This window comes from Rattus norvegicus, chromosome 3 (assembly GCF_036323735.1).
Source record: "Rattus norvegicus strain BN/NHsdMcwi chromosome 3, GRCr8, whole genome shotgun sequence".
Lineage (NCBI taxonomy): Eukaryota > Metazoa > Chordata > Mammalia > Rodentia > Muridae > Rattus > Rattus norvegicus.
Genome location: NC_086021.1, coordinates 93,093,857 through 93,215,752, shown reverse-complemented (window position 1 = coordinate 93,215,752; position 121,896 = coordinate 93,093,857). Strand labels below are relative to the sequence as shown.

The following is a 121,896-nucleotide window of genomic DNA, read 5'->3' as shown; positions in this document are numbered from 1 at the left end:
CTATCCTCAATTTTTTGAGAAACCATCAGATTGATTTTACAAGTTTGAACTCCCATCATCAATAGAGGGTTATTCACCTTTTACCACATATTTGCCAATGTGCTATCACTTGAGGTTTTGATCTTGACCATTCTGAAGGGAATCTGAGGGTCCTTTAGACTTGCATTTCTCTGAAGACTAAGTATGTTGAGTAGAAGTGATTCTGTGACATTAGGGATTTTTGTTGTTGTTTAGAATTCTTTTATGGCTCTTGTCTTAAGGTTTCAGTGCTGTGAATTGACACCATGTCCAATGCAAATCTTGTAAAGGACAACGTTTAATTTGTTCAGAGTTTCAGTCCATTATCATCAAGGTGAGAGCATAGCAGCATACAGATAGGCATAGTGAAGGCAGAGCTAAGAGTTCAACATCTTCATCTGAAGGCTGCAAGTGGGAGACTGACTTCTAGGCATCTAGGAACAAGGTGTTAAAGACCACTCCCACAATGACACACCTACTCCAACAAGGCCACATCTCCAAATAGTGCCATTCCCTGGGCCAAGAATGTATAAACCATCACAGCTCTGTATCTACTTTTAATTGGTTATTTGATTTATTGGTATCTAATTTCTTGAGTTCATTATGTATTTTTGAATATTAGTCCTTTTTTGGAATCAGGGGTGGTCAAGATCTTTTCCCATTCTCTAGACAAATGTAGGTGTTTATTTATTTTAGCCCATTTGAGAAGCCATTTATTGTAATACCTAATGGATAGAACATAATTTTTAGTCAATCATTCAAATCACCAGTATAAACATTCACAATGTTAGAAGGTGATTTCATTGTAATGTAGCCAAACAATGGAAACCCTAGTTATTTGTTTGTTTGTTTACATATTTATTTATAGAAGATTGCTTCTTTCATGTCGAATTTTAGCAGGATCAAATATTCTTAGCACAATAAAGTGTTAGAAAATTTGCCGTAGTTACTATTTCAAGTCACAGTCCTGAAGGTGAGTCTTGCTGTCATCCAAAAGGAAAACGTTGATTCAGATGATGAGCAGCCTGTTCAGTCACGGAAAGGGAAACTACAGCAGTCACAGGTGTGAACAACATAAAGAATTACTGCCCCATTCATGACATTGTAGGTATGTGAAAGGACTACCCCTTCTTTTATGAGGTGTGTAACATGCAGCAAATATCTGATCTCAGCTCTCAGTTTGGAATTATACACATCCCTTTGTTGAAATAACCTAAGCTAAACGAATATTTATTAGCCATGAAAGACAAGACATAATAGGAAATCTGTATTGTCGGGTATTTGGAGAAATTGAACTTTCCATAAATTAAACTGAATTTCCTTTTGAACTTTTTCCTTTTAAAATATTCCATAACAATGCATGTTACTGTTCATCATTGTCTTTTCAAATTTATAATTATATGACATAATTACTCCAGCTTTGTGACACTTTGTTTAGCAATTAATAATTTTAACAATCTGAACAACAATTTCAAGGCAGAATTAAATACATAAAGAATTTGAGCCTGTTTGTAAGAAGTCTACTCCTTATGTCACATTTACTATATCTAATGTAAATTTCTCATTGGTATAACACTGCAGTATTGGATGTGTAAACAATTATATTCTATTTAGGCCACATAAATTCCTGAAATGTGAATATTTAAAATAATTCAATTTCAATGTACAATAGTTTTAGTTATGTACAATGATTTCATTCAATTTTTCCCCTCAGAATTTATTTTTTAATTAAATTAATTAATTACTTTTTTTACTTATTAACTTTATATCATACTCACTGTCCCCTCCCAGTCAAACCCTCCCAAAATCCTTCCCCCTTACCCGTCTCCTTCTCTGAGTGGGTGGGATCCCTCTGGTGTTCCCCAACCCTGTCACTTCAAGTCTCTGAGAGGCTAGGTACTTCCTTTCTCACTGAGGCTAGACAATGCAGTCCAGCTAGAAGAACATATCCTTGAAGAGGGAATAAAGTAATCAAAAGTGGCAGATGAAGTGAGGGAACTGGGAGGGAAATGGGAGAGGGAGGGAAATGGTGGTTAAGGATCAGATTTGAGGAAGAACAGAAGAGATGGATAGATGGTCATGTGTCCCACGCTACGTCTTGCCAGCAAGAATGACGCAGGACACAAAGGATCCTCCTGCAGAAATAGCTTTAATGCATCTTGAGAGCGAGAGCACAAGCTTAGAATACGGAGACCCCGAGTGAGGGAAAGACCATCCCTTATACAGGAAACTATCCTCGCCTCGGACGTGTCACTCTCTGGCTGGTCGCTGCCAGATGTGCCAGATGACGTACCACAGCATACGTGTCCCCCTGAGTGAGGAATTTACCAGGCGCTTGCGTATTGCCCTTTTATTAGGTGCATCCTGCCGGATATCGGCGCCATCTTACAATGGAGAATGTGAGGACGGCCCTCCACATCTCCCCCTTATCTGTTTTTAAGCAAATAGGACACCCATAAATAGGAGGGTGAAGGCAGAGGTCATATCCTCGCACAAAGTTGGCGAACCTGTACAAGAGAGATACCCTTAAGCTGTTGTTGAGACCCAGGGCACTCCCGACCCATCGCACTGCCATTTTTCAAGGGAGGGAAAACTGGGGCAGATACCCTCATGTAATATGACATTCCTTCCAGGGAGCGTGTTTGGTAGAGCTTCCCTGTGCGATGCTAAGCTCGTCATCCCTCATGGGCTGCTCAAGCCGGACACTCTAATCCTGTGCAATGAACCGAGGTTCTAGGAGTGCAAGAGCTGTCCAGCCGGCGACCTATTGCTTAAGCATGGTTAACCAAATATCGGCTGACGCTCCTTGTTCAAGGGCTATAAGCGCCTGGGCGATGACAATTTTGTCCCTCTTTGTTTGAAATCTTAATTTGCAAAGCAACCAGAGGAGTAACACTAATCCGCAGCAGAGGACTGCTCCAAAAAGTCCCACCCCCACCCATTCCTTAAAATAAGAGACTGCTGAGGTGATCCAGGATGACAATCCTTCTGTCAAAGACATATCCAGTCGGGTAGAGTTTACTTGAATGATGGCCGCTCTCAATTTCCTGAGCGTCTGTTCAAAATCCGAGGTCCAATTCTGTAACAAATGCTGTGAAAGGGTTTTAGACAAATTGGCAGCTTTGGTAAATTGTTCATACTGTATAGACGTGACACAAAGGCCGGGGAGCTTTAGTTCACAGCCAAGCTGGGCCAGTTGCCATAGGATGTCTAGTTGCTCTTGGACCAGATCTATATGTTGGTTAACAAGCATGAGGCCTCCTTGTATCTGAGTATTAGCCGAGGCCTGTCTGTCCAGAGCCACTGAGACGGTAGCCGATAAATCATTGATAGTTTGGGTTGTCTGTACTGTGTTTGACAAGGCCAATGCCGAAGCAGTAACTGAGGCAGCAACTGCCGTTGTAGCAATAATGCCAACAATGATCGCAGAAATGCCAAAATCTCTCTTTCCTCTAAATAAGGTCAGGGTCCCCGGAGTCTCAACAGGGACCGGGATAAAGCGAGGCATACGGGTAACTACCGCTATGGGATATTGGCTAGCATCCCACACAGGGCATAAAAACATGAACCGTCTGTACAATTCAATTTAGAAACTTTAGTGGCATTACTTATAATCCAAACAAATGGCGGCCAGACACAAACTGGAGCAGGGTTAAACCCCGTGCTCCAGTAAGGTTTATATTTTATACGAGTAGCTGTCCAGACAGAGGCTGAAGGGTGGATATTCCCCATCCAGGAAAATGATAACCGTCCCTTTTCGCCCTTTCCTCCAAGTAGCATCGCCATGGGTGTAAGATCAGTGCAGCTACCATACGCTACGTCTCGCCAGCAAGAATGACGCAGGACACAAAGGATCCTCCTGCAGAAATAGCTTTAATGCATCTTGAGAGCGAGAGCACAAGCTTAGAATACGGAGACCCCGAGTGAGGGAAAGACCATCCCTTATATAGGAAACTATCCTCGCATCGGACGTGTCACTCTCTGGCTGGTCGCTGCCAGATGTGCCAGATGACGTACCACAGCATACGTGTCCCCCTGAGTGAGGAATTTACCAGGCGCTTGTGTATTGCCCTTTTATTAGGTGCATCCTGCGGGATATCGGCGCCATCTTACAATGGAGAATGTGAGGACGGCCCTCCGCAGTCATGAAATATGTAACTGATGGGGCCGAGGGTATGGGGGAATCCCTAGAACAAGAGACCTGGGATAAGGGAGGCACCAAAGAATCAATGGTGGTGACCTTAACTATGACTAGTGAGTATCCGTTTGGGATATGGAACCTGATGAGGACACCTCCTGTAGAATGGCAGGACCCCAGTGATGGAAGTGATGGAAACACCAACTCACTCGCAAAACATTCAACCCAAAATTTATCTTGTCTACAAGAACTGCAGGCATGGGAACCTGAAGGAAACAGACCGGATAAACAGTTCTCTGCACCCAAATCCCGTGGGAGGGAGAGCTGAACCTTCAGAGAGGCGGAAACGCCTGGGAAACCAGAAGAGACTGCACTCTGTGCACATCCAGGCGCCAGAGGAAAACACCAAACGCCATCTGAAACCCTGGTGCACGGAGGCTCCCGGAAAGAGCAGCGCAGATCTTCCTGGTTGCTGCCACAGCGGAGAGGACTTAGGCAGTACCCCACGAGCAAACTTGAGCCTTGGAACTGCAGGTAGGACCAACTTTTCCCCTGCAAGAAACCTGCCTGGTGAACTCAGGACACACAGAGGCAAAATTCCTCTAAGGCCGGGCACTTCCTGTGTTTACCGGAAGTCCCACACCGGCGGATCCCGGACCGCAGCAGCTCTCTGCTCCCAAACCCCGTGGGAGAGAGACCCCACCGCCTGATCAGGTGGGCACTCCTGAGGCTGCAGAGCGGAGGAGACCACCAACACTGCCCACCCCTGCCCACATCCCTGGCCCAAGAGGAAACTGTATAAGGCCTCTGGGCTCCCGTGGGGGAGGGCCCGAGAGCGGCAGGACCCCTGCGCCTGAGACACTGCCGGAACCTGAAGGAAACAGACCGGATAAACAGTTCTCTGCACCCAAATCCCGTGGGAGGGAGAGCTGAACCTTCAGAGAGGCGAACACGCCTGGGAAACCAGAAGAGACTGCACTCTGTGCACATCCAGGCGCCAGAGGAAAACACCAAACGCCATCTGGAACCCTGGTGCACGGAGGCTCCCGGAAGGAGCGGCACAGATTTTCCCGGTTGCTGCCACAGCAGAGAGGACTTAGGCAGTACCCCACGAGCAAACTTGAGCCTTGGAACCACAGGTAGGACCAATTTTTCCCCTGCAAGAAACCTGCCTGGTGAACTCAAGACACAGGCCCACAGGAACAGCTGAAGACCTGTAGAGAGGAAAAACTACACGCCCGAAAGCAGAACACTCTGTCCCCATAACTGGCTGAAAGAAAACAGGAAAACAGGTCTACAGCACTCCTGACACACAGGTTATAGGACAGTCTAGCCACTGTCAGAAATAGCAGAACAAAGTAACACTAGAGATAATCTGATGGCGAGAGGCAAGCACAGGAACCCAAGCAACAGAAACCAAGACTACATGGCATCATCAGAGCCCAATTCTCCCACCAAAGCAAACACGGAATATCCAAACACACCAGAAAAGCAAGACCTAGTTTCAAAATCATATTTGATCATGATGCTGGAGGACTTCAAGAAAGACATAAAGAACTCCCTTAGAGAACAAGTAGAAGCCTACAGAGAGGAATCGAAAAAATCCCTGAAAGAATTCCAGGAAAACACAATCAAACAGTTGAAGGAATTAAAAATGGAAATAGAAGCAATCAAGAAAGAACACATGGAAACAACCCTGGACATAGAAAATCAAAAGAAAAGACAGGGAGCTGTAGATACAAGCTTCACCAACAGAATTCAAGAGATGGAAGAGAGAATCTCGGGAGCAGAAGATTCCATAGAAATCATTGACTCAACTGTCAAAGATAATGTAAAACGGAAAAAGCTACTGGTTCAAAACATACAGGAAATCCAGGACTCAATGAGAAGATCAAACCTAAGGATAATAGGTATAGAAGAGAGTGAAGACTCCCAGCTCAAAGGACCAGTAAATATCTTCAACAAAATCATAGAAGAAAACTTCCCTAACCTAAAAAAAGAGATACCCATAGGCATACAAGAAGCCTACAGAACTCCAAATAGATTGGACCAGAAAAGAAACACCTCCCGTCACATAATTGTCAAAACACCAAAAGCACAAAATAAAGAAAGAATATTAAAAGCAGTAAGGGAAAAAGGTCAAGTAACATATAAAGGCAGACCTATAAGAATCACACCAGACTTTTCGCCAGAAACTATGAAGGCCAGAAGATCCTGGACAGATGTCATACAGACCCTAAGAGAACACAAATGCCAGCCCAGGTTACTGTATCCTGCAAAACTCTCAATTAACATAGATGGAGAAACCAAGATATTCCATGACAAAACCAAATTTACACAATATCTTTCTACAAGTCCAGCACTACAAAGGATAATAAAGGGTAAAGCCCAACATAAGGAGGCAAGCTATACCCTAGAAGCAAGAAACTAATCATCTTGGCAACAAAACAAAGAGAATGAAAGCACACAAACATAACCTCACTTCCAAATATGAATATAACGGGAAGCAATAATCACTATTCCTTAATATCTCTCAATATCAATGGCCTCAACTGCCCAATAAAAAGACATAGATTAACAAACTGGATACGCAACGAGGACCCTGCATTCTGCTGCCTACAGGAAACACACCTCAGAGACAAAGACAGACATTACCTCAGAGTGAAAGGCTGGAAAACAATTTTCCAAGCAAATGGTCAGAAGAAGCAAGCTGGAGTAGCCATTCTAATATCAAATAAAATCAATTTTCAACTAAAAGTCATCAAAAAAGATAAGGAAGGACACTTCATATTCATCGAAGGAAAAATCCACCAAGATGAAGTCTCAATCCTAAATATCTATGCCCCAAATACAAGGGCACCTACACATGTAAAAGAAACCTTACTAAAGCTCAAAACACACATTGCACCTCACACAATAATAGTGGGAGATTTCAACACCCCACTCTCATCAATGGACAGATCATGGAAACAGAAATTAAACAGAGATGTAGACAGACTAAGAGAAGTCATGAGCCAAATGGACTTAACGGATATTTATAGAACATTCTATCCTAAAGCAAAAGGATATACCTTCTTCTCAGCTCCTCATGGTACTTTCTCCAAAATTGACCATATAATTGGTCAAAAAACGGGCCTCAACAGGTACAGAAAGATAGAAATAATCCCATGCGTGCTATCGGACCACCACGGCCTAAAACAGGTCTTCAATAACAATAAGGGAAGAATGCCCACATATACGTGGAAATTGAACAATGCTCTACTCAATGATAACCTGGTCAAGGAAGAAATAAAGAAAGAAATTAAAAACTTTTTAGAATTTAATGAAAATGAAGGTACAACATACCCAAACTTATGGGACACAATGAAAGCTGTGCTAAGAGGAAAACTCATAGCGCTGAGTGCCTGCAGAAAGAAACAGGAAAGAGCATATGTCAGCAGCTTGACAGCACACCTAAAAGCTCTAGAACAAAAAGAAGCAAATACACCCAGGAGGAGTAGAAGGCAGGAAATAATCAAACTCAGAGCTGAAATCAACCAAGTAGAAACAAAAAGGACCATAGAAAGAATCAACAGAACCAAAAGTTGGTTCTTTGAGAAAATCAACAAGATAGATAAACCCTTAGCCAGACTAACGAGAGGACACAGAGAGTGCGTCCAAATTAACAAAATGAAAAATGAAAAGGGAGACATAACTACAGATTCAGAGGAAATTCAAAAAATCATCAGATCTTACTATAAAAACCTATATTCAACAAAACTTGAAAATCTTCAGGAAATGGACAATTTCCTAGACAGATACCAGGTATCGAATTTGAATCAGGAACAGATAAACCAGTTAAACTACCCCATAACTCCTAAGGAAATAGAAGCAGTCATTAAAGGTCTCCCAACAAAAAAGAGCCCAGGTCCAGACGGGTTTAGTGCAGAATTCTATCAAACCTTCATAGAAGACCTTATACCAATATTATCCAAACTATTCCTCAAAATTGAAACAGATGGAGCCCTACCGAATTCCTTCTATGAAGCCACAATTACTCTTATACCTAAACCACACAAAGACCCAACAAAGAAAGAGAACTTCAGACCAATTTCCCTTATGAATATCGACGCAAAAATACTCAATAAAATTCTGGCAAACCGAATTCAAGAGCACATCAAAACAATCATCCACCATGATCAAGTAGGCTTCATCCCAGGCATGCAGGGATGGTTTAATATAAGGAAAACCATCAACGTGATCCATCATATAAACAAACTGAAAGAACAGAACCACATGATCATTTCATTAGATGCTGAGAAAGCATTTGACAAAATTCAACACCCCTTCATGATAAAAGTCCTGGAAAGAATAGGTATTCAAGGCCCATACCTAAACATATTAAAAGCCATATACAGCAAACCAGTTGCTAACATTAAACTAAATGGAGAGAAACTTGAAGCAATCCCACTAAAATCAGGGACTAGACAAGGCTGCCCACTCTCTCCCTACTTATTCAATATAGTTCTTGAAGTTCTAGCCAGAGCAATCAGACAACAAAAGGAGATCAAGGGGATACAGATCGGAAAAGAAGAGGTCAAAATATCACTATTTGCAGATGACATGATAGTATATTTAAGTGATCCCAAAAGTTCCACCAGAGAACTACTAAAGCTGATAAACAACTTCAGCAAAGTGGCTGGGTATAAAATTAACTCAAATAAATCAGTTGCCTTCCTCTATACAAAAGAGAAACAAGCCGAGAAAGAAATTAGGGAAACGACACCCTTCATAATAGACCCAAATAATATAAAGTACCTCGGTGTGACTTTAACCAAGCAAGTAAAAGATCTGTACAATAAGAACTTCAAGACACTGAGGAAAGAAATTGAAGAAGACCTCAGAAGATGGAAAGATCTCCGATGCTCATGGATTGGCAGGATTAATATAGTAAAAATGGCCATTTTACCAAAAGCAATCTACAGATTCAATGCAATCCCCATCAAAATACCAATCCAATTCTTCAAAGAGTTAGACAGAACAATTTGCAAATTCATCTGGAATAACAAAAAACCCAGGATAGCTAAAGCTATCCTCAACAATAAGAGGACTTCAGGGGGAATCACTATCCCTGAACTCAAGCAGTATTACAGAGCAATAGTGATAAAAACTGCATGGTATTGGTACAGAGACAGACAGATAGACCAATGGAATAGAATTGAAGACCCAGAAATGAACCCACACACCTATGGTCACTTGATTTTTGACAAAGGAGCCAAAACCATCCAATGGAAAAAAGATAGCATTTTCAGCAAATGGTGCTGGTTCAACTGGAGGGCAACATCTAGAAGAATGCAGATCGATCCATGCTTATCACCCTGTACAAAGCTTAAGTCCAAGTGGATCAAGGACCTCCACATCAAACCAGAAACACTCAAACTAATAGAAGAAAAACTAGGGAAGCATCTGGAACACATGGGCACTAGAAAAAATTTCCTGAACAAAACACCAATGGCTTATGTTCTAAGATCAAGAATCGACAAATGGGATCTCATAAAACTGCAAAGCTTCTGTAAGGCAAAGGACACTGTGGTTAGGACAAAACGGCAACCAACAGATTGGGAAAAGATCTTTACCAATCCTATAACAGATAGAGGCCTTATATCCAAAATATACAAAGAACTCAAGAAGTTAGACCGCAGGGAAACAAATAACCCTATTAAAAAATGGGGTTCAGAGCTAAACAAAGAATTCACAGCTGAGGAATGCCGAATGGCTGAGAAACACCTAAAGAAATGTTCAACATCTTTAGTCATAAAGGAAATGCAAATCAAAACAACCCTGAGATTTCACCTCACACCAGTGAGAATGGCTAAGATCAAAAACTCAGGTGACAGCAGATGCTGGCGAGGATGTGGAGAAAGAGGAACACTCCTCCATTGTTGGTGGGATTGCAGACTGGTAAAACCATTCTGGAAATCAGTCTGGAGGTTCCTCAGAAAATTGGACATTGAACTGCCTGAGGATCCAGCTATACCTCTCTTGGGCATATACCCAAAAGATGCCTCAACATATAAAAGAGACACGTGCTCCACTATGTTCATCGCAGCCTTATTTATAATAGCCAGAAAATGGAAAGAACCCAGATGCCCTTCAACAGAGGAATGGATACAGAAAATGTGGTACATCTACACAATGGAATATTACTCAGCTATCAAAAACAACGAGTTTATGAAATTCGTAGGCAAATGGTTGGAACTGGAAAATATCATCCTGAGTGAGCTAACCCAATCACAGAAAGACATACATGGTATGCACTCATTGATAAGTGGCTATTAGCCCAAATGCTTGAATTACCCTAGATCCCTAGAACAAACGAAACTCAAGACGGATGATCAAACTGTGAATGCTTCACTCCTTCTTTAAATGAGGAAAAAGAATACCCTTGGCAGGGAAGGGAGAGGCAAAGATTAAAACAGAGACTGAAGGAACACCCATTCAGAGCCTGCCCCACATGTGGCCCATACATATACAGCCACCCAATTAGACAAGATGGATGAAGCAAAGAAGTGCAGACCGACAGGAGCCGGATGTAGATCGCTCCTGAGAGACACAGCCAGAATACAGCAAATATAGAGGCGAATGCCAGCAGCAAACCACTGAACTGAGAATAGGTCCCCTATTGAAGGAATCAGAGAAAGAACTGGAAGAGCTTGAAGGGGCTCGAGACCCCAAAAGTACAACAATGCCAAGCAACCAGAGCTTCCAGGGACTAAGCCACTACCTAAAGACTATACATGGACTGACCCTGGACTCTGACCCCATAGGTAGCAATGAATATCCTAGTAAGAGCACCAGTGGAAGGGGAAGCCCTGGGTCCTGCTAAGACTGAACCCCCAGTGAACTAGTCTATGGGGGGAGGGCGGCAATGGGGGGAGGGTTGGGAGGGGAACACCCATAAGGAAGGGGAGGGGGGAGGGGGATGTTTGCCCGGAAACCGGGAAAGGGAATAACACTCGAAATGTATATAAGAAATACTCAAGTAAATAAAAAAAAAAAAAAAGAAAAAAAAAAAAAGAAAAAAAAAAAAACTCAGGTGACAGCAGATGCTGGCGAGGATGTGGAGAAAGAGGAACACTCCTCCATTGTTGGTGGGATTGCAGACTGGTAAAACCATTCTGGAAATCAGTCTGGAGGTTCCTCAGAAAATTGGACATTGAACTGCCTGAGGATCCAGCCATACCTCTCTTGGGCATATACCCAAAAGATGCCTCAACATATAAAAGAGACACGTGCTCCACTATGTTCATCGCAGCCTTATTTATAATAGCAAGAAACTGGAAAGAACCCAGATGCCCTTCAACAGAGGAATGGATACAGAAAATGTGGTACATCTACACAATGGAATATTACTCAGCTATCAAAAACAACGAGTTTATGAAATTCGTAGGCAAATGTTTGGAACTGGGAAATATCATCCTGAGTGAGCTAACCCACTCACAGAAAGACATACATGGTATGCACTCATTGATAAGTGGCTATGAGCCCAAATGCTTGAATTACCCTAGATCCCTAGAACAAAGGAAACTCAAGACGGATGATCAAAATGTGAATGCTTCACTCCTTCTTTAAATGAGGAAAAAGAATACCCTTGGCAGGGAAGGGAGAGGCAAAGATTAAAACAGAGACTGAAGGAACACCCATTCAGAGCCTGCCCCACAGGTAGCCCATACATATACAGCCACCCAATTAGACAAGATGGATGAAGCAAAGAAGTGCAGACCGACAGGAGCCGGATGTAGATCGCTCCTGAGAGACACAGCCAGAATACAGCAAATACAGAGGCGAATGCCAGCATCAAACCACTGAACTGAGAATAGGTCCCCCGTTGAAGGAATCAGAGAAAGAACTGGAAGAGCTTGAAGGTGCTCGAGACCCCAAAAGTACAACAATGTCAAGCAACCAGAGCTTCCAGGGACTAAGCCACTACCTAAAGACTATACATGGACTGACCCTGGACTCTGTCCCCATAGGTAGCAATGAATATCCTAGTAAGAGCACCAGTGGAAGGGGAAGCCCTGGGTCCTGCTAAGACTGAACCCCCAGTGAACTAGACTATGCGGGGAGGGTGGCAATGGGGGGAGGTTTGGGAGGGGAACACCCATAAGGAAGGGGAGGGGGGAGGGTGATGTTTGTCCGGAAACCGGGAAAGGGAATAACACTTGAAATGTATATAAGAAATACTCAAGTTAATAAAAAAAAAAAAAAAAAAAAAAAAAAAAGAAATGCAGGCATGGGGGAAGAAGCACACTGGGGGAATGGATAACCAATAACTGGCCCAACTTGAGACCTATCCTATGGGCAGAGTATTAATGGTACTCTGCTATGCTTGCAGACAGGAGCAAGTCGTCCTCTTAGAGGCTCCAACCAGCAGCTGACTAAGACAGACACAGACATCCACAGCCAAACAGCAAATGGGACTTGAGGATTCTTTTTTTATTGGATATTTTTTATTTACATTTCAAATGTTATTCTCTTTCCTGGTTTCCCATCCATAAACTCCCTATCACACATCCCTCCCCCTTCTTCTATGAGGCGTTCCCCCACCCATCCACCCACCCCTTCCTGCCTCCTGGCCCTGACATTCCTTTACACTGGGGGGTTGAGCCTTGGCAGAACCAAAGGCTTCTCCTCCTATTCGTGACCAACAAGACCATCGTCTGCTATATATGCAGCTGGAGCCAAGGATCTGTCCATGTAGTCTTTGGATGGTGGTTTAATCTCTGGGAGCTCTGGTTGGTTGGTATTGTTGTTCTTATGGGGTTTCAAACCCCTTCAGATCCTTCAGTCCTTTCTCTAACTCCTCCAATGGGAACCCTATTCTCATTTCAATGGTTGGCTGCAAGCATTCGCCTCTGTAGTTTTCATGTTCTGGCAGAGCCTCTGAGGAGACAGCTGTATCAGTCTCCTGTCAGCATATACTTCTTGGCATCAGCAATATTGTCTGGATTTGTGGCTGTATATGTACGGGCTGAATCTGCAGGTGGGGGAGTTTCTAGATGGCCTTTCCTTCAGTCCCTGCTCCAAACATTGTCTTTGTATTTGCGCCTATGAATATTTTTGTTCCCCCTTCTAAGAATGACTGAAGTATCTGGTCATCCTTCTTGAGCTTCATGTGGTTTGTGGATTGTATCATTGAATAATCCAAGCCTTTGGGGTAATATCCACTTATCAGTGAGGGTATATCATATGTGTGTCTTTGTGTGTGTGTGTGTGTGTGTGTGTGTGTGTGTGTGTGTGTGTGTGTGTGTGAGATTGAGTTACCTCACACAAGATATTTTCTAGTTCCATCCATTTGACTATGAATTTCATGAAGTCATAGTTTTTAATAGCTGAGTAGTACTCCATTGTGTAAATGTACCACATATGCTGTATCCAATCCTCTGTTGAGGGACGGAAGAATAAGACAAATTATTGTAGGCTTTGAAGGTGACAGGAAATGCACAAGGAAGCCAAGAGAGTTAACTAACCTAGACCTCTGAGGCTCTCAGTGTCTGAACCACCAACCAAAGAACATACATTGGCTGGACCTAGGCCTCTCTGCACATATAGAGCAGGTGTGTGGCTCAGTCTCCATGTGGGTGCCCAAACAAGTGAAGCAGAGGCTCTTCATAAAGCTGTAACCTGACTGTGGTATCAGTGCACCAACAGAGATACCTTGTCTGGCCTTGGTGGGAAAGGATGTGTCTAATTTGGCAGAGACTTGATGTGCCAGGATAGAGGGATATCCAGTGAGTCATCAACCTCTCAGAGGAGAATGGGAGAAGAGGAGATTCTCTGTGAGCAGCTAGGTCTTCATGTGAGTCCAAACAACTGGAATGGAGGATATTCCAAAATAGGTTGCATTTATTAACTGTTGATTTTGAAGCTAGTAGATATTGATTTTCTGTTCACAAAGTTGTCTCCTTTGCCAATGAATTCAAGTATATTCTCCACTTTCTCTTTTATTAGATTTGATGTGTCCAGTTTTATGTTGAGGTATTTGACCACTTTGACTTGAGTTTCTTTCAGGGTGTAGATATATGTCCATTTGCATTCTTTAACATCCACACATCCATTTAGGTCACCACAATATGCTGAAGATATTTTCATTTTCTCATTGTATAATTTTGACTTTCTTGTCAAATATCAAGTGAATATAGTTGTGTGATTTTTTTTTCTAGGTTCGTGATCTATTCATTGATCAACATTTTTGTTTTTATGTCAATGCCATAAGATTTGTGATCCTATTATTATGCAGCATAGCTCGAAATCAGAGATGATAGTACCTCCAGATGTTCTTTTATTATACAGGATCTTTTTCTATTTAATCAAAGAAAACTTTAATAATGAACATGCTTTAACATTGACTGTAGATTATATACCTTTGTTCCTCTAAAACAACACAAAACTAAGACTCATTCATTTTTTTCTTTCTTCTTCTTTCCTTTATTTTTTTATTTTTCCTGAATATTTTATGTATTTACATTTCAAAAGTTATCCCCTTTTCCCCATTTCCCATCCACCCTCCCCCTGCTTCTGTGAAGATGCTCCCAATTCCACCCATCCACTTCCACCTCAACACCCTGGCATTCACCTACACTGGGAAATGAGCCTTCACGGGACCAAGGACTTTTCCTGTTGATGTCAGACAATGACTTTTTAAAGGTATACATGTTTTGTTTTTTCATTTGAAGCTGAAAAATAATCTTTTAAGGTCTGTAAAGAATTTTGTTGAAATATTGAAGAGAATTGCATTGAAACTCTATAATGCTTTTTGGTAAAATATCAGTTTTTGCTATGTTAATCCTACCAATTCATGAGCATTGGAGATCATTCTATCATCTCTTATCTTCCTCACTTTTTTTTTTTATTTAGGGCCTTGAAGTTCTTGACATACAGGTCTTTCATTTTCTTTGTTAGAGTTTCACCAACATATTTCATTTCATTTGTGTGTATTGAAAAAGGTATTGTCTCCAAAATTTCTTTCATAGCATATTTATCTTCTGTATGAATAAGAGCTACTAATTTTGTATCCAGTTTCTTTGTTGAAGGTTTTTATCTGCTATAAGAGTACTCTGATAAAATTTTGTAGTGACATTTTTATAGTATCATATAATTTTCAAATAGTGATACTTTGACTTGTTTCTTTCCAATTTCTATCCCTTTATCTTCTTTAGTTGTCTTGTTGCTCTATCTAGACCCTCAAGACCTGTGTTGAATAGATAGGGAGAGAGTGGGAAACCTTGTCTTATCCTTGATTTTAATGAAATTGCTTTAAGTTTATCTCCATTTAATTTTGTGTTGGCTATTGGCTTGTTTTCTACAGCTTTTACTATATTTTGATTTACTTCTTGTATGCCTGATATCTCCAAGATTTTCAAGATGAATGGGTGTTGAATTTTGTTAAAGGGTTTTTCTGCATCTAGTGAGATTGTCTTTTTTTCAGTTTATATGGTGGATTACATTGATAGATTTTCATATATAGAACCACCTCTGTATTCTCTGGATGAAGCTTACTTGATTATGGTGGCTGATATTATGGGTATTTTCCTGTGGGCATGATAGATATGACCACTGGGAGTTCCACATAAGATATGCAGCATCCAATTCTTAAGCAGTCTCCTCTTTTTAAGGTAATACATCAAGAAATCATCTGCAAAAAAATATGTTAACAAAGCCTGAATTCTTCTAATAACACATTTTTCTTTCCTGTTTGATTTTCCATCTCTTTCCCTTTTTGAATATGTTTTTGTGAGATCAGCTATTCTCTAAAAGAAACCATTTTGTATCAGTTCTAGAATTATTATCCTATGACTCTTTTCCATCTCTACTACCACCTCCAGAAAGTTTGTGCTTCCATCCAGGCCTTAAGTATCCTTTCAGTTCCTGTCCATACTCTTTCTATGCTTGCTCTTTTATAGCCCAGAGTCTGAATTCTACTCCTACTCCTACTGCTATTGCTATCCCTGCTGTCTCTGCTTTCTCTGCTGCTCCCACATACACTGGAATTGCCAATCAAACTGTTTCAACTACTAGTCCCCCACTGCTGGAGCTGCTTCCACTGCAGCTACTGGTCACTCCTACTTGCCATACTGCTACTCCTGCTTTACCTACTACAATCATTTGTTTTATTTCCTGCTTGACCTCTACTTCTGCTCCTATTTCTTTTACTTTTTTTCTGCAAGTACTGTCAATACTGGCTCTACTGGCACTTCAGGGAATTTTCTAGACTCTAAAGGAAAATGGCTCTACTCAATAGTAAATTTCCTTGCACCAGAATAACCCGAGGTCTCAGCAGATCGATCTCTAGTGTGTAGAAAAATGCTTATGAATACAGATTTAAGATTCATGCTAGTTCCTGCCTCATTATTTCATCAATGATATTTGCAGAATTTAATTTTCTTGGATTAATATGCCATTATTTTCTTAGCAATTCACTTCTGACCAGTTTCTGACTCTTTAGGTTTCAATTATTATACACATATTTTCGTGAACAAATTTTAAATTTTACTGCACATATTTATCTTCTACTTAATAAATATTTATATGCATAGTTTTGTATACTGAGAAAACAGAATGTTTTCTGGTATGGCCTTACCATTTCACATTACCGTCACTACCCATATATCTATGTCCATACTTTGGAAACATTTGGAACTTTCTGGAATTTCAGTTTCAGTTTCCATCATTGATGACCTCATATTTTTCATTGTTGCCTTGATTTTCAAGGATTCAATAAGAAAGACAATTCATTTTTATGTGTTTACTATACATTCCTCCTTAATTTATAGTGTTTATTGACCCATTTGCTCAGTTATGACTTGATTGCCATCAACCTATTTATAATGTTCTCATGAAGCTTAGTCATTTGATTATATATATTTAATATAAATGTTTAAACTACTTTCTTGCTTAGGCCCATGTTTTGTTGTATTAAGTATTCTATATTTTTGTTTTCATGAATCTCAATATATATTTTTTAACTTGCTTCATGAATTATTTTCTGATATTTTTGTTTTAAGAGAGTATGTTCCTTGACTGAAGAGTAGCTCAGTAGTGGTGTCAATTCTTGTCTACAATCTATAATTATGAATTAATCCTCTGTGCTAAAAAATTGATGATCTTTAATTCTTACTTTTGTTCTTTTAAAATAGATTTTGTAAGTTTCCAATACCATGTATATTCTGTATAAATACATGTACTTTATTTTATGAGTTAGAAGAGTCCTATGTTTTATTAAAGGAAAATTGCATGAATGGGAGCAATACTTTATTTTCTGCTTAAAGTTTATTGTTAATTAATTAAACAATTAATTTCTTATTTGAAACAATGTGTTTTGTATACGATACTGGCCACCAACTCATGGTGTAGGTTCAATCTTGGTGTTGATTTTTTGATCCTGTTGCCTTAACCTTTTTGGGGATGCAATAATAACTTTGCTAACAAGCCCTTCTTTTAGATCTTATGTTTTACATCTTACTTTGCATCGAATATTGACATAGAGTTGTCCACATTATGTATAAATATTCTACCAAAAGGGAACTTTGATTTTATGTTTTACATCTTATGTTGCATCAAATATTGACATAGATAATGTCCACATTATGTATAAATATTCTACCAAAAGGGAACTTTTTTTTTTTTGCTTCCCACTAACAAATCTTTATTTCATTCATGAAAGCAGTAAATCATCCACATTCACCTTCCTTGCCCAGTAATTCAAAAGGAAAAACCCAAAAAGATTAGTAACGAAAAATGTAGGAATTGACATCCCCTAAATTTTTAAAAAATATGTTTAAGGTTGAAAAATGTTTTAAGTTTGTAATTCCTAATAGGAAAACATTATCTGAATGAACACTCTAATGGCAAACCACTGTAATATGTCTCAGCCGCATATGATGCAGAGGGTAGGGATTATCTTCGAAGCCCCCCAGCTCTCTGGTGAGGTCAGAGGTACACTGGTTTGTATTATTGCAACATCCAGTAAGTGAGCTAAGCTGTTCTTCATTCAGCAAGGGCTTTGACATTATGAGTGACCTCCAAACTTGGCTGACAATTTACTGATGAGATTCATAACCTTTGGGTTGTTCTGATATTTTGACATATTTGATGGGTTCTGGGCCACATCCTGGAAAGCCACCATGACTTCTGGATCCTGCATGGCTGCAAGAACCTCTGGGTCACTGAGGATTTCGTCCAGGCATTCCTGCCATTCCTGGCATGGCCCCTCCCATTCCAGGCATTCCTCCAGGAAAATTACCAGGCATTCCCCCAGGAAAACCACCTGGAAAAGAGCCAAACTGAGATCCAGATTGTCTTCTGGCTTCTTCTTCCCTTTGGGCTTTTTCATGCTCTTCTCGAGCCTTCTTCACCCTTTCTATTTGTTCTTTTATCTCTCGCTCTTCACGTTTTCGCTCATACTTTCTTCGATGTTCAGCAATTTTTTGAGCCCGAGGCTGGACTTCTCTCAGCATTGCACTGGCGTCCTCATCATAGTCCAATTTACAGGTCAGGGCAAGATCGCGAGCTGCTTCTTCCCAGTCACCCAGGAGTCTGTGCGTTTTCCCTCTCCATTTGTATGGCTGGGCTGAATCAGGGTTTATTTCAATAGCTCTGTCACAGTCTCGGATGGCAGCATTTGGCTTCTGTAATTTGACGAAAACACTGGCTCTCTTGCATACAGAATGGCCAAGCGAGGGTTTAGCTTGATGGCGTCTGTGAACAAGTCAATGGCTTTCTGGAGCTCACCATCATTTAGAGAGTCGATGGCAGCCCCCTTCTTTTCATTTGCTTCATCCATCATCGCCTCAGTTATCTGTGCATTTTCATCTCCCATTTCCTGAGGAGCATCAGTGTCTGCTTCAATTACACCTTCATTGTCAATTTCTAGATCGCTCTCCTCACTCGATGGCTCCTCTGTCTTTATGTTGTCCTCTGTCATCTTGTCTCTTTTTTCTTCCTTAGTGTTTTCTTCTGACTTCGCTTTATGAGTAGCAGGTGGTACTTTACCCCCCATGCTCTCCACCCACTCCCTCAGGAAACGCATTTCCTCGGTGTGCAGGACGCTCGGGTCCTGCCTACACATCTTCACGAAGGCCCGAAGCTCGCTCACTTTGCGGGGATCCATAGTGGTGAGGCTGGAAGCTTCTGGCGGTGGGCGGCTGCGGAGGCCCGATGCCAAGCCCGGGAGCGGCTCAACGTGACCAAGTAGAAGGGGGCCAAAAGGGAACTTTTATTAAAAGTTTATTTTTTTTTCTTTTCTATTTTGGATGTCTTCTCACCCCAACCACAAGTATGACATTAGCTGGATGATTCTGCTTCTGCCAGCTTATGGCATGAACCTGTTCGTTTCCACCTACTGCAACTCTACCACGTGGTTTGAAACTCTGTTTTATTAGGATAAATTCACCAATTTAAAACTTTTTCTAAGAGCATATTATCCTTGTTGATATTTTTTATTGCAGAAGAGTTTGCAAATTGCAGCTCAGCAATACACACAGCACAAAGGCATGCATGAAACTCATTTTTACATAATTATGTGAAAAATACAATATATTTTGATCAATTTACCACTTAACTTCTTCCTCAACTCCTTCAAGATCTATATCTATTTAAATACCTGCCCCCTACTTCAAACATTTAAATTCTAAACCCATGTAAGCAAATATGTGCTCCTGCTAACAAGGCCATTTACCTTGGTCAGAACTACCTGAGACCACTATACTCTTAAATAAAAATTGATTTTTCTCTCTCCAATAACATATCAATTACAAATATCTCCTAAGTTAGCAGTGAATGCTCATTATGCACTACTCCCTCATACTATAATATTGACTAATGAAAGAAAAGATTGCTATAATTTCTTTATGGATTACCATAAGGGTTGTTAACTGAACTTAGTCAAACAAAGGTCACCTAACATGAGATGCCTCATTAATGATTATAATTGAATATTGCAGAAATTAAGTTAGAAATTCTGCTGTGCTAAACCTGCATGTAAAATATACAAAGAAACCATTTTTTTGTGATTTTAAGTGTTCCCATATACTGATAACTTAGTTTTCAATTTTCTAAGTGCTACCATTATATCCTTATTTCTCAATGTATATATAATGGGGTTCAACAGTGGAATCAAAATGGTATAGAATAGAGACAGCAACTTTCCCAAGCTTTCTGACTGATATGCTTTTGGTTGCACATATGTGATAGTAGCTGTTCCATAAAATAAAACCACAACTATCAGATGAGATGAGCAGGTGGAAAAGGCTTTAGACCTCCCTCCAGTTGATGCCAGTTTTAGAACATTGCAGATAATCTTGCCATAGGAGACAAGGATCAACAAAAATGGAACCATGATAAACACTACTGAAGCAATATAGATTGCTAAATTATTCACAAATGTGTCACCACAAGCAAGCTTGAGTAATGGGGGGATGTCACAGAAAAAGTGATGAATTTTGTTAGATCCACAATAAGGCAAAGAGAAAATCTGGTAAGTTTGTCCACTCACAACTGGAATAATACAGACCCAGCAAGCTGCCACAAGCTGCACACAGACCTTATTGTTCATGACCAGGGGAAAGTGCAAAGGATTGCAAATGGCCACATAACGGTCATAGGCCATGACCGTTAGGAGGAGGAACTCCATACCTCCCAGCATGATGACAAAACAGAGCTGTACAGCACAGGACAATAAGGAAATTGTTCCTTTTTGTGTACAAATATCCATGAGCATCCTTGGGATGGTAACTGTTACATAGCAGATTTCCACAAAAGAAAAGTTGCTAAGGAAAAAGTACATAGGGGTCTGCAGACCTGAGTCAGTTCTTGTGATTAACATTATAATGCTGTTGCTGATCAGAATAGACAAATACATGAACAAAAATATCCCAAAAAGCATCCACTGGAGTTGGGGGACATCAGAAAACCCCAAGAGAACAAATTCTGTAATTGTAATATTTGAAATTTTTGTTTTAATTTCCTTTTTATATGCAGATCCAACAAATTCCATATGTTTAGTGAATTTAATTCTTAATGTCCACCAGCTTTTTCGTTGGCCTGATGAGATGAATGGGTATGTTTATATGTTCTTTTCAACAGTCATTTACCATAATTTTGTCTTTTAACTCCAACATCATATTTTTATCTTTAAACAGCATGTAATTAAAAGGACATGAGATTTATTTTACTAGTTTCAGCTACATTTCAGCAAAGGTCTTGAGATGCATACAAAATAATAAAAACACATTATAGAGAAAATATACATATTTGGAGATTTTATTACAAACTTAAACAAATATTTTTGTTTTTCCATATTTCCTTTTCTTCATTTTTATCGGTGCAAAAGCTTTAAATCTACAAATCTTGAAGATTTTCCTTGATTCTTTTTCAACAGGATTTTTAGCTGATTTATTATAATGGCCACAGAATGTGATGCTGAGTACCTAGAAAGATGGATCCACAATTAAATGCTTGCAACTTTCAGTCAGCAGCATTCCCACTTGAATAGCAAAGTTCGTATCTCCAGAAATCCAAATAAATACTAAGAGGGTGTGGAAACTCACTATGATTCCACCAACCATAGACAGATAGGGTCTACAGCAAGCTGATATCTAGACTAGCCATTGCTGAGATCTAGGTTTGATCCTCAGACCATACACTAACAAGTTAAGTAGAAGAGTGATTTGAAGTTATTCCTGATATCAGTTTCTGGCCTCTACAAGTATGTACACCCATAGAAAACAACAACAACAAAACAAAAGAAAAAACACAGCAAACACACACATTACAAATGAGAAATGAAAAGCTCTAACAGACCATAAAGTAGATTATTCCTAAAAAGAGATCAGAGGTCCATTAGTATATTACTCTGCATAATCTATAAGTTATGGAAATTATGGTAAATGTGAATACAAGAAGTTTCTCTAAATTTCTCCTTTAAAACTATTTTCATGTTCTCCTTGTCATGTCAGATTTCTCTGTTATGTTTTTCACTTGTAGCATATGTGTGTTTTGTCTATTTTCCCTTCATTTGTGTTAATGGCAAAACCAAGACTATCTAACAAACATGAATGTGATCAAAATAATTAACCAAATTAAATGCAATACTCATCTTGATTAGAAGCTCTATATGATTGGACAATCCCAATAATAGCTTGACAAATGTCATAACATTTCCAAAGCACTTGTTCTCTAACAGCACATGATAAGTATTTATGCATTTGCCACTCTATTAGTACTCTATACGTTCTAGACCTAAGTGATGTCCAAGTTTTTGCATTGAGGTGGATGATTAACAGTTAAAAGCACTGCCTGCTTTTTCTGTGGACAGGTATGCCAATCTTAGCACTCATGTAGTATCTGACAAACTTTGGTAACATTAAGTCCTGGGGATATGAAATCCTGTTGTGGCTTCCATAGACATCAGGCATGGATGTGGTATGTAGACATACATTCTGGAAAGTCATTCAAACACATAAAAAATAAATGTAATGTAAAAACAGCACGTTGATAATTATATGGTCTGCTGTTTTCAAATTCCCCCTGTGTTTGCTTTCACTACGTGGGAAGTGAACATTTTTACCAATGGTATAGTTCCCAGAATCTAATAAATATCTAACTTCATTTAGTAAGAACAGTGGTAAGACATATTTAGGAGGCAGCTCATTTTAAAATTATAACCTTAGACATGTCTGTGTTGTCTTCAATTCCTCTCAGAATTGTTGTTCAGATCTTTTCTTGGTGTAAGGAAATGACTCAAGCTTACCTCTAACACAGCACACAAAGTAGTCTATCAAACCAAACAGGAATTTTATCTTTAGTGTTTTATATGCCCTTGTTTTCCTCAGACAGCCACAGATTCTATTGTAATTATTTTGGTTTTGGGAATGAATTACTACTAAATAAGGACAATAAAACCCCTGGGGTTCATTTCTCCTGTGCATCAACTAAATTTCATGAGACTCTTTATAATGAGTTTCTGAGAAATTCACATTAATCAAATTTTTTGTTCATCTAACCTCAAATTATCTGGGTACATTTATGTTATTTACTAAAGGCGTTTACCATTCTATCTTTGGATCTAGCAATCACATATAGTCTTTGTGCATTACAAAAGAGTTTGCTTTGATATATATATTTATTTTATGTATACAAGCATATTTTAGGAATTTCACAAATTTTCTCATCTTCTGTTCAATGTTATAAAACCTATTTTAACAAATAAAAGTTGTGGCATATACTTTTAATTCCAGCACTCAGGAGGCAGACAGGATCACTGTATATATGTGTCAGGTCTGGTCTGTAAAACAAGGTCTAGGACAGTCAGGGCTGTAATATGGAAAATTATTTTGGGAAAAACCAAAACAAAAGAAAAGAAAAACTAAAACTAAAACGGAACTATTTGAGCACCAATCTCTGTATTGATGTCTATTCTCTATGTCTTCTTCTGTTGCATTTATATTGCTTTTCTATTTCTGTTTTAGGTGATATGATGAATTCAGTCTCCAACATTAAACAAATATTGTACAATTGTGATAAATTCTGTGTTCCAATGTATAAGTTTTATTGTAATCAGTCTGGTTATGAAAGCAAATATATACTCATATGTCTATCTCTCTGTCTACATATTCTCTATCTATTTCCAATAAAGAACCAGAGACAGTGTAATTTAAAAATTTATATTAGAACTAAACTTGCAAATTAACAATATTTTGGCTGTATTTATAGTGCAAAAGTGAGGAACAACTTATTTGAGTATGAATGGCCCCAAAATATCTGTGAAGTCCCACATCATCATGGAAGATGACATCCTGGGACTTTTATCAAAAATTACAATCAGCTTTGTATTTCCTTTACATTCCAGTAGTATATGAGAAGGCATAGTGAGTTTTTGTACTCAAAGACCTGATCATAGGGATGATCATTTTATCACCAGAAGAGTGCAACCAACTACACAGTACAGTACTTTTTCATTATCTATTTTAATCCAGTGATCATAATTCAATTATATGTTCTCTAGATGTTACTAGTCCCACCATTAGCCAGGATTATTCATTTTCAATATTTAACATTTTATTGTTTTAATATTAGAAACCAAAAATCTCCAGTTAAATGGTCAATAACATTAGTAAGAACAAATATTTCTTGATCTCAAACATAGAAGGGGCTATTCTGGTATATCCTCCTTATGAACTTTTCCAGAACATATTTTCCACTCTATATGGATGAGTAATGATGTAACATTTCATTATCTATATTTCCTCTACTTATATATTACTTTTCTTTTAATATAAAATGTCTAAGAATGAATTCTATTCATCGATTCTTGATCTTAGAGCCTGAGCCTTTGGAGTTCTATTTAGACTTGCCCCTGTACCAATGAGTTCAAAGCTCTTGCCCATGTTCTCTTCTATTAGATTCAGTGTATCTGGTTTTATGTGAGGTTTTTGATCCACTTGGACTTGAGATTTATGCATGGCGATAAGTATGAATCTATTTTCATTTTCCTACATACAGACTGCCCATTAGATGAGCACGATTTATTGAAGATGCTTTCTTTTGGCTATTGTATATTTTTGGCTTCTTTGTCAAAGATCAAGTGTGCATAAGTGTGTGGTTTTATAGCTGGCTCTTCCCTTCTATCTCATTGATCAATGTGTCTGTCTCTGTACCAATACGATGCAGTTTTTCTCACTTTTTCTTTGTAATATAACTTGAGGTCAGCGATGGTACTTTCCCCAGAAGTTCTTTTATTGTTAAGATTTGTTTATGCTATTCTGAGTTTCATTCTTTGCAGATGAATCTGAGAATGGGACCTCATAAATCTGAAAAGCTTCCATAAGACAAAGGACATATCCAGTAGGACAAATTAGCAACCTACTGGTTGGGCAAAAGTCTTCACTAACCCCACATCCAATAGAGGGCTAATATCCAAAATATATAAAGAATTCAAGAAGCTAACCACAAAGAAAACAAATAATCCAATCAAAAATAGGTTATATTGTGGGGCAGTGAGTTGTGAAATGTACCCTGATTCCTGGTCGAGACAGGTCAAATCCCCAGGGATAAAGGGATGGCAGGTGCATTCCCAGCCTCCAAGATCAGGCTCTCACTAGATGCAGTCTCCCACAAAACCCTGTAGAGAAGTTTGAGACAGACCAAGTCTCGTAGAGCAATGCCCCAAAACCTTCCTTCACAGGTGAGGATGTGACCACAAGTTACATAGGCTCAAGACAGATCAGTCACAGAGGCCAACACCCCAAACCCTCCTCCACAGGTGAGGATCTGACCATAGGTCACATAGGTTCAAGACAGATCTGTCATAGAGACAGGACCACACCTCTGAATATGTAAATGAGGTGATCTACCCAAATATCTGTATTTAAGGGTCATGTTCAGAATTAAAGGTGCGCACGAATCACTCTTTCATCTAAGAGCTTCTGTCATAAGAGCTGTAACACTGTAGCTTGGAGAAGAGATCTACTCTCCCAAAATTCTTGCCAGAAGCCTGTCTGCATCCCTCCCATGTCTCCTGCTAGCTAAGCCCAGCCTGAAATGGAGAGAGAACAAAACCTGCCCAAGTTCTCTTCCTTTCTCCTGGACCCATGACCTAGTCAAACCAGAGGTCTCTGTGGAAAACTTTGGGCATGAAAGCACACAGTATATAACTAGTCAGAGAATTTACAACAAAGGAATCTCAAATGGCTGAGAAGCACTTAAAGAAAAGTTCTTAGTCATTAGTGAAATGCAAATCAAAATGACCCTGAGATTCCACCTCACACCAATCCAAGTGGCTCAGACCAAAAATTCAAGTGACAGCACATGTTGGCAAGGATGTATCTAGAGAAAGAAGTACACTCCTCCATTGTTGGTAGGTTTGCAAACTGATAAAACTACTTTGGAAATCAATCTGTCAGTTCCTCAAAACATCAGATACAGATCTACCTGAGGACTAAGCTATAGTAATCTTGGGCATATAACCAAAAGATGCCTCACCATGCCATAGAGGCACAGGTTCCACTATGTTCATAGCAGACTTATTTGTGATAGCCAGAAGTTGGAAAGAACCCAGATGTCCCACAATAGAAGAATGGATACAGGAAATGTGATTCATTTACACAATGGAATACTACATAGCTATTAAGAATGAGCACATCATGAGTTTTGCAGGCAAATAGATGAAACTAGAAAATATCAACCTGAGTGAGGTAATTTAGACCCAAAAGGATATGCATGGTATGTACTCACTAATAAGTGGATATTACCCACAAAGAGTACAGAATACCTAGGATACAATCTACAGATCTCAAGAAGGCTAACAAGCCGAAGGTCCTCAGTTAGTATGCCTCAATCCCACTTGGGAGGGAGAAGACAGCCATCACAGGAGACAGGGGACGGGGCAGAAGCCTGGGTTGGAAAGGCAGCAGGCATGGGAAGAGAGGAACATGATCAGGTATTGGGTGTGAGGACAGAATTGAAGCCCTGAAGTCCAGCAGAAAGAATGGAAACAGGTAACCTCTGGAGGTAGGAGGTGTGGGGACACTATACTCTACTGCAGATATGGGAAGTAAGAGATTCTCAGAACTCAAAGAGAGGGACGTTAAATGAAATGCCCTACAATTGGGAGAGGGAACTTGCAGAGTCCATCTTCAGTAGAAAGACAGGGCATCAAGTGGAGGGATAGGATTGCATTCCCATAGTCAAAAACTCTGACTCAGAATTGTTCTTGTATGAATGAACTGCAGGAACAAAAATGAAGAAGAGCCTGAGGGGAAGGAGGGCCAAAGACAGGCCCAAGTTGGGATCCAGCTCAGGGAGAGGTCCCGAGGCCTGACACTATTATTGATGCTATGGTGTCTTTACAAACATTGGCCTATCATGAATACCCAAAAAGCAGCTGAAAGAATCAGATGCAGATATTTGAATCCAACCAATGGGCAGAAGCTGTGACAGATATCGTTGAATTAGGGAAAAGCTGGAAGAAGCTGAGGAAGAGGATGACCTTAGAGGAAGACCTGCATACTCAAATATCCTGGACCGTTGAGATCACTCAGATACTGAGCCACCAACCAAGAGGCAAAACCCAGGTAATATGAGGCCCCCAACGCATATACAGCAGAAGATTTCCAGGTCTGCACTCAAGTCGGAGAAGGTACACCTAACCCCGAAGAGACTTCAGGCAACCCCTAGTAGACCCAGAAGGCGGGGAGTGGTGGTAGTGTGGGATGTGGAACAGTCCAGGGATAGACTGCAAAGAGGATAAGTCTGGACTATAAAAAAAGATTAAAGAATAAATAAAAATTGAAACAAAAAATAGTCTGAACAAGTCAGTGGACAACAAGGCAATAAGCAGCATTCCTCTCTAGTCTATGCTTCAGTTGCTGACTCCAGGTTTCTGCTTAGAGTTCTTGCCTTGGAAAGATGATGGATTGTAACCTGGAAACCAAATTAAAGAATGAATTCTAAAGACTGGGAACAGGATTAAACTGTCCCATGAATGTGAAGGCCTGATTTTTTTCTTTTTTATTAAATATTTTATTCAATTTCATTTCAACTACTATCCGCTTTCCTGGTTCCCTCCTCTTCCATCCCCTCTCTCCTAGCTTCTAAGAGGATGTTCCCCCTCCCATTCACCCACTCCCACCCTGGCATTCCCCTACATTGGGGAAACAAGCAAGGCCTGATTTCTTATCTCTAGTACTCCTGTCAAAAAGCCACAGTAGATGTGGCAGGCTACCTTTTACCCCTGTGCTAGGTAGTTAGAGAAAGTGCATTGTGGAAGCAAGCAGAATCAGCTAGCTCCAGGTATAGGGACAGATCTTGCCTCAGCAAATAAAGTGATGAGTGTAGAAGCAAAACATCTGAATGTCAATATCGCCAACCACACAAAGGCACATATATGCATGCACATACACTGATATCTGTGACCACATGCATGCCAGCATGTATAGACATATCAATCATACTCATATAAAAGCACAAAAGGTTTCAAAAGGGCCAATTTTTAGTGAAAATTTCAATGGTGATATTTTCTAAGATTCATAATGGAAAGGTATTTTTCATTGGATCACTGAAATAAAACTGTGATATCTGTATTATTTGCTTCATAAATTTACCTTAAATACCTTTTAGTACTTATGCCTTGAATATAGCTGATTTGTAAGTCAGTTTTCTTCATGTCCGTGGGATATTTTGAACACATTTACTTCTATAACCTCTACTGTCCTCATCACTTCCACCTTGCTTCCCATTGGTTGTCATGGAATATCATGGTTTCTCTCTCTCTCTCTCTCTCTCTCTCTCTCTCTCTCTCTCTCTCTCTCTCTCTGTGTGTGTGTGTGTGTGTGTGTGTTTGAAAAGATAAGCTGCAAAGAGAGAATGCATGTCATTCCCATTTGAATGATTTTTTTCTGTAAAAATTTAGACTTATTTTTAATAAAAAATAATTTATTGTCAACAAAGGCAATATATACAACAGGACAATAGATGCAACAGTACAACAGGTAAAGGGGTAATAAAGGGATTCCATGGCAGGGATGAGGAAGTAAGAAGTGATGGAGGCCTACTGCTGTAGGAGCTGGAAGTGGGGGAGGAAAGGTGTCCCCTGAGGTAGTGGGGTTCAGTTCAAACCCCATCATAACCAACTTTTCATAAAGCACTGTGTGAGGGGAGAATGGTGGGAAGGTGATAGGAAGGAGGAGTTGTGGGGTCAGCAAAGTATGGGGAAGGTATTCTCCACAGGACCAGTGCCTTACCACCCAACAACCCAAGCCACCTCTCCCTACCTCAGGCTTGGGCAAGGGCAGGCGTTTTCTAGTACCCCTTTGTATCAGTGATGTCACCCCTCCCCTCTCCACAATGTCCTGTCACCTGGTTTAATAAACTTTCTATCAGGTGGCCAAGCTGGGCAGATATGTGATTTAAGCCAATGGGGGATAACTGCCTCCTACCGCCCACCTTTCCTTCTTCCCACTCCTCCCTGACTAGAAAACTGAAAACATATACTCCACTTCCTTCCTCTGGTTGTCGGTTAACAGTGGCATTGGATTCTGACAAAACCATGGGCCAGCCTGGGTTATCACCTGTTACCAACCCCTTGGTGCCCTGGGAGGTGCTTGGACCAGTCGGGTAAGAGGCTGACTGCTGGTTATTTCCTCCATCAGGATAACCTGAATATCCAGTGACCCACGGAGCTCTGGAGGGGAGGCTGAAGAGGGACTTGGTGTCTGGGGCAGGCCCTCCGCAGCTTTTCTGTCTTTTGAAGAATCCTTACTGCCGGTAGTCCTGAGTTGCATGTGGGAAAAGAACTGGAGGATCAAGCCAGGAGGGAAGCTGCCATCAGTGAAGTGTCAGACTTCAGCTGGTGCTGCGAATATCTCTGTAGGTGACTCAGGAGATGGGGATTCTGAGTCAGAACCCAGGTCTTTGGCCATCCGTCTGCTTCTTTTCTTTTTAGCAGGCTCTTCCTCAGGGCACTCTTTCCATCTCTGACCACAGGACTTTCCATTTCCTTGCTCTAAGAAAGGGGCAACAGGAAGCTCAAGGAGGGCAGAGCCTTTTGGGCCAGAGTCTCTTCGGTTTGTTCTTAAGAGTTCAAGAGGACTACAATCTCTGCTGGCAGCCTGGCAAGATCTTATTTGGAGATGGGCTCTGACTAGCCATCCTGGCAAGACTAGACTGGGCAGAGATGACTGGTCATCATGGGTGCCTTGTAGAAGGGCAACCCCTTCACTCAAGGCTTTCAAGATGTTGCTCTTCTCAGAGGGGCTGAGGTATGGCATATGAGGATGCTGCTCCAAGAGGTGTGTGAGCAGTGTCTGCTGATGGGGACCAGATCTCAGTACCCCCTGCCCCCTCAACCATGCAGAGCACCAGTCAATGGCATCCAGGTCTGTTCCCCACCCAGAACTCCTGCTCTCATGAAATTGCTGCTTGGGCTCCTCATAGCCTTCCACATCTGCTTCCAGCAGGTTAGGCTGAGGCGCTAGCATCTTTTCCTGTTGGGTTACTCTGATCATCAGTTCAGGCTGTAAGATCACAGCTGCCAGCACAGCCTCCTCCTCATCCTCCCCTTCCTCACACTTGAGCCTTACTTCAAAGCAATCCAGCACAGCAGCACTCTTGCTCTCAGGACCATGGCGAGGCTAAAAAGGGATACCTACCCCAGACAACTCAAGGACTGTGGCCTGCCTAGATCACCCTCCACTCACCAAGATGTTCCACAAGCCATAGGCTTTAACTTTCCACAACCCTAGTCCATGAGGTTATGATCCCAAAAGTATAGATTTTTAAAGGAAAAATTAAGGTCTTGCAAAAAACAGGAATTCAATGTCCATACCAAAACATAGTAAAAGCAACATATGGCAAAGCAATAACCAATATCAAACTAAATGGAGAGAAACTTGAAGCAATCCCACTAAAATAAGGAACTAGACGAGGCTGCCCACTCTCTCCCTACCTATTGTCTGTAGTATTCCAAGTCCTAGTCAGAGCAATTAGACAAGCAAGAGAGTTCTAAAGGATACAAATTGGAAAGGATGAAGTAAAAATATCACTATTTGCAGATAATATGATAGCATACTTAAGTGACCCCAAAAATTCCAACAGACAACTCCTCCAGCTGATAATCCATTTCAGCAAAGTGGCTGTATATAAAATTAACTCAAATAAATCAGTAGCCTTCCTGTACTCAAAGGATAAACAGCCCCAGAAAGAAACTAGGGAAATATACACCCTTCATAACAGCCACAAATAAGACAATATACCTTGGTAGGGCTCTAACCAAGCAAGTGAAAGATCTGTATGACAAGAACTTCAAGTCTCTGAAGATAGAAATTGAAGAAAACCTCAGAAGATGAGAAGATCCCCATGCTTATAAACTGACAGGATTAATATAGTAAAAATGGCTGCCATCGTGCTGAAAGCAATCTACAGATTCAATGCAATCCCCACCAATATTCCAATTCTGTTCTTTACAGAGTTAGAAAGAACAATTTGATGTTCTTTGTTAGTTGTGATGAAGAAGTTTGATATAGATGAATCATCTGTAATTGAGCATTTACTTCTGGCTCTTTGCAGTTAAGCACTGATAGGCATCTATATTAATCATTACAAACTATAAAAGATGTTTTGATCTGAGCAAGTTTGGGAATACCAGTGTGCTAACATAAAAAAATGCAGTTAAACCACCTGATGACTTAAAACATCAACATCAAGATGATCCATATCCAGTGTCTATGACTTCTCTAACCATGGGGTTTTGACCAGGTTGATATTAACAGACATGAATTTTCTCCATCTAATTATAAGTCAGTTACTATGCTCATGGGAGACATGCTGTTATTGTTTAGTGGGCATCCCTTATCTGGTTAGTTAATACTCTAGCACACATCATCTAATCCTGGAGAAATGACATTGTATACTCTAAGGAAAGTTTCAATGTTTGAAAATCCCTTTATACATGATCTTGTATTGGGTAGAGGAAAAGAACTGAAGCCCTGAGGGCCAGAAGAAAGAATGAAAACAGGACACCTTGAGAGGAAGGAGGCTGAAAGAATGCTCTGGAATGTACCAGAGACCTGAGAAGTAGAGATACTCAGAACTCAAAAGAGGGACCTCAGATGAAATGCCCAACAGTAGGGGGAGGGAACCTATTGAACCAATCTCCAGCAGAAAGAGTGAGGGATGGAGTTGTTATCCCACAGTCAAAGCTCTGACTTCCTCTCTTAAAGAACTTCTGGGATGGAAGTGGAGAAGAGCCTGTAGACAGGCCCAAAGTGGGTTCCAGCTCATTGGGAGGCCCCAAGGTCTGACAACATTATTTAGGCTACTGGGCATTCACAAAAAAGGGACCCATCGTCACTGCCCTCCAAAAGACCCAACAAGCAGCTGAAAGAGTCAGATGCAGATATGGGCACCAAACCAATGAACAGAAGCTGATGATCCTTCTGGATAAATTAGGGAAAAGCTGGAGGAAGCTGAGAAGGAAGGCAACCCTGTAGGAGACCTAGCAGTCTCAATTAACCTGGACATCTGAGATCTCTCAGGCAATGGATCACCAACTAGGCAGCATACACCAGCTGATATGGAGCCCCCAACACTTATACAACAGAGGACTGAAGGGTCTTGGTTCAGTCAGAGAAGATTCACCTAACTCCCAAGAGACTGGAGGCCTCAGGAATTTTAGAGATCTAGTGGTGTGGAGACATCCTTGTGGAGATGGGGGTGGGGTGAACAGGGAGGAGGTATGGAACCTGGAATAGTCAGGGGGCATGGACCAGAAGGGGAATAATATCTGGAGTGTAAAAATAAATAAATAATAAATAAATAAAAAATATTTATTATTCTTTTCTGGAAAACTAAACCTTTAGTTCTGTAATGAAGTTTCTGCACATAGATGACTTTTTCTTTGCTTACCAACTTTGTAGGACACATATGTTTGTGAAAAATTTTCTTCTTTTCTTTATTTAAGTTTTCTATATTTCAATTTAATTTTATTATCATTAATACAAGATGAAAATATGAAATAATAATACAAGTCCATTCCATAAATACTTAGTCTATATTGGGCACAGCGTTAGTTTTCCAGAATTTGCTTTGTCCTGAGAGACTATTATTTTTTAAGTATTAAAGGTTATTTATTTTTTATTGGATATTTTTATTTACATTTCAAATGATATTTGATTTCCTGGTTTCCCCTCCATAAACCCCATATTCCATCCCTTCTACCTCTTATTTTATGGGGTGTTCCACGGCCCACCCACCCTTTTCTGCCTTCCTGCCCTGACATTCTCCTACACTGAGGGTCCAGCCTTGGCAGGACCAAGGTCTTTTTCTCCCATTTGTGTCCAACAAGGCCATCTTCTGCTACATATGCAGCTGAAGCCATAGTTCTGTCCATGCGTACTCTTTTGATGGTGGTTTAATCCCTGGAAGCTCTAGTTGGTTGGTATTGTTGTTCTTAAGGGGTTGCAAACCCCTTCAGCATCTTCAATCCTTTCTCAACTCCTCCAGTGGGGACCACATTCTCAGTTCAATAGTTGGCTGTGAGCATTCACCTCTGTATTTGGAGAGTCTAAATTTTAAAGGCAGATTTGACTCCATTTATGATCATTTATGATTTATGCAAAGTGATTGTATACTTGGATGTTCTTTTAAATGCTACCACCCATCTGGAACCACGGTCAGCACAGATCATTTAATGACTGGTCCTTGGGCCTAGAAAGGGTACCATTCAATAAATTTATTGGTAGGAATTGGGATTATATGGGTCCATTGGTGTGAAAACATTCTATCAGTAAATTAAGGTCTAATAATGATGTCCAAGAATTTATAAGATACTCTAGACCAAGTAATGGGCATACCATTCTCATCGGCACCCTTTAAAAATGAGATAGCAAACTATCAACAGAAGAGACATATTACAGAATGTAAGATATCTTAGGTGGCCATATGTCTAGACTATGATTAATATAGAGAATATATATTCAAACAATTAATGAGAAATATATTAATTAAATATTTAAAATTATGAGAAATAATTTTTTCCCAAAATTGATAAGAGATGACAAAAAATGAGATGCCAATGTCCAGTACTCACAGAGTAACATAGTCAACCTCAATCGTAACAAAGAAACATGGATTGAAAACTACACTGAGATTTTCCCTTGTTAAAGTGTGAATTCTAGTAATTTTTTTTTTATTAACTTGAATATTTCTTATATACATTTCAAGTGTTATTCCCTTTCCCGGTTTCCGGACAAACATCACCCTCCCCCCCCCCTTCCTTATGGGTGTTCCCCTCCCAAACCTCCCCCCATTGCCACCCTCCCCGCATAGACTAGTTCACTGGGGGTTCAGTCTTAGCAGGACCCAGGGCTTCCCCTTCCACTGGTGCTCTTACTAGGATATTCATTGCTACCTATGGGGACAGAGTCCAGGGTCAGTCCATGTATAGTCTTTAGGTAGTGGCTTAGTCCCTGGAAGCTCTGGTTGCTTGACATTGTTGTACTTTTGGGGTCTCGAGCACCTTCAAGCTCTTCCAGTTCTTTCTCTGATTCCTTCAACGGGGGACCTATTCTCAGTTCAGTGGTTTGCTGCTGGCATTCGCCTCTGTATTTGCTGTATTCTGGCTGTGTCTCTCAGGAGCGATCTACATCCGGATCCTGTAGGTCTGCACTTCTTTGCTTCATCCATCTTGTCTAATTGGGTGGCTGTATATGTATGGGCCACCTGTGGGGCAGGCTCTGAATGGGTGTTCCTTCAGTCTCTGTTTTAATCTTTGCCTCTCCCTTCCCTGCCAAGGGTATTCTTTTTCCTCATTTAAAGAAGGAGTGAAGCATTCACATTTTGATCATCCGTCTTGAGTTTCCTTTGTTCTAGGGATCTAGGGTAATTCAAGCATTTGGGCTAATAGCCACTTATCAATGAGTGCATACCATGTATGTCTTTCTGTGAGTGGGTTAGCTCACTCAGGATGATATTTTCCAGTTCCAACCATTTGCCTACGAATTTCATGAACTCGTTGTTTTTGATAGCTGAGTAATATTCCATTGTGTAGATGTACCACATTTTCTGTATCCATTCCTCTGTTGAAGGGCATCTGGGTTCTTTCCAGTTTCTGGCTATTATAAATAAGGCTGCGATGAACATAGTGGAGCACGTGTCTCTTTTATATGTTGAGGCATCTTTTGGGTATATGCCCAAGAGAGGTATGGCTGGATCCTCAGGCAGTTCAATGTCCAATTTTCTGAGGAACCTCCAGACTGATTTCCAGAATGGTTTTACCAGTCTGCAATCCCACCAACAATGGAGGAGTGTTCCTCTTTCTCCACATCCTCGCCAGCATCTGCTGTCACCTGAGTTTTTGATCTTAGCCATTCTCACTGGTGTGAGGTGAAATCTCAGGGTTGTTTTGATTTGCATTTCCCTTATGACTAAAGTTGTTGAACATTTCTTTAGGTGTTTCTCAGCCATTCGGCATTCCTCAGCTGTGAATTCTTTGTTTAGCTCTGAACCCCATTTTTTAATAGGGTTATTTGTTTCCCTGCGGTCTAACTTCTTGAGTTCTTTGTATATTTTGGATATAAGGCCTCTATCTGTTATAGGATTGGTAAAGATCATTTCCCAATCTGTTGGTTGCCGTTTTGTCCTAACCACAGTGTCCTTTGCCTTACAGAAGCTTTGCAGTTTTATGAGATCCCATTTGTCGATTCTTGATCTTAGAGCATAAGCCATTGGTGTTTTGTTCAGGAAATTTTTTCCAGTGCCCATGTGTTCCAGATGCTTCCCTAGTTTTTCTTCTATTAGTTTGAGTGTGTCTGGTTTGATGTGGAGGTCCTTGATCCACTTGGACTTAAGCTTTGTACAGGGTGATAAGCATGGATCGATCTGCATTCTTCTACATGTTGCCCTCCAGTTGAACCAGCACCATTTGCTGAAAATGCTATCTTTTTTCCATTGGATGGTTTTGGCTCCTTTGTCAAAAATCAAGTGACCATAGGTGTGTGGGTTCATTTCTGGGTCTTCAATTCTATTCCATTGGTCTATCTGTCTGTCTCTGTACCAATACCATGCAGTTTTTATCACTATTGCTCTGTAATACTGCTTGAGTTCAGGGATAGTGATTCCCCCTGAAGTCCTCTTATTGTTGAGGATAGCTTTAGCTATCCTGGGTTTTTTGTTATTCCAGATGAATTTGCAAATTGTTCTGTCTAACTCTTTGAAGAATTGGATTGGTATTTTGATGGGGATTGCATTGAATCTGTAGATTGCTTTTGGTAAAATGGCCATTTTTACTATATTAATCCTGCCAATCCATGAGCATGGGAGATCTTTCCATCTTCTGAGGTCTTCTTCAATTTCTTTCCTCAGTGTCTTGAAGTTCTTATTGTACAGATCTTTTACTTGCTTGGTTAAAGTCACACCGAGGTACTTTATATTATTTGGGTCTATTATGAAGGATGTCGTTTCCCTAATTTCTTTCTCGGCTTGTTTCTCTTTTGTATAGAGGAAGGCAACTGATTTATTTGAGTTAATTTTATACCCAGCCACTTTGCTGAAGTTGTTTATCAGCTTTAGTAGTTCTCTGGTGGAACTTTTGGGATCACTTAAATATACTATCATGTCGTCTGCAAATAGTGATATTTTGACCTCTTCTTTTCCGATCTGTATCCCCTTGATCTCCTTTTGTTGTCTGATTGCTCTGGCTAGAACTTCAAGAACTATATTGAATAAGTAGGGAGAGAGTGGGCAGCCTTGTCTAGTCCCTGATTTTAGAGGGATTGCTTCAAGTTTCTCTCCATTTAGTTTAATGTTAGCAACTGGTTTGCTGTATATGGCTTTTACTATGTTTAGGTATGGGCCTTGAATACCTATTCTTTCCAGGACTTTTATCATGAAGGGGTGTTGAATTTTGTCAAATGCTTTCTCAGCATCTAATGAAATGATCATGTGGTTCTGTTCTTTCAGTTTGTTTATATGATGGATCACGTTGATGGTTTTCCTTATATTAAACCATCCCTGCATGCCTGGGATGAAGCCTACTTGATCATGGTGGATGATTGTTTTGATGTGCTCTTGAATTCGGTTTGCCAGAATTTTATTGAGTATTTTTGCGTCGATATTCATAAGGGAAATTGGTCTGAAGTTCTCTTTCTTTGTTGGGTCTTTGTGTGGTTTAGGTATAAGAGTAATTGTGGCTTCATACAAGGAATTCGGTAGGGCTCCATCTGTTTCAATTTTGTGGAATAGTTTGGATAATATTGGTATAAGGTCTTCTATGAAGGTTTGATAGAATTCTGCACTAAACCCGTCTGGACCTGGGCTCTTTTTGGTTGGGAGACCTTTAATGACTGCTTCTATTTCCTTAGGAGTTATGGGGTTGTTTAACTGGTTTATCTGTTCCTGATTTAACTTCGATACCTGGTATCTGTCTAGGAAATTGTCCATTTCCTGAAGATTTTCAAGTTTTGTTGAATATAGGTTTTTATAGTAAGATCTGATGATTTTTTGAATTTCCTCTGAATCTGTAGTTATGTCTCCCTTTTCATTTCTGATTTTGTTAATTTGGACGCACTCTCTGTGTCCTCTCGTTAGTCTGGCTAAGGGTTTATCTATCTTGTTGATTTTCTCAAAGAACCAACTTTTGGTTCTGTTGATTCTTTCTATGGTCCTTTTTGTTTCTACTTGGTTCATTTCAGCTCTGAGTTTGATTATTTCCTGCCTTCTACTCCTCCTGGGTGTATTTGCTTCTTTTTGTTCTAGAGCTTTTAGGTGTGCTGTCAAGCTGCTGACATATGCTCTTTCCTGTTTCTTTCTGCAGGCACTCAGCGCTATGAGTTTTCCTCTTAGCACAGCTTTCATTGTGTCCCATAAGTTTGGGTATGTTGTACCTTCATTTTCATTAAATTCTAAAAAGTTTTTAATTTCTTTCTTTATTTCTTCCTTGACCAGGTTATCATTGAGTAGAGCATTGTTCAATTTCCACGTATATGTGGGCATTCTTCCCTTATTGTTATTGAAGACCAGTTTTAGGCCGTGGTGGTCCGATAGCACGCATGGGATTATTTCTATCTTTCTGTACCTGTTGAGGCCCGTTTTTTGACCAATTATATGGTCAATTTTGAAGAAAGTACCATGAGGAGCTGAGAAGAAGGTATATCCTTTTGCTTTAGGATAGAATGCTCTATAAATATCCGTTAAGTCCATTTGGCTCATGACTTCTCTTAGTCTGTCTACATCTCTGTTTAATTTCTGTTTCCATGATCTGTCCATTGATGAGAGTGGGGTGTTGAAATCTCCCACTATTATTGTGTGAGGTGCAATGTGTGCTTTGAGCTTTAGTAAGGTTTCTTTTACATATGTAGGTGCCCTTGTATTTGGGGCATAGATATTTAGGATTGAGACTTCATCTTGGTGGATTTTTCCTTTGATGAATATGAAGTGTCCTTCCTTATCTTTTTTGATGACTTTTAGTTGAAAATTGATTTTATTTGATATTAGAATGGCTACTCCAGCTTTCTTCTTCTGACCATTTGCTTGGAAAATTGTTTTCCAGCCTTTCACTCTGAGGTAATGTCTGTCTTTGTCTCTGAGGTGTGTTTCCTGTAGGCAGCAGAATGCAGGGTCCTCGTTGCGTATCCAGTTTGTTAATCTATGTCTTTTTATTGGGGAGTTGAGGCCATTGATATTGAGAGATATTAAGGAATAGTGTTTATTGCTTCCCGTTATATTCATATTTGGAAGTGAGGTTATGATTGTGTGCTTTCATTCTCTTTGTTTTGTTGCCAAGATGATTAGTTTCTTGCTTCTAGGGTATAGCTTGCCTCCTTATGTTGGGCTTTACCCTTTATTATCCTTTGTAGTGCTGGATTTGTAGAAAGATATTGTGTAAATTTGGTTTTGTCATGGAATATCTTGGTTTCTCCATCTATGTTAATTGAGAGTTTTGCAGGATACAGTAACCTGGGCTGGCATTTGTGTTCTCTTAGGGTCTGTATGACATCTTTCCAGGATCTTCTGGCCTTCATAGTTTCTGGCGAAAAGTCTGGTGTCATTCTGATAGGTCTCCCTTTATATGTTATTTGACCTTTTTCCCTTACTGCTTTTAATATTCTTTCTTTATTTTGTGCGTTTGGTGTTTTGACAATTATGTGACGGGAGGTGTTTCTTTTCTGGTCCAATCTATTTGGAGTTCTGTAGGCTTCTTGTATGCCTATGGGTATCTCTTTTTTTAGGTTAGGGAAGTTTTCTTCTATGATTTTGTTGAAGATATTTACTGGTCCTTTGAGCTGGGAGTCTTCACTCTCTTCTATACCTATTATCCTTAGGTTTGATCTTCTCATTGAGTCCTGGATTTCCTGTATGTTTTGGACCAGTAGCTTTTTCTGCTTTACATTATCTTTGACAGTTGAGTCAATGATTTCTATGGAATCTTCTGCTCCCGAGATTCTCTCTTCCATCTCTTGAATTCTGTTGGTGAAGCTTGTATCTACAGCTCCTTGTCTTTTCTTTTGATTTTCTATGTCCAGGGTTGTTTCCATGTGTTCTTTCTTGATTGCTTCTATTTCCATTTTTAATTCCTTCAACTGTTTGATTGTGTTTTCCTGGAATTCTTTCAGGGATTTTTGCGATTCCTCTCTGTAGGCTTCTACTTGTTCTCTAAGGGAGTTCTTTATGTCTTTCTTGAAGTCCTCCAGCATCATGATCAAATATGATTTTGAAACTAGGTCTTGCTTTTCTGGTGTGTTTGGATATTCCGTGTTTGCTTTGGTGGGAGAATTGGGCTCCGATGATGCCATGTAGTCTTGGTTTCTGCTGCTTGGGTTCCTGTGCTTGCCTCTCGCCATCAGATTATCTCTAGTGTTACTTTGTTCTGCTATTTCTGACTGTGGCTAGACTGTCCTATAACCTGTGTGTCAGGAGTGCTGTAGACCTGTTTTCCTGTTTTCTTTCAGCCAGTTATGGGGACAGAGTGTTCTGCTTTCGGGCGTGTAGTTTTTCCTCTCTACAGGTCTTCACCTGTTCCTGTGGGCCTGTGTCTTGAGTTCACCAGGCAGGTTTCTTGCAGGGGAAAAATTGGTCCTACCTGTGGTTCCAAGGCTCAAGTTTGCTCGTGGGGTACTGCCTAAGTCCTCTCTGCTGTGGCAGCAACCGGGAAAATCTGTGCCGCTCCTTCCGGGAGCCTCCGTGCACCAGGGTTTCAGATGACGTTTGGTGTTTTCCTCTGGCGCCTGGATGTGCACAGAGTGCAGTCTCTTCTGGTTTCCCAGGCGTGTCCGCCTCTCTTAAGGTTCAGCTCTCCCTCCCACGGGATTTGGGTGCAGAGAACTGTTTATCCGGTCTGTTTCCTTCAGGTTCCGGCAGTGTCTCAGGCGCAGGGGTCCTGCCGCTCCCGGGCCCTCCCCTACGGGAACCCAGAGGCCTTATACAGTTGCCTCTTGGGCCAGGGATGTGGGCAGGGGTGGGCAGTGTTGGTGGTCTCCTCCGCTCTGCAGCCTCAGGAGTGCCCACCTGATCAGGCGGTGGGGTCTCTCTCCCACGGGGTTTGGCGAATTCTAGTCATTTAAGAAAATAAGAAACAGGACTGGAGTGGTAACTTAAAAATAATTTCCAAAAGTTTCAAGAAATGTCCAAAAATATCTAACAACATTTTATGACTTCCTGTGCCACCTGATCTCATATGATGCACATAAAGTAATAAAAAATTACATGCAAATAGATGTAAATAGAGTATAAAAATACAAAAAAAATACAAAAAGCTGGTAGAGGCAAAGAGACAGAGACAGATAGAGACAGAGAAAGACAGAGTAGGGCATAGAGACACACAATGAGAACCATTAAATAATTTTGTGGAATGCAAGACATTTTAGCCTCTATAGAAATGAGCATTAACACTACCTAAAGACTATACATGGACTGACCCTGGACTCTGACCTCATAGGTAGCAATGAATATCCTAGTAAGAGCACCAGTGGAAGGGGATGCCCTGGGTCCTGCTAAGACTGAACCCCCAGTGAACTAGACTGTTGGGGGGAGGGCGGCAATGGGGGGAGGGTTGGGAGGGGAACACTGATAAGGAATGGGGGGAGGGGGATGTTTGCCCGGAAACCAAAGAATTATTATTAAGTATTAAATAAATTAAAAAAAGAAATCCAATAAAGTATTGGTGTAAAAGTAAAAAAAAAAAAAAAAAAAAAAAAAGAAATGAGCATTAAACTGTTGTCCATGCTGATAATAGATCAACTATATGGTCAAACACTGCCACTTCAGAATAGTGTTTAAATGTTCATTTGTCACAGAGGTACATCAGCATTCATTGCAGAACTATTCATAATAGGTTAAGATTTGGAACCTATCACCTGGAAAATATAGCATATGTATACAATGGGTGTGTTTGCAGTGTTTAAAAAACATGAAGAAAAATAAATTATTCCCTTTGGAGAAAAATGTACACAACTGAAAATCTTAGCTTAATTAAGATTTCTCAGAAATGTATAATTTAATCTGTCATTTCTTTCTTGTTTTCTGTCATTTGTGGATTCTATATTTTATTGACATTTGTTTATTAGTATATGTTTCAACTCACATATACCTATATAAAATTAACATAAATATATGTTTGTGTGAGAGAGAAACAAAGACAGACAGAGAAATAGAGAGAAGGAGAGAGAGAGAGAGAGAGAGAGAGAGAGAGAGAGAGAGAGAGAGACAGACAGAAGAGGATGGCCATTAGGAGTAAGTATTTTAAAAATATATAATTAGTACCAAAGATAAATAATGATAAATAATATATGCCATTGTGTGTGTGTGTGTGTGTGTGTGTGTGTGTGTGTGTGTGTGTGTGTAAGGTGATAAAGAAATAATATTCTATAAATAAAGTTGAACATGACATTTATGAATCAAATTCTATAATACCTAGAGTAGATATTTGGTGTAGATGTAAAATTAATGAATATTTTATAGGCATCATAGGATTTGAAATCAACTTCACAGAAGATTATAGAGTTGTGGGAATGCAATAACGTAACAGAGACACATGATAGGTTCAATGTTTCTTTCAGTTTCATTGTTCATAGTCTCGCAGCTGACCAAAAATCTGTCACAACACATAAAGTTCCAGGACTTCATCCATTAACTTAACCTATGCTTACATATTATTAATTACATATTTGACATGTAATTATAATAGTTAAGTCAGACATGATAAAAATGAAAATAATAGGAAATATCAATGTGAAGATGAGGGAGATAATTAACAAATAATTTAGAGGTATAAATATGTCACATGAAAACAGACTGATTCAGATTTTCTTTTCATGCAGATACATGGCTGCACAAACTGTTGCTAATAAGTGAGAATTGAACTCACAGTAGTTGCTACTCTTCAGTTGACTGGACCTGAATGAAACTTGCCCCATTAAGAATAGGTTATGAGTATGAGAAGGAAACCTACTCTGTTGTCAGCAATACTACCAACAAAAATATTTAGATAGAGCGGGAATCAATGCCTTCAATAGAGGATCTATATATAATACATTTAAACTGGTCATACAGAGGACCTGAGTCAAGCTTATTGGGCCATGAAACAAAACAAAGACTTACATGTAGGGAAGGATTTGGATGTAGCAATTGGATTTTGATAGGAGAAGGGAATGTATTGCATACCCAAAGAAAAATTATCAAAGAAAATATATAATGGACAAATGTCTCATTAACACATAACATCTTCAATATCCATTCAGTGACTGTATTTCTAAGCAAAATGATGTTATACTAAATTTCAAAATAACAAAGACAGTTCCTAGCAGGTGGTGAATAGCATCTCAAAGTAAAAGAACATAGGGGAAAAGTCTCTGTGAGTCAGACCTGGGTTTGTAATTTTGTCACTTGAGTTGAAAACCATGACACTATGTTCTAAGCAATAATCTTCTCAGAGCTGCAATAACCTCTTTGTTCCTAAGGCAATAAATCATGGGATTGAAAATGGGGGTGACAATGGTGTAGAAAAGAGAAAGGAATTTGTCACTTACTGCAGAATGAGTTGATTTTGGCATTAAGTAGGTAATAGATGCAGAGGCAAAAAACAAAACTACAACCACTAGGTGGGAAGAACATGTGGAGAAGGCTTTTGCTCGTCCTTCTGCTGTTGGCAGCCTCAGGATGGTGGCAATAATTTTGCTGTACGATGTTAGTATTAGTATAAAAGGGATTGCAGCAAGCAAGATAGCCACTACATAGACATACATCTCATTAACAGAAGTGTCTCCACAGGCCAGTTTAAGTACAGGAGGTATGTCACAGAAGAAGTGATCTATTTGGTTAGAGTTACAGAAATGTAGAGAGAATATTTGACAGGTTTGCCCAAGCTGGAATGGCATGCCACCGAGCCAGGACCCTGCTGCCAGCTGCCTGCATTTTCTTGGGTTCATGACCAGAGCATAGTGCAGAGGATTACAGATGGCCACATAGCGATCATAGGACATCACGGCCAGGAGAATACTTTCAGTGGCTGCCAGCATTAGGAAGAAGCACATTTGTATAGCACAAGCCAGAAGAGAAATATTTCTGTTGTGTGTCCAAATGCTGTACAGAATCCTAGGGAGAATGACTGATACATAACAGATTTCCAGAAAAGAAAAGTTGACCAGGAAAAAATACATGGGTTTCTGTAGTGCAGGATCCAGTGTGGTTATAACAATTATGAAACTATTGGCAATTAGTATAATCAAGTACATTATAGAGAATATCCCAAATAGAAAGCTCTGGAGGTTGGGAAGATCAGAAAATCCAAGCAGAAGAAACTGTGTCACTGTGGAGGCATTGTCCTCTTCCCTGATGTCTGTGTGTTTCATCTGCGGGGATGATTCAAAGTATACCTCCTTATCCTCAGCTTTGGTGTATCATTCAGAGACTGAAACCATAGTATTTGTCTTTCTTCATTCTGTTTAATGTTTATGTGTGTGTGTGTGTGTGTGTGTGTGTGTGTGTAGCTAATGAACTCAGAATTTGTCATGACATATATTCTTTGTCGCTAAAGTAAATGCTTCTTTTCCCACCCACTACCTGATGTAATTTATACCCTTTTAAATGACACAATGACACATGCTACTTTAAATGATTATCTAAATATGTAAAATGAAAAATTCTGAATTGATGATTCAAATTTCAGTTGGTTCTTTAATTTTCTTCCAAAACTGTTTCCTAAGACTATCACAAATCAATTTATTGTGATTAAATATTCTTTATTCATTTAAAAATTAACTTAAAAATATATTAAGCATATATTTTCAGTGTCTTGATGTGATATTTCAAACTCCCTTTTATTCTCTTAGTTGCCTTTATGTGCAATTTCATTAATGATCAACAGCACCAGATTTTATGAAATGCAATTTTACACTTAAAACTTTCGAAAGTTCAATGTAAAAAACTATGTAATCAAAGTTAGTATTTTCACACCTACCTATGACATTCTTAATTTGAAACTGTATGTAAATAAAAAATATAGTAATTGAAACTTTTTACAAATAGCACTTACTCTGCACTTTTATTTGCATGGGGTCAACCATTCTTAACCATAGCTTTATAGTGGCTAGGCTGGCACTCTACCTACCTCCAGTCTGTTTCCTCAGCTCCTGTAAGTATTTTATGCACAAATTGCTAAAACAAACCTTCCAAATCATCTAACATTAATCTCTCTCTCTCTCTCTCTCTCTCTCTCTCTCTCTCTCTCTCACTCCCCCCCACACACACAAACACAAACACACACACATTCTCCTTTGTGTGTGTGTATGTGTATGTTTGTATGTCGGTAATTTGAAAACTTTTTTTTTTTTGGTTCTTTTTTTCGGAGCTGGGGACCGAACCCATGAAAACTTTTTGATCCTTATTCTTATACTGAGAAATTAATTTAGTAGAAATTTCAAGTAAATATAGGCATTAGAAATTTCAAATAACTTGTCATTTAGTTTTATTCAAATACTTCTATAAGGTTTAGCTATTATCACCTTTGAAATGAAATCTTTTCTAATATATATTGCATATATTGCATAATTAATTAAATCATTTGATAAACATCTATGTATATATACATATGCATACACATAAACCATACACACACACACACACACACACACACACACACACACACACGGCTGCATTAATTTAACAGAATTTTCCTATGGCAAAAATTGTGCTGAATCAAATGAAGATATGCTAATATTTTATAACATTTCTAGAATCATTTCTGATAGACATTAACAGAGCTATCAGGAGCTATTTAGGTAATAGTATGTGTTATGCTTACATCAACAATTTTTATTCAAGCATTTAATTCTCTATTGTAGATAGGTGGAATTTTATTATATATATAAAATATAATATATAAGTTTAATATAATTAATATATTTTATAATTTTATATAAATTTAACATAATTCAATATAATATATAATTTTATTATATATACCTGTATATACACACATATATGTTAGATGTTATATCACAGAATCACTTAAATATGCTTAGCAAAATAATGAGTTAATACACATTAGCACATTCTATGTTAATATTGGTGAACATGATGTTTCATACACTAGTCTTTCATAATAAAATGGTTTGTAAATGTTGTTTTCTCTCATTATTATAATAAAAATATTATAATACAAAAATAGTATAATTCTAAAATGAAATCCTAATTTATTCCTAACAAAAATATTTAAAAAATATATAATTTTTTACCAAAAGCAATCTACAGATTCAATGCAATCCCCATCAAAATACCAATCCAATTCTTCAAAGAGTTAGACAGAACAATTTGCAAATTCATCTGGAATAACAAAAAACCCAGGATAGCTAAAGCTATCCTCAACAATAAGAGGACTTCAGGGAGAATCACTATCCCTGAACTCAAGCAGTATTACAGAGCAATAGTGATAAAAACTGCATGGTATTGGTACAGAGACAGACAGATAGACCAATGGAATAGAATTGAAGACCCAGAAATGAACCCACACACCTATGGTCACTTGATTTTTGACAAAGGAGCCAAAACCATCCAATGGAAAAAAGATAGCATTTTCAGCAAATGGTGCTGGTTCAACTGGAGGGCAACATGTAGAAGAATGCAGATCGATCCATGCTTATCACCCTGTACAAATCTTAAGTCCAAGTGGATCAAGGACCTCCACATCAAACCAGACACACTCAAACTAATAGAAGAAAAACTAGGGAAGCATCTGGAACACATGGGCACTGGAAAAAATTTCCTGAACAAAACACCAATGGCTTATGCTCTAAGATCAAGAATCGACAAATGGGATCTCATAAAACTGCAAAGCTTCTGTAAGGCAAAGGACACTGTGGTTAGGACAAAACGACAACCAACAGATTGGGAAAAGATCTTTACCAATCCTATAACAGATAGAGGCCTTATATCCAAAATATACAAAGAACTCAAGAAGTTAGACCGCAGGGAAACAAATAACCCTATTAAAAAATGGGGTTCAGAGCTAAACAAAGAATTCACAGCTGAGGAATGCCGAATGGCTGAGAAACACCTAAAGAAATGTTCAACATCTTTAGTCATAAGGGAAATGCAAATCAAAACAACCCTCAGATTTCACCTCACACCAGTGAGAATGGCTAAGATCAAAAACTCAGGTGACAGCAGATGCTGGCGAGGATGTGGAGAAAGAGGAACACTCCTCCATTGTTGGTGGGATTGCAGACTGGTAAAACCATTCTGGAAATCAGTCTGGAGGTTCCTCAGAAAATTGGACATTGAACTGCCTGAGGATCCAGCCATACCTCTCTTGGGCATATACCCAAAAGATGCCTCAACATATAAAAGAGACACGTGCTCCACTATGTTCATCGCAGCCTTATTTATAATAGCCAGAAGCTGGAAAGAACCCAGATGCCCTTCAACAGAGGAATGGATACAGAAAATGTGGTACATCTACACAATGGAATATTACTCAGCTATCAAAAACAACGAGTTTATGAAATTCGTAGGCAAATGGTTGGAACTGGAAAATATCATCCTGAGTGAGCTAACCCACTCACAGAAAGACATACATGGTATGCACTCATTGATAAGTGGCTATTAGCCCAAATGCTTGAATTACCCTAGATCCCTAGAACAAAGGAAACTCAAGACGGATGATCAAAATGTGAATGCTTCACTCCTTCTTTAAATGAGGAAAAAGAATACCCTTGGCAGGGAAGGGAGAGGCAAAGATTAAAACAGAGACTGAAGGAACACCCATTCACAGCCTGCCCCACAGGTGGCCCATACATATACAGCCACCCAATTAGACAAGATGGATGAAGCAAAGAAGTGCAGACCTACAGGAGCCGGATGTAGATCGCTCCTGAGAGACACAGCCAGAATACAGCAAATACAGAGGCGAATGCCAGCAGCAAACCACTGAACTGAGAATAGGTCCCCCGTTGAAGGAATCAGAGAAAGAACTGGAAGAGCTTGAAGGTGCTCGAGACCCCAAAAGTACAACAATGTCAAGCAACCAGAGCTTCCAGGGACTAAGCCACTACCTAAAGACTATACATGGACTGACCCTGGACTCTGTCCCCATAGGTAGCAATGAATATCCTAGTAAGAGCACCAGTGGAAGGGGAAGCCCTGGGTCCTGCTAAGACTGAACCCCCAGTGAACTAGACTATGCGGGGAGGGTGGCAATGGGGGGAGGTTTGGGAGGGGAACACCCACAAGGAAGGGGAGGGGGGAGGGTGATATCTGTCCGGAAACCGGGAAAGGGAATAACACTTGAAATGTATATAAGAAATACTCAAGATAATAAAAATAAAAAAATAAAAAAATATATATAATTTATGCAATTTTATCATTTTGATTATGATAAAATATAGTTCAGGTACATAATTTTGTGCTTAATCAAGTTAGTCTATTCTCTTTGTAATTATGTGAATTCAAATTCTTACCTTGATTTATTGCCATACAACACTAAAATGATAAAGAATTTTATTTTTCTAAGGTTAAGTGTCTTCCTTTATTTGAGAGAAACCAAATTTCTTACAAATATATTCTACTGTCATAACACACTAATCCATTTAACAAGGCATGCTCTCTACCTTGGGGACAATTCCTTTCCCATGTTAATTTCTAATTGTATAGAATTTTGTTTTTCTGTCAGTCATAAATTTAATATACCAAGAACTTCAAATTAAATGAAAAGAGAAACGCCATGCCTTATATATCTTGGCAGTATTGGGTTTTATTATTATTCAAAATTACTATAATAGAAAATATCAAAAATTGGTCATTACACGTTTACAGCATTGAAAACTGAAATTAAGGCTTCCTGGTTGGAAAGGAACACTCAATCACTGAATCACTTTTTCAGAGATATCATTTGTTGTCATAAGGCACAACTGGATGACAAATTAATTATAGTGGAGAACATTTATATGTCTTCATAGTGTTGAAATCAGTGTTTATGGCACATCCCTAAATGTAACTGCCTTTTATATATGGTAAGACACTTTAACATAGTGTACTGTTTTAAAGTACATTAATATGTACTTTCTATCATCACAAATGCAAAGAAATTTTGGCATCTTCAACATGAGTTTTCTATTCAAAAAAATTGTTGAGGATGGGCACATTACATCTCAATTGACAAAAACTATAAAGAGAGCTGTCCATCTCTTGTATGAAATATTTGAACTAGGAAATGTATATATAATTTCAAGTAACAATAAATCATCAAAAACTAGTCATAAATCTACAGCAACTGGGAAGACAGGATTTAAAATTTACTTTCTAGCTAGGATTCTCAATTTTTAACACTAAATGCATTCAGGTGTCACAGTGCAGAATTCTTCCTATTCATTAAAGGAGTTCCCCATCAATGACTGCCTCAGACTGACCCCCAATTCATAAGGGCAATTTTGGTAAAATCCCGAACAACCCAAATGGACACATAATTACATAATAAATGAAAGAAAACATTAGATGACTGTGAGATTTGTAATTAATTTACATAAACATTAATATTTTGATTAAATTATGGCTAAGAAATATGGGTTGTCCTCTTGCTCACATGCTGACATCCTTCCAGAGGAGGGAGGACTGTATAATAGTTAACTGTGAATGATACAGTATGTGCTAATGTGGCTAAATCCTAGATATGAACATATTTGCATAACTGAAAGTCACTTTGTTTTGCCTTACGTTTAGGTTTTTACATAATGATATTATAGCTCTTTGTCATGTCATTTACCCATTTACTCTATTGTTGTCCATTAAGTTAAAGGTTCAAAAGGGATCATGCTTAAAAACATTTACTTAGACATATTTTTTAACTATGGGTTGTTTGGATATTTTTTTAAATTTCTACCCATATGAATATGTGTAATATATATTTTGGATTGGGATGGAGAGATGGCTTAGTGGTTGAGAGCATTGATTGCTCTTCCAGAGGACCTGAGTTCAATTCCCAGCAACCACATGATGGTTCATGACCATCTGTAATTGGATCTTATGCCCTCTTCTGGTGTATCTGAAAACAGCAACAGTGTACTCGTGCACATAAAATAAATCTTTAAAGGTGATTAAAAAGATTTTACGTTTGCATTCTTTTGCTTAGAACTTTTAAAATTTACTGAATATATATATATATATGTATATATGTATATATATATATTTACTATATTCTTGGAAAAATCAAAACCTACAAAAATATATCTATTCATATATCTTCTATGACACACATAAATCTGTAGGGAGAAGAAAGAAAAGAATAAGAATACAGTGGTAAAAGAAACAATTACTTCCTGTTCAAGTCCAAATTATATTGAAGTATGCAGCAAAGAAGTTATATAGACTATGTGTAATATTTGGTTTTATATATATATATAATAAAAATAATGAAAAATAACAATAGATTTGAAAGTGAATGGGGATGCAGTAGAAGGCAAAAAAATTATTTAAAAAAATTAAATATCATTTTTGTTACCATAAAAATAAAAAAAATAAAATCATATGGGAACTTTAGGAAGTAGAGGAGAATGAGCAGAAGAGGGAGGAGGATAAGGAGAAGGAGGAGGAGGAGAAAAGGAAAGAATAAAAATTATGTTTGTTTCTAAAGGCATCTGGGACTTCTTGTATCTGTGCATGTGTCTTCTGCAGGGAATCTGTGAATATTGGAATATACAAATCCACATTTATCTTTGTACCTCACTTTGTGTATCTACATATCTGTTCTATGATAGTTAAATGACTTTTTGAAAATTAAAAACAATAATAAGAAGGAAAAATTTCATTCTCCTTCTATAGTAATAAAAGTGATCTAGTGAAATTTGATGGTAAGTCTGAGAGTATTAGAATTAAAGTTAAATGGAACCATTAGGGTCAAGGTGACTATGCTATAATTTCATTGATTTAAATACCAGCCCTGATCATTTTTAGTTGTTGTTTAATGTAAGAAAAAACATGTTTTTTATCTATGTAATTAAAGCAAGGAAACATTACAAAGATTATATATGTATGTAAACACACACACACACACACACACACACACACACACATATATATATATATATATATATATATATATTCAAACCCACATACACAACTCACATATATACATATGTATATACATATACATTCATTCATTTCAACATTGAATTCAAGACCATCAAGTTTTAGGCACCCCACATTTGGTTAAATTGTCCTTGTTATCTGGCATACGTGTATATTTTTTCTAACATTTTTCCCATTCTTATTTTTCTTATTTTAATTTTCTCATGTTTTTATTGTTTTATACTTTTTATAACAACTTTCTTTTTCCATCACTTTCCAGTGTCTAAGCAGTAACACACATTTCTAAGTTGAAATACAAGATGCTTCCATTCCTTCTTATTGATGAAGATAAAAATGCATGCTGAAAGGAATTTACGTCTCTTCTAAGAGGCACATCCAGAGCATGTCCAATGCAGAGGTCAATGCTAGTAGCAAGCCACTGAACTGAGAACAGGACCCCCTTGGAGGGAATTAGAGGAAGTATTGAAAGAGATCAAGGAGCTTGCAACCTCATAAAAGCAACAATACCAACTAACCAGAGATTCCAGGGACTAAACACTACCCAAAGACTATACATGGACTGACCCAGGGCTCCAACTGCATATGTAGCAGAGAATAGCCTTGTTGGGGCACTAGTGGAAGGTGAAGCCCTTGGTCCTGCCAAGGTTGGGCCCCAGTGCAGGGGAATATGGGGGGGCAGTAAGGGGGATGTATAGGGGGAATACCCATATGGGGGAGGGTGAAGGGAGGGGATGGGGGCTTATGGACAGGAAACTGGGAAGGGGAATAACATTGTTGTTGTTTAATGTAAGAAAAAACATGTTTTTTATCTATGTAATTAAAACAAGGAAACATTACAAAGATTATATATGTATGTAAACACACACACACACACACACACACACACACACACACACACACACATATATATATATATATATATATATATATATTTTTTTTTTTTTTTTGGGTTCTAACTTCTACACCTGTTCAACTTTTTCACATTCAATTGTGTAACACTAGATAGGAAAAAAAAAAGGAAGAAGGGAGAGAGAGTGAAAATTTCCAAATAAATAAGGAGCAGAAAGAGTGCTGAAAATATAATCAGAGTACTTTCTATTCATTACGTGCATCGAGTTCCTTGGGTCAAATTTGATCTTCACTGTCAAGATAAGTGATTTCTTCTTTTCATTGTTTCTTCTTTGGGCAGGACTTCTTGACAAATCTCAAACAACAGTGACAACCAGCCTCCAACCAGCAGTCGCTCACTCAGTCCCTACTAGCGCTCTAGAATTTATATCTTCTGAAAAGTCCCAAGAATTCCTAAACCATACACTCACAAAAGCTATCTGCAGCTCTCAAAATCATGCCCCTGCTATAGCAAAATATCCTCAACCCCCCTTTTTTTTTCTGGAGCTGGGGACCGAACCCAGGGCCTTGCGCTTGCTAGGCAAGCGATCTACCACTGAGCTAAATCCCCAACCCTGTCAACCCCTTTTGATAATCTGAAGCAGCCCCATATCCCATACCCAAAATTAAAATGAAACTACCTTCTTAAAATATTCTGTGTTTTTAAAGAAACTAAAATTCTCACTAGAATTAGGGTTTCTTTTTGATTCTGTGGCTAGTTTTAGGGTTTGTTTGTTTGTTTTTGTTTTCTTTTAGGGATACAAATGAATAAATGGCATGTAGAATTTCTAGAAATAAACAGCTCACCAAAAATTGCTCAAACATTTATAGCAACAGGAGGAGACTCTGCAGAATTTAATTTCTAGCTAGACTAATATTGAACAGCTAAAATTGTCATCTCTAGTCCTTCAGTGGTCACAACTAAAACGTCCATTAATATTTGAGCTGGATCTAGCCTGAACGCTTCTTTTCTATGGTCTAAATTTCTGGGTTCTAGAAAACTCTATTCAAAATTTCAGAGGAAAGATACTATTAAATAGTCCCAGCCAACTCCAACATCTAGGAATCACAAAAATTACTAGTATGTCAAAATATGTATAAAGGCATATTTACGTGTTGGAAAGCAATGGCTTTCTAGTTAGATTTAATACCCATTCAACAGTAGGAATATTATGTCTAGTCCAGAATATGTAGCTACTTTCCCGGGGCCTTCAGAAAGAATCTACTGCCTCTACTTTTGTAGTTCAACATTATTACATACTATGTTAAAAATTTTAACTTTAAACCTATGTGTAAGTGTAGGCATGCATCCTCAGCAAAACAGCCTCTATTTAAAGTAAACAGAAACCACAGAAAACAACTGAACACAATGCAGAAATGAAAGAGAAAAATCAAAAAAATCTCAAAAAGCAAAAAACAGTGGAGAACTCAGACAACACTACATACATCCACACTACAAATATTGTATCTGAGAACATAATAAAAGAGGTGGTAAAGAGATTTTAAGAGGCAGAATACCAAAAACGGTGCTGTAATGAAACAGTATCTTGTAGAAATGGCTACAGAAATAAAAGCATTATAATGGTAACACCAATGGACATGTCAACATAGAACAGCAAAAATCTCCAGGAGATCTAGCCTCAGACAAAGAACTACAGGAAAATGATGACTACTGCCCTAAATTGTATACACACACAACAACCACAGACTTGGAAGGTGGTATTAATGTTTACCATCTCTCTCTCTCTCTCTCTCTCTCTCTCTCTCTCTCTCTCTCTCTATCATCTATCTAAGCCACATTTTTGAGAAGGATGTAGTATAAGTAACATGGGAGAGGCAGAAGGAAGAGGTAGTGAAACATTTTAAAGGAGAAAAACCAAAAGAGAAAGGAATTATATTTTAATTAAAATATTTCAAAATTTAAATATCCATACATATGATACAATAGACATAGTTACAATATAAAATGGAATCTGAACAGTTGAAATAGTTTTCATGAGTGTGGAAGAAGCTGATTATTCACTTGTACCTAAGTCAGTTGCTCTAAATTTTAAGTAAAAGCCTTCTTAGTGCTGCAATCACATCCTTGTTCCTGAGGCTGTATATGAGGGGATTGAACATGGGGGTCACAATTGTGTAGAACAGAGAGAGTAGTTCATCAGTTCTTACAGAATGAATAGACTTTGGCCTTAAGTAGTTAATGGTAGCTGATCCAAAAAACAAAACAACTACCATCAGATGTGAAGAACAAGTGGAGAAAGCTTTTGCCCGTCCTGTGGCTGTTGGCAGTTTTAGAATGGTGGCAATGATTTTGCTGTAGGAGGCAAGGATCATCATAAAAGGGGAGGCAACAAAAACCATAGCTACTAAATATACAGACAACTCATGCATTGAAGTATCCCCACAGGCCAGCTTGAGAATTGGGGGAACATCGCAGAAGAAGTGCTCTATTATATTAGAATTGCAGAAATGAAGAGAGAATATTCGACAAGTTTGTCCTATCTGGACTGGAATACCACCAAGCCAAGAGCCCACTGCCAGCTGAGTGCACTTCGTTGGGTTCATAACCAGAGGATAATGCAGAGGGTTACAGATGGCCACATAGCGGTCATAGGACATCACAGCCAGCAGGAAACACTCAGTGGCTGCCAGAATTAGGAAGAAAAACATTTGAATAGCACACTCCAGGAGACAAATTCTTCTATCTTGTGTCCAAAGATTGTAGAGAATTCTGGGAAGGGTGACTGATACATAACAAATTTCCAGAAATGAAAAATTGGCCAGGAAATAATACATGGGTTTTTGTAGTGTAGGATCAATTCTGACTATGACAAGTATAAAGCTGTTTCCTATTAAGATAACCACATACATTATGGAAAACATCCCAAACAGAAATGTTTGCAGGTTATGAAGATCAGAAAACCCCAGTAAGAGAAACTGTGTCACAGTGGTTGCATTATCCATGGCGCTGTTCTCTGAGTGTTCTGTCTGTGGGCGTGATTCAACCAGAAGAACCATTATTTTACTGTCACTGTCTATAGCTTTATCTACAAACTGAAAATAACATCATACCTAATGCCTCAATTCCATAGATGAAACTGAAATGTGGCAAACTATACTGTCAGGTACTAAGTAGCCCCATGGAAAACATTATTTTTCATTTTTTTACTAGATGTTAATGCATGTTCTAGCTAACAACAGTAAGTCATGTCATTTTCAATGATCATCCACTCAAAGGCAGAACTCCAAATTAATATTCTTTTATACAATGATTCAGTTCTTTCTCTTAACATTTTTTATTATTACCTAATGGGGTTATGTGAAATTATTATCACAATGTTCTTTTCAGATTAATAAAGATTTGTCTTATTATTTTTAATTAAACTTTCATACAACGTTTAATCATTTTTTGGCCACCTCATTCTACAATCCCCACTATTCTACAATCAAACTTTACTTTCTTTCTCTGTCTTACTCTCTGTCTCCAAAACGTGAAAATCATACTAATCAAAAACAGCATTAGAAAAACAAAACTATAGACCACCCAAAACAAAACAAAACAAAACAAGCAGCCTATTTTGTATCTTCCAAGTCATCCAGAGCCCAGCATACGATTTCTATGTCCACTGACACTGCGATAGGAAATACTGACTTTTTATTACCAAGCAGGCATATGTAGGAATTACTTAATTTTATCTACTTTTACAGAAATAGTTCATTTCTCCTTTGTTTTCAATACATGTTGAGTAATTTCTACATTAAGCATTATTATTTTTAAAAAAGGTGAAATTCACAGCAAGTATGAAGCAGATCACCAGTCATATTAAAGACTTATGAGTGAATGGTGTTCCAAGAATTTAAAATATAGTTACAAGTTGAGGTAATGTTAAATGTAAAAAACAAAACAGAATTTTATGATGATAGGAATTTGATGTTATAGTTTCTTTCCTTTTCACAACTTTTCATGTGAAACATTAGTAGACTAAAAATAATTAGTAAAATGTGAAATTGTATTGACTGAAAATTTGATGGACTGCAACTAGTAGACAAGAATAGTAATTATGAAGGTATGACTTTACACTCAGAAGTGCACAACAAAAGGTTTTTTTATTGTATACTATATGATTAAATTCATGTAATATCTATTCATCAATTTAATTCAATATGGAAACTATGGAGATAATATTAAAATTTCATCTCATTTCACTGAGGACTAGAAACTATTATATATTCTGAGTTTGCTCAGCCAAATACTGCCCACAAAACTGCTTCTTTTAAGATCCCACACAGAGAAAATTTTCTTTCATTGTATGTTCTGCTTCTTATACTTTCCCCTATCACTCCTTACTGTTTAAGTAAAATAATGCATTTCTATGTTGAACTAAAGTACATTTATAATATTTTTAAAAAATCAATCTAGGAATAGACTCACTTCTACATTTCTAACTTAAAAATATTTATTAAACTTCTCTGATTTTCTGCTTGGTTTCAGGGAGGTAGTATCATTTTAAATTCTAAAAAGAGCAAATACTTTTACTTACGTTTATAAATTCTTCATTTAAAACTACATGTAAAAAGGAGGTACTGCAATTACATAATTCAAGATATTTCTACATTCTCCTTTTGTTTGTGGTTCTGACCTAATGTAAGGGTTTCATGTATGCTAAGCAACACTTTACTAAAAAAATGTCCTTAGTACAATTTCTTCAAAAATTTCTTCAAATATTTGATAGGTATGCTTTATGTTTCTAATGATTGGAAAGCATTATGGAGTTCTTTAGAACTGTGTGAGCACAGAAAAGAAAAGAAAGACAGTAGGCTTTTAAGTTAAATCTAGGCATATTTAGTTGGTGTACCTTACTTTTATTTAACAAAAATCCTCTTTTGAAATAGCGATTTTGGTTATTGTAGCATTCGGTGTGATATTAAACAGATCATTTAACATAAATGTACATGCAACTTTTTTCTTTCTCTGACAACGTGTTGAATAAATTGAAGATGATGAATAAAAAGTTTCATGTCTTTAATGACAAAAGGAAATATGTTAAAGTTCCAGATTGATTTAATATGAATATTAACTCTTAACTATCAGGAACACTTTGTGAAATAGTAGGTTACCAACTGATATCAATCATATTCATCAACATTTTGATCAGCTGTTATATTTGGAACTCCAGATTAAATACAGATATGTTTAAATATGTTCCTAGTCAAAAAATAAAATGACTTGGTACATATTAGCACATAAGTTAATGATACTGTTGATAATAATTTAAATCATTTCCCCTTGATTTTAAAAGTTTTCTTACATTTGATCTAATAATGTCAAATATTGGAACAGTAGTCACTCTAAAATAGCATTTGTAGTTATAAAATGAGAAGTCCATGACTCCTTCTAAATATTTTGTATGACTCCATTCAAATGCTGACATTTTTAAAAGAGTAAAAATACAATTGTAGGTAGGTTTGCTATTTGCCAAAAGTATTTCAAGGGTATCAGTTATGACTTTAAGAAAAGATAACATTCTTACCTCTATCGATTGATACATCTCAGAAAATGAATAAAAGTTAGTTTAACTGTGCCTAAAATTTTTCCATTTGTCAAACTGACCATCTTTAAATATATATTCTATTGGCAGAAGACACACTGCAATTGCAGTGGTAGATGTGCATTACTCTGGGGATAAGCTCCTTTCTCATGTTACATTTTAATTGAATGGAACATTTTTTTGCCACTCAGTGAGTTTAATCTAATAATGAAAATGAACAGATGAAGAAAACATAACATGAGCTATCATTACTACATGTCCTTAGCTTTTCTTTTTTGTATATGATTATTAAGAAACATTAGCTCTGAAAGTAAGAAACATTGTAAAGTAGAAAACATATTAACTCGAGATTTCATCCCTTTGAAAAACTGAATAGTCTCAAAGGAAACGTAAATGTGAAGAAAAATTCTCCCAGTATTCTAACTTCCCAATTCTTTTTTTTTTCAGTTACTACTGTACTTTATAGTGTTCAACCAAATCACCATGTTACAAAAATAGCAAGCTGCCATAATAAAAAATAAGGCTCCTCTATCCAGCACCAGATAGCATCATTTTACTTTCAAGCCTAGAAATTGCACACTTGTATATAAACTAACTGAAGATGAGGATTGAGAGTTCATCTTGGTGGATTTTTCCTTTGATGAATATGAAGTGTCCTTCCTTATCTTTTTTGATGACTTTTAATTGAAAATTGATTTTATTTGATATTAGAATGGCTACTCCAGCTTGCTTCTTCTGACCATTTGCTTGGAAAGTTGTTTTCCAGCCTTTCACTCTGAGGTAGTGTCTGTCTTTGTCTCTGAGGTGTGTTTCCTGTAGGCAGCAGAATGCAGGGTCCTCATTGCGTATCCAGTTTGTTAATCTATGTCTTTTTATTGGGGAGTTGAGGCCATTGATGTTGAGAGATATTAAGGAATAGTGATTATTGCTTCCTGTTATATTCATATTTGGATGTGAGGTTATGTTTGTGTGCTTTTCTTCTCTTTGTTTTGTTGCCAAGACAATTAGTTTCTTGCTTCTTCTAGGGTATAGCTTGCCTCCTTATGTTGGGCTTTACCCTTTATTATCCTTTGTAGTGCTGGATTTGTAGAAAGATATTGTGTAAATTTGGTTTTGTCATGGAATATCTTGGTTTCTCCATCTATGTTAATTGAGAGTTTTGCAGGATACAGTAACCTGGGCTGGCAGTTGTGTTCTCTTAGGGTCTGTATGACATCTGTCCAGGATCTTCTGGCCTTCATAGTTTCTGGCGAAAAGTCTGGTGTGATTCTGATAGGTCTGCCTTTATATGTTACTTGACCTTTTTCCCTTACTGCTTTTAATATTCTTTCTTTATTTTGTGCGTTTGATGTTTTGACTATTATGTGACGGGAGGTGTTTCTTTTCTGGTCCAAATATTTGGAGTTCTGTAGGCTTCTTGTATGCCTATGGGTATCTCTTTTTTTAGGTTAGGGAAGTTTTCTTCTATGATTTTGTTGAAGATATTTACTGGTCCTTTGAGCTGGGAGTCTTCACTCTCTTCTATACCTATTATCCTTAGGTTTGATCTTCTCATTGAGTCCTGGATTTCCTGTATGTTTTGGACCAGTAGCTTTTTCCGCTTTACATTATCTTTGACAGTTGAGTCGATGATTTCTATGGAATCTTCTGCTCCTGAGATTCTCTCTTCCATCTCTTGTATTCTGTTGGTGAAGCTTGTATCTACAGCTCCTTGTCTTTTCTTTTGATTTTCTAGTCCAGGGTTTTTTCCATGTGTTCTTTCTTGATTGTTTCTATGTCCATTTTTAATTCCTTCAACTGTTTGATTGTGTTTTCCTGGAATTCTTTAAGGGAATTTGTGTCTCCTCTCTATGGGTTTCTACTTGTTTATTTATGTTTTCCTGGAATTCTTTTTTTTTTTTTATAAGCTTATATACAATTTTATTTTCAAGTCAGATGTGGTAAAATGCCTCTTATCCCAGCATTATGGAGGGAGAAGCGGGTGATCTATATGAGTTCTAGACTAGTCTTTTCTATACAGTAAGTTCTAGGGTAGTCAGGGATATATATGAGACCCTGTCTCAAAAATGTTTCTTTTATAATTCAACTTTATTTTCTTTTTTTTTTTATTTATTTATTTTTTTTATTTTTTTATTTTATTTTATTTATTTTTTTATTAACTTGAGTATTTCTTATATACATTTCAAGTGTTATTCCCTTTCCCGGTTTCCGGACAGACATCACCCTCCCCCCTCCCCTTCCTTGTGGGTGTTCCCCTCCCAAACCTCCCCCCATTGCCACCCTCCCCGCATAGTCTAGTTCACTGGGGGTTCAGTCTTAGCAGAACCCAGGGCTTCCCCTTCCACTGGTGCTCTTACTAGGATATTCATTGCTACCTATGGGGACAGAGTCCAGGGTCAGTCCATGTATAGTCTTTAGGTAGTGGCTTAGTCCCTGGAAGCTCTGGTTGCTTGACATTGTTGTACTTTTGGGGTCTCCAGCCCCTTCAAGCTCTTCCAGTTCTTTCTCTGATTCCTTCAACGGGGGACCTATTCTCAGTTCAGTGGTTTGCTGCTGGCATTCGCCTCTGTATTTGCTGTATTCTGGCTGTGTCTCTCAGGAGCGATCTACATCCGGCTCCTGTAGGTCTGCACTTCTTTGCTTCATCCATCTTGTCTAATTGGGTGGCTGTATATGTATGGGCCACCTGTGGGGCAGGCTGTGAATGGGTGTTCCTTCAGTCTCTGTTTTAATCTTTGCCTCTCCCTTCCCTGCCAAGGGTATTCTTTTTCCTCATTTAAAGAAGGAGTGAAGCATTCACATTTTGATCATCCATCTTGAGTTTCCTTTGTTCTAGGGATCTAGGGTAATTCAAGCATTTGGGCTAATAGCCACTTATCAATGAGTGCATACCATGTATGTCTTTCTGTGAGTGGGTTAGCTCACTCAGGATGATATTTTCCAGTTCCAACCATTTGCCTACGAATTTCATAAACTCGTTGTTTTTGATAGCTGAGTAATATTCCATTGTGTAGATGTACCACATTTTCTGTATCCATTCCTCTGTTGAAGGGCATCTGGGTTCTTTCCAGTTTCTGGCTATTATAAATAAGGCTGCGATGAACATAGTGGAGCACGTGTCTCTTTTATATGTTGAGGCATCTTTTGGGTATATGCCCAAGAGAGGTATGGCTGGATCCTCAGGCAGTTCAATGTCCAATTTTCTGAGGAACCTCCAGACTGATTTCCAGAATGGTTTTACCAGTCTGCAATCCCACCAACAATGGAGGAGTGTTCCTCTTTCTCCACATCCTCGCCAGCATCTGCTGTCACCTGAGTTTTTGATCTTAGCCATTCTCACTGGTGTGAGGTGAAATCTCAGGGTTGTTTTGATTTGCATTTCCCTTATGACTAAAGATGTTGAACATTTCTTTAGGTGTTTCTCAGCCATTCGGCATTCCTCAGCTGTGAATTCCTTGTTTAGCTCTGAACCCCATTTTTTAATAGGGTTATTTGTTTCCCTGCGGTCTAACTTCTTGAGTTCTTTGTATATTTTGGATATAAGGCCTCTATCTGTTATAGGATTGGTAAAGATCTTTTCCCAATCTGTTGGTTGCCGTTTTGTCCTAACCACAGTGTCCTTTGCCTTACAGAAGCTTTGCAGTTTTATGAGATCCCATTTGTCGATTCTTGATCTTAGAGCATAAGCCATTGGTGTTTTGTTCAGGAAGTTTTTTTCCAGGGACCATGTGTTCGAGATGCTGCCCTAGTTTTTCTTCTATTAGTTTGAGTGTATCTGGTTTGATGTGGAGGTCCTTAATCCACTTGGACTTAAGCTTTGTACAGGGTGATGAGCATGGATCTATCTGCATTCTTCTACACGTTGACCTCCAATTGAACCAGCAACATTTGCTGAAAATGCTATCTTTCTTCCATTGGATGGTTTTGGCTCCTTTGTCAAAAATCAAGTGCCCATAGGTGTGTGGGTTCATTTCTGGGTCTTCAATTCTGTTCCATTGCTCTATCTGTCTGTCTCTGTACCAATACCATGCAGTTTTTATCATTATTGCTCTGTAATACTGCTTGAGTTCAGGGATAGTGATTCCCCCTGAAGTTCTTTTATTGTTGAGGATAGTTTTAGCTATCCTGGGTTTTTTGTTATTCCAGATGAATTTGCAAATTGTTCTGTCTAACTATCTGAAGAATTAGATTGGTATTTTGATGGGGATTGCATTGAATCTGTAGATCGCTTTTGGTAAAATGGCCATTTTTACTATATTAATCCTGCCAATCCATGAGCATGGGAGATCTTTCCATCTTCTGAAGTCTTCTTCAATTTCTTTCTTCAGAGTCTTGAAGTTCTTATTGTACAGATCTTTTACTTGCTTGGTTAAAGTCACACCGAGGTACTTTATATTATTTGGGTCTATTATGAAGGGTGTCGTTTCCCTATTTTCATTCTTGGATTGTTTCTCTTTTGTGTAGAGGAAGGCTACTGATTTGTTTGAGTTAATTTTATACCCAGCCACTTTGCTGAAGTTGTTTATCAGCTTTAGTAGTTCTCTGGTGGAACTTTTGGGATCACTTAAGTATACTATCATATCATCTGCAAATAGTGATATTTTGACTTCTTTTTTTTTCCAATCTGGATCCCTTTGATCTCCTTTTGTTGTCTGATTGCTCTGACTAGAACTTCAAGAACTATATTGAATAAGTAGGGAGAGAGTGGGCAGCCTTGTCTAGTCCCTGATTTTAGTGGGATTGCTTCAAGTTTCTCTCCATTTAGTTTAATATTAGCAACTGGTTTGCTGTATATGGCTTTTACTATGTTTAGGTATGGGCCTTGAATTCCTATTCTTTCCAGAACTTTTATCATGATGGGGTGTTGAATTTTGTCAAATGCTTTCTCAGCATCTAATGAAATGATCATGTGGTTTTGTTCTTTCAATTTATTTATGTAATGGATTACATTAATGGTTTTCCACATATTAAACCATCCCTGCATGCCTGGGATGAAGCCTACTTGATCATGGTGAATGATTGTTTTGATGTGCTCTTGGATTCGGTTTGCCAGAATTTTATTGAGTATTTTTGCGTCCATATTCATAAGGGAAATTGGTTTGAAGTTCTCTTTCTTTGTTGGGTCTTTGTTTGGTTTAGGTATAAGGGGAATTGTGGCTTCATAGAAGGAATTCGGTAGTGCTCCATCTGTTTCAATTTTGTGGAATAGTTTGGATAGTATTGGTATGAGGTCTTCTACAAAGGTCTGATAGAATTCTGCACTCAGCCGTCTGGACCTGGGCTCTTTTTGCTTGGGAGAACTTTAATGACTGCTTCTATTTCCTTAGGAGTTATAGGGCTGTTTATCTGGTTTATCTGTTCCTGATTTAACTTCCGTTCCTGGTATCTGTCTAGGAAATTGTCAATTTCCTGCAGATTTTCAAGTTTTGTGGAATATAGGCTTTTTTAGTAAGGTCTGATTTTTTTTTTTTGAATTTCCTCTGATTCTGTAGTTATCTCTCCCTTTTCATTTCTTATTTTGTTAATTTGGACACCCTCTGTGTGTCCTCTCCTTAGTCTGACTAGGGGTTTATTTATCTTGTTGATTTTCTCAAAGAACCAACTTTTGGTTCTGTTGATTCTTTGTATGCTCCTTTTTGTTTCTACTTGGTTGTTTTAAGCTGTGAGTTTGATTATTTCCTGCCTTCTACTCCTCCTGGGTGTATTTGCTTCTTTTTGTTCTAGAGATTTTAGGTGTGCTGTCAAGCTGCTGACATATGCTCTCTCCTGTTTCTGCAGGCACTCAGAGCTATGAGTTTCCTTCTTAGCACAGCTTTCATTGTGTCCCGTATTTTTGGGTATGTTGTACCTTCATTTTCATTAAATTCTAAGAAGTTTTTAATTTTTTCTTTATTTCTTCCTTGACCAGGTTATCGTTGAGTAGAGCATTCTTCAACTTCCACGTATATGTGGGTGTTCTTCCCTCTTTGTTATTGAAGACCAGCTTTAGACTGTGGTGGTCTGATAGCACTCATGGGATTATTTCTACCTTTCTATATCTGTTGAGGCCCATTTTTTTGACACATTATATGGTTAATTTTGGAGAAAGTACCGTGAGGAGCTGAGAAGAATCTATATCCTTTTCTTTAGCATAGAATATTCTATAAATATCTGTTAAGTCCATTTGGTTCATGACTTCTCTTAGTCTGTCTAGGTCTCTGTTTAATTTCTCTTTCCATGATCTGTCCATTGATGAGAGTGGGGTGTTGAAATCTCCAACTATTATTGTGTGAGGTGCAATATGTGTTTTGAGCTTTAGTAAGGTTTCTTTTATGTATGTAGGTGCCCTTGTGTTTGGGGCGTAGATATTTAGGATTGAGAGTTCATCTTGGTGGATTTTTCCTTTGATGAATATGAAGTGTCCTTCCTTATCTTTTTGATGACTTTTAGTTGAAATTTGATTTTACTTGATATTAGAATGGCTACTCCAACTTGCTTCTTCTGACCATTTGCTTGGAAAGTTGTTTTCCAGCCTTTCACTCTGAGGTAGTGTCTGTCTTTGTCTCTGAGGTGTGTTTACTGTAGGCAGCAGAATGCAGGGTCCTCATTGCGTATCCAGTTTATTAATCTATGTCTGTTTATTGGGGAGTTGAGACCATTGATGTTGAAAGATATTAAGGAATAGTGATTATTGCTTCCTGTTATATTCATATTTGGATGTGAGGTTATGTTTGTGTGCTTTTCTTCTCTTTGTTTTGTTTCCAAGACGATTAGTTTCCTGCTTTTTCTAGGGTACAGCTTGCCTCCTTATGTTGGGCTTTACCATTTATTATCCTTTGTAGTGCTGGATTTGTAGAAAGATATTGTGTAAATTTGGTTTTGTCATGGAATATCTTGGTTTCTCCATCTATGTTAATTGAGAGTTTTGCAGGATATAGTAACCTGGGCTGGCATTTGTGTTCTCTTAGGGTCTGTATGACATCTATCCAGGATCTTCTGGCTTCCATAGTCTCTGGCAAAAAGTCTGGTGTGATTCTGATAGGTCTGCCTTTATATGTTCCTTGACCTGTTTCCCTTACTGCTTTTAATATTCTTTTTTTATTTTGTGCATTTGGTGTTTTGACTATTATGTGACGGGAGGTGTTTTTTTTTCTGGTCCAATCTATTTGGAGTTCTGTAGGCTTCTTGTATGCCTATGGGTATCTCTTTTTTATGTTAGGGAAGTTTTCTTCTATGATTTTGTTGAAGATATTTACTGGTCCTTTGAGCTGAGAGTCTTCACTCTCTTCTATAACTATTATCCTTAGGTTTGATCTGCTCATTGAGTCCTAGATTTCCTGTAAGTTTTGGACCAGTAGCTTTTTCCGCTTTACATTATTTTTGACAGTTGAGTCGATGATTTCTATGGAATCTTCTGCTCCTGAGATTCTCTCTTCTATCTCTTGTATTCTGTTGGTGAAGCTTGTATCTACGGCTCCTTTTCCCTCTTTTGGTTTTCTATATCCAGGGTTGTTTCCATGTGTTCTTCCTTGATTGCTTCTATTTCCATTTTTAATTCCTTTAACTGTTTGATTGTTTTTTCCTGGAATTCTTTCAGGGATTTTTGTGATTCCTCTCTGTAGGCTTCTACTTGTTTATTTATGTTTTCTTGCATTTCTCTAAGGGAGTTCTTCATGTCTTCCTTGATGTCCTCCAGCATCATGATCAAATATGATTTTGAATCTAGATCTTGCTTTTCTAGTGTGTCTTTGCTATTCTGTGTTTGCTTTTGTGGGACAATTCGGCTCCAATGATCCCATGTAGTCTTGGTTTCTGTTGCTTGGGTTCCTGCGCTTGCCTCTTGCCATCAGATTATCTCTAGTGTTACTTTGTTCTGCTATTTCTGACAGTGGCTAGACTGTCCTATAAGCCTGTGAGTCAGGAGTGCTGTAGACCTGTTTTCGTGTTTTCTTTCAGCCAGTTATGGGAACAAATTGTTCTGCTTTAGGGCGTGTAGTTTTTCCTATTTACAGGTCTTTAGCTGTTCCTGTGGGCCTGTGTCCTGAGTTCACCAGGCAGGTCACTTGGAGCAGGAAGGTTGGTCTTAGCTGTGGTCCCAAGGCTGAAGTTTGCTGGTGGGGTGTTGCTTATGATCTCTCCGTGGGGGCAGCAATCTGGAGGACCTGCACCACCCTTTCTGGGAGCTTCTATGCACCAGGGTTCCAGATGGCGTTTGGTGTTTTCCTCTGGAGTCAGTAATGTGGGCAGAGTGTAATCTCTTCTGGTTTCTCAGGCGTGTCTGCCTCTCTGAATGTTTATCTCTCCCTCCCACGGGATTTGGGTGCAGAGAACTGTTTATCTGGTCGGTCCCTTCAGGTTCCGGCGGTGTCTCAGATGCAGGGGACCTGCTTCTCCTATGCCCTTATCTACGGGTACCCAGAGGCCGTATATAGTTTCCTCTTGGGCCAGGAATGTGGGCAGGGCTGGGCAGTGTTGGTGGTCTCTTCCACTCTGCAGTCTCAGGAGTGCCCACCTGTCCGGGCGGTGAGCTCTCTGTCCCACAGGGTTTGGGAGCAGTGAGCTGTTGCGGGCAGGGATCCTTGAGGTTGGGAATCCTCCTAAAAACCGGAAGTTTCCGATCCTAGAGGAATTTTGCCCCTGTGTGTCCTGAGGCCACCAGTCAGGTCCCTTGGAGCAGAAAAGTTGGTCTTACCTGTGGTCTCAAGGCTCAAGTTTACTCGTGGGGTGTTGCTTATTAGCTCTCCGAAGGGGCAGCAACCAGGAGGACCTGCACCGCCCTTTCTGTGAGCTTCTGTGCACCAGCGTTCCAGATGGTGTTTGCTGTTTTCCTCTGGAATCAATAATGTGGGCAGAGTGTAGTCTCTTCTGGTTTCCCAGGCGTGTCTTCCTCTCTGAAGGTTTAGCTCTCCCTCCCATGGGATTTGGGTGCAGAGAACTGTTTATCCAGTTGGTCCCTTCAGGTCCCGGCTGTGTCCTTTTAGTTAATTTTGGTAAGGATTTATCAATGTTTAATGACTTTTCTCAAATAATCCATTTTGTCATTTATTTATTTATTTATTTTTATTTTAATTCATTTTATTTTGGTTTTTCAAGACAGGATTTCTCTGTGTAGCCTTGACTCTCCTGGTAGTCAGTCTGTAGGGCACACCTGTCTCAAATTTAGTAATCTACCTGACTTCTTCATGACTACTGGGATTAAAGGTGTAAACCTCCACCATCTGACTTCAACTGTGCTTTTCATATGAACATATCCACTTTCATTAAGTCAAGGCTATACAGAGAAACCTTGTCTCTTTCATTTTGTGTTTTACCACTTTCATATATATATATATATATATACATATATATATACACACACACACACACATATATATATATATATCTTTATAATATTTTTTTATTAACTTGAGTATTTCTTATATACATTTCGAGTGTTATTCTCTTTTCCGGTTCCCGGGCAAATATCCCCCTCCCCCCTCCCCTTCCTTATGGGTATTCCCCTCCCAACCCTCCCCACATTGCCGCCCTCCCACCAACAGTCTAGTTCACTGGGGGTTCAGTTTTAGCAGGACCCAGGGCTTCCCCCTCCACTGGTGCTCTTACTAGGATATTCATTGCTATCTGTGAGGTCAGAGTCCAGGGTCAGTCCATGTATAGTCTTTACGTAGTGGCTTAGTCCCTGGAAGCTCTGGTTGGTTGGCATTGTTGTACATATGGGGTCTCGAGCCCCTTCAAGCTCTTCCAGTTCTTTCTCTGATTCCTTCAACGGGGGTTCTATTCTCAGTTCAGTGGTGTGCTGCTGGCATTTGCCTCTGTATTTGCTGTATTCTGGCTGTGTCTCTCAGGAGCGATCTACATCCGGCTCCTGTCAGTCTGCACTTCTTTGCTTCATTCATCTTGTCTAATTGGGTGGCTGTATATGTACGGGCCACATGTGGGGCAGGCTTTGAATGGGTGTTCCTTCTGTCTCTGTTTTAATCTTTGCCTCTCTCTTCCCTGCCAAGGGTATTCTTGTTCCCTTTTTAAAGAAGGCGTGAACCATTCACATTTTGATCATCCTTCTTGAGTTTCATTTGTTCTGGGCATCTACGGTAATTCAAGCATTTGGGCTAATAGCCACTTATCAATGAGTGCATACCATGTATGTCTTTCTGTGATTGGGTTAGCTCACTCAGAATGATATTTTCCAGTTCCAACCATTTGCCTATGAATTTCATAAAGTCGTTGTTTTTGATACTTGAGTAATATTCCATTGTGTAGATGTACCACATTTTCTGTATCCATTCCTCTGTTGAAGGGCATCTGGGTTCTTTGCAGTTTCTGGCTATTATAAATAAGGCTGCGATGAACATAGTAGAGCACGTGTCTTTTTTACATGTTGGGGCATCTTTTGGGTATATGCCCAAGAGAGGTATAGCTGGAACCTCAGGCAGTTCAATGTCCAAATTTCTGAGGAACCTCCAGACTGATTTCCAGAATGGTTGTACCAGTCTGCAATCCCACCAACAGTGGAGGAGTGTTCCTCTTTCTCCGCATCCTCGCCAGCATCTGCTGTCACCTGAGTTTTTGATCTTAGCCATTCTCACTGGTGTGAGGTGAAATCTCAGGGTTGTTTTGATTTGCATTTCCCTTATGACTAAAGATGTTGAACATTTCTTTAGGTGTTTCTCAGCCATTCGGCATTCCTCAGCTGTGAATTCTTTGTTTAGCTCTGAACCCCATTTTTTAATAGGGTTATTTGTCTCCCTGAGGTCTAACTTCTTGAGTTCTTTGTATATTTTGGATATAAGGCCTCTATCTGTTGTAGGATTGGTAAAGATCTTTTCCCAATCTGTTGGTTGCCGTTTTGTCCTAACCACAGTGTCCTTCGCATTACAGAAGCTTTGCAGTTTCATGAGATCCCATTTGTCGATTCTGGATCTTAGAGTATAAGCCATTGGTGTTTTGTTCACGAAATTTTTTCCAGTGCCCATGTGTTCCAGATGCTTCCCTAGTTTTTCTTCTATTAGTTTGAGTGTGTCTGGTTTGATGTGGAGGTCCTTGATCCACTTAGACTTAAGGTTTGTACAGGGTGATGAGCATGGATCTATCTGCATTCTTCTACATATTGACCTCCAGTTGAAAGAGCACCATTTGGTGAAAATGCTATCTTTTTTCCATTGGACGGTTTTGGCTCCTTTGTCAAAAATCAAGTGACCATAGGTGTATGGGTTCATTTCTGGGTTTTCAATTCTCTTCCATTGGTCTATCTGTCTGTCTCTGTACCAATACCATGCAGTTTTTATCACTATTGCTCTGTAATACTGCTTGAGTTCAGGGATAGGGATTCCCCCTGAAGTCCTTTTATTGTTGAGGATAGTTTTAGCTATCCTGGGTTTTTTGTTATTCCAGATGAATTTACAAATTGTTCTGTCTAACTCTTTGAAGAATTGGATTGGTATTTTGATGGGGATTGCATTGAATCTGTAGATTGCTTTTGGTAAAATGGCCATTTTTACTATATTAATCCTGCCAATCCATGAGCATGGGAGATCTTTCCATCTTCTGAGGTCTTCTTCAATTTCTTTCTTCAGTGTCTTGAAGTTCTTATTGTACAGATCTTTTACTTGCTTGGTTAAAGTCACACTGAGGTACTTTATATTATTGGGGTCTATTATGAAGGGTGTCGTTTCCCTACTTTCTTTCTCGGCTTGTTTCTCTTTTGTGTAGAGGAAGGCTACTGATTTATTTGAGTTAATTTTATACCCAGCCACTTTGCTGAAGTTGTTTATCAGCTTTAGTAGTTCTCTGGTGGAACTTTTATGATCACGTAAATATTCTATCATATCATCTGCAAATTGTGATATTTTGACTTCTTCTTTTCTGATCTGTATCCCCTTGACCTCCTTTTGTTGTCTGATTGCTCTGGCTAGAACTTCAAGAACTATACTGAATAAGTAGGGAGAGAGTGGGCAGCCTTGTCTAGTCCCTGATTTTAGTGGGATTGCTTCAAGTTTCTCTCCATTTAGTTTAATGTTAGCAACTGGTTTGCTGTATATGGCTTTTACTATGTTTAGGTATGGGCCTTGAATTCCTATTCTTTCCAGGACTTTTATTATGAAGGGGTGTTGAATTTTGTCAAATGCTTTCTCAGCATCTGATGAAATGATCATGTGGTTTTGTTCTTTCAGTTTGTTTATATAATGGATCACGTTGATGGTTTTCCATATATTAAACCATCCCTGCATCCCTGGGATGAAGCCTACTTGATCATGGTGGATGATTGTTTTGATGTGCTCTTGGATTCAGTTTGCCAGAATTTTATTGAGTATTTTTGTGTCGATATTCATAAGTGAAATTGGTCTGAAGTTCTCTTTTTTGTTGGGTCTTTGTGTGGTTTAGGTATAAGAGTAATTGTGGCTTCATAGAAGGAATTCAGGAGTGCTCCATCTGTTTTAATTTTGTGGAATATTTTGGATAATATTGGTATGATGTCTTATATGATGGTCTGATAGAATTCTGCACTAAACCCGTCTGGACCTGGGCTCTTTTGGTTGGGAGACCTTTAATGACTGCTTGTATTTCCTTAGGAGTTATGGGGTTGTTTAACTGGTTTTTCTGTTCCTGATTTAACTTCGGTACCTGGTATCTGTCTAGGAAATTGTCCATTTCCTGCAGATTTTCAAGTTTTGTAGAATATAGGCTTTTATAGTAAGATCTGATGATTTTTTGAATTTCCTCTGAATCTGTAGTTATGTCTCCCTTTTCATTTCTGATTTTGTTAATTTGGACACACTCTCTATGTCCTCTCATTAGTCTGGCTAAGGGTTTATCCATCGTGTTGATTTTCTCAAAGAACCAACTTTTGGTTCTGTTGATTCTTTCTATGATCCTCTTTGTTTCTACTTGGTTAATTTCAGCTCTGAGTTTGATTATTTCCTGCCTTCTACTCCTCCTGGGTGTATTTGCTTCTTTTTGTTCTAGAGCTTTTAGGTGTGCTGTCAAGCTGCTGACATATGCTCTTTCCTGTTTCTTTCTGCAGGCACTCAGCGCTATGAATTTTCCTCTTAGCACAGCTTTCTTTGTGTCCCATAAGTTTGGGTATGTTGTACCTTCATTTTCATTAAATTCTGAAAAGTCTTTAATTTCTTTCTTTATTTTTTCCTTAACCAGGTTATCATTGAGTAGAGCATTGTTCAATTTCCACGTATATGTGGGCATTCTTCCCTTATTGTTATTGAAGACCAGTTTTTGGTCGTGGTGGTCCGATAGCACGCATGGGATTATTTCTATCTTTCTGTATCTGTTGAGGCCCATTTTTTGACCAATTATATGGTCAATTTAGGAGAAAGTACCATGAAGAGCTGAGAAGAAGGTATATCCTTTTGCTTTAGGATAATATGTTCTATAAATATCCGTTAAGTCGGGAAGTCCACACCCGCGGATCCTGGCCTGCTGCAGCTCTCTACTCCCAAACCCCATGGGAGAGAGACCTCACCACCTGGTCGGGTGGGCACTCCTGAGGCTGCAGAGCGGAGGAGACAACCAACACTGCCCACCCCTGCCCACATCCCTGGCCCAAGAGGAAACTGTATAAGGCCTCTGAGTTCCCGTAGGGGAGGGCCCAGGAGCGGCAGGACCCCTGCGCCTGAGACACCGCCGGAACCTGAAGGAAAGAGACCGGATAAACAGTTCTCTGCACCCAAATCCCGTGGGAGGGAGAGCTAAACCTTCAGAGAGTCAGACACGCCTGGGAAACCAGAAGAGACTGCACTCTGCACACATCCAGACGCCAGAGGAAAGCACCAAACGCCATCTGGAACCCTGGTGCACAGAGGCTCCTGGAAAGAGCAGCGCAGATCTTCCCGTTTGCTGCCGCCGCGGAGAGGACTTAGGCAGTACCCCAGGAGCAAACTTGAGCCTCCGGACCAGAGTTAGGAACAACTTTTCTGCTGCAAGTGACCTGCCTGGTGAACTCCAGACACAGGCCCACAGGAACAGCTGAAGACCTATAGATAGGAAAAACTACATGCTCGAAAGCAGAACACTCTGTCCCCATAACTGGCTGAAAGAAAACAGGAAAACAGGTCTACAGCACCTCTGACACACAGGCTTATAGGACAGTCTAGCCACTGTCAGAAATAGGAGAACAAAGTAACACTAGAGAAAATCTCATGGCAAGAGGCAAGCCCAGGAACCCAAGCAACAGAAAGCAAGACTACATGGCATCATCGGAGCCCAATTCTCCCACCAAAATAAACATGGAATATCCAAACACACCAGAAAAGCAAGATCTAGTTTCAAAATCATATTTGATCATGATGCTGGAGGACTTCAAGAAAGACGTGAAGAACTCCCTTAGAGTACAAGTAGAAGCCTACAGAGAGGAATTGCAAAAATGCCTGAAAGAATTCCAGGAAAACATAAATAAACAAGTAGAAACCCATAAAGAGGAGACACAAAAATCCCTGAAAGAATTCCAGGAAAACACAATCAAACAGTTGAAGGAATTAAAAATGGAAAGAGAAGCAATCAAGAAAGAACGCATGGAAACAACCCTGGATATAGAAAATCAAAAGAAGAGACAAGGAGCTGTAGATACAAGCTTCACCAACAGAATACAAGAGATGGAAGAGAGAATCTCGGGAGCAGAAGATTCATTGACTCAACTGTCAAAGATAATGTAAAGCAGAAAAAGCTACTGATCCAAAACATACAAGAAATCCAGGATTCAATAAGAAGATCAAACCTAAGGATAATAGGTATAGAAGAGAGTGAAGACTCCCAGCTCAAAGGACCAGTAAATATCTTCAACAAAATCATAGAAGAAAACTTCCCTAACCTAAAAAAAGAGATACCCATAGGCATACAAGAAGCCTACAGAACTCCAAATAGATTGGACCAGAAATGAAACACCTCCCGTCACATAATAGTCAAAACACCAAACACACAAAATAAAGAAAGAATATTAAAAGCAGTAAGGGAAAAAGGTCAAGTAACATATGAAGGCAGACCTATCAGAATCACACCAGACTTTTCCCGAGAAACTATGAAGGCCAGAAGATCCTGGACTGATGTCATACAGACCCTAAGAGAACACAAATGCCAGCCCAGGTTACTGTATCCTGCAAAACTCTCAATTAACATAGATGGAGAAACCAAGATATTCCATGACAAAACCAAATTTACACAATATGTTTCTACAAGTCCAGCACTACAAAGGATAATAAATGGTAAAGCCCAACATAAGGAGGCAAGCTATACCCTAGAAGAAGCAAGAAACTAATCGTCTTGGCAACAAAACAAAGAGAAGAAAAGCACACAAACATAACCTCACATCCAAATATGAATATAACAGGAGGCAATAATCACTATTACTTAATATCTCTCAACATCAATGACCTCAACTCCCCAATAAAAAGACATAGATTAACAAAATGGATACGCAACGAGGACCCTGCATTCTGCTGCCTACAGGAAACACACCTCAGAGACAATGACAGACACTACCTCAGAGTCTCTTAGTCTGTCTACGTCTGTGTTTAATTTCTGTTTCCATGATCTGTCCATTGATGAGAGTGTGGTGTTGAAATCTCCTACTATTATTGTGTGAGGTGCAATGTGTGTTTTGAGCTTTAGTAAGGTTTCTTTTATGTATGGAGGTGCCCTTGTATTTGGGGCATAGATATTTAGGATTGAGAGTTCATCTTGGTGGATTTTTCCTTTGATGAATATGGAGTGTCCTTCCTTATATTTTTTGATGACTTTTAGTTGAAAGTTGATTTTATCTGATATTAGAATGGCTACTCCAGCTTGCTTCTTCTGACCCTTTGCTTGGAAAATTGTTTTCCAGCCTTTCACTCTGAGGTAGTGTCTGTCTTTGTCTCTGAGGTGTGTTTACTGTAGGCAGCAGAATGCAGGGTCCTCGTTGCATATCCATTTTGCTAATCTATGTCTTTTTATTGGGGAGTTGAGGCCATTGATGTTGAAAGATATTAAGTAATAGTGATTATTGCCTCCTGTTATATTCATATTTGGATGTGAGGTTATGTTTGTGTGCTTTTCTTCTCTTTGTTTTGTTGCCAAGACAATTAGTTTCTTGCTTCTTCTAGGGTATAGCTTGCCTCCTTATGTTGGGCTTTACCATTTATTATCCTTTGTAGTGCTGGATTTGTAGAAAGATATTGTGTAAATTTGGTTTTGTCATGGAATATCTTGGTTTCTCCATCTATGTTAATTGAGAGTTTTGCAGGATACAGTAACCTGTGCTGGCATTTGTGTTCTCTTAGGGTCTGTATGACATCAGTCCAGGATCTTCTGGCCTTCATAGCTTCTCGGGAAAAGTCTGGTGTGATTCTGATAGGTCTGCCTTTATATGTTACTTGACCTTTTTCCCTTACTGCTTTTAATATTCTTTCTTTATTTTGTGCGTTTGGTGTTTTGGCTATTATGTGACGGGAGGTGTTTCATTTCTGGTCCAATCTATTTGGAATTCTGTAGGCTTCTTGTATGCCTATGGGTATCTCTTTTTTTATGTTAGGGAAGTTTTCTTCTATGATTTTGTTGAAGATATTTACTGGTCCTTTGAGCTGGGAGTCTTCACTCTCTACTATACCTATTATCCTTAGGTTTGATCTTCTCATTGAGTCCTGGATTTCTTGTATGTTTTGGACCAGTAGCTTTTTCTGCTTTACATTATCTTTGACAGTTGAGTCAATGATTTCTATGGAAACTTCTGCTCCTGAGATTCTCTCTTCCATCTCCTGTATTCTGTTGGTGAAGCTTGTATCTACAGCTCCTTGTCTCTTCTTTTGGTTTTCTATATCCAGGGTTGTTTCCATGTGTTCTTTCTTGATTGCTTCTATTTCCATTTTTAATTCCTTCAACTGTTTGATTGTGTTTTCCTGGAATTCTTTCAGGGATCTTTGTGACTCCTCTCTATGCGCTTCCACTTTTTTATTTATGATTTCCTGGAATTCTTTCAGGGATTATCATGACTCCTCTCTATGGGCTTCTACTTGTTTAATTATGTTTTCCTGGAATTCTTTCAGGCATTTTTGTGATTCCTCTCTGTAGGCTTCTACTTGTTCTCTAAGGGATTTCTTCACGTCTTTCTTGAAGTCCTCCAGCATCATGATCAAATATGATTTTGAAACTACATCTTGCTTTCTGGTGTGTTTGGATATTCCATGTTTGTTTTGGTGGGATAATTGGGCTCCGATGGTGCCATGTAATCTTGGTTTCTGTTGCTTGGGTTCCTGCGCTTGCCTCTCATAGCAATCTATTTCATTTTGAGGTTATTACTTTTTTTTTTATGAGATGTCTGACAGGATTAAAGTATCTATTAAGCACATCAAAGTTAAACAATGTGTGTTTAATTATTTGTTCTAGAATGTAGCTAGTAAATGAAGAGAGTACAGTGTAACTTAATAGCTGTAGCAAAACTAATGATACATATATATATATATATATATTTATTAACTTGAGTATTTCTTATTTAAATTCGAACGTTATTCCCTTTCCCGGTTTCCAGGCAAACATCTCCCTAATCCCCCTCTCCTTCTTTATGGGTGTTCCCCTCCCCATCCTCCCCTCATTGCCACCCTCCCCCCAACAATCACGTTCACTGGGGGTTTATTACTTCTTTATATTCTCTGTCTTTAAGATTTGCATTAAATTCTAGGAGAGCTCCCATTTTTTATTTATTTAATTTTTAGTTCATTTATTTGTTTTAGTAGGCACTTACTACTAAGAACTTGTCTTTCAAATCTGCCTTCATTATGTCCCATAGGTAGTGATTTTTTGCCCTATTAATTATGCTTTATAATATTTGATTATAAATTTTTATCATTTTTCTACTCTCCAAACTCCTCAAATTCTATTCATGTGTTGGCCTTTTGAGGATAAAGATAATAGTCTTTGGATTTATTCCTTCCATATGCATGTTTTCCTATGATTGCAAAAGGAATTCTGACTGTTTTTGATACAGTATTTTTTAAGTGGAATCAGAATTAATTTAGTTTTTAAATATTAGAGATTATATATGTTTTCTAGTATGTCTCCTACTAGAAATAAAATAGTCATTGTAGGTGATCTTGTAAGGTATTATTAGTTATTATTTATAATTGGGGAAGCAAATCAACACATACACCTCTACTGGACCTATCAAGATAGTAACATGTAAGTGAAAGTACTTAATTTATTATTTATATGTTCATCATAAACATAATATTTATATCTACATCATCTATATTCATATACACTATAACATCATGTTTATGATTTATCAATAAGAATGTAGGTATTCCCACACTCTTTAAATCTTATAAATATTTGTGAATATTTTCACTATTTGTACAATCTAACTATAGTCGATTTACTTACACAATTTGTTTCATTTAGTGTTTTAACATTTTCTCATTTTATAGCTCTGTGTTCCTTTTATTTGTAACAACATCTCGCATTTCATACCTTTTTAATAAATAATAATATTAATAAACAAAATGATCATTCTTAATGATAAACACTGACAAGAATATCTATATCTCATTATTTGGAAAATACCTAACCCTCTCCAACATTGGTTGTTGTTTCTGTCGTTCTGCGTGTCAGTAAGACATGTAAAGCTTTCTGTCTTCCATTTCTCATTTATAGTTTTAACAGTCTGGTGGCAGTGTGCATGTACATTCTTCCATTTTCAATTTGTATTCTTCTCTAATGAAACAATAATTTGTGATTTTTCTGTAGCCCTTAACGATTTACTAGGCAATTTTAGTTTCAAAAAATTATGCTATAATATAATTAATTCCTTCATTTTGTATTATTTTTAAAAGATTGACTTTCTTCTATAATATGTACTCATGCACAAATTTCAAAGTCCTTATATAAACTCTCATCTTCTTATTCATATGTTTATTGAGAGGGTTCATGTGTGGTAGGTATAACTTGTATGTGTATTTACAGAGTGTCATCTTCAGTCATGCTTCATCTCATTTTTTTTCTTTTATTTAAAATTGCTTTTCAAACAAAAGATATGTGATAGTATTTCCCTCTTTTCTACCATTTTCTTTTTCTCCATTTTATTTTTAGTTTCAACTCAACTACTTTCCCATATAGCTCCATTCAGTTTATGCCTCTCTTTCAAAGAAAAAACAGGCTTCTAAATGATAAAAATAAAATAAGATTTAAAAATAATAAAATCTAAAACATCAGAGTTGGCCAAAACAAAGGGAAAGGAACAAGCCTAACTGAAGGTAAAAGAGTCAGACACATTCACACAATCAGGAATCCTATAAAAACACCATGCTATGGGACAGCAACCACATCTCTCACTTGATGCCCTGTTATTCTGCTGGAAGTGAGCCAAAGCTCTGACCCATAATTCTTCCTGTCTGAAAGAAATGCAGGGATGGAAATGGAGAAGAGCCTGAGGAAAAGAATGTTCAGGGACAGCCCAAAGTGGGATCCAGTCAAGGGGAGGTCCTAAGACCTGACACCATTACTGAGGCTATGGGCTACTCACAAAAAGGGACCTACAACGGCTGCTCTTCAAAAGATCCAACAAGCAGCTGAAAGAATCTGATGCAGATATGTGAACCCAACCAATAAACAGAAGTTGTTGACTCCTCTGGTTGAGTTAGGGGAAAGCTGGAAGAAATTAAGGAGCTAGGGCAACCCTGTAGGAGGACCAGCAGTCTCAATTAACCTGGACTCCTGAGATCTCTTAGACACCGGATCACCAACTGGGCAGCATACACCAGCAGAGACCTCCAACATATATACAGCTGATGACTCCTGAGTCTGGGTTCAGTCAGACAAGATCCACCAAGACTCAAGAGACTGCAGGCCCCATGAAGTTTAGAGGTCTGTTGAGGTGTATGGGGAGGGGACATCCTTGCATAGACAGGGATGGGGGGAGTTCGGAGGGTGGGGCGGGGAAGGAGGTATGGGATGTGGAACTCTTGGGGGTGGACCAGGAGGGGAATAACATCTCGAGTGTAAAAATCAATTAAAAATACTCTAAGCTGAAAAATATATATACCAAGAGGACCTAGTAAAGATGATTGCCAGTCTCTGTGCATTCTGCCTCACACTTTATGAGTTCACATAAACTATGATCATGTTTCTGTAGAGGGCCTTGTTTTCTTGGTGTTCTCCATCCACTATGGGTCCACTGTTTTGAAAATCTCTTTTGTAGGATTTTATCTTGGCTATATTTGAATTAATCATATAATATTCTTGTCAAACCTGATTGGAATTTGCTTTAACATTTTCAATTCAAAATTTCATTTGAAGTGAAACTTTAGGAGGAAGTACAAGTTTGACAATACAGTTGGAATTATCATTATTTCCATGAATATTATCATAAATGAAGATAATTAAATAATGTATGTTATCTTATGAAGTAATTTATGATTAAATTAAAGGCAAAATGTTCTAACATATGTAACAAATATGAACCTGTTGGTAATACATTAAAATTTTGAGCAATACTTTTAACGTACTTTGACATTTTTATTTCTCAGTATCCATACCACAGTTAAAGACCAAGGAAACTAGGATACAGAAAAATTATATCTGCTGTAAGAATGTTTATACTTCAGTTGTTAAAAAGTAGGCACAGAGACATAAAACTTCTCTCTGTCACTATTTCTGCTTCTCTTTGTCTCAGTGTCTGTCTATCTCAGTCTCTGTCCCCCCCTCTAAATATACATACATACATATATATATATATATGTATATATATATACATATATACACATAAATTATACACACACACCTGAGAAGTAGCATCCAAATAATATATTGCATTTAGACATTTTAATGTGAAATATTTAATAGCTATCATTTAAAATCAGATTGCTAAAGCATGATATAAAGTAAAATAGAGAATTGAAGATTCTAATAGAAATATAATATAAAAGAGTAATAGCATGAACAGATATGCATTTGGAAAAACAATGGACTATAGGAATACAAAGAAATGGAAAGACAGATCAGAGGCTAAAATCATGTCATCTATTTTCACCGTCATGTTTCTTCTTTAAAAATAGATATTTGAAACATGATCAGATCACTAGGTGTTATGAAGGAAACTAAGTTAAACCAAATATTCACAAAACAAAATAGCAGGAGTTCAGAGAATAAAACCATGTCCACAGATAGCAATGTGTGGATATATATCAGAGGTCAGAGAGATATAACTCCAAAACAATGACATTAACAGCAACAAAAACTTGGAAAACAACAGCTGTGATAAATCCAAATGTAAGAGCAAAGGACAGAAAATCCTAAGATGACTATCTTTCAAAGGTCATTTTAGCAAGTGACCACAAAACTTGGGGATATGATACAATTAACTATCTTAGACTTGAGTTGAAAATGTAACCTAGAAATAAAGTACCTAACAATGTGAGCATAGATGAATATGCTCCATCCTTTACATTAACTAAGTTAATTTTTATATTGAGTACACCCAATATAATAAACCTTATCAAACGAGTATCTCTTAAAAATGTAGTTTGTTAAATAATGCAAACACACACACGCACACACACACACACACACACACACACACACACACACTTTATGCATTAAGGTCTGCAGCACATAGCTTGAATTTCCATTTGTATGCATCTGTATTTTTCTATTTTAAGTTTCCCCACCATGTCAGTAAGTTATTGTGTAATTTCCTCAGTGCCACCATGATATCTTTGTTCCTCAGAGTGTATATAATGGGATTCAAAGCTGGGATCAAAATGGTATAGAAAAGAGAGAGAATTTTCCCCATTCCTTCTGACTGACTGTGATTTGGCTGCAAGTAAGTAATGCTTGCTGTTCCATAGAACAAGACTACAACTATCAGGTGAGAAGAGCAGGTGGAAAAAGCCTTGGCCATCCCTTTGGCTGAGGACAGTTTCATAATGTTGCAGATAATCTTGATGTATGAGACAATGATTAGCAGAAATGGAACCATAACAAACCCCACTGCAACAACATAGACTGCAACTGTATTCATAAATGTGTCACCACAAGCAAGCTTAAGTAGTGGAGGGATATCACAGAAGAAGTGATCTATTCTGTTAGAAGCACAGAAGGGCAGAGAGAATATCTGGTAGGTCTGCCCAATTTCTACTGGAATGCCACTGATCCAGGAGGCAGCTACAAGCTGTAAACACACTGTATTCTTCATGAGTAGAGAATATTGTAGAGGTTGGCAAATAGCCACATAGCGATCATAGGCCATGACTGCTAGCAAGAGGCACTCTGTGCCTCCCAACATAAGGACAAAATACATTTGTGTTGCACAGGCCAGCACAGAAATGTTTCCTTTTAGAGTACATAGATCCATAAGCATTCTTGGGATAGTAGCTGTTACATAACAGATTTCCAAAAAGGAAAAGTTGCTAAGGAAATAATACATAGGGGTCTGGAGAGAAGGGTCAGTTTTAGCTAACAGTATTATAATGCTGTTGCACAACAGAATAGTCACATACATGAACAAAAATATCACAAACAGCACCCACTGCAATTGAGGAACATTAGAAAACCCCAGAAGAATAAATTCCATCAGTGTAGAGACATTCAATCTTTCTTTGAATAGATCTTCATCTGAAAGACAATTTAATTGTAGTTTTAAGAAATGTAATTCAAGATAATTGAATAACATGTACATACGCCACATGATATGTTAAGACTCCATCCATCTAACTCAGATTCTGTAATTGAGACTTCAAAAATCAGTGAATATACTGTTTAAATTAACTCAAAACATAAATTTAATATACCTCACTAGAGAATGTAATATATATACATATATATATACATATATATATATATATATATACACTAGTGTTTTATGGGCAAACATTATTTTGCTACTGAGAGATAATTGTGTTATATTTTAACATTTTTCTATGTTTCTAATATTTTTCTCACCATTCTATGTTCTCCACAAAGATTTCATCTTGAAAGTATTTTTAACTGCTCATTCAAACTGAGTTTTTAATTCTTCTTTGTAATATTGCAGTGAGAGTCACTATTGTGAAGATGATAATTTCTGATGAAAAGCACATTTATTATAATGCTACATTTTATATTTCAATTCTCAATTTTGCCAAGTATGGAAACCTTAGTTTCAGCACTCTGCTTAGCAAACTATCCTACTGACAGCTCTTATCCATGTTATGAAAAATTTTAGTCCAGGCAAAACAGAACCCAGAGTTATAGAAATTTTGTGTTCAAAGAGACTTCAATTCAGTTTATAGCTCTTAAGAAACTAATGTCTGTTATGCAATTAACTTTATGTCAGTGAGCATAAGGTATTATTCAGACTGTATTTTTGTAGTGCTCTTCTTGATGTGGATTTGTTCTCTATAACTTTTCATTAAAATTCTGAAAATTTCTTGTATATATTCATTTTTTAAAACTGTATTTCACCTATGTATTATTGAGTATGTTAATTTCTCCTTTGTATTAACATAACACTAAATACATTTCTGTATTTTCTCACGCTTATCAGTAAAAGTTTTATCACAATGTCAAACATAATAATTGCCCTATTAGTGTCTCTAGTACTATTTCAAATATGTAGTTTCAATGCATAATTAAGAAAATGGATAAATACTAGTAAGCATACTAACTAAGTAGTATGTTAAGATGATATATCAGAATTTATGGTTTCTTTGTTTCACAGTTTTTGATTTTAAGTTTAAAAGCATTCTAAATAATACATTATAGCAACACAATTATATGTTACCTTGATAGAATTTCATCCAGTTGATTATGGAAAACAAATGCCTTTTCGCCTGTGACTTAAGAAGCCCTTCTCAAGAACTCACTCTCCCATCAAAAAGTGATACCTGGCTTTGAGCACTCAGTATTTATTACTAAAGTAGAAATATACTGCCCCTGGGGACAACCTTAGCTCATGTGTCAATTTAAATTTTTGTAGTTACTCAGATGGCAAATGTTCTGGCTTTATTTCAGACCCAGGATTTCCCAAAGGATGCATCTCTGTCATCAACCTTTGTTAGCATAGATGACTCTCCCTTCCTAGAGAGTTCCTCTGAAAGTGAAATAATATTTAATTGCTTAGTTTTACTTAAGAGATGGAGATGCACTATTTCAATCTGTAGCAGTTGAGTATCACAGTGGCATGGCTTTCTTTCCTGTTATATTGCTCCTGAGTCACAAAGTCAGATCATCTCGTCCTAAAAATCAATGAGCCTTGTACCCTACACACTGACCTCTTTGTCTTCCATATTTACAGTAGCATTAGCCCTTTTCAGAAATAGAATTCATAGTCATAAACTGACTTTTAAGAAAATATAAGTATAATCACGACCATGAATTTTAACATAGTTTTAATCCTTTTTTTAAGGTTTTATGGATCACACCTTACATAATCACTCTGCAATTTTATCATGGAGGCAGTAACATTTATTCATCCTGTTTTCATTCCTATGGATGTCTGAAAGTGCTTTAATGAAATCTCATTTTCTTTATATTCTGCTTCTCCTTACAACAAAATGCCTGTCAAGCCCTGTATCTTCATACATGCCTTATCAAAGTATGCATTCTGATTTATTCTATATTATCACAAAATTACTAACTAAATATTTTATAATTCACTTAATTGTCACAATATCAAAAATTCTCAGAAAATAAAACATTGCTTTGCTTATGCCAGTTATTGTCAAACAAATAAATTATCTTACAGTTACAAAGTAGTACAGTTGTGTGGTCGATAATTAGGAATTCTGGTTCTATAATTTTCTAAACAATAATCATCATCACATAGACAACTGGATCTCAAAAACAAAAGAGTTGAAAAACAAAAACTTCATAAGAAAATACATAGGGTTCATGCATGTATATGATTACATTCACACCTGTAGGTTTGTGTTCCTGCATAACTCTGTGTGTGTGTGTGTGTGTGTGTGTGTGTGTGTGTGTGTGTGCGTGTGTGTGTGTCTGTGTGAAGGCAAGAATCATATGGGTATAACTTTCAAAATTCAAAGAGGAAATTTTCTTCCTCTTTTTAAGGAATGATCTTTTCTCTTCTTTCTGTTGTTCCAAGGGATATTTTAGTCTATACGAGGCAGGCTTGTGCCACTGCAAAGACTCACCTGTTCTTCCCTACCCTGCCCCTCAAATCTTCTTTTTGAGAGTCAACTAATAATATATGTATCATTTTACAACTTGTGTGTTCCATACATAAAGGGTCAAATGAGATTTTTGCAATATCCTGTGATTTGAAAAATTATAATTCATGTTTCCATATTGAATATGCTAGAGCTAGATATTGGTGGTTTCGGACTGCCATATGTAAAATCGACATGTTTGGGGAGCATCAACTTTGTCCAGCAAAATTCTTGTGTTTATTGAAAAAAATGTTTCAGTATTTTCCAAAACCCAAAGGTTATTTCTCCAGTCTTACAGCATTCTTTGAATGTCTTTTAAACTTAGTCATAAAATTTAACTTTCTTGTCAAGATTTTACAATTCTCTATAGGTTTGTGTAAAGCAGAAGACTTAGACACTTTGTTTATAGATCGCAAGTAAGTTTCTTTAAAACTTGTCAATTTTAATTCATTACTGAAAACACCTGTATGGGGGGATTTTTGCAAGCTAACATTATTATTTCCTGATAAAGTCTATGATGAATTTTTCCAATGCCAAGTGTGTTTTCTAATGTTTTATGGTTGAGGCAGTTCATTGCTGGCCAACTCTCACAGAATGTCTATTTTTGAAATTTGGCTACTAGGAAGGTTCTTTCTTCCACTCTTCTTCTTTATATTCATCTAGCCTTTAAACAACTTAACACTGGATAGCAGAGAAATAAGAATGTAGGAGAAAGGAAAGAGATTCCTGAATGAAATCAGGAGTTGGAAAGGGGTGACATTATTTTTAGACTATTTTTTCCTGATAGGGAAGTTGATTTCCTTGGGGCTAGTTTGAAATTTTCTTTCAAGATATTTAATTACTTCTTGTTTCTTCTTTGCACAGGAAACATAGTAAACTACAGCCAACAATAACAAAAACAACCACCCACCTACCCAGCCTCTTTTGGATCTAGCATTTTTTTCCATCTTTATTAACTTGGGTATTTCTTATTTAAATTTCGATTGTTATTCCCTTTCCCTGGTTCCTGGCCAACATGCCCCTAGCCTCTCCCTGTCCCGTTTTATATGGGTGTTCCCCTCCCCATCCTTCCCCCTCCCCCGTTACCACCCTCCCACCAACAATCATGCTCACTGGGGATTCAGTCTTAGCAGGACTAAGGACTTCCCCTTCCACTGGTGCTCTTACTAGGCTATTCATTGCTACCTATGAGGTCAGAGTCCAGGGTCAGTCCATGTATAGTCTTTAGGTAGTGGCTTAGTCCCTGGAAGCTCTGGTTGCTTGGCATTGTTTTACATATGGGGTCTCAAGCCCCTTCAAGCTCTTCTAGTTCTTTCTCTGATTCCTTCAACGGGGGTCCTATTCTCAGTTCAGTGGTTTGCTGCTGGCATTCGCCTCTGTGTTTGCTGTATTCTGGCTTACCACACATTTTTTATTTCTTCCAAGTCTTATTTAGGATTGGAATGGTGATGTGAATGAGGACATTTTAGTAAAGCCATAGTGTGTCCTACAGTGTTTATGTTACTTCACATTTCAAATGCTAGTGAATGATATTTTATTTATTATTTTTAAATATTTTAAATACTTGAAAATTTTATCCCTTGTATAATATTTAATGCTAATATTCACCCCTTATTTTTTTCTCCATTTTACCCAAACTTTCTAATGTACCTTTGTTACCAATATCATGTCTTCTTAATTATAATATTTTCTATTTCACTGTCTCTACTTGGTAATTTCAATGTGCACATAGATGTGATCTCATCTACTGGAGGACGGTATTTTCAGCAACTTATGGAGCCATGTTAGTCTTTCCCATTCTATGTTGGAACTTTTAGCTGACTTAATATTTTGCAGGTCTCACACAAATAACAGAATTCTGGATCGCAAATGTCATCTCATATTCTAAAGACAGCATTTCCAACTTTCCCATCCTCCAGGTTTTCCATTCTTCCTGCTGTATACCCTGACTTGTTTCCTGATCCTTGTGGATAAGACAGATGAAACAAATGTCCCATTTAGAAGAACAGATTTTCAAAAGTTTGATCAGCTCTGGCTCTCAGAAGAAGACTAATTGTATGGAGGCTAGAAGCTTCCTGGCCTAGGCCAAGAGATATTAAAAATATATGAAAAATTCTGGTCTCAGCCCAAGCCATGTGTCCATAAAGATTGGGTTCAGCTCTCATTTCCTCTCTCCATCTGAGAAAGGAGAAAAACATGAGCGAAAGGAAAAACAATGTTTAAATTTACAGCAATCCAAAATGAAAAAGGAGTTTTAACAGCAGGCATAAAAGTCAGAGACCCAGATGCTCAGCTCAAACTGGGGCTGGTGCTGGACCATAGGGAAGACCCAGGAATTGGTTCCAGGGTGAGAAAGTGCAGTTTGAGATGTGGGAAGGGCAGAGGCTATTTTCAGGTCCTCTGGCGTGTGCTTAGGCTGGAGCAGAGAGCTTCTCAGGCTCTTGGACATCCAGGTGCCACTGGGAGTGGAGGAAGAGTTGAAAACAGAGTTGGGGCCCTTATGCTATGTTTAGCTTGGGGAAGTAGGGCTCCAGTTGCTCCCCTGGAGATAGTCCTTGTCTTTATGGGCGACAGCTTGTTGACAATTATGGCTGTAAGAGAAGAGAGGCCTTCCTCAGGAGACTAGACGGTGGACCTTTAGGTAAAGGCCTTGTCCATGGCTACTAATGCCAGATCCTGGTGAAAAGTGACAGTCTTGCAATGGGGTTGCAAAGTAGTGTGGGTGGGTGGGGGAGCACTCTTTTACAGTCAAAGGGAAGGGAGGAGGGCAGAAGTGGGATGGCGGTTGTGGAGGACTAACCAGGAAGTGGGATATCATGGAATGGGTTGTTGGTCGAGGGGGTAACTGTGAAGAGGGATATCATTTGACATGTAAATGAATGGCATAACTAATAAAAATTAAAATTAAAAAACATCTAAACTACAAATATTGATAATGAAAACTTTGAAAGCAACAAAAACAGAATGAAATGCATCACAGATACTAAAATACATGTAAATGTATTATATGACATAATGATATGTGACTCTTCTTGCATTTTGATTCTATTGCCCATAAATGCTTCTATCAAGAAAAAAAAAAGAGACAGGTTTTTGTTCCAAATCATCATTGCCATGGTGGAAATTGGATGTCTAAAGCCGTACTCTACTTCTCAGGGTGTGTCTAACATTAAATACTTTTTTCAGGGAAGAATATATGAGAAGGGAAACTCATTTGCTACACCTTCTTTTCCTCTAGGTACCTCAATAGCATGAAGATCTCTGTCTTGAGCCTAAGTGACCACAGGTCACATCTCTTTTTCTATTGTCTTGATCTGAAATTTTAGGGATGCCTCATCTACATGTGGAAGGGTTTGGGACATTGCCCTTATGTGACTGATGGTCACAAATCTATGGGGAACTTCGGCTAGTGACAGGAGCCTGGTGCTAGGGAGCAGGCAAAGTTCCCTTTAAATCCTCTGCAAAACCTTTAACTCAACCAAGAACCAGGTTTGCTCTCATGATCCACTGCCCCACAGTTTCCTTTTGAGGTACAAAATTCTCCAAGAATTTTGAAATGGTCACTATTACATAACAGGTTTCATTTCTTTTTATATGAACTCATTTCTCACTTTTTCCAAATCAATCTGGCGATTTGGAAATCAATTTTTAATTTGGAGATTTTTACTTTTTTTTGTCTAATTCAAAACAAGTTTTAAGGAGTTAGAGAAAAGATTGAAAGAGCTGAACGGGCTTGCAACCCCATAAAAACAACAATACCAACCAACTAGAGCTCCCAGGGACTAAACCACTACAGACTAAAGACTATAAATGGATAGACCCATGGCTCCAGTTTAGTATATAGCAGAGGATGGCCTTCATGGGCACCAATGGGAGGAGAAGCCCTTGTTCCTGCCAAGGCTGGAACCCTCAGTTTAGGGGAATATCAGGGTGGGTAGGCCAGAAAGGGAGTGTCTGGTGAGGGGTACACCCTTATAGGAGAAGGGGAGGGGGAGGTATAGAGGGCTTATGGATGGGAAACTGGGAAAGTTAATAACATTTGAAATATAAATAAAAATATCCAATAAAAAATATACTCAGATGCCAAGGATTGTGGAAAAAAAACCTAAAAATAAAATTAGATAATAAAACTTAAAAAAAAACAAAACAAAATAAAAATCGTGAGTTTTAAGCTCTTCATTTGTACTATAATATCTTTCCTTCCAATCAGCTCTTTCTTCTCTTTTTCCATTAATTAATTCATTTATTCATATATATCCTTATCATGGTTTTTACTCTCTATGGTTCCCCTTCACACAGTCCCTACCAATAACCCCTTCCCATTCCTCTGAGGAGGTCCTGTCTAGATATTCTGCCACCCACGCACATCAAATCTCTGCAGGGCCACATCATCCCTTCCATTGAATCTGGAAAAGGCTGCCCAAATATGAGATAAGGATCCAAAGAGAGTCAACAAGTTTAGGAACACCCTGAATTCCAAGTTGGGGAACTGAAAGTAGACCAAACTACACATCTGATACATATGTGCCAGGAGAATAGGTCTAGCCTGTGTATGTTTACAGTTGGTGGTTCCATCTCTAAGAGCCCCCAAGCATCCAGGTAAGTTGACTCTGTTGTTCTTTCTGTGGAGCTTCTATCCCTCCAGGGCCGTCAATATTTCCATACCTCTTCAAAAAGACTTCCTGAGTGTATGTATACTTCCATGGTGAGGTTAGTGGGACTAGAGGAAGTGCCACTTCAGGGTTCATATCTCCATTGCTTGGTGTCTTAGCTAAAGTCACCCACAAAGGCTTCCTGGAGCCTCCCCCATTACAGGACTCTGGCATATCCTGGACATGCCCACATTACCTTGATTTTTGCTTTTAACACATTCCATTACTTGTCCTGGTCCTCAGACCCACATTCCTGTTTCTCTACACACCTCATCAGGAACCCCCTCACTCTCCTTTCTAGTCCCTCTCCCATCCACTACACACTCATTATCTCCCTTCTATGACTATTTTATTTCCCCTTCTAAGTGAGATTATAGCATCATTGCTTGGGCCTTCTTTTTTTTTTTACCTTCTTTGAGTTTGTGACATATAGTGTAGGTATCTTGTACTTTATGGTTAATGTATTCTTCTAAGTGACATATTATGCATGTGACTTTAGGTCTGGGTTACCACACACAGGATGATAGTGACTAATTTCATCCTGCAACTTCATGATATTTTGTTAAGAACTGAGTAGTATTGCATTGTGTAAATGATTCAGCTTTCCTGTATCCATTTATTGGTGGGGGCACATATGTTTTCTTGCTTTTATTTGCAGATGATATGATAGTATACATAAGCAAGCCTAAAAATTATACCAGAGAACTTCTACAGCTGATAAAGAACTTAAGCAAAGTGCCTGGATATAAAAATAACTCAAATAAATCAGTAGCTTTCCTTTATACATATGTTAAATGGACTGAGAAAGAAATTAGGGAAACAACACCCTGCAAATAGTCACAAATAATATAAAATATCTTGGGTACCTCTAAACAAACAAAAGAAAGATATTTATGAAAAGAACTTTAAGTCTCTTAAGAAAGAAATAGAAGAAAGACTCAGAAAATGGAGAGATCTCCCATGAACATGGATTGGCACAATTAACATAGTAAAACTGGCCATTCTACCAAAAGCAATCTACAGATTCAACTCAATCCTCAACAAAACCCCAACATAGTTCTTCAAAGGAATGGAAAGAGTAGTTCTGAATTTCATGGGCAAAAGTAAAAAACCCAGAATAGCAAAAGCAATTCTTAACAATATGGTGTACATATTTTCATTCAGTTTGTTTATATGATTAATTTTCATATATTGAACCATTCTTGCATCCCTGGGATGAAGTCAATTTGATTATGAAACATTATGATTTTGATGTATTCTTGGATTGTTTTGGAGGGCATTTTAGCACCAATATTCATAACGGAGGTTGGTATGAAATTCACTTTCCTTTTTGAGTCTTTTGGTGGTTTTGGTATCAGTATGACTGTATCTTCCTCAAATGAGTTTGGAAATCTTCCTCCTTTTTCTACTTTGAGGAATATTTTGAAAAGTATTGGTCTTAGCTCTTCTTTGAAGGTCTGGTATAATTCTATGCTAAAGCCATCCAGTCCTGGGCTTTTGTTGTTGTGATGTTTTATTGCCTGCTTCTATTTATTTGAGGGTTCTATTACTTTTGATGTAGTTTACCTGATCTTAGTTTTATTCTTGGAATTTCTGGAACGATATTGCTTAAATGTGGCTTTGTCATGGAACACTATCCACCATGTGATCAAAAGTTTTTCTGGATACATTAATCTTGACTGATTATCTTGGTTACTTAAGAGTCTGCCTCAAGATAATTAAGATATCTGTCTAGGCCCTTCTGGCTTCTAGAGTCTCTAGTGAGAATTCTGGTGTATTACTGATAGGTCTGCCTTTATGTGTTACTTGGTCATTTTCCATTGTAACATTTTTATATTTTGTTTTTGTTTTGTATATTTAATGTTTTGATTCTTATGTGGGAGAAGCATTTTCAGTTCTGGTCCAATATGTGGTGGTCTGTAAACTTCCTGTATATTTACAACAATTTGATTTCTTTGGTTAGGAAAATTTTCTTCTATGATTTTTTAAAGGTCTTTTCTGAGTCTTTGATCTGAAAATCATCTTCTATTCCTATTATTTTTAGGTTTTTCATAATATGCCAAAATTCCTGGATGTTTTGTATCAGAAACTTTTTAGATTTCACATATTCTTAGACCAGTGTATCAATTTCTTCTACTGCAACTTCCATGCCTGAGATTCTTTCTTCCATTTCTTGTTGGTGAGCCTTGTGTTTGTAGTTTCTATTCTCTTTCCATCTACAGGGTTGCTTCCATTTGTTTTGTTTTGTTTTTTTTTTCCTTATATTTTTATTTTCAAGTTTTGAACAGTTTTATTCATTTCCTTCACATGTTTGATTTTATTTTTAAAATTTCTCTAATGGATTTTTTTCCTCTTTAAAAGACTCTATCATCTTCATAAAATGACATTTGGAGTCATTGCCTTGCTCTTCATATGTATTAGGATATCCAGGACTTGCTATAATACGAAAGCTGGATTCTGATGGTTTCATGTTGCCCAGGCATATTCTCTCTCTCTCTCTCTCTCTCTCTCTCTCTCTCTCTCTCTCTCTCTCTCTCGGCTTGGCTGGCCAGGTAATCCTTGGTGGATTTAGGGCCCTGGGGCTGCAGGCAGAGTTGATCTTCCCTAATGATCATAGGTCTCTCTTTGTCCTGGGTAGGAGCAGGCCTTCAGGGAAGTAGTTAGAAATGATTGTCCAGTGTGGAAACATGCATTCAGGAAGGCAGCAGGGATAGGTCCATGGGAATAAGTGCAGATCTAGGTTTGAAGTTAGAGGTGCTGATAGAAAAATAGAGCAAAGGGGGTACAGAGCAGATGTCATAGAGGCTGGGCTTGATGATGGCATAGCAAGTGGGAGAATTTGTGAATGGTAATTGCTAACACCATCCCCACCCACAGATGTACTGGATGGCAGCAGGACTCCTGGGATGTAGGCAGAGCTGTGACTCAGGGAACGGAGTGCAAATCCAGAATTGCATGTAGAGGTATGGACAAGAAGGTATAGCATAGAGCGAATCAGCACTTTGTTAGTAAGAAAATAAATTAATGCATTATTGCTGTTCTCATTTGGTCTTCCGTAATGATAAATGTTGTAAAACATTATTTATAAATAATTTTTCAAGCAATTTCTTTATTCATACTTCAGGAATTACATGGGAAAATAAAAGTTAAAATTTTAATCATGAGAATATGTCCAGTTCTCCCAAACTTTTGTCCTATCTCTTTGGTAGAAGTGTTTCCTTTTTAGCATGATTTCTTTGGATCCTAATGTGGTTTCCTATATTTTAACTAATAGTAAACAGTAAAATTATATGTTCATACATCCCATGATTATTCCCTCTTCCTGGTGGGATTAGAAAGAACCAGAAAATGAAAAGAATTCTGAATCATGCAAATCAGTCTCCCCTCACTGCTGCTTTTAAATTTTTCTGATTTTAATTTCACAAAATTTTGACAATTATATCCTCCATTTTTTGACCATACTCACCCTTGCAAATCTTCTTGTTTTAATTAAGTTTACCAAGGCTATTCTGGGTGGCCCAAATATTCTTAGATGTGTAGTCTTTCACTGTATTATGCTAGACATATTAGGAATATATTTTTACAGAAAACTCTCATTCCCATTCTTTCGCAAGAAGATAACAGTTGCTTATATTTCCATGGATATGGATAGCATCTCATGAGAAACTCCCACCATGATGAGATTTGATCTACCTGGTACCAATATTGTGTATTCTGTGTCAACCAGTGTGAGCTCATATGCACAACTGTCTTTGACTGTGAAACTCTTTTCTTATAATCATCGACAGCTTCTATCTCTGTCACTCTTTCTACAAGTATCCATGAGTTGGAAGTAGGAGTTCTAAATATGTGCATATTTCTCCATAGAGCTGAGCATTCCACAATCTTACCCCCTGCATGCAGACACATCATATGTCTCTGTGTTAATTATTATCTACTGTAAATACAAACACCTGAAATCATGGTTGAGAAACTTATTCAGCTAGTATTAGAAATACAAGTCATAGGGTCATTTGTGAAATTTTTTTTCTGGTACAAGGTATCTTGAAAGTAGGGAAACAAAGAATAATAAAGTCATACCATACAACAAATTGAATATAAGAATTTTATTGGAAAGAAACACAGAACTGTTGTACAATTATAAAAAATAAATCAGTCTTTTTACCTGCTCTAGTTTCGGCACAGAAGTGTCCCAAGATATCTCCTAGATGTCTTAAGTTTCAGTCACCAAAGCCTCTCACCCACTTTGCTCAATCCCACATCACACTGCTGAAGGCCTCTCTCTGAGCCTGGCAGCAATCTCTCTACTTATCTAGTTTCCAAGGCAAGTTTTCATGCCAGAAACACACATCCTAATTCCCTGGTAGCCCAGACTAGCCGCCGTACACTCTCTTACACTTAAATCTGCTACAAGAGCACACAACACAATAACCACTAATCGATCCAATTGATAAGATATAATTGCCCACCTAAACATACAAAGCCCTGTATACACTCGTCCAGTAAGAACATCCATAACAACCTATAAAGGTACAGAGTGTAATCTTAATTTCAGCCTCCATGTTCTGTGTTCTCTCCACCACAGCCTCTCTCCTCTCTCTTTCTCCCTTCTCCTCTTCCCTCAAACTTTTCTCCCACCCATCCTTCCTTCTTATCCAATGATTGGCCTCATTTTATCCTGTATTGGACGTACATGTATTTTAAAAATTAAATGAGGAGAAGGTTCTAGTGAAGTCATCTGAGTCCTGAGTAGTGACTAGACAGCCATCCTTCAGGCAGTGGAATTAGCATCAAAATACAGATAACTCTGTGGAAAAGCACAACACAGAACTGCACCTACCTGTGGATGGGAACAGGGAGTGTAAAAAGCTGAGTGGAAAGGTGGACTTTTATAGGGTGTTTGAAGCATGTGCACAGAAAGCTAGTGGAAAAGTACATTGTGGTGGTAATTATCACTTGGCTACTAATACTGAGTCATAAGGGTAGGGATTTTTTAAGTTTCAAGTGAGGAATAGGTCAAAGACAGGCTGCTGACCATTGGCCTGTTACTCTCCAATTTAGCGATATACATCCCTAAATTCTGTCACACAGAGATTGTTATACACATGGTTCAACAGTCACACATGTACCCCAAATAAGACAGAATTTAGTATCTTCTGCTTATGCTAATTTTGCAGGTATCTAGAATGTAACCATTAGAGGTTCAAAACATTTTCACTGTGAATTCAAAGGAAGTCCTGGTAAGCCAAGCATGTATGAAAAGATGAAGTTTTATAAAGCCAAATCCTGAAGGGATGATGTATGACCACATGAGATGAAACCTGTGTTCTATGAAGACACCAAGCTTTTGGATCTTTGGTAAGAATATTCTCTTTGAAGATTTGGAGGCTGAAGGAGCAGTTAAGTTATATACTACAAAGTACAAGAACACAAGGCTTTTCAAGAACTTAAAATTAATATTTTTTCCACTTACTCTCAGGGCTAAATTGAGATCCTCTATTTAATGTTTGCCTCATGGAGTTTTTGTCTAATGTTGGTTTTGTTCTTCCTTTGTCAATTTCCAATATTTCTTTGGGACAATGTATTATCTATTTCTTATTGTATACTATCAATATATAACGGCTGATCAATAGCTCACAACCCAGAGTTTTCTGTAACAATTTCCTTCAAGGTTAAATCCTTACATCCTGCATAGAAGCTCTTTAAGCAGAAAGATATACAACTCAAAATAGATTAAGTAAGTCCCTGAAATTGACCAGATTCACTAAGCTTCTTCTTCCTTAGTGTAAACACCCAAGCTTCTGATAATTACTCTCATACAAGAAAACTTGCAAAGATTCAGAAGACCAGAGCCTGGAAAAAGCAGAAACTGGCCAAGCTGCCTCTGAGAGGCATAGAAGAACTGAAACCTTGCAAAGGCCTATTTAGCTGCCTGAAGGCTCTACAGTTTTCTCCAGTTTTCCAGCATTGTGAGCTGTCACTCACTTTTCTTGTGTGGATGATGAGATACAGTTGTATTTGAGCCATTTCTCTTCAAAAAAAATCCCCTGACCCATAATCCTTCATGTGGCAAATATATCTTAAGAGTTTCACAAATTCGGACTTTGTCTGTGTTTATATTTTGGACTGTTGTCTCCCTATTTGAAATGAGTAGAAGTATATGTTTTTTCTCTCCAAAGGACTTTTCTTATAAATCATATGTTTAAGGCTTTACCTTGAGTCTCAGAAGGCATATTTGTGTTGGACTTTTGAACAATTTTGAACTCTTAAGAGCTTTGAACAAAAATTAAATGCATTTTGTTCTTTGATGCCCATAAGAATTGAAAAAAATGTGATATTTGAAGATGAAATCCTACCAAATAGCTCATATAGTGGATGCTTAGCTTCCAGTGGGAAGTAATATCTAAAATATTTGAAATATAAGCCTGGTTATATGCAATGGATATTTGATAGGTTGTCATTGGTGCTGGCTTGTGTAACCTGCCTCTAAGGATACAAATGTGTTTGTTTCCCAGTATTAAGCATTTATATAGTCTAGATACAAAATGTCCATTTCACCAAAAATCTCCTCAGGATTCTCCTGAAATTTCTCATACTGAAAACAAAACTGAAATTTACTGTTCTGGAGCCAAATAACGTAACATATCATAAGTTTTATGAAAATATTAATCATAACATTATGACCTTTATAACTGAGTAATTTCCTGTAATCAGTGCATATTGTAAAAGTAATTTTATTTCCTGTGATGAAGGCTTGAGATGAGAGTTGTATGCAAGCTGTGCAAATTCATGTTTTGGGCAGTTCTCAGACCAATTCCTTCTATGCTCTAACTCTCCTCAGACCTAGGTCAGAAAGTTTCTAACTTCCATAAAATCTAATCTTCTGTAATCCTGGATCTTGCAGACATCAGATTCTAGCCTCTGTCTTTCAAGTCAGGCCCAGAATGTCTCAGTTCTTGAAAGACTTACTGTGAATAAGCTACCTCTTTCAAGTTTTTTCTGAACTATTTTTGGATAGTTCAGCTCAAAACTCTTCTTGAGGCTTATTAACTCAAACTGACTTGTCTTAGTTCACATTGAATTTCTCTGCTTTGTTCTTGAACTAACTCGGGCAGTCAATTCTAACCTCTGGCAGCATTCTATGGCGTCTTCTGTCTTTACCTGTACCCTGACTCTGGAACATTGTTCTGGTAAGAATTCCTCCTCCTCCTCTTCCTCCTCTTCCTCCTCCTCCTCCTCCTCCTCCTCCTCCTTCTCTCTCTCTCTCTCTCTCTCTCTCTCACACACACACACACACACACAACACAGACACACACACACAACACAGACACACACACACACAACACAGACACACACACACACAACACAGACACACACACACACACACACACACACACACACACTACCTCTCTTTCTTGTGGGTTCTCTTTAGAGTTTAACTCATTCCATCTGTGACCCATTCTTTAAAATCTTTCTTTAATTAATCACTTTGTCACTTTCAAACATGGCTGCTTGCATCTATAAATTAACCTTACTTTTGTTGTTTGATATTAACAGTGTGTATGAAACCCCGATCATACTATAATTAAGATTGTGCCTGCATTCCACCCAGGTTACAAAGACCTAGGTCTTTGGATATAATCTCCAAAGCAGCCATGCTGTTGGATTCAAACTGGCACATATATAGTACTGCTTGGGCTATTGAATTTAAATTACCTATTCTAATCATAGAGTGAAGATGTAAAGAACCAGGAATGTACCTCTGCTGAGTATTTTTCAAAACATGAATTTTATAGTGTTATATTAGAAATTTAAAGGCTAATAATAATATATACATCACAAGATCAATATGCAATGTGAAAAAATCATTTTATATTACTTCATATAGTATCCCAGGGATTCAGGGATGGTTCAATATAGGCAATCCATCAATGTAATCCACTATATAAAGAAACTCAAAGAAAAAAAATACAGGATCATCTTATTAGATGTTGAGAAAGCATTTGACAAAAGTCAACACTTCTTCATGTTAAATGTCTTGGAAAGATCAGGAATTCAAGGCCCATACCTAAACATAGTAAAAGCAATATATAGCAAACCACTAGACAACATCAAACTAAATGGAGGGAAACTTGAAGCAATCCAACTAAAATTCAGGAAGTAGAAAAGGCTGCCCACTCCCTCCATATTTATTCAATACAGTACTAAAAGTCCTAGCCAGAGCAATAAGACAACAAAAAGAGGTCAGGGATACAATTTGGAAAGGTGTAAGTCAAAATATCACTATTTGCAGATGATATGATAGTATATTTAAGTGACTCCAAAAGATCCACCAGAGAACTACTAAGCCTGATAAAAATTTCAGCAAATTTGCTGATTAGAAAATTAACTCAAACAAATCAGTAGCCTTCCTCTACTTAAAAGATATACAGGCTAAGAAAAAAATTAGGCAAATGACACCTTTCACAATAGTTACAAACAACCTAAAATACCTTCTTGTGACCCTAACCAAGCAAGTGAAATATCTCTATGACAAGAACTTCAAGTCTCAGAAGAAAGAAACTGATGAAGATCTCAGAAGGTGGCAAGATCTTCCATGCTCATGGATTGACAGGATTAATATAATTAAATTGGTCATTTTGCCAAAAGCGATCTACAGATTCAATGGAATCCCCATCAAAATTCCAACCCAATTCTTCATAGAGTTAGAAAGAGCAATTTGCAAGTACATTTGGAATAACAAAAGACCCAGGGTAGGGAAAACTATCTTCAACAATAAAAGCACTTCTGGGGTAATCACAATCCCTGACCTCAAGCAGTATTACAGAACAATAGTGCTAAAAACTATATGGTATTGGTGCAGAAACAGGCAGGTAGATCATTGGAAGATCCAGACATCAACCCACATACCTATGCTCACTTGATCTTTGACAAAGGAACTAAAACCATCTTTGTGGAAAAAAGATGACATTTTCAACAAATGATGCTGGTCTAACTGGAGGTCATCTTGTGGAAGATTCAAATTAAACCACTCTTATTGCCCTATACAAAGCTTAAGTCCAAGTGGATGAAAGACCTCCACATAAAACTAGATACACTCAAACGAATAGAAGAAAATTTGGGGAAGAGACTTGAACACATAGGCACTGGGGAAAATTTCCTGAACAGAACACCAATGGCTTATGCTCTAAGATCAAGAATCGATAAATGGTACCTCATAAAACTGCAAAGCTTCTGTAAGGCAAAGGACACTGTCATTAGGACTAAACAGGAACCAAAAGATTGTGGAAGGGTCTTTACCAATCCTACTTCTGTTAGAGGGCTAATATCTAATATATACAAAGAACTCAAGAAATTAGACTCCAAAGAGCCAAATAACCCTAACGAAAAATGGAGTCCAGAGCTAAACAAAGAATCTCAGCTGTGTAATATCAAATAGCTGAGCAATACTTAAAGAAATTTTCAACATCCATAGTCATACAAGAAGTGCAAATCAAATTACCCTGAGATTCCACCTCATAGCAGTCAGAATGGCTAAGATCTGGTGACAACAAATGCTGGCAAGGATGTGAGGAAAGAGGAAAACTACTCCCTTTTTGGTGGGATTGCATGGTAGTACAGCAATTCTGGAAATCAGTTTGTTGGCTCCCCAGAATATTGCACATATTACTACCTCAGGACCTAGCTACATTACTTCTGGGAGTACACCCAAAAGATGACCCAACATATAACAAGAATGCATGCTCCACAATGTTCATAGGAGCCTTATTTAGGCTTATAATAGCTAGGAACTGGAAAGAACCCAGATGTCCTTCAACAGAGGAATGGACACAGAAAATGTACTAGCTTTTTCAACTGCTTTTGTTGTCTAATTGTTGTGGCCAAGACTTCAAGGACTATGTCACATAGGTAGGGAGAGAGTGGGCAGCCTTGTCCCGTCCCTGAGTTTAGTGGGATTGTTTCAAGTTTCTTTCCATTTAGTTTGACTTTGGTTATTGCTTTGCTGTGTACTGCTATTATTATGTTTAGATATGGCCTTGAATTCCTGATTATCCAAGACTTTTATCATAAGGGTGTTGAATTTTGTCAAATGCTTTCTCAACATCTTATGTGATGATCATATGGATTTTTCATTGTGTTTGTTTATATAATGAATTTCACATCCCTGCATTCATGGGATGAAGCCTATTTGATCATGGTGAATGTTTGTTTTGATATGTTCTTGGATTTTGTGTGTGAAAATTTTGAATATCTTTGCATTGATATTTATAAAAGAAATTGAGATGAAGTTTTTTTTGTTGTTGTTGTGTCTTTGTATGTTGTAGGTATAAGCATAATTGTGGCTTCTAAGAACAAATTGGGTAGGGTTTCTTTTGCTTCTATTTTGTGTAGTAATTAAAAGAGTATTGGTATTAGGTCTTGTTTGAAAATCTGATAGGATTCTTCCCTAAACCCATCTTGCCTATCTGGTTCTGAGACTTTTTTGGTTGGGAGAATTTTAACATTTGCTTCTATTTCTTTAGGGCTTATGGGAATTTTTAGATTATTTTTTTATCGTGATTTAACTTTGAAACCTGGTATCTGTCTAAAAATTTGTCCATTTCATCCAGATTTTCCAGTTTTGATGGGAAGAGGCTATTGTAGTAGGATGTGATGATTTTTTGAATGTCCTCAGTTTCTGCTTTTATGCCTCGCTTTTGATATCTGATTTTGTTAATTTGGATATTGTCCCTCTGCACTCTGTTTAGACTGGCTAAGGCTTTATCTATCTTGTTCATTTTCTGAACCAGGTTCTGTTTTTTTGTTTGTTTGTTTTTGATTTTGATTTTTTGTATAGTTTTTGTTGTTTCTACTTGGTTGATTTTAGCTCTGAGTTTGATTGTTCCTTTTGGGTGAATTTGCTTCTTTTAGGTTTTGAGCTTTCAGATTTGCTGTCAAGCTGGTTGTGTATGCTTTCTCCAGTTTCTTTTTGGAGGCACTCAGAACTATGAGTTTTCTTCTTAGTACTGCTTTCATTGTATCCCATAAGTTTGGATATGCTGTGCCTTTATTTTCTATGAATTCTAAAAACTTTCTAATTTCTTTTTATATTTCTTCCTTGACAAACTTGTAACTGAATAGAGCATTGTTCAATGTGTACGTGGGTTTCTCACATTTTTGTTATTGATGACCGGCTCAGTCCATGTTGATCTGATAGGATGCATGGGATTATTTCAATCCTCTGTTATTTGTTGAGGTCTATTTTGTGACTGATTATATGGTCTATTTTTGAGAAGGTGCCATTAGTTGTTGAGAAGGAGGTATATCCTTTTGTTTTAGGATGAAATATTCTATAGATATCTGTTTTATCCATTTGGTTCAGAACTGTTGTTAGTATCACTTTATTTCTTTTGAGTTTCCGTTTCCATGATCTGTTCATTGATGAGATTGGGCATTGTAGTCTCTTACTATTACTGTGTGTGGTACTATGTACGCTTTGAGCTTTAGTAAAGTTTCTTTTATGAATGTGGGTGCCATTGCATTTAGAGCATAGATGTTCAGAAATGAGATTTCATCTTGGTAGATTTTTCCTTTGATGATTATAAAGTGTTCTTCCTTATCTTTTTTGACTCCTTTTGGTTGAAAGTTGATTTTCTTCTATAGTAGAATGGCTACTCCACCTTGTTTTTTGGGACCTTTTGCTTGGAAATTTTTTTTCCAGTCTTTTTCTCTGAGGCAGTGTTTTTATTTGTGACTGAATTGAGTTTCCTGTATGCAGCAAAATGCTGGATTCTGTTTATGTACCCAAACACTTTGTCCATGTCTTTTTTATTGGAGAATTGAGTCCATTGATGTTAAGAGATATTAAGGAATAGTGATTGTTCTTCTCTGCTATTTATGTTTTTAGAGGTGGTTTGATGTTTGTATAGCTGTCTTCTTTTGTGTTTGTTGAAAGAAGATTACTTTCTAGCATTTCCTAGGGTGTAGTTTCCTTCCTTGTGTTAGAGTTTTCCTTCTATTATAATTTGTAGGGCTGGATTATGGAAAGATATTGTATAAATTTGGTTTTGTCATGGAATATCTTAGTTTCTCCATCTACTGTAATTGTGAGTTTTGCTGGATTTAGTAGCCTATGCTGGCATTTGTGTTCTCTTAGGCTAGGTATGATATCTTGACATCTGTCCAGCATCTTCTAGCTTTCATAGTCTCTGTTGAGAAGTCTGGCATAATTCTGATATGTCTGCCTTTATATTTTACTTGACCTTTTTCACTTAATGCTTTTAATTCTTTCTTTGTTTTGTTTATTTGGTGTTTTGAATACAAAACCTTTGATCTTTTTTTCTATTCTCCAAACTCCTCCAAGATTCTCTTCATATATTGGGTTTTTTGAGGAGGGCTTTATTCCTTCCCTATACAGTGTTTTCCTATGATTGTGAAAGGAATTCTGACTTTTTTTGATATATTTCTTAAGTGGAGTCATAAATAATTTATCTCTTTAAATATTCATGGTTGTTTATGTTTTCCAGTATGTCTATTAATAGAAATAAAAAGGTTATGGGAGGTAATATTCTGTAGGTATTATTATTTTGAGGAAGCATGTATCTCTACTGGAACTATCAAGAGTAGTAACATGTAAGTGAAATTACTCAATTTATTATTCATCTTTTCATCATAAACATTAATATCTACATCATCTATATTCATCTACCTCTATGACATCATGTATATAATTTATCAATAAGAATGTAGGTGTTGTCTCTGCTCCCAGACCCTGTGGGAGAGAGACCTCACCGCCTGGTCAGGTGGGCACTCCTGAGGCTGCAGAGCAGAAGAGACCACCAACACTGCCCACCCCTGCCCACATCCCTGGCCCAAGAGGAAACTGTATATGGCCTCTGGGTTCCCGTGGGGGAGGGCCCAGGAGTGGCAGGATCTCTGCGCCTGAGACACCTCCGGAACCTGAAGGGACAGACCGGATAAACAGTTCTTTGCACCCAAATCCTGTGGGAGGGAGAGCTAAACCTTCAGAGAGGCAGACACGCCTGGGAAACCAGAAGAGACTGCACTCTGCACACATTCTGACGCCAGAGGAAAACACCAAACGCCATCTGGAACCCTGGTGCACGGAGGGCCCAGAAAGGGCAGCGCAGATCTTCCTGGTTGCTGCCACCGTGGAGAGCTCATAGCCAGCACCCCACAAGCAAACTTGAGCCTCGGGACCACAGGTAAGACCAACTGTTCTGCTGCAAGTGACCTGCCTGGTGAACACCAGACACAGGCCCACAGGAATAGCTGAAGACCTGTAGAGAGGAAAAACTACACGCCCGAAAGCAGAACACTCTGTCCCCATAACTGGCTGAAAGAAAACAGGAAAACAGGTCTACAGCACTCCAGACACACAGGCTTATAGGACAGTCTAGCCACTGTCAGAAATAACAGAACAAAGTAACACTAGAGACAATCTGATGGCGAGAGGCAAGCGCAGGAAACAAAGCAACAGAAACAAAGACTACCTGGCATCGTCGGAGCCCAATTATCCCACCTAAGCAAACACGGAATATCCAAACACACCAGAAAAGCAAGACCTAGTTTCAAAATCATATTTGGTCATGATGCTGGAGGACTTCAAGAAAGACGTGAAGAACTCCCTTAGAGAACAAGTAGAAGCCTACAGAGAGGAATGGCAAAAATCCCTGAAAGAATTCCAGGAAAACATAAATAAACAAGTAGAAGCCAATAGAGAGGAGTCACAAAAATCCCTGAAAGAATTCCAGGAAATCATAAATAAACAAGTAGGAGCCCTTAGAGAGGAGTAACAAAAATCACTGAAAGAATTCCAGGAAAACACAATAAAAGAGTTGAAGGAATTAAAAATAGAAATAGAAGCAATCAAGAAAGAACACATGGAAACAACCCTGGATATAGAAAACCAAAAGAAGAGACAAGGAGCTGTAGATACGAGCTTCACCAACAGAATACAAGATATGGAAGAGAGAATCTCAGGAGCAGAAGATTCTATAGAAATCATTGACTCAACTGTCAAAGATAATGTAAAGAGGAAAAAGCTACTGGCCCAAAATATACAGGAAATCCAGGACTCAATGAGAAGATCAAACCTAAGGATAATAGGTATAGAAGAGAGTGAAGACTCCCAGCTCAAAGGACCAGTAAATATCTTCAACAAAATCATAGAAGAAAACTTCCCTAACCTAAAAAAAGAGATACCCATAGACATACAAGAAGCCTACAGAACTCCAAATAGATTGGACCAGAAAAGAAACACCTCCCGTCACATAATTGTCAAAACACCAAACGCACAAAATAAAGAAAGAATATTAAAAGCAGTAAGGGAAAAAGGTCAAGTAACATATAAAGGCAGACCTAACAGAATCACACCAGACTTCTCGCCAGAAACTATGAAGGCCATAAGGTCCTGGACAGATGTCATACAGACCCTAAGAGAACACAAATGCCAGCCCAGGTTACTGTATCCTGCAAAACTCTCAATTAACATAGATGGAGAAACCAAGATATTCCATGACAAAACCAAATTTACACAATATCTTTCTACAAATCCAGCACTACAAAGGATAATAAATGGTAAAGCCCAACATAAGGAGGCAAGCTATACCCTAGAAGAAGCAAGAAACTAATCGTCTTGGCAACAAAACAAAGAGAAGAAAAGCACACAAACATAACCTCACATCCAAATATGAATATAACAGGAAGCAATAATCACTATTCCTTTATATCTCTCAACATCAATGGCCTCAACTCCCCAATAAACAGACATAGATTAACAAACTGGATACGCAACGGGGACCCTGCATTCTACTGCCTACAGGGAACACACCTCAGAGACAAAGAAAGACATTACCTCAGAGTGAAAGGCTGGAAAACAACTTTCCAAGCAAATGGTCAGAAGAAGCAAGCTGGAGTAGCCATTCTAATATCAAATAAAATCAATTTTCAACTAAAATTCATCAAAAAAAGATAAGGAAGGACACTTCATATTCATCAAAGGAAAAATCCACCAAGATGAACTCTCAATCCTAAATATCTATGCCCCAAATACAAGGGCACCTACATACGTAAAAGAAACCTTACTAAAGCTCAAAACACACATTGCACCTCACACAATAATAGTAGGAGACTTCAACACCCCAGTCTCATCAATAGACAGATATGGAAACAGAAATTAAATAGAGACGTAGATAGACTAAGAGAAGTCATGAACCAAATGGCCTTAACAGATATTTGTAGAACATTCTATCCTAAAGCAAAAGGTTATACCTTCTTCTCAGCTCCTCACGGTACTTTCTCCAAAATTGACCATATAATTGGTCAAAAAACAGGCCTCAACAGATACAGAAAGATAGAAATAATCCCATGTATGCCATCGGACCACCATGGCCTAAAACTGGTCTTCAATAACAATAAGGGAAGAATGCCCACATATACGTGGAAATTGAACAATGCTCTACTCAATGATAACCTGGTCAAGGAAGAATTAAAGAAAGAAATTAAAGACTTTTTAGAATTTAATGAAAATGAAGGTACACCATACCCAAACTTATGGGACACAATGAAAGCTGTGCTAAGAGGAAAACTCATAGCGCTGAGCGCCTGCAGAAAGAAACAGGAAAGAGCATATGTCAGCAGCTTGACAGCACACCTAAAAGCTCTAGAACAAAAAGAAGCAAATACACCCAGGAGGAGTAGAAGGCAGGAAATAATCAAACTCAGAGCTGAAGTCAACCAAGTAGAAACAAAAAGGACCATAGAAAGAATCAAGAGAACCAAAAGTTGGTTCTTTGAGAAAATCAACAAGATAGATAAACCCCTAGTCAGACTAACGAGAGGACACACAGAGTGTGTCAAATTAACAAAATAAGAAATGAAAAGGGAGAGATAACTACAGAATCAGAGGAAATTCAAAAAAAATCAGACCTTACTAAAAAAGCCTATATTCCACAAAACTTGAAAATCTGCAGGAAATTGACAATTTCCTAGACAGATACCAGGAACGGAAGTTAAATCAGGAACAGATAAACCAGATAAACCGCCCTATAACTAAGGAAATAGAAGCAGTCATTAAAGGTCTCCCAACCAAAAAGAGCCCAGGTCCAGATGGCTGAGTGCAGAATTCTATCAGACCTTCGTAGAAGACCTCATACAAATACTATCCAAACTATTCCACAAAATTGAAACAGATGGAGCACTACTGAATTCCTTCTATGAAGCCACAATTTCCCTTATACCTAAACCAAACAAAGACCCAACAAAGAAAGAGAACTTCAAACCAATTTCCCTTATGAATATCTACGCAAAAAGACTCAATAAAATTCTGGCAAACCGAATCCAAGAGCACATCAACACAATCATTCACCATGATCAAGTAGGCTTCATCCCAGGCATGCAGGGATGGTTTAATATATGGAAAACCATTAATGTAATCCATTATATAAATAAATTGAAAGAACAAAACCACATGATCATTTCATTAGATGCTGAGAAAGCATTTGATAAAATTCAACACCCCTTCATGATAAAAGTCCTGGAAAGAATAGGAATTCAAGGCCCATACCTAAACATAGTAAAAGCCATATACAGCAAACCAGGTGCTAACATTAAACTAAATGGAGAGAAACTTGAAGCAATCCCACTAAAATCAGGGACTAGACAAGGCTGCCCACTCTCTCCCTACTTATTCAATATAGTTCTTGAAATTCTAGTCAGAGCAATCAGACAACAAAAGGAGATCAAAGGGATCCAGATTGGAAAAAAAAGAAGTCAAAGTATCACTATTTGCAGATGATATGATAGTATATTTAAGTGATCCCAAAATTTCCACCAGAGAACTACTAAAGCTGATAAACACCTTCAGCAAAGTGGCTGGGTATAAAATTAACTCAAACAAATCAGTAGCCTTCCTCTACACTAAAGAGAAACAATCCATGAATGAAATTAGGGAAACGACACCCTTCATAACAGACCCAAATAATATAAAGTACCTCGGTGTGACTTTAACGAAGCAAGTAAAAGATCTGTACAATAAGAACTTCAAGACTCTGAAGAAAGAAATTGAAGAAGACCTCAGAAAATGGAAAGATCTCCCATGCTCATGGATTGGCAGGATTAATATAGTAAAAATGGCCATTTTACCAAAAGCGATCTACAGATTCAATGCAATCCCCATCAAAATATCAATCTAATTCTTCAGATAGTTAGACAGAACAATTTGCAAATTCATCTGGAATAACAAAAAACCCAGGATAGCTAAAACTATCCTCAACAATAAAAGAACTTCAGGGGGAATCACTATCCCTGAACTCAAGCAGTATTACAGAGCAATAGTGATAAAAACTGCATGGTATTGGTACAGAGACAGACAGATAGACCAATGGAACAGAATTGAAGACACAGAAATGAACCCACACATTTATGGGCACTTGATTTTTGACAAAGGAGCCAAAAACCATCCAATGGAAGAAAGATAGCATTTTCAGCAAATGGTGCTGGTTCAATTGGAGGTCAACATGTAAAAGAATACAGATCGATCCATGCTTACCACCCTGTACAAAGCTTAAGTCCAAGTGGATTAAGGACCTCCACATCAAACCAGACAAACTCAAACTAATAGAAGAAAAACTAGGGAAGCATCTGGAACAAATGGGCACTGGAAAAAATTTCCTGAACAATACACCAATGGCTTATGCTCTAAGATGGACAATTGGTATCTCATAAAACTGCAAAGCTTCTGTAAGGAAAAGGACACTGTGGTTAGGACAAAACAGCAACCAACAGATTGGGAAAAGATCTTTACCAATCCTACAACAGATAGAGGCCTTATATCCAAAATATACAAAGAACTCAAGAAGTTAGACCGCAGGGAAACAAATAACCCTATTAAAAATGGGATTCAGAACTAAACAAAGAATTCACAGCTGAGGAATGCCGGATGGCAGAGAAACACCTAAAGAAATGTTCAACATCCTTAGTCATAAGGGAAATGCAAATCAAAACAACCCTGAGATTTCATCTCACACCAGTAAGAATGGCTAAGATCAAAAACTCAGGTGACAACAAATGCTGGCTAGGATGTGGAGAAAGAGGAACACTCCTCCATTGTTGGTGGGATTGCAGACTGGTACAACCATTCTGGAAATCAGTCTGGAGGTTCCTCAGAAAATTGGACATTGAAGTGCCTGAGGATCCAGCTATACCTCTCTTGGACATATACCCAAAATGTGCCCCAACATATCATAAAGACACGTGCTCCACTATGTTCATCACAGCCTTATTTATAATACTCAGAAGCTGGAAAGAACGCAGATGCCCTTCATCAAGAGGAATGGATACAGAAAATGTGGTACATCTACACAATGGAATATTACTCAGCTATCAAAAACAATGACTTTATGAAATTCGTGGGCAAATGGTCGGAACTGGAAAATATCCTGAGTGAGGTAACCCAATCACAGAAAAACACACATGGTATGCACTCATCGATAAGTGGCTATTAGCCCAAATGCTTGAATTACCCTAGATGCCTAGAACAAATGAAACTCAAGATGGATGATCAAAATGTGAATGCTTCACTCCTTCTTTAAAAGGGGAACAAGAATACCCTTGGCAGGGAATAGAGACTCAAAGATTAAAACAGACACAGAAGGAACACCATTCAGAGCCTGCCCCACATGTGGCCCATACATATACAGCCATCCAATTAGACAAGATGGATGAAGCAAAGAAGTGCAGGCCGACAGGAGCCAGATGTAGATGTCTCCTGAGAGACCCAGCCAGAATACAGCAAACACAGAGGTGTATGCCAGCAGCAAACCACTGAATTGAGAATAGGACCCCCGTTGAAGGAATCAGAGAAAGAACTGGAAGAGCTTGAAGGGGCTTGAGACCCCATATGTACAACAATGCCAAGCAACCAGATCTTCCAGGGAATAAGCCACTACCTAAAGACTATACATGGACTGACCCTGGACTCTGACCTCATAGGTAGCAATGAATATCCTAGTAAGAGCACCAGTGGAAGGGGAATCCCTTGGTCCTGCTAAGACTGAACCCCAGTGAACTAGATTGTTGGGGGGAGGGCGGCAAGGGGGGGACGATTGGGAGGATAACACCCATAAGGAAGGGGAGGGGGGAGGGGGATGTTTGCCGGGAAACCGGGAAAGGAAATAACACTCGAAATGTATATGAGAAATACTCAAGTTAATAAAAAAAAAAAAGAATGTAGGTTTTCCCATACTCTTTAATTCTTACAAATATTTATGAATAATTTCACTATTTGTAAAATCTAATTATAGTCGATGATTTACTAACATTTATTTATTTTTTTGGGGGGGTGTTCATATCTTGTTAGTTAGGTTTTTTATTTTGAATTTTTTCTTTATTAACTTGAGTATTTCTTATTTACATTTCGATTGTTATTCCCCTCCCTGGTTTCCAGGCCAACATCCCCCTAACCCCTCCCCCTCCCTTTCTATGTGGGCTTCGCCTCCCCATCCTCCCCCCATTAACACCCTCCCCCCAACAACCATGTTCACTGGGGGTTCACTTTTGTCAGGACCAGTGGCTCCCCCTTCCACTGGTGCCCTTACTAGGCTATTCATTGCTACCTATGAGGTTGGAGCCCAGGGTCAATCCATGTTTAGTCTTTGGGTAGTGGCACTAACATTTATTTCATTTTGTATTTTACCATTTTCTCATTTTATAATGCTTTGCTTATTATTTGTAAAAACATCATGTGTTTCATAACTTTTTTAATAAATAAGAATAATGTTATCAAAAAATGAACCTTCTTAATGATAAACACTGACAAGAATATCTATATCCCATTAGTTGGAAAATACCTAACCCTATCCATCATTGGTTGATGTTTCTGTTGTACTGCTTCTTACCTGCATGTAAAGCTGTCAGTCTTCTATTTCTCATTTATGGTTTTTTTACTCTGGTTGCTGTATACATGTACATTGTTGCATTTTAAGTTTTAATGATTTTTGATGAAACAAGAATTTGTGATTTCTTTTAGCCTTTAATTTATTATGCAATTTTAGTTTCACAAAAATTTGGTATACTGTACATTAATATCCAGCATAGGCTTACTACTGTATATTTAAAAACTTTTGTCTTATTTTTAAAAGATTGACTTTCTTCTGAAATATGTACATGCACAAATTTTGAATTCCTTGTATAAACTATTTTCTTCCTATTCATATATTCTTATGGTGATATATACATATATAGATAGATAGATAGATAGGTATAGATATAGATATAGATATAGATAATATCAATATGTGGTAGATATAGATATTTGTATTTGTGTGTAGTGTCTTCTTCAATCATGCTTCATCTCATTGTTTTTATTTTTATTTAAAATACCTTATCTAACAAAATATATGTGAAATATCTCCCTCTTTTCTACCATTTTCATTTTCTCCATTTTATTTTCTGTTTCTCCTCAATTTCTATCCCATATAGCTCCATTCAGTTTATGCCTCTCAGTCAAAAATAAAAAACAAAAAACAAAACAAAACAAAAAAAGAGGCTTCTAAATGATTGTAATAAAGTAAAATAAAATAAAATAAGATTTAAAAATAGAAAAATCCAACACATTAGAATTGTCCAAAACAATAAAAGAAAACAAGCCTAACTGAAGTCAAAAGATTCAGAGACTCGCACATTCATGCAACCAGGGAGCCTATAAAAGCACTAAGCTGAAAAATATAATATATTCCAAAAGAACCAAGTAAAGATGACTGCAGGCTCTATGTATTCTGCTTGACACTCTGTAAGTTTATATAAGCTTTGATCATATTTCTGAGTAAGACCTTTTATTCTTGGTGTCCTCCATCCACTGTGGCTCTCGCTGTTTTAGAAACTTCTTCCACATGGTATCATCTTGATGATATTTGAGTTAATCATATAATATTCATGTCAATCTTGTATCTAATATGCTTTAAACACTTTCAGTTCAAAATTTCATTTTAAGTGAAACCTTTGGAGGAAGTACAAGTTTGACTTAATACAGTTGATTGTCATTATTTTCAATTCTGATATATAAAAATAACATGAATGAGGGGTTGGGGATTTGGCTCAGTGGTAGAGCGCTTCCCTATGAAGCGCAAGGTCCTGGGTTAGGTCCCCAGTCCCGAAAAAAAAAAAAAAAAAAGAAAAAAGAAAAAAAATATCATGAATGGAGTTTAGTGATGTACATTATTATATGAAATAATTTATGAATAAGACAAAATGTTCAAAATTATGTAATAAACATGAAACTGTAGATAATACATTAAATTTTGAGCAAGAATTTTAATACATTATGAAATTTTTATTTCTCAGTATCCATACCACAGAATTAAAGACAAAGCAATTTAGGATATAGAAAAATTGTAACTGCTGTAAGAATGTTTATATTTCAGTTGTTAAAAAATCAGCACAGAGATGTGTCATGTGATGTGACAAGGCAAAGATTTTGGGCTTTTCTAATTGCTGAAAATGGTAATAAAAGTTTTCTCTGTCACTGACTCTCTCTTTTTCTCAGTTTCTGTCTACCACTGTCCTTTCTCTCTTCCATCTGAAATCTATCATTCAAATCATCTATTTAGATATTTTAATGTGAAATATTTAGTAACTTTGACTTTTAAACAGATTGCTAAAGCAAGATAAAAAGTAAAATAGAAGGTTCTTATAGAAATATTAGATAAAAGAAAGTAACAGCATGAACAGAAATGCATTTGGAAAGACTACAGGCTTTAAAAATACTATAAAAAAGAAAAAGACAGTCAGAGACAAAGCAAAAATGTCATTATTTTCACCATCATGTGAAAACAAAAACATGTCCACACATAACAATGTGTGGATCTGTATCAGAGGTCAGAGAGATTTAGCTCCAGAACAGTGAAATAACAGCTACAAAAACTTGGAAAACAATAGCTGTGATAAATCCAAACATAAGAACTGAAGACAGGAAATCCAATGAGGACTAAGTTTAGACAAAGCTCATTTTAGGAAGTAACCCCAAACCTTAAGAATTTTATGAAATTAACTATCTTAGACTGAGTTGAACAGGTAACCTAGAAAAGCAGTACCTAACAATGTGACCATAAATGGATATGTTCCATGCTTTACATTAACTAAATTACTTTTTACATTGAGTACAACCAGTACAATAAACGTTATCAAAAGAGTATCATTTATCGTAGGCAAATGGTCGGAACTGGAAAATATCATCCTGAGTGAGGTAACCCAATCACAGAAAAACACACATGGTATGTACTCATTGATAAGTGGCTATTAGCCCAAATGCTTGAATTACCCTAGATGCCTAGAACAAATGAAACTCAAGATGGATGATCAAAATGTGAATGCTTATCTCCTTGTTTAAAAGGGGAACAAGAATACCCTTGGCAGGGAATAGAGAGGCAAAGATTAAAACAGACACAGAAGGAACACCCATTCAGAGCCTGCCCCACATGTGGCCCATGAATATACAGCCATCCAATTAGACAAGATGGATGAAGCAAAGAAGTGCAGACCGACAGGAGCCGGATGTAGATCTCTCCTGAGAGACACAGCCAGAATACAGCAAATACAGAGGCGAATGCCAGCAGCAAACCACTGAACTGAGAATAGGACCCTCGTTGAAGGAATCAGAGAAAGAACTGGAAGAGCTTGAAGGGGCTTGAGACCCCATATGTACAACAATTCCAAGCAACCAGAGCTTCCAGGGACTAAGCCACTACCTAAAGACTATACATGGACTGACCCTGGACTCTGACCTGATAGGTAGCAATGAATATTCTAGTAAGATCACCAGTGGAAGGGGAAGCCCTTGGTCCTGCTAAGACTGAACCCCCAGTGAACTAGATTTTTGGGGGGAGGGTGGCAATGGGGGGAGGGTGGGGAAGGGGAACACCCATAAAGAAGGGGAGGGGGAGGGATTAGGGGGATGTTTGCCCGGAAACCGGGAAAGGGAATAACACTCGAAATGTAAATAAGAAATGCTCAAGTGAATAAAAAAATAACAAACATTAAAATAGAAAAAATGAAAAAAAAAGAGTATCATTTAAATGATATAGTTTGGTAGCAACATACACACACACACACACACACACAAACACATACATACACACTCAAAGTGCGAGAGAGAGAGAGAGAGAGAGAGAGAGAGAGAGAGAGAGAGAGACTTTAGAGACTTTATGCATTAAGGTTTATAGCACCATGCTTGACATTCCATTTGTAAGCATCTGTATTTTTCTATTTTAGGTTTCCCCACCATGTCAGTAAGTTATTGTGTAATTTCCTCAGTGCCACCATAATATCTTTGTTCCTCAGAGTGTATATAATGGGATTCAATGCTGGGATCAAAATGGTGTAGAAAAGAGAGAGAATTTTCCCCATTCCTTCTGACTGACTGTGATTTGGCTGCAAGTAAGTAATGCTTGCTGTTCCATAGAACAAGACTACAACTATCAGGTGAGAAGAGCAGGTGGAAAAAGCCTTGGCCATCCCTTTGGCTGAGGACAGTTTCATAATGTTGCAGATAATCTTGATATATGAGACAATGATTAGCAGAAATGGAACCATAACAAACCCCACTGCAACAACATAGACTGCAACTGTATTCATAAATGTGTCACCACAAGCAAGCTTAAGTAGTGGAGGGATATCACAGAAGAAGTGATCTATTCTGTTAGAAGCACAGAAGGGCAGAGAGAATATCTGGTAGGTCTGCCCAATTTCTACTGGAATCCCACTGATCCAGGAGGCAGCTACAAGCTGTAAACACACTGTATTCTTCATGAGTAGAGAATATTGTAGAGGTTGGCAAATAGCCACATAGCGATCATAGGCCATGGCTGCTAGCAAGAGGCACTCTGTGCCTCCCAACATAAGGACAAAATACATTTGTGTTGCACAGGCCAGCACAGAAATATTTCCTTTTAGAGTACATAGATCCATAAGCATTCTTGGGATAGTAGCTGTTACATAACAGATTTCCAAAAAGGAAAAGTTGCTAAGGAAATAATACATAGGGGTCTGGAGAGAAGGGTCAGTTTTAGCTAACAGTATTATAATGCTGTTGCACAACAGAATAGTCACATACATGAACAAAAATATCACAAACAGCACCCATTGCAAATGAGGAACATTAGAAAACCCCAGAAGAATAAATTCCATCCGTGTAGAGGCATTTGAGTTTTCTCGTTTGAATAGATCTTCATCTGTAGATAATGTATATTTGAAAGATAATTTAATTGTATTTTTAAGAAATGTAATTCAAGATAATTGAATCACATGCACATATGCCACATGATATGTTAAGACTCCATCCATCTATCTCAGATTCTGTACTTGAGACTTCAAAAATCAATGAATATGTAGTTTACATTAATTCAATTCATAAATTTAATGTATCTTATTGGAGAATGTATTATGATATATACATATATACAGGTATACATACATGTAGTAATTTACTAGTGTATATTATGAGGAAACACTATTTTACCACTGAGAGATAATTGTGTTACATTATATTTTAACATTTCTCTGTGTTTCTAATATTTTTCTTGCTATTCCCTATTCTTCTCCATAAAAATTTTTACCTTGAAAGTATTTTTATCTGCTCAGTCAAAATGAGATTATTAGTCCTCTTTGTAGTATTTCAGTGACAGTCAATATTGTGCAGACATTTTCTGATGAAAAGAACATGTATTAGGATGCTATGTTTCACCTTTCATTTCTCAATTATGCCCAAGTTTGGAAACCTAAGTCTCAGCACTGTGCTGAGCAAACTTTCCTACTGACAGCTCTTATCCACGGTATGAAAAATTTTATTCCAGGCAAAACATAAACACAGAATTATAGAACTTTTCTGTTCAAATTGCCTTCAATTCAAGTACAGCTGTTAAGAAAACCTAATATTTGTTAAATACTTAACTTTATAACAGTGAACATAAGGTTTTATTCAGACTGTATTTTTGTAGTGCTCTACTTGGTTCAAATTATTTCTCTATGACTCTCCTCTCAAATTCTGAAAACTTCATGAATATATTCCATTTTCCTAAATTGTATTTCACCTATGTATCTTTGAGTACATTAATTGCTCCTTTGTATTAACATAAGAGTAAACCAATTTCTATAGTTAAATATCCCTGTATTTTCTCGCGTTTATTAGTAATAGTTTCAAGACAATGTCAAACATAATAATTGCACAATTAGTGCCTCTAGTATTATTTGAAATGCATAGTTTCAATGCACAAATGCTGTAAGAACTTAAATAAATACAAATAAGCATTCTAACTAGTATTTTAAACAATATCATTAGAATTCATAGTTTTTGATTCATTGTTTTTGATTTTCAGGTTGAAAAGTATTCTAAATAATACAACATAACAACACAATTATATGTTACCTTGATAGAACTTCATTAAGTTGATTATGAAAGTACAAATGGCTTTTAGCCTGTGACTTAATAAACCCTCCTCAAGAACGCACTCTCCCATGAAAAAATGATACCTGGCTTTGAGCACTCAGAATTTATTACTAAAGTAGAAATATACTACCCCTGGGGACTACCTTGGTTCATGTGTTAATTTAAATTTTTGTAGATACTCAGATGGCAAATGTTCTGGCTTGATTTCAGAGCCAGGATTTCCAAAATGATCCATCTCTGTCATCAACTTTTGTTAGCATAGATGATTCTCCCTTCCTAGAGAGTTCCTCTAAAAGTGAAATAATATTCAATTTCTTAGTTTTACTTAATATAAGGAGATGCACAATTTCAATCTGTAGTCATTGAGGATTACAATGGCATGACTTTCTTTGCTGCTATTTTTCTCCTGGCTCATAAAGTCAGGCTATCTTGTCCTAACAGACAATGAGCCTTGTACCCTACACACTGACCTCTCTGTCTTCCATATTTAGAGTAGCATAATCCCTTTTCACAAGTAGAATTCATAGTCCTAAACTGACTTTTAAGAAAATATAAGGATAACCACAAGCATGAATTTTAACACAGTTTTTAGACTTTTTTTAGGTGTTTATGGGTCACACTTTAAACACAACAAAATTACTCTCTAATTTTCTCATGGATGCAGTAACATTTTTTCATCTTGTTTTCATTCCTATGGTTGTTTGAGAGAGTGTTTTAATGAAATTTCATTTTCTTTATTTTCTTTTTTTTTTACAACAAAATGTGTGTCAGCACTGAACCTCCATACATGTTTTATCAAAGTATGCATTCTGATTTATTCTATTTTATCACAAAATTGCTAACTATTTTGTGATTCACTTAATTGTCACAATACGAGAAAATATCTCAGAAAATAAAACGTTGCATTCCTTATGCTAGTCATTGACAAACAAATAAATTATTTTACAGTTATAACATAGTACAGTTGTGTGGTCAATAATTAGGAATTCTGGATCTATCATTTCCTAGATAATAATCATCATCACATAGACAACTGGATCTCAAAAAAAAAGTTGAAATACAAAAACTTCATAAGAAAATACATAGGGTTTGTGCATGTATGTGGTTGAATGTTAGTGTTCCTGAATAAATCTCTCTCTCTCTCTCTCTCTCTCTCTCTCTCTCTCTCTCTCTCTCTCTGAAGAGTCATATGGGTATAACTTTTAAAAGTCAGTTCTCTTGTTATGGAGTGATCTTTTCTACTCTTTCTGTTGCCCCAGAGTATACTTTAGTCAAGCTGGTCCATGGACATCCAGCTCATCTCTCTAGGAATGCTAGGATTACAGATGTACACACTGATTCTAGGTATTTTAAAGGCTCTGGTAATCAAACTCAAGGAACTTACAAGCAAGCACTCACTATGGCAAAGACTTATCTGTTCTCCCTCACCTCCTAAATCTGCTTTTTGGGAGTCAACTATTCAAATATATATAATTTTTTGTGTGGTCCATACATAAAGGGTATAATGAGATTTGTGCAATTTCCTGTGACTTGAAAAACTATAATTCATAGTTCTAGATTGAATATGATAGAACTAGATATTGGTGGTTTTAGACTGCCATATGCAAAATTCACATGTTTGGGGAACATCAACTTTCTCCAGCAAAATTCCAGGGACTAAGCCACTACCTAAAGACTATACATGGGCTGACCCTGGACTCTGACCTCATAGGTAGCAATGAATATCCTAGTAAGAGCACCAGTGGAAGGGGAAGCTCTGGGTCCTGCTAAGACTGAACCCCCAGTGAACTAGATTGTTGGGGGGAGGGCGGCAATGGGGGGAGGATGGGGAGGGGAACACCCATAAAGAAGAGGAGGGGGGAGGGGGATGTTTGCCCGGAAACCGGGAAAGGAAATAACACTCGAAATGTAAATAAGAAATACTCAAGTTAATAAAACAAAAAAAACAAAAAAACAAAAAAAACAAAAAAACCCTAAACAATAAAAAAATTCTTGTCTTTGCTGAAAAAAATGTTTCAGTAATTTCCAAAACCCATAGGTTATTTCTCCCATCTTATAGCATTCTTTGAATGTCTTTTATTCTTAATCATACATTTAAACTTTCTTGTCAAGATTTTACAATTCTCTATAGGTTTGTATAATGCAGAAGACCTAGACACTTCGTTTACAGATGGAAAGCCAGTGTCTTTAAAACTTGTCATTTTGAATTCATTACTGAAAACACTTGAAAGGGCAGATTTGTGCAAAGTAACATTAGTAGTGTCTGGTAGAGTCTATGATGAATTATTCCAATGCCAAGTATATGTTCTAATGCCATATGGTTGAGGCAATTCATTGCTAACCAACTCTCACAGAATGTCTATTTCTGAACTTTGGCTACCTAGAAGGTTCTTCTTTCTTCCACCCTTCTTTATTTTCTTCCAGCCTTTCAATACCTAAACACTGGATAGCAGATAAATAATCATGTAGAAGAAAGGAAACAGATCCCTGAATGAAATCAGGAGTTGGAAAAGTGGTGACATTATTGTTCGACTGTTTTCTGCTGATTAGGGAAGTTGATTTCCTTGGGGCTAGTTTGAACTTCTCTTTCAAGATATTTAATTTCTTCTTGCTTCTTCTTTGCACAGACACTTAATAAACTACAAATAACAATAACCAAAACAACCACTCACCTACCCAGGCTCCTTGGGATCTAGCATTTATATACCCCCTTAAAACTCACCAGAATTCCAAATCTCTTAAATAGCAGACACTTTTCTATGGCTGACAAAATCACACCCTATCTAAAGCACCAAGCAAATCATTGTACACCTGCCGTAGAGATCTGAATCTGACATCTGGATTGTATTCTTATTATATATCTGTAATTACTTTTGAATAAATGAATATTCCAAAATTGTTAATACGAAGGACAGTGTCAGCCTCAGTCTGTTAGCTACTTTTGCACGTACTGCAAAAGTGTAAAAAAAAAGAAAAATCACCTTTATTGTCACAATTAATATTAAAGGCACATTTTGAAATCAAAAAGCCAATCTCTTATATGATAATGTTTATTTTAATACATTCAACAGCAGAAAATTAATTTCCATGAGTATGTGTTGAACTTTAAAAAATCCAGTTGTGTTTTTTAGAATCTTAATGTCATTTGTGAATTTGTAAAACTAACAACATACAGTTTTTACCAAATTAACTCTTTATGTGAAACATAGACATGATCTTTAAAATTATGCAACATTAGAGACCCATACCCAAAACCATTCCAGAACTAAGATTCAGAACTTATAACACCAACAAATGTTCTCTAACACAAATATGGGACATACTTTTCTCCATCCTTTACCCTGCCTATCAATTATGGTCAATTATGACCCATATACTGTGAGAATGTATACTTTGGGAATGTGTAGCCTTTTGCATTTCATGAAGATTTTATCTTACTTGTATCAATATAGTAACCCAATGATTCATTTTAGAATAAATTTCATTTGGGTAAGAAAGCTTTAATTTTTGTTTTTATTCCTATCTTATTGAAACTTTATTTGACTCAAAGTTCCTGTGCTTATAAAAATATTTTGTATAGTCATTAATAAATGTATTTAGCACACATTTACTACAGAGAACTCCTATGGCTCAGGCTCTAAGATCAAGAATTGATAAATGGGACCATATAAAATTGGAAATCTTATTTAAGACAAAGAACATAGCCAATAGGACTAATTAGCAACCTACAAATTGGAAAAAAAAAAACTTCCACAACTGAGAGAGGGCTAATATCCAAATTATATAAAGAACTCAAAAGCTATCTAGCAAGAAACTAAACAGCCCAATCAAAAATGGGGTATATAACTAAACAGAGAATTCACAGCAGAGGAATCATGAACAGCTGAGAAGGACTTAAAGGAATGTTCAAAATCCTTTGTCATCAGGAAAATGCAAATCAAAATGACCCGAGAATGGCTAAGATAAAAAACTCAGGTGACAATACAGGTTTGCAAGGACGTGGAGAAAGAGGAACAGTCTTCCATTGCTGGTAGGATTGCAAGCTCATACAACCACTCTGGAAATCAGTCTGGTGGTTCCTCAGAAAATTGTAAATAGGTATACCCAAGGAACTAGCTATACTACTCTTAGGCATATACCTAAAATATATCTCACCATGCCACAGGGGCACGTGTTCCACTGTATTCATAGCAGCTTTATTTGTGATAGCCAGAAGCTGGAAACAACCCAGATGTCCCACAACAGAAGAATGGGTACAGAAAATGTGGATTATTTACACAATGGAATAGTACTCAGCTATTAAGATTGAGTTTTGGAAGCAAATGGATGGAACTAGAAAAAAAATCCTGAGTGAGTTAACTCAGACCCAAAAGGATACAGATGGTATGTACTCACTAATTAGTGTATGTTAGCCAAAAATAATAGAATTCCAAGGATACATCCATAGACCTCAAGGTTTACAAGCTAAAGTATCCAAAGTTAGGTTGCCTCAATCCCACTTGGGAGGGAGAAGAATGCAATCCCTGATCTCACCAATAATTTAAACATAAAGTGATGTGGATTATTGTCAAAGTCTTTTTCTTCATCTATTGAGGTGAACACATTTTTTTGCAGTTTGTTTATATGGTGCATTATACTAATGGATTTTCATATATTTAACTGCTTTTGCATCCCTGGGATGAAGTCTATTTGATAATGAAGGATCATGGTTTTGACGTATTCTTGGATTGTTTTGGGGAGTATTTTAGCATCGATATTCATAAAGGAGGTTGTTATGAAATTCTCGTTTTTGATTCTTTTTGGTGGCTTTTGTATCAGTGCTGTGTCTTCATCGAATGAGATTAGTAATGTTTCTTCTTTTACTATTTTGTGGAATATTTTGAAAAATATCGGTATTAACTCTTCTTTGAAAATCTGATAGAATTCTGTGCTAAAGTCATCAGTCCTGGGCTTTTGTTTTGTTATCATTGTTATTGGAAGACGTTCATTGCCTGCTTCTATTTCTTTGAAGGTTATAGTACTATATTGATGTAGTTTACCTGATCTTAGTTTTTTTTTCTTGGTAAGTAACAACTGTCTTCTATTACTGGAATGATATTGTTTAAATGTGGTTTTGTCAGGGAATACTTTCCCCCATCTTTGGTGATTGAAAATTTTTCTGGGTACATTATTCTGGACTGACATCTTGGTCACTTAACAGTCTGCAAGATATCTGTCTAGGTCCTTCTTGCTTCCAGAGTCTCTAGTGATAAGTCAGTTGTAATTCTGATAGGCCTGCCTTTATATGTTACTTGGTCATTTTCCATTGTAACATTTTTATATTTTGTCTTTGTTCTCTATAGTAGTGTTTTGATTGTTATGTGGCAGGAAGATTTTCTTTCCTGGTGCAGTATGTGGTGGTCTGTAAGCTTCCTGCATGTTTATAAGAACCTGAATTCTTTGGTAAGGAAAAATTTTTTTCAGTTCATCATTTATTTATATGTTGAAGCTCTCACACTAGGTCTTTACAAGCTGGTGCACACTGACAAACTATTTCTTCCACACAGCAGTAACCACACATTCCCAGACAGTATAAATATATGACTGAACTAACATTAATACACACCACCATTGTATCAAGTACATAATAAAACAAATGATCAAGCATCCAATTATTGATTACAATACTGAAACGGCATATATAATATCTGCGCTCAGTTCACTAGCAGATCCCACTCTTTTTTCTTTGCAAGAAATTGGGAAGAGGGGAAAAAACCATAATGCAAAAAAGTTGGAAAATTTCTGAAATGGAAGGAAAATACAAGAATTTCAGAAATTTTGATTAAGTGGTTAGCTACAACAACGTATCTCTATGTCTTAAAAATAATTACTAAATTAAAGAGCAAACTCTGCATTTCTCCATTAGATAAAAGCAACATATGACTACAAATATGTAATAGCCTCCTCTGGTTTCTTTTTCAGGCCCTCCATGTTAGGTTGTATCTCTGAATGCAAACATTAATTTAACTGTAATGCTTATTGTGTGGAGACACATTGAAGTTATGTGCTTCTGTAACAAAGTTGATTTTCAAATGGAGGTTTCCCAAACCACACAAAATAAGACACAGACAGGCATTCTATAATCACTGCAAGACTTGGTTTAAAAAAGAACAGAATGATGGCTAAGCAAACCTGACATATTATTTATAATAGCCAGAAGCTGGAAATAACCCAGATGCCCTTCAACAGAGGAATGGATACAGAAAATGTGGTACATCTACACAATGGAAAATTACTCAGCTATCAAAAACAATGCCTTTATGAAATTCATAGGCAAATGGATGGAATTAGAAAATATCATCCTGAGTGAGGTAACCCAATCAGAGAAAAACACACATGGTATGCACTCATTGATTAGTGGCTATTAGCCCAAGTGCTTGAATTACCCTAGATGCACAGAACACATGAAACTCAAGAAGGATGACCAAAATGCAAACACTTCACTCCTTCTTTAAAAGGGGAACAAGAATACCCTTGGTAGGGAATAGGGAGGTAAAGTTTAGAACAGAGGCAGAAGGAACACCCATTCAGAGCCTGCCCCACATGGGGCCCTTACATATACAGCCATCCAATTAGATAAGAATGATGAAGCAAAGAAGTGCAGGCTGACAGGAACAAGATGTAGCTCTGTTCTGAGAGACACAGCCAGAATACAGCAAATACATAGGCAAATGCCAGTAGCAAACCACCGAACTGAGACCAGGACCCCTCTTGAAGGAATCAGAGAAAGGACTGAAAGAGCTTGAAGGGGCACGAGACCCCACATGAACAACAATGCCAACCAACCAGAGCTTCCAATACTAAGTCACTACCCAAAGACTATACATGGATTGACCCTGGGCTCCATCCTCATAGGTAGCAATGAGTAGCCTAGTAAGAGCACCAGTGGAAGGGGAAGCCCTTAGTCCTGCTAATACTGAACCCCCAGTGAATGTGATTTTTTGGGGGAGGGTGGTAATGGGGGAACGATGGGGAGGGGAACACCCATAGAGAAGGGTATGGGAAGGGGTTAGGGGGATGTTGGCCAGGAAACCAACTTGGGGAATAACAATTTTAAATGTAAATAAGAAATACTCAAGTTAATAAATGTTGAAAAAAATGAAGAAAAAAATATGAAGATATAGTACAATTCATAAGAGAATAGCAGAGCTTTTAACAGCAAGAAACTTTTACATTTGCAGAAGTTCTGTCCTAAAATGCAGCTACCCATCAAGGATTCCAACAGTCATAGAAACAACTGTTGTATTCAGTAAAACTGGGGTGCCTGATGCCATTGCCTTGGAAGAGGACCTGATGTGACCTGATTTGTCATATGTAATTACTCAATGAATGTGTCAGCTTACCCAGTAAATCTACTGAATCTCCACAGAAATATTGAAAAACAGTTCATCAGGCAACAAACTTTACAGAATTGCAACCTTTATATCTGGGATCTGATCAACATGTTTGGACATTTAGCAAAAGATTTTCACTGGTCAGCATTTAAAATGTGCTCATTATTTGTACCAATTGGCTAATTTCATTAAATGTACTCCTTTGCCAGAATATGCTAATCTGTAAGGAATTAAGAAGGATCAGTTGCCTAAATACCTAGAACAATACTTGTATACAGAATGAAAACTCCAAGAACTAAGAACACTCTAGACCTTCCATGGTGTATTCTTTCAATGATTTCAAACACTGCAGGGCTTCTCTTGTTATCTGCCTGCTCACTCTATGTTTATATCTCCCACACTTACACCAGAATACTTCAGGTTTGTTTAGGAAAATTTTTTCTATGAATAGTTGAAGATGTTTTCTGAGCCTTTGATCTGAAATATCACCTTCTATTCCTATTATTTTTAGTGTTTTTCGTAATATCCAAGATGTCTTGTATCAGAAACTTTTTAGATTTGTCATTTTCTTAGGCCACCAAATCAATTTCTTCTATTGCCATTTCTCTGCCTGAGATTCTTTCTTATTCTCTTGGTGATCCTTGTGTTTGTAGTTCCTGTTCTCTTTCCATCTGCAATGTTGCCTTCATTTGTATTTTCTTTATTGCTTATATTTTTATTTTCAGGTCTTAAGTAGTTTTATTCATTTATGTCACATGTTTAATTGTATTTTATATTTTCTGTAATGGATTTCTCCTCTTTAAGGCCTCTATTATCTTCATAAAATGTGATTTAGAGCCTTGCTCTTCAGATATGTTAGTAAGAAAGCTGGGTTCTGATCTTTTCCTATTGCCCAGTTTTGTTTTGTTTTGTTTTGTTTTTGTTTTGTTTCGATTGTGTTCTTTTGCTGGCCTTTACCCACGTGGTTGTTTTGGGCTTGACTGGCCTGGTAGTCCTTGGTGGATTCAGACCTGTAGAGTTCATAGTCCCTAATGACAATAAGTCTCTCTTTGTCATGGGTAGCATCTGGCCTTCAGGGAAGTAGGGCAAAATGATTGTCTAGTGTGGAAACATATCTCCAAGAAGGCAGCAGGACACAGAGGCGTATGCCAGCAGCAAACAACTGAACTGAGAATAGGACCCCCGTTGAAGGAATCAGAGAAAGAACTGCAAGAGCTTGAAGGGCCTCGAGACCCCATATGTACAACAATGCCAAGCAACCAGAGCTTCCAGGGACTAAGCCACTACCTAAAGACTATGCATGGACTGACCCTGGACTCTGACCTCATAGGTAGCAATGAATATCCTAGTAAGAGCACCAGTGGAAGGGGAAGCCCTGGGTCCTGCTAAGACTGAACCCCCAGTGAACTAGATTGTTGGGGGGAGGGCGACAATGGGGGGAGGATGGGGAGGGGAACACTCATAAAGAAGGGGAGGAGGGAAAGGGATGTTTGCCCGGAAACCAGGAAAGGAAATAACACTCGAAATGTATATAAGAAATACTCAAGTTAAAAAAAAAAAAAAAAGAAGGCAGCAGGAATATGTCCACAGGAGTAAGGGTAGATCTTGCTTTGAAGTTAGAGGTGTTGATAGGAAGATAGAGCAGAGTGGGTACAGAGCAGACATCACAGCTTCTGGACTTGATGATTGCCCAGAAAATGGGGGAATTTGTGAATGGTAATTGCAACCCCCATCCCCAACCACAATTGTACTGAATGGCGACAGGACTCCTGGGAGGCAGGCAGAGCTGTGATTCAGGGAATGAAGTACAAATCTGGGATTGCCTGTAGAGGTATGAACAAGAAGATGTAGTAGCATAGAGCAAATCAGCTCTTTGTTAGTAAGAAAATAAATTGATACATTATTGCTGTTCTAATTTGGTCTCCCACAACTCATGATACATATGGAAAACCATTCCTTATCAATAATTCTCCATGACATTTCTTCATTAATGCTTCAGGTATCACATGCCAAAATATAAATCAAAATTTTATTCATGAGAAAATGTCCCAGGGCTGGAGAGATGGCTCAGCGGTTAAGAGCACCCGACTGCTCTTCCAGAGGTCATGAGTTCAATTCCCAGCAACCACATGGTGGCTCACAACCATCTGTAATGAGACCTGATGCCCTTTTCTGGTGTGTCTGAAGACAGCTACAGTGTACTTATATATAATAAATAAATAAATCTTTAAAAAAATAAAATAAAAAAATAAAAAATAAAAAAAAGAGAAAATGTCCCGTTCTCCCAAACTTTGTCCTATCCCTTTGGTAGAAGTGTTTCCTTTATTTCCATGATTTCTTTGTGTCCCAAAGTGGATTCCTATCTTTTAACTAATAGTGTACAGTAAAATTGTACATTCACCCATACCCTGTTTATTATTTCTTCCTGATGGTATTAGAAAGAAACAGAAAGTGAAAAGGAATCTGAATCATGCAAGTCAGTCTCCCCTTACTGTCCCTTTTAAAATTTTTCTTTTTCTGATTTCAATTTCACAAAATTTTGACAATTATATTCTCTATTTTTTGACCATACACACCCTTCCAAATCTTGTTTTAATTAAGTTTACTAAGACTATTCTGGTCTGCCCAATATT

At 37.8% G+C, this 121,896-nt stretch overlaps 5 protein-coding genes and 2 pseudogenes across 6 annotated transcripts; all 7 read right to left on the bottom strand.

Annotated features, from left to right (window-relative positions):
* Positions 1–17,809: 17,809 nt before the first annotated feature.
* St13-ps7 (ST13, Hsp70 interacting protein, pseudogene 7) lies at positions 17,810–19,391 on the bottom strand (annotated as a pseudogene).
* Positions 19,392–20,207: 816 nt separating this feature from the next.
* On the bottom strand, positions 20,208–21,188 carry Or10ag57 (olfactory receptor family 10 subfamily AG member 57). The gene has a single exon (NM_001000325.1). It carries the CDS (start codon positions 21,186–21,188, stop codon positions 20,208–20,210), a length of 981 nt encoding a protein of 326 aa, NP_001000325.1.
* Positions 21,189–28,990: 7,802 nt separating this feature from the next.
* On the bottom strand, positions 28,991–33,549 carry Spindoc-ps1 (spindlin interactor and repressor of chromatin binding, pseudogene 1; annotated as a pseudogene).
* Positions 33,550–42,585: 9,036 nt separating this feature from the next.
* Or12e9 (olfactory receptor family 12 subfamily E member 9) lies at positions 42,586–43,530 on the bottom strand. The gene has a single exon (NM_001000668.1). It carries the CDS (start codon positions 43,528–43,530, stop codon positions 42,586–42,588), a length of 945 nt encoding a protein of 314 aa, NP_001000668.1.
* A 9,658-nt stretch (positions 43,531–53,188) lies between these two features.
* On the bottom strand, positions 53,189–54,109 carry Or12e8 (olfactory receptor family 12 subfamily E member 8). Its single transcript, NM_001000324.1, has one exon. The coding sequence runs from the start codon at positions 54,107–54,109 to the stop codon at positions 53,189–53,191; it is 921 nt and encodes a 306-aa protein (NP_001000324.1).
* A 24,189-nt stretch (positions 54,110–78,298) lies between these two features.
* Positions 78,299–79,666, bottom strand: Or10ag54b (olfactory receptor family 10 subfamily AG member 54B). Of its 2 annotated transcripts, XM_017591963.1 has the most exons (2): positions 79,650–79,666; positions 78,299–79,241 (listed from the first exon to the last, which is right to left on the bottom strand). In XM_017591963.1, exon 2 carries the CDS (start codon positions 79,220–79,222, stop codon positions 78,299–78,301), a length of 924 nt encoding a protein of 307 aa, XP_017447452.1. In that variant the 5' UTR covers positions 79,223–79,241; positions 79,650–79,666. The 2 variants fall into 2 exon arrangements, with proteins under 2 accessions (XP_017447452.1, NP_001000669.1); NM_001000669.1 differs by lacking the exon at positions 79,650–79,666 and having other exon boundaries at positions 78,299–79,321.
* A 30,042-nt stretch (positions 79,667–109,708) lies between these two features.
* Positions 109,709–110,632, bottom strand: Or10ag54 (olfactory receptor family 10 subfamily AG member 54). Its single transcript, NM_001000929.1, has one exon. The coding sequence runs from the start codon at positions 110,630–110,632 to the stop codon at positions 109,709–109,711; it is 924 nt and encodes a 307-aa protein (NP_001000929.1).
* Positions 110,633–121,896: the final 11,264 nt, after the last annotated feature.

Bases quoted from the DNA above. Each gene is read 5' to 3' on its own strand.
- Or10ag57 (NM_001000325.1), bottom strand. From the start codon at position 21,188: ATGGAATTTGTTGGATCTGCATATAAAAAGGAAATTAAAACAAAAATT.
- Or12e9 (NM_001000668.1), bottom strand. From the start codon at position 43,530: ATGAAACACACAGACATCAGGGAAGAGGACAATGCCTCCACAGTGACA.
- Or12e8 (NM_001000324.1), bottom strand. From the start codon at position 54,109: ATGGATAATGCAACCACTGTGACACAGTTTCTCTTACTGGGGTTTTCT.
- Or10ag54b (NM_001000669.1), bottom strand. From the start codon at position 79,321: ATGTTATTCAATTATCTTGAATTACATTTCTTAAAACTACAATTAAAT.
- Or10ag54 (NM_001000929.1), bottom strand. From the start codon at position 110,632: ATGGAATTTATTCTTCTGGGGTTTTCTAATGTTCCTCATTTGCAATGG.